The 144,179-nt window shown below is 37.8% G+C and overlaps 1 protein-coding gene across 2 annotated transcripts; it reads left to right on the top strand.

The window, feature by feature from the left end:
* Positions 1 to 62,969: 62,969 nt before the first annotated feature.
* A1CF (APOBEC1 complementation factor) lies at positions 62,970 to 143,813 on the top strand. Of its 2 annotated transcripts, none has more exons than XM_057737117.1 (12): positions 62,970 to 63,045; positions 93,138 to 93,281; positions 109,862 to 109,996; positions 111,781 to 111,911; positions 116,294 to 116,532; positions 122,573 to 122,737; positions 128,071 to 128,168; positions 133,227 to 133,500; positions 135,470 to 135,651; positions 138,333 to 138,469; positions 139,175 to 139,329; positions 142,287 to 143,813. In XM_057737117.1, the coding sequence occupies exons 2-12, from the start codon at positions 93,183 to 93,185 to the stop codon at positions 142,436 to 142,438; spliced, it is 1,767 nt and encodes a 588-aa protein (XP_057593100.1). In that variant the 5' UTR covers positions 62,970 to 63,045; positions 93,138 to 93,182; the 3' UTR covers positions 142,439 to 143,813. The 2 variants fall into 2 exon arrangements, with proteins under 2 accessions (XP_057593100.1, XP_057593101.1); XM_057737118.1 differs by having other exon boundaries at positions 135,446 to 135,651.
* Positions 143,814 to 144,179: the final 366 nt, after the last annotated feature.

Raw genomic sequence — 144,179 nt, 5'->3', positions numbered from 1 at the left:
GATGAAGAAACTGAGCTGGAAGAGCCTAAAAGGAATATTTCCAGGATCATCAAATTAGTAAAGTGCAGAGTCAAGATTCAACAAGGGTCTGGCCTCAGAGCCCTTGATCTTTCATTTCTGCCTTTCAAGGGAATTTGGGTCTTCACAAACCTCCTTAGCTTGTATTGGAATCAAAACATCTAATCCACATTTATTGCCTATAATTCAATGGTGACTTAGTCATCTGCCTTTGGGGCTGCCCTATTTCATACATGGGTTCCTGACTTTTGACACAGGTGTCATAGGTTTCCTACCTGCACTATAAACAACATTTGGGCACGGAGAGCTAATTCTCTCACCCTTACCCTCCACTCTCCAGCATCCAGCCTGCATGCCTTGTAAAGTGGAGGCACAGTAACATTGTCAAGGAACACACAATTTTTGATAACAATAAATGCAAAGTTCCTATAGAAATTGCAAGTAGAGCCCTTGGTTTCCTCTGAATGTAAATCTATTGAGTTAAAAGTGAAATTGTTAAATGAAAAATTATTGTATTATTGTATCATAAGTTAAACTGTACAAATATAAATGTAGTCATATAAAAGCTACCAAGACAGGTTGCCCTTTCTTCCCTTGAGGTTTGGGTGGAAGAAAGCAATCCCAGTAGCCTCTAAAGAGAGCTTGTGTTTAAATACAGTGGGATAAGAGAAAGATGATCATTTCTGAGGGAGGGAATCATTCTCAGGCCCGTGGGAAAACATTAATTTAAAGAGACTGTGTCTCTAAAAGACTCTAATGTAATAGCATAGATAGTGTCTATTTTTCCTTTAAAATTTTTATTTTGACATAATTTCAGACAAAGTAAAATATTGCAAGAATAGGACAAAAATTTCTATGCATCCTTTTATCTTTTACCCAGATTAGCCAAATGTAAACATTTTACTACATTTATCTTCCTCCCTTTCCCCTACCCTCTCTGTGTGCACACACATACACACACTTACCCCCTCTGAGTTTGAGATTAAGCATGGCTCTTTGTTCCTTACTATATAAGTGTGTATTTCCTGGAAGCAAGAGCATCTCTTAGATAACTATAATACAATTAACACAATCAAGAAGTTAATATTGATGCAATACCATTATCTAATTGACAAACTTTGTATTTCACAAATTTTGCCAATTAAATCATTTACAGAGAAAGAAGGATGCAGATAATAAGTTGCCTTCAGTTTCTTTTTTCACCTGAAATCGTTTCTTAGTAATTCTTGTGTTTTATGACAATGATTATTTTTTGAAGAGTATAGGCCAGACCATTTAGCCTTTATCTGATGTTTCACGATTTGATTCATGTTTGCACTTTTGGCAGGAATCAGTGATTTTCTGTTGGTGTCAATGCACCGTATCAGGAGGTATTTGATACCAATTTGTCCCATAATGGTGAATGTTTAATGTTGATCATGTGTTCAGGTGGTAATTGCCAGTTTTCTACACTATAAAGTTATTATTTTTTCCCTTTGTAACTAGTAAACATCTTGTGAGTGAGATATCGAGCCATCTTAAAAATATTACTTTAAATCCCAGAAATTATAAATCAAATGCTCTTCCCCCTTTTGTTCTCATTAGATAGTATAAACTATCTGCAATCCTGAATTTTCTAGAGGTTAAAAGTTTATTGTATCTGGAACACTCATGTGCTTTAAATAATATTAAATTAGGATATATCTATCCTATCTAAAATATGAACTTTTCCCATACATTTTTAAGGGCAAAAATACTCTCTTGGTCATAGGTTAATAGCTGCTTGATGAAGGATAAAACATTTATCCTTTTTTAATCATTCTTATTTTTCTTGAAACTAGAATCCTACTCATCCAAAACAATTTAGATGGCAACTGATTGTAATTCAATGTAAGACAAGGTCTGGTAATATATCTAAGAAGTGTTTATTTTGAAAAAGTGCCCATTGGCACATCTTATCCTCCAGTATTAAATATTTAATTGTCTACAGAAAAATTCAGTACTGGGGATAGTTCAGAGTAATTGTGACTTTCTGTTGGATAAAGTAGGAAAACATTTGCTTCTAGACATGTCTATATGTAGACCCCCTTAGAAATCTTGGTATTTAATAAAGGAATCTTTAAGTTTTGCAAAAATCACCCTGCTTCATGGAGAAGAGTTTAGAGTAGGGGAAACAGTGGAAACAGAGAAACCACATAGGAGGATGTTGCAGTCATCCAGAGAAGAGATGATAATACCAATTCAAGGTGTAATTCAGATGACGAATCATTAAGAATTGGTGATTATTTAGATATAAGGAATAAGAGTAAGATACAAAAAGATGTCACAACAACCCTCTGGATTAATTTGAACAGTTGTGTGGACAGCTTTCCATTTACTGAGAGAAGAGACTGGGGAGGTAGGAGGTTTTGCATATGTTGCTTTTGAGATGCCACTGGGGCATCCCAGTGAATATGACCAGGAGGCATCTGGATGTACAAGTGTGGAGCACAGGGAAGAAGTCATGGTGGAACCACTGTGCTAAGTGCTCCCGTGTGTTGACATGGATCTGGTACTTTCTATTTTTCAATTATGTTTCAACAAACAGAAGCTTTTTTTTTTTTTTTAATACTCACAACCATCATATTAAACAGATAAAATGAACATGAACCAGTTTTGTGGTTCAATGAAATACTACTTAGCAATAAAAAAGAATGTTGCTGAAGTCAGTACCTGAGTCTCATCTGAATCTCAGATGCATTATGAGGAGTAAAGGAAGCCAGAGTCAAAAGGTTACATCCTGTATCATTCCACTTATATGACTTGCTGGAAACGCAAAACTACGGAGATGGACAGACCAGTGGTTGTCTAGGGTTAGAGTTTGGGGTTGGATTTGACTACAAAGAGGCAGCTCGAGGAAATTTCTTTGAAGGTGAGGTTAATTGTTCTGTATTTCGATTGTGGTGGTGGCTACAAAGCTCTATGGATTTGTCAAAACGCAGAGAACCATACAAGTAAAAAGTTAATTTTAATGTGTGCACATTTTTGAGTGTCCATTAAAAGGATTTTAAGCAAGGGAGTGTGAAGCTTGGATCAGACGCATCAAACCCCAGAGGCACGAGACTTGGCTGGGGGCTGCTGCATGAATCCAGTAAGATGTGACTATGGCCTGAACTAGGGTAGTAACAAGGAAGGTGGAGACAGTAGATGGGTTTGAGAGATACTACATAGTAAAAGTGGCAGGAGGTAAGGAGTAGGAGATACTGCTCACGTTTTTCACTTGAGCAAGCGGATAGATGGTGAAGTCATTCACCAGGTGAAGACTGGATTCAAAAAGATTTTGGAGGGAGGGCAGTAGCTCAGTTCGGGATGTGTTAAGGTTTGTGGTATAATTGAAAGTTTCTAGGCAGATATTTACATGGTGTCATGGCTAGAGCAAAATATTTGTTTTCTATCCAAGTAATCATACTGAAGGGTGACATAATGCACTACATTTATAAACTGACATTTCTAAGAACTCAGAGAAGTACATAAAAAATGCAAAGTGTTTTTTTTCAATTCATTGAATTATTCCTCCTGGAGACATTTCCAGCTGGGGACCTGGAGCCTTTTTATATTGATTTGTTGTCCATACCAAGGTTCAAAACTGAAGACTGGAGTTTGAATAACAAGGGCAGGTACTTAGTTTCCTAAAGTAGCTTGAATCCCTCTTTAGCTCATGCTAGTTAGCAACTCCACTGAGCTCAGGCTCTTTTGCCTAAAGAAAAATAATTAAAAAGCCAAGTAAGACAGATGTTTTTAGAAGTCCTTGAAAGCCTTTCTCCAAAAATATGGGCTATGGCAACCTTTAATTTTACAGCTCAAGGACAATGAGGAAAAACATATCTGCCTATGTCACATAATATTTCTCAGTAGGTTTAATTATGTTTATGGTATTTAATTCTTAAAACACTAGTTGGATTTTTGTGCTCATTAGTGCTGGAAGAGTTGATATGGAACCTGCCCTGAAGAGCTAGAAATAGTCATTTTCCTTGCTATCCTCTCCAACAAAGCAAAAATAAGACAATAACGCATAGGGGTTCTCAAAACCATTGATGACAATACTTGCTCCTATGATGTTTTCAGTTCTTTTAATTGTTTCAGTTGTATAGATCTGATCTTCAAGAATACCATGTTCCATTTATAAAAATTACTTTTAATTGTGGTGATATACACATAAAATTTAACATTTTAACTATTTTGAAGTGTACAGCTCAATGGCATTAAGTACATTCATATCGTTGTGCAACTATAACCCCCATGTATCTCTAGGATTCTTTTCATCTAGCAAACTGTAACTGTACACAATAAATAACTCCCTACTCCTCTCTCCCCCAGCCTCACCATCCACCATTCTACTTTTTGTTGCTATAAGTCTGACTAGTCCAGGTGCCTCATATAAGTGGAATCATATAGTATTTGTCCTTTTGTGGTTGGTTTATTTCACTTAACATAGTGTCTTCAAGCTTCTTTCATGTTGTAACATGTCAGAATTTCTTCCTTTTTAAGGATGAATAATATTCCATTGAATGCAGTATTTTGTCTATCACTTCATATGTTGATGGACACTTGGTTGATTATAACTTTTGGATACTATGAATAATGTTGCTATGAACATGCTTGTACAAATCTCTCTTTAAGTCTCTGCTTTTAGCTCTTTGGGGTATATAACCAGAAGTGGAATTTTTACTTATTATTTTTAACTTTTTATTTTATATTGTAGTAGAGTTGATTAATAATGTTCTATTAGTTTCAGAAGTAGAATTTTTAGATCATGAGATTAAGAAGTATGTATCTACTATTTTTGTTGAGTTCTTTCCTGTTATTGACAGTTCTGGACCCACATTCAGAATTCAAAAAGTACCAGTTGGTTGTGATGCATAGTAATGAACCTTAAAATGTTCTTGGGTTTGCTTTGAGTCAGTATTAAGTGTCTACCTTTCCCTACCTTACAGTTTGCTACATTCTTCACCCCAACCCCAACAAAAACCATTTTGTTTACTTCTGTGTCTCTTTCTCTCCCTAGTCAGGTTCCTAAGGACAGGGAGGAGTCTACTATAAATGTAAGGGAATGAATTAAATTCCTTAGGATAGGTATTTTCAGTATGTCTGGAGGACCCAGGTGAATCTAAATGGGATTCAGAGTCTGCTGTGAGGACCTGGTAGTTTTTCTGACCTCTATGGAGAGCTGTCCTTTGTGGAGAAGTAGGAGAAGGGGAATAGGATGCAGAGAAGATTTTGTGTGCCTATAGGCTTATAGCAGAGGAGAGCAGTGCAGTGATGGAGAGTACAGGATGACATCGGTAGCCTAGCCCAAACTCCAGGACAAGGTCTGATTCCTGGGAAGTAAAAAAGGTATAGTTGTGCAGTGAATTCATTATGTATTATATTCTTGAATGACAATGAGTCATAGGACCCAAGCAGAGCAACTTTGTGGCCAGGTTAACCAAGTTTATACCTTGATTTAATACCCTAAACAGCTTTCCAAAAAAATCACCAAAGAGACTTTCAGAATATGACTCTAGGGACTCCATCCTCATGAAAAACAAAAGAGACTAAATGCTTGAGTGGTAGTTAACCAGGTGAAGACTTAGGAGAATGGGGAATACATTTCAGGCAAAGCAGGTGAGTTGAGCAAAAGCACAAGAGTGAGCTCAATGTTTGAAAGAATCTCAAGTGATTCATTATTGATGGAGCTTGAAGTTATAAGACAGGGAGTAGCAACATATGAAAATGAAGAATAGGCAGGTCTTTCTTGCAATGTCTAAGAGCTGGGATTTCACTTTGTAAACCATGTAAACTCCATTTCAGCATTTGGGCATTCCTGAAGAGCTGTGTAAAGGAATCTGGAGTTGTACTTGGACTCATCAGGAATGTCATGATAAGAGGGAAGGGAGGAGAGTGATAGCACACACGTCAAGTTCTCATGTTCCTGCTTTGACAATGAGAGGCCGTTGATGGTTCTTTACTCTGGCAGGTGTGGCCTCAGACAAATGCATTTTACATCACCAGAGTTTATTCCTTAAATTTTGTCCATTTTTCTAGATCCTGAGAAATCACTGATCAGTATTAAATGATTATGCTCACAGCGACGGGTGTGTCCTCCTAGTTCTGTTGAGACATTCTAATAACTTGAAATATTATGCTGATTTAGCCAATAACATTGGTCCCTTCTGGTTCCTGATCAATTGATTGGTAAAAGATTCAGCTGAGGCACAACCATCTATAGCCCTTAATCCTCTCATCTCAATGTTACCTGTAGCTTAAGGAGTCTCTCAAAGGCTGCTCTGAGATTGATCCACTGATTAGCAAGTCATATTATTACATTAGGAACTAACTCTAGGTTCCTTGTAATTCAAGCCACATAGACTTCTCATTTTCCCCTGATTTTCCTTAGGTTATTAAGTAAAGGAAAGAGCTCCACTGAATATACTCAATGATAAACCAGTAAATTTTTTTTAAAAGATTACTTTCTATTGTAAAAAGAATTAAGGCTATTATGTTGGGAGAAGGAGAAGCCGTCACTAAATATGACTTTGAGGTGTACAGTCTCGGTAGTGTGTTGAGCAATGGAAAATCGAACCATTTCAGAATTTAAGAGGAGAAAGTAGGTAAAAGGAAAAAGACAACTGATTTAGATTAGAAATATTAGGCTATTAAATGTGAAGCCATAGTTTGTATTATATCATTATAAAAGCATATATTAAGAACTGATCAATAACCTATCCATAATAAACCTCTTTGCAGCACATTATAATCAAGTTTTTAAGATTTTATTATTCAATAAACAGTTGCAAATCTTTCAGTGTTTTAGTAGGCTTTCCTTTCCAGCCATTTAATTATCTTTGTGGCTCTCCACCAAGTTTTCTGTTTCTCTTACATTTTAGTTCATGAAATTGAATATAATACAACTCCCAAGGCAGGCAAACTTTGATATTTTGACTTTTTAATTTTCTCAGTTCTTTACATACACTCAAGCTGCCAGTAGATTTCTACAGTCCTCCATTTAGGCACTGTACTTCAATTCATAGACATTACCCCATTTTTTTGTGCTGTCCTTACATATTGGCTTTCATTCTAAGGCTTTTCTCCAAAAGTAGCAAGATGGCTGCCACAATCCAAGCATCATATCTTCACATGACAGTATTCCAAGAAGGAAAAAAGGGAACAAGGACAAAGAGTACATTTCTCTAATTTCATCAAGGAAAAAAAATTCTTCAAGATGATATCCAGATAACTTCTCACTGACCAAAAGTGAATCACATGGCCACTCCTAGGTTCAGAAGAGGATATAGAAATGAATATCTGGCAAAAATGAATGGGATTTCCAAGACTAACATAACCAATCCATAACTTGTGCCTTCGATCTAAACATATGGCTTGTCCAAAACAAGCCAGTGTACTCTTATTGAGAAAAAAGTCAGGAATAGCTTTGAAATAGGCAACCAACAATTTATAACACATTCCCCCTTGAAGAAGGGAAAATAGAATATGGAGATGAAGGATTTTCTTGATTTAGAAATTTGGTAGATAATAGAGAATACTGGATGATGAGCAAATTGGGGTGGGGGAAGAGAGATAATTTTCACTTTGGGAAATACAAACTTTGAAGTGCTTGTGATACACTTAAGTGGGTGAATCCAACTAGCTGGGGGGAAATGCGAACCTAGATCTTAGGAGAAAATTGGGTACTGCAGAGAGATGTGAGAAGCCACCTGTGTATTTGATGGCAGTTGAAGCCATGGATTTGAATGTGATCATCTAGGGAAAGTACAGAAAGAGAGAAAAGAAGTACAGAAAGAATGGGAAGAGAAATTTAGACTCTGAAAGCAGCTCAGAAAGCTAAGACAGAGAGATAAAAAGAAAACCAGGTCAGGGTCATGTTATGAATTCAGAAAAAGTTACTAATATCAGATTAGTAGACTTTAAAACAAAGTCCATAAAGAAAGACAAAGAAGGACATTATATAATAATACAGGGATCAATACAAGAAGAGGATATTATACTCACTAACATATATGCACTCAATATAGGAGCACTTAATATATAAAACAAATACTAACAGACATAAAGGGGAAAATTGACAGAAGTACAAGAGTAGGATACTTTAACACCCCACTGACATCAACAGACAGATATTTAGAAAGAAAATCAATAAGGCAGCAGAGGTCCTAAACGACACAACAGACCCGTTGGACTTAATTGACATCTATAGGACACTACATCCAAAAAAGCCAGAATACACATTCTTTTCAAGCTTCCATGGAACATTCTCTAGACTAGAACACACACTAAGTCACAAAACAGCCTCAACAAATTTAACAGGGTAGAAATTATATCAAGCATTTTTTTTCCAACCATAATATGAAACTAGAAATAAACTACAGAAAGAAAAATGAGAAAAAAACAAACACATGGAGACTAAACAACATGCTACTAAAAAACCAATTGATCACTGATAAAAATTGAAGAGTATCAGAAAATACTTTGAGACAAATTACAATGAAAACTCAACATTACAAAATCCATGAAATGCAGCAAAAGTAGTCCTAAGAGGGAAGTTCATAGCAATATAGGCCTTCCTCAAGAAATAAGAAAAATCCCAAATAAACAACATAACCTACCACCTAAAAGAATTAGAAAAAGATTAAAAGACAAAAAAGAACAAAAAAATGTCAGCAGAAAAAAGGAAATAACAAAGATCAGAGAGGAAACAAATAAAACGGAGATATAAAAACACAACAATAGAGAAGATCAATAAAACCAAGATCTGATTTTTTGGAAAGATAAACAAAATCAACAACCCCCTAGCCAGGCTCACCAAGAAGAAAAAAGTGAGAGGACTCAAATAAACAAAATAAGAAATGAAACAAGAGAAATAATTACTGATACCACAGAAATGTTAAAAAAAAAAAGGACTATTATCAGTTATATGCCAACAAATTGGACAACATAGAAGAAATTGATGTCTGTAAGAAAAAAAAAATTCCCAGCAAACAAAAGGCCAAGACTGGATGGCATCATAGGAAAAATCTACTAAATGCACAAAGAAAAATGCATACCTATCATTCTCAAACTGTTTCAAAAGTTTGAAGATGAGGGAACATTCCCAAAGTCATTTGATGAAGCCACTGTCACCCTGACACCAAAATCAAAGACACTACCAAAAACAGAAAATCACAAGGACTTCCTAAGTGGCACAGTGGTTAAGAATCCACCTGCCAATCCAGGGGTCATGGATTCGATCCCTGCTCCAAGAAGATCCCACATGCTGAGAAGCAACTAAGCCTGCGCACCACAACTGTTGAGCCCAAGTGCTGCAACTACTGAAGCCTACGTGCCTAGAGCTCATGCTCCACAACAAGAGAAGCCACAGCAATGAGGAGCCTATGCACCACAATGAAGCGTAGCCCCTGCACGTTGCAACTAGAGAAAGCCCATGTGCAGCAACAAAGACCCAATGCAGCCAATAAATAAATAAATAAATAATATTTTTAAAAGGTGGATCAGAATGCAGTCAGTATTTAAAATAAAAAAGACAAAAAAAAGAAAACCACAGGCCAGTATCTTTGATGAATATAGATGCAAAAATCCTCAACAAAGTATCAGCCACCTGAATCCAACAATGCGTAAAGAGGATCGTACACCATGACCAAGTTGGATTCATCCCAGGGTCTCAAGGATGGCTCAACATAGGCAAATCAATAAATGTGATACACCACATTAAAAAAAAAGGAAAGACAAAAATCATATCATTATCTCAATGGACACAGGAAAAGCAATTGATAAAATTCAACATTCATTCTGATAAAAAATCTCATCAAAGTGGGTATAGGGGGAACATTTCTCAATATAATAAGAGCCATTATGGCAAACCCACAGCCAACGTAATACTAAATGGTAAAAAGAAGAAAGCCTTCCCACTAAATTCAGGAACAAGACAAGGATACCCACTCTCACCACTTCTATTTAACATAATGCTGGAAGTCCTACTCACAGCAGTCAGACAAGAAAAATAAATGTTATCCAAATTGGAAGTGAAGAGTAAAACTGCCATGATTTGCAGATGACATGATACTCTGTAATAAGAACCCTAAAGACTCCATACAAAAACTATTAGAATTTATAAATGAATTCAGCAAGGTAGGATAAAGATTAATAAACAGAAATCTGTTGCATTTCTTTACACTAACAATGATATATCAGAAAGAAAAAGTAAAAAAGAAAAATCCCATTTAAAATCATATCAAAACAACAAACAAACAAACATAAGTCCTAGGAATAAACTTAACCAAGGAGGTGAAAGACCTATATGCTGAAAAATATAAAACATTGATAAAGGAAATTGAAGAAGACTCAAAGAAATGGAAAGATATACCATGCTCTTGGATTGGAAGGATTAATATTATTAAAATGGCCATATTACCCAAAGTAATCCACAGATTCAATGCAACCTCTATCAAAATACCCATGACATTTTTCACAAAACTAGAACAAATAATACTAAGATATATATGGACCCACAAAAGTCCCAGAATTGCCAAAGCAATCCTAAGGAAAAAGAACAAAGCTGGAGGCATAATCCTTCCAGATGTCAGACAATACTACAAAGCTACAGTAACCAAAACAGCATGGTATTGGCACAAAAACAGACATACAGATCAATAGAACAGGATAGAGAGCCCAGAAATAAACCAAACACCCATGGTCAGTTAACCTATGATAAAGGAGGCAAGAATACACAATGGAGAAAAGACAGTCTCTTCAGCAACTAGTGTTGGGAAAGCTGGACAACTCTGTAAAATCAATGAAATTATAACACTCTCTCACACCATACACAAAAACAAACTCAAAATGTCTTAAAGTCCTAAATATAAGGTAATGATACCATAAAACTCCTAGAAGAGAACATAGGCAAAACATTCTCAGATGTATCATGGCAATATTTTCTTAGATCAGTCTCCCAAAGCAAAAGAAATAAAAGCAAAAATAAACAATTGGGACCTAATCAAACTTAAAAAACTTCTTTTGTACAGCAAAGGAAACCATAAACAAAACAAAAAGACAACCAATGGAATGGGAGAAAATATTTGCAAATGTGACAAACAAGGGGTTAATATCCAAAATATACAAACAGCTCATACAACTCAATATAAAAAAAAAAACCAAACAACCCAGTCAAAATTGGGCAGAAGACCTAAACAGGCATTTCTCCAAAGAAGAATTACAGATGGACAACAGGCACATGAAAAGATGCTTGACATCACTAATTATTAAAGAAATGCAAATCAAAACCACAATGGGTTAACATTTCATGCCAGTCAGAATAGCTATCATTAAGAAATCTACAAATATTAAATGCTGGAGACTCTGGGGAAAAGGGAACCCTCCTATCCTGTTGGTGGGAATGTAAATTGGTGCAGCCACTGTGGAAGACAGCATGGAGATTCCCTAAAAAACTAAAAATAGAGCTACCATATGAACTAGCAATCCCACTTCTGACATGTATCTGGAAAAGATGAAAACTTTCAGTCGAAAATATTCACATACCCTAATGTTCATAGCAGCACTATTTATAATAACAATGGCATGGAAGCAACTCAAGTGCCCATTAACAGATGGTTGGTTTCAGAAGATGTGAGATATACATACATATATATACGTATGTATATATACATATACATGGAATAATTACACAGCTATAAAAAGAATGAAATATTACTATCACTTACATGTGGAATCTAAAAAATAATACAACGAATATATATACAAAATAGAAACAGACTCGCCGACATAGGAAATAAAACTTATGGTTACCAAAGGGGAAAGGGAGGGTAGGGAGTGATAAACCAGGAGTATGGGATTAACAGATACAAACTAATATGCTTAAAATAGAAAAGCAACAAGGATTTACTGTAAGCACAGGGAACTATATTTAATATCTTGTACTATAATGGAAATTAATCTGATAAACTATTGAGAGAGAGATATATATAACTGAATCACTTTGCTGTACACCTGAAACTAATATAATATTGTAAATCAACAATATTTCAATTTAAAAAAGCCAAATTATAGTGGGTCAAAGAGTAAATGAGAACTAATGAAAAGCAGAAAGTCTTTAACAAGTTACAATACAGAGACATAGACACATACCAAACACAAAATTCAGTTATCACTAAGATATATGATATCTTAATTTTAAAAATAATGAAAATAATAGAACATTCAGGCTCCATGCTTTTTCTGCATGTCTTTCAGACATCCCTTAAATTATCTGTGGTGTCTAATCTGCCTATGGTAGCATATGCATGTACTTAATATGAATTCTTCAATCTCATAAATGCTATAATTCAACGTGGAATTTAATCTGAATTCCAATCCTTAGGTTGTATGGTTTCTCCGAGGTCATACATCTAGTTGGTAAGGTAATTTGGGCATCAAATTCAGATCTGACTCCAAAGCTCACATTCTTCACCACAGAGACTTCTGGTAAACCTATTGAAGTGTGAGTCAGTCCCCACTTTTATCAGTGCCAACATGACTTTGTTTTTTCACACAAATCTACCTATTCCCCCCTCCCACAGCACACAGGCAAAATGAGAGCTATATAGGAAGAGATTTGATAGTGGTCCTCAGGTCAAGAATCCAGCTGAAAGGTGGGAATAAAAGGGTTAGTCTCCATATGCCTAAGGATGAGAGGTCCATCCTTTCCTCCACCTTAACCATGCCCTTTCCCAAATTCCCAGACATCTGTAGCTAAGAAACAGATGAACTGTTACACAGAGAAGTTCTCCAGCAAAAGCCTGTGTGATAGAAGAGTACAATTAAGTGGTGCCAATTATATAAATCACTCACATGCAAACTTTACAGGCCATTCTATATTCATTATGGAGGCCTTCCAAATGGCATCATCTGTGATAATAAGAAATATGTCAATTATGTCATCATCAGAGTGAAAAAATGTGGGGACAAAAAAAGCTCTAAATATTCATTTGAAGTCAACCACTCATATTTTAAATGCTTTGGATGTGTAGTGTACGGAACTGTTTTTAATTGAAATAGAGTAAATAAGTTATTACAAAGAGTTTCAAAAGAAAAGTGATTGTTACGTTAAATTTCAGCTATTTTTAATGGGTTTTCCATGGCCATAGGCTTGTCTTTTGTGCATTTTACTTTTTTTCTTCTACTAGTGGAGAAACAAAAGATGACAGGATCTAATGCTGGGTCCTTTGAGCCACTGCTCTATAACAAAGCAATTTAGGGAAGCAGACAGAGGATGGAGTCCACTTCTATGAGAAAGTTGCTCATGTTTTCCTCTGATACAACTTTTCCATTCAGATGTTTTATGACAACAGTCTCTAAGGACTGACTAAATGCAAAGTTAAGACGGATATTCTACAATAAGACTTCCCTTATTACTTAATCACTGCAATCTAACAATAAAACCATCTGCCTAGAATGGGCTAACTCCACAAATTGCTCAAGTCCAGAAAGCTCAATGTCTAAATGACTCATTGTTTTAAACTGGGATGCAAAATTTTACACCCAGACAGACTTTGAATCTGAATTTTATGTCATCAATGGGGTAAGACATTTTGCTATTTTTTTCCACTATGGGCACCTAAAATTTGAAAAATCTGGTTGGCTTTACAGTAAATGATAAAAGAATCATCATTGGAAGTGCTTGGGGTGATACAGATTCTCACATTTGAGAATCTGTTGTTGTTCTACAATCACAATAACAAGAATTCCTGAGATGCGTTGAGTTTTTACACTGGGGAGTGTGCTTCACATGCAATTTATTACTGAATTCGCACAAGAATCCTACAGAATAAGAACTATTATTTTCCCCATTTTACAGAGAGAAAAAAACAACTAAGGCTTAAAGACATTTAACAAGCTTCCAAAGTCACAGAGTTATTAATGGCAATGATGGGACTCAAACTCAAGAGGTTTGAGAGCAGAGTCTAGTACTCCTAACCTTTATTACAAAGAAAACTGAAGGCATCAATTACTATAATGAATGAGAATCCACATCTAGAAGACTGTGTCAAATGGTTAATGAGTTAATGCAACAAGAAAGGGAGATAAGAATATTTATTTGGACTTCCTAGGTGGCACAGTGGTTAAGAATCTGCCTGCCAGTGCAGGGGACACGGGTTCAAGCCCTGGTTCAGAAAGATCCCACAGGCTGTGGAGTAACTAAGCCCGTGCGCCACGACTATTGAGCCTGTGTTCTAGAGCCCATGAGCCACAACTATTGAGCCCATGTGCTGCAAATACTGAAGCCCATGCACCTAGAGCCTGTGCTCCGCAAGAAGAGAAGCCGCCTCAATGAGAAGTCCACACACCACAATGAAGAGTAGTCCCTGCTGGCATCAACTAGAGAGAAAGCCCATGTGCAGCAATGAAAACCCAACCCAGCCAATAAAAAAAAAAAAAAAAAAAATTTATTTAAACAATGTACGTTGCATTTAAGAGACCTATAAATAAATATGAGACTTTGTTTCACTTTCACTTTTGATATAAAAGAATATTTTGAAAAACACACAAGAAAACTAAATGGATGACTTTAGATCAGAACTGTTTTAAGGAGCCTAAACGTTGGTAAGCAGACCCTGTTATGCTAAGCACTTGAGAACGTCACTAACACCTTATAAAGGAAAAGTATTTACACCCAATTCATTTGGGTTTTCGAAGACTCAAAGGAAAAAAGAAAAATATGCACTTTGTTACCAGTGACATACTTTCTAATTATAACATCTATTTCTTGAATTGATGCTTCATAACCAGGTTAATAGGCTTGTGTCACATATTGTTATGAGCTGATCAATTGAAAGCCCATTATTGACCCATTGACCAAATTGTCCCAGAACGGAACAAATGAATGAGATGAAAGTCACGGTTTATGAGGTGCCCAAGCTTCATTAGTTTGATTCTGTTTAAATGGGAGCACTTTTGAGAGCGATAAGGGGCACTATTAATGATTACGATGAGCCAACAGACGTAAGACTATGGACGTTCACTCACCCTAGCTAAAGCTCACTCTCTGGTCATCTTTGGTGCTGCTACTGTTGGTTAAGGTAGGAAAGTGAGACCCTTTACAGAGTGTGGGGGTGCTACAAAAGGAGCTGTTGCTAAGAGTGGGTATAGACAAAGTTCTTGTGCCCTGTTAAAGAGACAAGATGAAAATTCCTGTTGGGACCATGTTTCTTTAAATGCAAAACTGCTTCAAAGCTGGACTAGTGGGTCATGGTTTATGAGTTTTACTGCAGTTTGTATATAAAAAAAATCCACAGAATACATATGGACATAGAGTGAGGCAGGTAGAGGCTGAAGGAATGAAATTTGTGTGAAAACAAGAATGAGATAATAATAAGGTCCTGCAGAAAGCGAGAGAATGGGCAGTTTAAGTTGCAAGGAACAGATTTAGGCTGTAGTACTTTTTTTTTTTTTAATAAGATACATGTGGAAATAAGAAAGATGAGACTGATCATATGCTGTGAGCTTACAAAAATGTACAGTCACACAGATTGGCTTCACATAGAAGGAAATATAATTCAGAAATTGAAAGCTGGTTTAGAATCCAACATAACTAGACACTAGTCTGTCTCCTCCCCCTGGACAACAGGAGCTCCTTGCTTCCTTCTCTGCTGTGATTGAAACTCAACTATTCTCTGCCTCTGCTCCTTTCTAAGTCATTGGCTTCTGCCCTTCCTTCCAAGTACTCTTTTCCTTCTGTGGGTCTAGCATCCAGCATCTTCATTGCAGAGAATCCATTTTGCTCATTAACCTACCATCCGATAGAGAGCTCCTGCAAGGAAGGGTATTTGTGTCAGAAAACACAAGACTCTTCTGGTTAGCCTGCAGACCAGTTGTCTTTAGGTCAAAAGCCTACCCCTTGCCCAATAGCCATGATCATGGTACTGGGATCATAGCAAGTAGAATGTGGTTACCCATGGTGCTGGGACACCATACTCTTCTAGATGTCCTACCACCTCTCTGGCTGTCCTTAGGTTCTTTTTCAAGATTATGCTCTCTGTCTAGGCAGTAAATGTTGGATTTCCTTGAGACTGAGCCTTAGGCCTTTTTCATTTTTCCCTAATATCTTTCTCCTTATATAATCTCTACCTCGCCCATGACTTCAGTTCACACACATGTACCAACAATTTTAAAATATATATTTCTTGCCTAGATCTCTCCTTTGAGCTCCAGATCACATATCTAATTGTTAAGTTGATATTTCCACTTTTATGTCTGAAAGACTTCTCAATTGCAACTTGTCCTTGACTTATGTCTTTCCGCTTCAAACCCATGTCTTCCAGTATACACCATTATCCATTCTGTTGTAAAAGCCATAAGCTTAAGAGTCATGTTTAATGTATTCTTCTGCCTCAAATCTACTTTCAATCTATGCCTCCGTTCTCTTAATCTCACTTCCTCAACATCTCTTAAAGCCATTCCTTTTCAGGCTCTTCAAAGCCACCACCCTAGTTCATGCTACCATCATCAATCTCTTGGACCTCTTCAGGAGCCCTCACATTGGTCCCCCTCATCTACTCTAGCCCCTTTTCAATCCACCCCTGACACTGCAGTCGCAGTGAACTTTACGAAAGGCAACTCTTGTCATGTTGTCCTCCTACTGAAAACTCCCAGTGATTTCCTATTGCTTCTGGAATTGAGAACAGCATTTTTAATGTGGTCCTGCATATCAAGTCTAGGCCCTCTCTCCCTCACCGTCTCCCTTTTACAAGCTGTTACTTTGTTTTAGCAACATTAGCCTCATTTCTGACCCTTGAGTGTGCAAGGATCCTTCCCAGGGACAAGTCCTTTCAATGGGCTGATCCTTTCCATGGAAAGCTCTATACTGCCTGGCCACCTGGATAACTCCTCCAATCTTCAGAACTCGACTTTTCCCAATTCCCATCTATGGCAGGATCCTCTGCTATACACACTCATAGGCCCATATTTCTGTCTTTCAAAAGGATACATTAAAGATGTGATTATTACTTTTTGTTTCCCCTTCGGACTTTAACATTCCTATTAGCTAGGAACATTTTTTTAAATTAGTAAATGTTTAATATATGGGCTACAAACAACAATATAAATATGCACATGGTACTACATCAGAAACCCCTAATACCACCAACAGCACAAATCTTTAATTAGAATGTATAAGTATTATAAAGCTGGACTGTATGCACTTACTACGGTTCTTCTGCTTAAATGTGTTTTATCCTATTTCCTGCTGAAAATGCATAAAATTAAAAGCAAAATTTTCCAGTAGGTACTATTTCTCATCTATGCTTTGCTTTTCTAATTACCTTTGTTTCTATAATATAATACCCTTAACCTATAGTATCCTTCCTTCCACTGATAACCATCTTCATTTACAACTTCCTCCTTGAGTAAATTTAAATGTTAGGTCAATTCTGTTCAAGTTTTAAAAACTTCATTTCAGTAGGTTGTCAGGCTAAACGATATTAATTCTTCCAATCCAAGAACATGGGATATCTTTCCATTTCTTTGAATTGAAGGTATTCAGTTTCCTCACCAATGCTTTACAGTTTTCAGAGTATAGGTCTTTCATTTCCTTGGGTAAGTTTATTCCTACGTATTTTTTGATGTGATTTTAAATAGGCTTTTTCTTTATCTTTCTGATATTTCATTGATAGTGTAAAAAAAAACTGTAACAGATTTCTGTTGGTTCAAGAATTGTAACAAATGTATTTCTCTACATGGGATATTGATAATAGGGAGAGCATGCACATGGGAGTGGGGAGTGTGTGGGAAATTTCAATATCTCCCTCTTGGTTTTGTTTTAAAATTTTTTTCTTAACAGGATACTATAAAACTCTTATAGGAAAACATAGGCAGAATATTCTTTGACATAAATCGCATCAATATCTTTTTTGATCCATCTCCCATAGTAATGGAGATAAAAACACAAATAAACAAATGGAGCCTAAACTCAAAAGCTTTTGCACAGCAAAGGAAGACCATAAACAAAATGAAAAGACAACCCACAGAATGGGAGAAAATATTTGCAAACGACACGACCGACAAGGGATTAATCTCCAAAATTTACAAACAGCTCATGTGGTGCAATATCAAAAAAGCAAACAACCCAATCAAAAATGGGCAGAAGATCTAAATAGACATTTCTCCAAAGAAGACATACAGATGGCCAACAGGCACATGAAAAGATGCTCAATATCACTAATTATTAGAGAAATACAAATCAAAACTACAATGAGATATCACCTCATGCCAGTCAGAATGGCCATCATCAAAAAGTCTACAAACAATAAATACCGGAGAGGGTGTGAAGAAAAGGGAACACAGTTGGTGGGGATGTAAATTGGTACAGCCACTATTGAGAACAGTATGGAGGTTCCTTAAGAAACTAAAAGTAGAGCTGCCATATGATCCAGCAATCCCATTCCTGGGCATATATCCGGAGAAAAACATAGTTCGAAAGGATACATGCACCCCAGTGTTCACTGCAGTGCTGTTCACAACAGCCGGGACATGGAAGCAACCTACATGTCTATTGAGAGATGAATGGATAAAGAAGATATGGTACATATATACCACAGAATATTACTCAGCCATTAAAAAGAATGAAATAATGTCATTTGCAGCAACATGGATGGACCTAGAGATCATACTAAGTGAAGTAAGTCAGACAAAGACAAGTACCACATGATATTGCTTATATGTGGAGTCTAAAAAGAAAATGATACAAATGTACTTATTTACAAAACAGAAACAGACTCACTGACTTACAGAACGCACTTATGGTTACTGGGGGTAAAGGTGGGGAGGAGGGATAGATTGGGAGTTTGAGATCTCCATGTACACACTGCTATATTTGAAATAGATAACCAACAAGGACCTACTGTATAACACAGAGAACTCTGCTCAATACTCTGTAATAACCAAAATCGGAAATGAATTTGAAAAAGGACAGATACAAGTATATGTATAACTGAATCACTTTGCTGTACACCTGAAACTAACACAACATTGGTAATCAACTATACTCCAATATTAAATTAAAAATTGAAAATAATTGTCTTAAAAAAAACTTCAGAAAGGCAAGTTCCCAAAGGAGTAGTCAGCTGAATATACAAGTATGTGATTCAAAAAGGAAGAAATACAAATGTCAAAAAAATGAAAAGAAAGTAAACTCTTGCTAGTAAATTTTTTCAGTCTGCAAAGTAAAACAATGGGTTATAATTACCTCTTATCCTGAAAAACACTTAAAAGAATAAGAAATCCCACTGTTGGCATAAGTGTTGGGAAAATGAGCCTCTCAAGCATTCTTGGTAGTAATGGATACAAATTGGTTCAATAATTCTGGTAGGCAATCTGACAATATGTATGTCAAACTTTTAAATACATATACCATTTGATAGACATTTAATCTGAGAAAATAATTGGAAAAATGTAAAAAAATTTTTTTTGAGACTAAAGATCCTAATTTCAGCATTGTTTACACCAGTAAAAATTCTAAAAACAACCTAAAGTTACAATGGATTGGTTAAATAAATATGGTAGATCTACTCTGCGGAAAACTCTGTAACCATACATTTTCTTTATGTTGATGTATATTTAGTGACATGAAAGATACCTGTGGTTTATTCCATAAAATGCATATTATACAATAGCATTTTTCATATATCACATCTATCTGCTATCAATGCTTATGTCTGCATTTAAAGGTCTCAAGATCTCAAGGTTTACCAAAAAGTTAACAGTGGATATATCTGAGTAATGAGATTGAGTGATTTCTATTTTAATCCTTTCTATATTGTTTATATTTTAAAATAAGCATTATTACTTTTATGATACAATTAAAAAGGAGGCATAATACACACTCAGTTAAAAGCATTTAAGAGCATAGAGATAATTCACACTCAATCCTGTATCCAAACTATATCCCACTACCTCAGGTTTCTCAAAGCTGAAAATTTCTCATTTGGAGAGGACTTCCCTTTCCAAGAATGGTATAATAACTCTACCATGCCATCTAGTGTTAAGAACTGTGATGTCCTAAGAAAAGCAGGCAACTCAAAAAGATTTTAAGTATTCCAATTCACAATTCTTTAGGCAATTTGAGGAAAACAAGCACATCTTTTAAAACGGACACTGCAATTTGTTGTGAGAGCAGAGTTAGGTCAAAGTTTAAATTGCAAACTTGCAACTATGCCATTTTAACTCGGCTGTAATTGAAGAAATCACAAAACAATATCCAAGAGCCAAGGTAGTTAAATATTTAAACTAGTGACGGAGTAGACTGAATCTCTGCCCTTATCCTCATCTCCCCCACCTCCCCACACTACCATCACCACTATCACCTACAGAAGTTGAGAATCAACCAGTTTCTTTAAAAGGTTACAAAACCAAAGATTCTATTGTAAGATATACCCAGTCTACTTACTTTTGCTCTAAGTATAGAAAACAAACAAAAAATGTGAATAGCAGATTTATTTTCTTCTGTGTTATTGATACAAATTAATACTCAAAGAAGTTGATTTTCTGTTGGTAGCTTGGCTCCAGATTCATTTGGGAATAACTTAATACAACCCTAAGTAGAGCCATATGCCAGTAGGGCAAAAATATTTACTGAGTTACCTATATGCAAGGCTGTTTTAAGTGTTAAGGAACTATAATAGGTGTTATGAAACAACCATCTAAAAATATATACTCTCTGCTAACAGAGAACTTATAAACTAGCGTGATTTTCTTAACTAAAGATTTTTCCGATTTGAGACCATGTACCAAGTACTTTAAATTTTTCCTGCTGTTAAAAAACAAAATTCTGCTCAAAAAGTTTGAAGATCTAGTTGGTCCTGTTGTGTAATTTATGAATTCGGCAGCATCTCATCTAGTACAAAGAGAGGTGCTCCAAGGAGCACCTGTTCAATATGGATGGCTTTTACAGGCAGAAGCTGGATGGGAGAAGAAAGTTATTAGCAAAAGAAAAGAAAGGATTGTTTCAGTCAAAGTCACCTTTATTTAGGGGAGGGGTAACAGGGGTCTCATCAAGCAGATTACCTCACTAATGTTGATCAGGAATTTCCAGACTGATTGGCTTAAAATTCCACTCCTGAGAGGGGTTGAAACTGCAATTCAGTCTTAGTTTGCTGTCCTAGGGGTAAGTGATTCCACTTTGAAACCTGGTGTTTTTCTTTTCTTTTCTTTCCACTACACTATGACTGATAATTTGATTTCTGGGCACTTATTGTAAAGAAAAAATATAAGAGACTCATCTCAGCAATTTATAATAGTGACATATTGAAAACAACCTAAATGTCCCAAAATGGAGGATTGGTTAAGAACCATTTTTGCAATAGAATAGTATGCAGCCATTTAAAATGCTATATCAAAGTTTTTTAAAATAAATTTTGCAAATATCCACAAGGGCCAATTGCTACCAAAAGTTCAGCCTCTCTGTACACCGGTGCCGAATCAAATCCTGGAGACAGAGTTGTGAGTGAAGTAGAAGAGGATAGCTTTATAGCTTTGCCAGGCAAAGGGAGACACACCCGAGCTTCTGCCTTGAAAACTAATGTCTCAGCCCCAGAGGATTTGGTGAAGGGTTTTATAACAGTGGTTCAAAGGTGGGGTCTGATAAGATTAGGGTATGAGCAGAGTTTGCACTCCCTTAATCTTGTCTCAGGTGGTCTAGTCTCCTAATCTTCATGAGCTTCTCTGGGCCCTTTAATCTTGCCTCAGGCGGTGTCTTGGCTGCTCCTCCCTTGATTAGCAGCTGTTCAAATCCGCCCTTTGGAACTCAGGGAAGGTCATGAAGGCTGGAGTCTCGCCTATAGAAATGATGGGAAAAAGGAGGCCTCCATGCCCATGCCTCACCTCATTTCAGTGCCTGGGAGCCCCACAGGGCCCCACTCCGTTTCACAATGAAAGAAAGAAGAGACAAAAATATATGAAATATCAGAAGATCTTCTGCGAGTGGGGAATCATGGGTGATTCAACCTGTCAGAGTTTCAGCAACTGTCATGAGCCAAGGGCATGGCAAAGTCCCAGGACAAGATGAGATGGTGGAGCTATCCAAGCCTCACAGGATTCCCTAAAGAAAGCCCCTAACACTGTGTCAGGTACATAGACAACCAGGTTCCTCACAATCCTTGGAATGGAAGATGGTAAAAACTGGGTAAGTAGCCATACTTTATCAAAACTACATCTCTCAAACTGAGACAGAACTAGATGAATCTGAAGAATATGGGTGTGCCCTCATGTTTATAGCTTTCTGGACACCAAATATTGGAATAACAGTGAAACAGGAGGGAAGGGGGCAGGGCACAACCTTTGAAAGAATAACGTAGCCCGAGGACATGACAGAAATTGATTAAAACCAAATAGGTCCAAGATGGCAGACTTCCACTAGTCCTTGAGCCTCAGGAGAGCTCACTGTAACATATCAGCAAGCTAAATGACACACCCACAGGCGCCAGGACAGCTCCATGAGGATCAAAATGTGGGCGGTGGCCCAATTCCTGGAAATCCCTGCCCCTTCCTGAAATAGCTAGAATACTCCTCCCACTCATTAACCTATGAAATTACCCACTCCTATAAAAACTGACAACCCCTGACAACTGGTGCCTTTCTCACCTTCTGAGATGGCCAACACTCTGTCTATGGGAGTGTGTTTCTCTCTAGATAAATCCACTTCTTACCTATCACTTTGTTTCTCACTAAATTCTTTTTGCAATGAGACATCAACAACCTGAGCCTCAGTAAGTCCAGAAATGAGGTGAGTGATTCTAAATTAAAAGATCGTGGGTGCAAGTCCCAATCAGGGTTTTGGCTGGGTTGGAGTCCCAGCCGCCGGGGTTCAAGTCCCAATCTGAGGTGCACAATTTCAACAGTAGACCTCCCTTTTTTCACTCCAGTTTTCTGAATATTTTAATGTATTGAGTTGAAGGGGAACAGAATATACCACTTCAAAATATGTCTCTTTGGCATAAGGATCATTTTGAGCTGGTTATTTTTAAGAAACAGCAGACATAGGAAAAGCTCTGAAAACCGAATAAAAAATAGACATTGGTGTTTATAAGGGAAATCTCCATTTGTAGTGTGTCTCCCTCACTGTACCAGGAAGAAGAAGATGACCAAATCCATCGACTCTTATCAATGGAGAAGACAGAGGCTTAGATCTGCATAACAACATACCCTTGTTTACTGTGCCTTTCCTGGTAACCTCCCACAACTGGCCACTTCCCCTCAACATCTTCTATCTTTAGCTGTAGAGGGTATTTAAGGTGGTGGCTTGGGTCATTTCAGGGAGTTACTCAGTTTTCCTGGGTATCTTCCATGTATAAAGGAGGCATACATGCTATTTAACTTCTGTTTTTCTCCTGTTAATCTGCATTTTATTATAGAGAGTTCTCAGCCAAGAACCTAAAAGAGTGAAGGCAGAATTATTTTTCATTGCCCCCCACCTCCCACCAGAGTGAAAAAGCAAGGCTTACTTCCTCTTCTCTAAAATGGATTGTTTGACAGGGAGTGTTGGCATGTCTTTCCCAGCCTCCTAGTCTATTGTATTGGCCCTTCTGCGCTTACATTGGTTAGAGATATATGTGTTCTTGCCAAAGCATGGAAGGGAGATCCAATTTGTGATGAAATCAGATGTCACAGGGTCCAAACTGGCAGTCAGCAGGGACATTGAGTTGCACCAAGAAATAAGACAAAGTTTGTTTTCTAAGTAAAAATCAGTAGAGAGCCCTTTCTGTCTCTTCTTTCTACATCCTCTTAGTAAGTACAGCTTAATCTATAAACCCCAGCCTTACCAAACCTGCCTCAATGAAAATAATATACCCATCCACAAGTCATTCATTCAACAATACAAGCTGAGTGTGTTCTGTGTACCAGGCACTATGCCAGGGGTAGAATGGAGATGAAAAATATTCACAGGCCATGCCCTTTTTGAGCTTACAGTCTTCAGGGTGGAGGGGAAGATGGCGAGGTGGGGAGAATGATGGATATTAATTGAATAAACAAATAAAATAGTAGGAGAGCCAGAATAAAGTGCGAAGAGCCTTTAATGAGAGGCAGTGAGGGCTGCGCTCGTGAGGCCAGGTGAAAGACCACAGTCTTTATTCTGAGAGTCAGAGGACCCAGGGTCCACATACAGCTCTGCCTCTGCCTTCTGCCTTACTTCATGACAACCACATCATCTTAGCAGTCACAGTTCCAAATTATTTTTTTCTTCTTTGTATAAAAGTTTGAGTTAAATGATCTCTATAATTTATCCCAGCCATGAACTTGTTCCTTTTATAAGATCTGCAGTTTACTTAGGCTTAAATCACTAGAATATTACAAAGATTCCCAAGGATGTGTTGTGATCATGAAGCCATGAGCCTTTGTTCATCCTTTCTTTTAAAGAGTTTGAAATAGTCTCCATACCAGGAGAACTGCAAAGTAACCATTGTTGACCTGACATGGACTGCCAGGAAACAAAAAACAAAACAAAATACAATAGACTGCCAGATATTTCTCCAGCAAAGATGGGTTTACTTGGGATCAGCAGAGAATTGCAATTTGGGGTCTGCAACCACGGCAAGCCACATGCAAGTCTCTGCACAACAAGGGAAGGAGAACACTTTTATATAAAGAGAAAAAAGTTGGGGGGGTTGCTATAGTAACAAAGAGTCCGTGGTTTTTCATTGACTGAGTCCTAGCCAGGAAACAAGGGAAGTCTTTTGTTCTTCCTGTTAGGTTCTGCAATCATCTCAGGGAGTAGGACCTCCACCCTCCACAACCTTCTGGTCTCCCAACTTTATTTAATTGACATTTTTGTTTGTTTTACAGTATTCATGAGCATCTCGCAAAGAAAACAGATCAAGAATAGTGTGACAATCATTTTAGCTATTATTGTTTGTTTCCTTAGTATGGAACACAATGTCATCAATTGCAAGAAAAGTTTCAGCTGCACAGTCAATAAACTCTAATGCTTCACAAACTAAAGCTGACTTGGAATGATGCTAATGCTATTCAAGTGCTTTCAGTTCCTTTTTTTTCTAGCCAGAGTCTTCTACCTTAGCAAAATGGGCTCTGATGAACAAAGAACATTGTTTACAATTCTATGCCACTTAGTGTTATGTTTTCTGCAACTTAGATGTTGAATCTTGTTTTGGTTCTAACTCCAGTCCAATACAGTCTTTTTGTACAGTTTTGAAGAGGGCTTAGTTTTGTTTCCTTCTCACGGTACATTTCTAAATCCACTTTCTCATGTTTTGTTATGGTTATGAATGTCAAGAGTGGGAGAGCCTGAGTATTAAATGACAGCTCAGAAAAAATAATTAAACACCTTTACAAAAGCCAATTGAGCATAAATAATAGTAATTATCACCTGCCTAGTTTTAAGACATTCTTGCCATCAAATTCAACTGAATCCTTTCAGGATGTTGTGAGTAATGGAAACGTATTATATTTGGACAATGGATTGAATTCAGTAGAAACACTAAAGTTTTTTTCTTCCTACACAGTGAGCTTATTATATCTCAAACAAGAAGTTATGATTTGAAACGTGAATGTGAGGCAAAACAATTTGCTCAGTTTTTCAATTTTGTCTAAGTGATTGGTACAACTCATTGCTTTTTTTTTTTTGATGGTAGGGAAGGGCTGTTTGCTTTGGATAAAGTATCTGGAATTTAAAGTTCAGAAAGCCGTGACTTTCCTAGATGTCATGATAAGTAGATACATATTGAATAGGATGAAAATGTCATAAAAAGAAGCCTGAAGGATGTTACAAACATGAGAGATAGGCTTTAAACATGAAGAAGAGACAACAAGAGCACTTTGGCTATTCAACTCTAAATTTTTATAGTTTTTTACCCTCTGATGAGTTGGAGTATGTTTCATTTTTAGTTTTTGAATTTAAAAAGGTAGACATCTGTGGCTTTTCAGAGAAAGGTAGGGGAAAGGCAGCAGGTGGTGTGGTGACAGACCAGTGGATAGTGAAAAACAACAGGCTGCCTGGGGATTGCCTTGCCTGTAGGGAGGAACCACAGTGGGGTGATGAAAGGTGTGGATTCCCAAGTTAGCCAGCCAGCTCCAACAATACCTCCTGTGATGGCCTTAGATTAATCTCTCTGTGCATCAGATTCTTCACCTGATGACACAGGTCTAACAGTACCTACTTCCTAGGATTCTGTGAGGACGGAAGTGAGATTATACATACACCGTGTTCAGAAGTGTCTGCACAGTATCTAATTAACTTGATAGCAATGCTACATATGACTTAAGCCATTGCCAACAATGGGCGATACATTTTAATGGCGATCAGCACTGTACCTGAGAGATTAAATGAAGCCATTTATCTAAAAGTTTATCAAAAGTAAGTAAAATCAGTGATGTCAAACAGAATGCACAAATCGATGAAAACTCTTTGGACAATTCTAATGCTTTCAGATAGATCAGGCATTACATTTTAATGTAGAATCTTGACTATGCAGTCAAAAATTCATTATTTCATGTGGAAACTTACAAAAAACTGTGAAAGAACCAAGGCACTTGCCACCTCAACAATTGATCATGGCTCTATGGACACACTAAACTATGTTAAGAGGCAGCCCTTAGGTACAATGCTAAACATGCTACATTATTTCTCACTATTAAGATTGACCAAGTATTTACCTATGTTCATAAGTCTGCCTAGCAAGATATCTTTTGATTCTTAACTTAAAAAGCAGTCTTGAAGAGTCAAAGAAAACACTCGAGGAGAGTGACATTTGAGATGTATCTTGAAAGACGAGAAAGATGCCTTTCACCTCCACTTTCCTTCTCCAAGGAAAGTGGAGATGAAAGGCACCCTGGGCAGTGAGAATAACATAAGCCAAGACACGGAGTTAGGGGAATTGCATGACGTTATTCTGGGAATGACAATGAGTTGTCCAATGAAGACTGGACCCAAGATTTTACAACTTTTTAAATGAGATAAATCAAATTAAACGTGATAACGGATGCGAGACTGCCTACCACTATGCTTAGCTTAAAGGAGGTGCTCAACAAATATTGGTTTATCTTATAAACGAGGAGTGCACAATTTTTATCTATAAAGGATCAGGCAAAAATTTGGGGTTTTGTAGGCCATAAGACTTCTGTTGAAACTACGCCACACTGCAGTTGTAGCGTGAAAGCCACCATAGACAATACATTCATGAATGAATGTCTCTGTGATGTAATAAAACAGTATTTATAGATAGTGTAGGGGGCTGGGTTTGGCTTGTGCGTCACTGTTTACTGACCCTTGCTGTCAACCAATAACCAATGTTCCCAATCTTTCCAAAAAAAAAAAAAAAAAAAAAAGCTTAACATACATCACTATGGTGCCCACAAAGGAGAAATTTCAGTATTCATTGATGGAGAAAATGGAAAATACACAATTCATATACTTTCACTATTCAATAAACTTATAAATATGTTTCAAAAATCATAGTACTTTACATACATGTGTGAGGGCTATCATTTATTCAGCTGAGAGATAAAGATTAGAGCATGAATTTAAAAGTTTCTGCAATGATGTGAAGCTTGCCAGAGCTATGATCAGACAGAAGAAGGCGTGGACTGCTGGAGCTGTGCATTTAGAGGGATAGTATAGAGGAAAGCCTGAAAGAAAGGTATGATCAATAGAAGGTTTTGCTTTCAGGGCATTTCCTGATATTGTACAAGTAAATGCAGGAAACAAGTGAGAGTGCTAATACCCCCACAGTCCTTATAATTGTGGGGTCACATAAGATTAAATTATTTCTGGATCTATGGGCTAGGAAAGCTCACAAAATTTTAATTTATAAATGCAAAGAATAAAAAGAGGGGGAGCCTTAAGACAGTAAGCATGGGAAGATTTCCTGTGGCTTTAGGAAATTATATGGGGATTTCTAGGGAATCAGAGATCAAGAGCCATCTGGCCTCAACTTCTATCTCTAGAGAAAGTAGAAATAACCTTCCCCATTTGACAGTAAGGTAACTGAGGCTGCTAGAAGGTAGGTTAATTGGTCTGAGATCATGAAGGTAGAAAAAGTATGAGGAATCTCTAATCCCAGTTCAGGGTTTACTCTTTCTGTTATATCTGAATATAGAGAAATTAAGGCAAAATCAAGTAGTGCCTGGGGGTAGATGTGCCATAACTAAAATTAGAACATGAAACCAAAAACCAAAACAAAACAAATCAAAAACAAACAAACAAACAAACAAAAAAACAGCCACAACTGTTTAATTGTCTTGGTCCAAAATGGACTCTCTCCAACTCACACCAGTCAGAATGTCCATTATCCAAAGTCTACAAATAATAAATGCTGGAGAGAGTGTAGAGAAAAAGGGAAAAGCCTCCTACACTGTTGGTGGGAATGTAATCAGTGGAGCCACTGTGGAGAACAGTATGGAGGTTCCTTAAAAAAACTAAAAATAGAGTTACCATATGACCCAGCAATCCCACTCTTGGGCATATATCTGGAGAAAATTCTAATTTGAAAAGATACATGTACCCCAATGTTCATCACAGCCCTATTTACAACAGTCAAAACATTGAAGCATCCTAAATGTCATTTGACCGAGGAATGGGTAAAGAAGATGTGGAGTGTATATATATATATATATATATATATGTGTGTATATATATATATATATACACATATATATATACTCAATGGAATATTACTCAGCCATAAAAAAGAATGAAATAATGCCATTTGCAGTAACATGGATGGACCCAAAGAATATCATACTAAGCAAGGTAAGCCAGACAGCGAAAGACAAATATCATATGATATTGCTTATATGTGGAATTTAAAACAAACGATACAAGTGAACTTATTTACAAAACAGAAATAGACCCACAGACATAGAAAACAAACTTACGGTTACCAAAAGGGGAATGGGTCAGGGAGGGACAAATTAGGAGTCTGGTATTAACATACACACACTACTACATATGAAATAGATAACCAACAAGGACCTACTGTATAGCACAGGGAATGATACTCAATATCTTATAATAATCTATAAAGGAAAATAATCTGAAAAAATTATACACACACACACACATAAAACTGAATCACTTTGCTGTATACCTGAAACTAACACAACATTGTAAATCAGCTATACTTCAATTAAAAAAAAAAAGAACTCTCTCGTTTGACGGGTCACTATATCTACTGCAGTGGAGGTGACAGTAATGGTAAAAGTATATCCCCAGTAGCTGCTTCCTGGAAGGTGTAGTTTGTGTCTACATGTTTCTAATGTAAGTGACTAAATTATCTTTGAAAAGCTAAGAGATGATTGAATTCAAACTAGACAAGCCTAAGAGACCAACTGTAAAGTTTTTATTTAGACTCAACCTGCATCTTTCCTGGTTCCAATTCCTTAAAACTACAACCTGTATTCCCTATATCCACATGCATCCTCTTTCCACATGCAGTACTGCCACATGTAGAGTGGCCAGCTTCCCCAATTATCCAGGGTGCAGGGCTTTCAGTGCTAAAACTAGGATAATCCCAGGCAAACCAGGACAGTTGGTCACACTAACTGCTTATTACTCATTGAGGAAAAGGCTGGCAGTGATGTGGCCACAGACAAACATCTGATCCCAAGAAGAGCCTGATCTACTCAGCTTGGACCTGCTGCTGAGAACTGGGCAGATGTGCAGTGAAAAGCTGGGATGAGAAAAGGAAAAAGAGAATGGCCTGTGGGCTCCCAATGGTTTCCAGGTTTCTGACTTCAGTGGTCCACGAGGACTAGCTGCAATGCCACTCTTTTACTAACCCAAAAGAAACGTGTATAACAAATTGCCTGGGTTTTATTTATTGTTTTGGTTTAAATTAGTGGAGGTTGTTTTCTGTTATTCAGAACTAAAATAACTTTGATTAGTATAATATCCATCACTAGCACTGTGCAAACAATAAAAAAAGTTTTTAAATCTCACACCACTGAGGGTGGATCGGTAGTATCGTATTTGTGCACCGTAGGGAGAATTATTAATAGTTTCTAGAACAGTTGCAAGATCTATCCATTAATGCTTCAGAAAGCAAAGCACTAATGGAAAAGTGGTGCCTAGTTTCCAATTTGCTTTGTTAATGAGCACATTTCATTCTCAGGCCAGCAATGACTAGCTCAGATTCCCTGGTGGAGGGAAAGTTCTAATCTAAGTGTTATCCTGGTCTGTTTTGAAATCACAGTGCAGATAAAGGCTTAGCTGTCCCAGGTTGAAAAACAGATTTGGAAACTAAAACTGTACAAAAACTAAAATGTTTTAAAAAATGTTATCCCTTAACATCTGGAGTCAAGGATACAATGATATCTGATGTGGGATAAAAGGCAACAACTTATATGAGAATATCAGGGTCTTCCTGAGCCCTTAGTTGCCTCATACTCACAAAGGATAAGGAGATTCTCACCCCAGTCCCTACCTGCTTTCGTTTCTCCCATGAGGTCTGAGGATAGAGGAACATGAGTCTCAGAAAGACAGAAAAAAAAAGGGGGGTGGGTGGGGGCAGAGTGGCTGAGAGAGCTCTCTCCTTCCTGGAACAATAATCTATCACGAACCTCACCACTTCCCCAGTACCAGCCTAGTTCACATCACTATCATCTCTCAATTTTACAGCAATTACCTCCTACTTCATCCCCCTGCTTCCTCTCTGGTTTTCTTAAAGTCAACTCCTCACAAAACAGCCAGTGTATGACCTTTTGAAATCACAGATCAGACTGTGTCACCCTGTGCTTCAAACATTCTTGATTTCCCATCACGCTTAGAATACAATTCAAACTCCTCATGGTAGTTTATAAAGCCCTGTGTACTCTGGCCCCTGCCTCTCTTTCCCCAACCTCAACTCCAAACACTTTTCCCCCTGGATCACTTTGCTCTAGCACTCTGGCTTTGTACTTGAACCCACTAAGCACATGAGTATTTATGGGCCTTTGCACAAGCTGTTCCTTCTGCCTGGAATGCTCTTACCTCAAATCTTTGCATAGATCTTCAGTGAGGTCTCAACTCAGTTGCTACTTCCTCAGAAAAAAACTTTTCCTGCCATCCTATCTAAAACAGTACCTCTGCCCCAACCCAGCCACTCTCTTTCCCTTTATTCTGCTTATATTTTGTATATAGCATGTATTTCTTGACTACTTATATATGCGTGTGTATGTATATTACCTATGACACACATATACACATATTCTCTGGGTCACCATTATTGTGGGTATTGTGGAAACATCAGAGTGTCAGAAAGACTTCAGTTTGAATTTAAGTTGTTGATGATATTGTCTGCCCCCCTCACTGTCAATGGTCAGTGAGTGAGTAAATGAAGGAACAAAACAGACCTTGGTTCAATTCCCAGCTCTTCTACTTCCAGGCTATGTTACCTTTACCAAGTTGCCTAACTTCCCTGGATCCTAATTTTCTTCATCTCTAACGAGAGCATAATTATCACCTCCTCTAAGGGTTGTCATAAGGAATAATTGAGATAATTTGTGTAAATCCTCTGATTAGTGGGAGAGAACTTAGTATGTATTCAAAAAATTTTCTTTCCCCCTCAAGGTATCACCTTTCTAGGGATACCAAAAGGACTGTAAAGTGAGGCTTCACAAATTAACAGAGTAACTATTGGGTTATGTGTTATGAATTCATCCACATACCCAAACATTGAAATCATATCATTTATTCAACTAGACCGCTCTGTCTCTGTACATTCCTTAAAAATGCAAACACTTCTCAATAAAATATCCATAAGGTCATCGTTATCTTAATAAAAATGGCTTTTTAATTTTTTTTCTCTTACTTAAAGTCCTGTAGAAGAAATAGAAAGCATAAACCAAGGATGCGAAAGAGCAGCTTCATAGATGTCTAGAGAGTTCGTTTAATCTAAAATCACAGCCTGAAATCAGAGTCACAGCCAAATCATCAGAGATGAAACAACTGGTTCTTGAATAGGAATGGCTAAAGAGATTTTTCTTAAGCATGGATATCATTCAAGGTTGGCAGGTTTGTTGCTACCTGACCAATGGGTACTCATGGTGGGAAATTGCCAAGTGGCTGAGCCAGAAACAAACTGAATTGTTTTATTGGTTAGAGGAATGATCATATTAAATTAAGCTAGTGATATGATCATTCCAGAAGACCTTAAGATTTCTTTACAGTTTAGCTAAGATAGCCCTAGTCCTAATATGATTCCACCTAATACCTATGCCTTCCATTCTTCTTTTACTCTTAAACGTAGAAGGGAGAGGAACTGGCTACAGTCAACTTGTCTCTTTTTTCCATCATCCTTTCCACGAAGGATGCACTGAAACAAGCTGATATGGGCTATTCACACCACCACTCTAGCCTTTGAAGTAGTCTGTGTTTCTGATGTTGGTAGTCTGTGTTTCTGATGTTGGTACCCTCTCCTCTCTCATCTCTTTACTGGCCTTGAAATAGCTCACCAACTCTGTCTCTTCTGGCCCCATAGAGTCTGTAGCCTAAAAATGCCTGGGCTCCCTGGATCATGGAGAATTTAGAATCAGGGAAAGGTCCCTAGAAGCTTATTGGGGGATTTCAACATTGGGGGATTTCAAGACTTTCCTTTAATTCATTTAATCTTCTTCATGACATGCTTCCCTTGCCTACCTCCATCTGCCACCCCCAACCCAGAAAAGCTTTTGAAGTTGAAAGCCCTTTTGAAAATAAAATTCTTTCATTTAGTAAAATATCTTTTTCTTTTGGTTGCCAAGATATATTTTTAATAGTCTATCACACCCAAGTGTGTGCAATTACAGGTAGATTGTTGCTACTCAACCTGGTCTGGCTGAAATAGTTTTCTTTTATTTCCTTATACAGCCCCTTGTGCAGTTTTGAGCCAACATTCCTAAAATGGACGGCTCTCAATTGAATAAACAGACATAAATAAGACTGATCTTTGGATAAACATAAACTTTATTTTTATAGAAAGTGGTGCTCATGTTTGTTGTTTTTTTTAACATACTCATACCTGAAGTCCAGCCAAAACTGCCTCCTCTCTTTCAGAAATCTGTGCTGCTAATATTTCTTAGAGAAAGAATTCTAAATCAGGGAGGGAGAGATGACCTAAAATCTCATCAGTGTCCTAAATTCTGTACTAGTAATTTTAGAATCGTAATTTTAGAACATGAGATTGCACTGAGTAGCTAATAATACTACTGAAACTGTTGCTATCTTTTCTAAGACTAGATCAGAGGTTTTATAAGCAAAGAACACCAAAGCTCTAAAAAAATTTTAATAATTACTATGCCATTTGCAGGACCATCCAGATTAATCTTTTGTTTCAAGGGCCACCTTATCCTCTCTATAAACTAAAGGTAGAAAATGTGGAAATGAACAGCAAAATCTTGTTTAATATCAGCTTACCTCAGTGGTTAAAGCAAAGTAGAAAGTCCCTTACCTATGGCTTAAAATTTTATACAGATTTTCTTTGTTATTTAAACTTTGCTAATTATGCAGAGGAGGAGCAAACATGAGACAGTTCCTGGGGTCATCGTTTATTTAAAGGTCTTTCGGGGAACTCTTGTGATGCATCAGTGATAACTATGTCTAATCCATTATTTTCTCTATTGTCAACTAATATTTGAACTGTCAAGTGTTTGCTAGAGGCCACATACTTTGCTAAGATCTAAGAGTAAAATGTTGATCCCAACCCTATTTTCAAGACAATAGCTCAGTCTTAAAGCTCACTTATCCTGATCAGTCCCCTTCTTAGAATCACAAAACCATCATTATTTGTTTCTGGAATCCCTCAACTCTCCTTTCAGGGCTTTGCCCTCTTCAAAGCCTCTGCTCTACACTGCTGCTCGAAAAATAATTCACATTTATGTGAGTAAATCTGTGACTAACTTCTCCTTTCCTCCTCTTTACCTTTGCCTACAATTCACCTTTCCCAATAGACAGAATCTACTATAATCAAAGATACACGAGTACAATGATATATGAGTATTGCCTTTCAAGGAATAACACTTTCTAAAAAGAACCCTTGGTAAGGATAAAGTTTAGCTCAGGATATGAAGCCTTCAGCAATGAACTTTCAGGCTATGGGGCAACATACTGTCTTCCATTTATTTTGCTTACAAGAAGCAGAAATGCAAGAAGCACAGATACAAAGTAGGATTGAGGATAAGAGTACAGGCTTTTCATGGGCCAAGAACAGAGAGTGAAGAATAGATGGGCATTTGGTAGAATTTTAACTAGAAACCAGGGACTACATGATTTCTAACTTCTGTTCATGTGAGTTTGGTCCATTTCCTTTCTCAACCAGCTTTTTCTACTTCACCGTGCACATGGCTCAGCATCACCAGCTGTTCCTCCTCTATGTCATAAAGTTTCAGCCCTTCTGCCCATCACCAACTAGTACCAGTCTTAGTTCCTCAGTTCAAATATGAAGGAGGGTACCAAGGTAAGGATATAAGTCAGAGTCTGACTGGTCCAGCTCATCTCTCTCTTCAAGCCAAGCTATAAAATTTGCTGCCTAACCAGTACATAGGTAGATATTGGATGAGGTGGTTATTCCTGGCCCAATTATCTGGGCCCAGAATATATGAAGGTGCTCAAGTATGTAGGGCTGTCTAAGTGACATCTGGATAGGGAAGAATATTTTAAAAGACTGTGGATAAGGGCAAGAAATGAAACACCTTTAGTGGACTCATCCTCTGTATTTCTACCTTGAAATACCTGTAGGTTGTTTTATAGTATGTTCAGCCCTACCTCTCTTCTTCCTTTCTGATAATTATAGATTTTCTTGATTCAAATCCATTCCACATTTGTCTGCTAGCCTCACACATCTCTTTCATTATCCTTCACTTTAAACCCTCAACCTTCAGAACCTACTCAGTATTGAAACAAGGAAAAATCCACATGGATCACCTATCTAGTGACCACGATTGCCCACTTCTACAGCAATCAAGATAAGAGGGTGCTCAAATTTTCTCCATCTGCCACAGCACACTGTGACCATAATATTGAGTACCATAGAAACAAGAGGGCAAGGAGAATGGGATGTTCATAAATGCCCTTAACAATATACCCAGAGAGGAAGGAAGGGGCCTCTACACTGCCCTCTTTTCAACTGGCAAGAATGGACTGGCTCTGCCTCAAAACAATATAATTTAGTTTCTCTTTTATACCTACCTGGTCTCTTTAAATCTCTACCTCCCTTTGCCTTTCTCTCGCTCTCCATCCTCCCAGTATGTTAACCCTGACCTCACTGCTGAGGGAAAACAAATTTTACTACAGATGGCAAATTGTCCACTTGAACACAACTCACAGGGGTCCAAGAAACTATGCTGTGGAAGATAGAAAATGAAACCAACTACCCTGACATAAAACTCCCTTATGAAATGCCCCATCATTTCACAAATTCAACCATCCTATGGTTACATCACAAACCTCATTTAATAATGATGTATTTGATGCCACGGAGAACGTGCAAAGTAAATATTATTTTTTGTCCTTCAGATACAACTATCTGATAGATAGGAATATTTGAATATCAGAGGAACAGTAAATAGATTAGAAGGAGTACTCAACTTAGTTCCCTGGTCCTGTTATTCTATCTGTCCTGACTAATCTCGTGAGTTTGGACAAATTGTTTAACTCCAAAGTCAAGTGCTGAGTTAGATGCTAAAGCAAACAGTGTTGGTTTCTAGGCATTATTCTCTCCTCACCCTCCCCTTCCTTGCTAGTGGAACATATCTCCTACTGTAAAGCTTAAAAGATCACTTCATCTCTCCAGTTTCCTACGTAGCTAGGACACGGGCATCTAATCAGTCTCAGCCAATGGAAAGTGATTATTCTGCCTGGGGTATTCTGGGAAAGATTTTCCTCACTACTGAAAATAAATGTCGCTCCTACATGCGTTTGGAAGCTTTCATGCTTGGAGCTGTAGTAGCTATCATGCAACCATGATGTGAAAGCTAAGAGGATTACATAGAATCTGAGGAGCCCCCTGTCACTTCTGAGCTACTGAATTACCAACATTAGAATTCATTAAACAATTTCTCATTTTATAAGCCATTTGGGGAGATACTCCATTACATTTAGCCAGAATTATCCACATTGAATAGATGTCATTCTAAGGGGTCCTAAGATCCCTTCCAGCTTTAAAAATATACACGCCAATAAGAAAGGGGGGAGGGGGGAGGAATTGTCCCCTTGATAAAAAGAATAATTGCAAATCTTTATTTTTAAGGACCAATAGTAAAGGGACTTCAAAAAGAGATACTCCAATGAGACAGACTTACAGTGAGAGTAAAGAGATGCTGATATGATGCGGCTTGAAGAGAACAAGATATGAATTTACCCCAAATATTTCCCACTGCCTTTGTGTGTGCCTCTGTAGTGTCAGGTGGGATATTTTGACTGCTCATCATTTGAACACTCTTCCTATTTTAGGAATCTGTGTGCCACTATGAAAGTCAAAGGAAGATTCGCCCTCTTCCTCTCCTTGGCAGCCAGAGTAAGAGAAGATGGCTAAGGCCTGGCAATTGAGTGCTTCTACACAGGGTTTTGAATCTTGGGGAGTGGAGATGAGGGATGCCAAGGCAGTTCTAAAGTTATTGACGAGTCCTCGGCAGAGATAGGGCAGTAAGGGATCACCAGAGGTGACTCCTGAACCAGATTGTTTCTATAATGTGAAATTGGATGAAAATTCCCGATGCCCTGGTCTCATTTGGTTCTGCCTGTGTTTTGACGCTGGTTTTGCAAAAGCTAATGGGAACTATACCCAATGAGTTTTAAATAATTTTTTTTGTTTTGGTTAATCAGAGCTTGTTTTTGTTTATTACAACCAAGAACTCTGATACAGTCAAAATCTTGAAGGTGAAAAAATGTGTCTTCAATAGTCTAGATTTCATACAATCTTGTGAAAATAAAATTTGGAAGAACAGCTGGAGCATTTGAAGAGCAACTGGAACTTTATAACACCTTCTGGCCTTCCCCAGGAGAGGAATATCAGTCTTGAGAGGCACCGAGGGATGTGAGACAGACGTCCCCGAGCAGCGCCAAGTACCTCTGCTGCTCCCCTTCCTGCAAACAGGAAGTCCCCTTCCCCAAAGACTTTAGAACAAGCGGTCACACATGAAAGCAGCAAACAGTCTCATTTCCTACTGTCATCTTTCAGGGAGAGCTGTGATTGTCCTTCAAAAGTGTTTCTAAATATACTTAGTGAGGTATGTGTGTTTGAGAACCAACATTGAGTAGAATATGACTTTTTTAAACTGTGATCCCTGCAGAATTGGCTAGAGAGAAAGAGGCCTACAAATTTTCCATTTATGGTGGAATTATTCCCCTATCCCCCAAAGACCAAACTTCCCACTACAATGATAAAAACAAGTTAAAATTAAAATAAATAAAATTGAAGGAAAACATAAATGAGAGCTATATCAAAACAAAGATAAGTTAATTGGAGGTTAATGTTGTTGGTAAAAAAATATATAATGAACAAAAATGTTATCGTTAAATAGAAAACAGGTGATTTTTATCCTGTTATCAGTAAGTCAGTGGCAGAATTAAGCTCTGAGACCAAACCTGAAATCACTGGGCTATCCCATCTCTTTTGTACAGTGCTGCTGAGGCCCAGTTTCATGTCTGGAACAGAGCAGCTGCTCAATAAGCTGACTAAAAGAAATGACCTCTACAATCTCCCAAGGCAATAGAAATAAAAGCAAACATAAACAAATGGGACCTTATCAAACTTCTAAGCTTTTGCACAGCAAAGGAAACCATAAACAAAACAAAAAGAAAGTCCACAGAATGGGAGAAAATATTTGCAAATGATACAACTGACAAGGCTTAATTTCCAAAATATACAAACAGCTCATACAACTCAACAAAAAAAGAACCCAATCTAAAAATGGATAGAAGAACCTCATAGACATTTCTCCAAAGGAGACATACAGATGGCCAACAGGCACATGAAAAAATGCTCAACATCACTAATTATTAAAGAAATGCAAATCAACACTACAATGAGGTACCACTTCACACCAGTCAGAATGGTCATCATTTAAAAGTCTACAAATAACAAATACTGGACTGCTGGTTGGAATGTAAATTGGTGTAGCCGCTATGGAAAACTGTATGGATGTTCTTCAAAAAACTAAAAATAGGATTACCATATGATCCAGCAATCCCACTTCTGGGCATATATTCAGACAAAACTATAATTCAAAAAGATATATGCACCCTTATGTTCATAGCAGCACTATTCACAATAGCCAAGACATAGGAAAAACCTAAATGTCCACCAAGAGATGAATGGATAAAGAAGATGTGGTATGGAATACGACTCACCCATAGAAAAGAACGAAATAATGCCATTTGCAGCAACATGGATGGACCTAGAGATTATCATACTAAGTAAAGTAAGTCAGAAAGAGAAAGACAAATATCATATGATATCACTTATATGTGGAATCTAAAATACAACACAAATGAACTTATCTATGAAACCGAAACAGACAGACATAGAGAATAGATTTGCAGTTGCCCAGCGGCAGGAGAGGTGGAAAAGGGATGGACTGGGAGTTTGGGGTTAGCAGATGCAAATTATTATATATATCATATATATGTGATGGGTAAACAAGGTCCTACTGCATAGCACAGGGAATGATATTCAATATCCTGTAATAAACCATAAAGGAAAAGAATATAAAAAAGAATGTATATATATGTATGACTGCATCACTTTGCTGTTCAGCAGAAATTAATTACTTCAATTAAAAGAAATGATCTCTACTCAGCCAAGAGACATATTTAAAAAGCTGTCAAATGAGGGAGTTTGACAAGGAATTCCTTGTCAATGTTTACACATTCATCGCACACACGTAGACGGGGCATCTATAACACGCAGCAGGTTGTGCCCTGCAGGTATGGATAGGGACCAGAAGTGGTTCTTGCCCAGAAGCACCTGCAGGACATAGAATCCCCATCCCCATCTAATCTTGTACACCTTGCTCTCTACTAGAAACACACACACACACACACACACACACACAGAAATCAGGATGGTTAAATTGTAATATAGTAAAAGAAAAATACAAGATCCAAATAGATAAGAGAGAAAGAGAAATCAAAAGATCAGATGAAAATAATGAAAAGGAAAATAAATTTGAGATCCAAAAGATAATATGAATCCAAAAGGAAACAGTGTGTTGAAAAATACTAATTCAAAATAAGAAACTGTACCAAACCGATACAAAGCTCTCAATGATGTGTGTATGTGCGTGTGTGTTTTAAATAATAGTAACTCCATTCTCAGGAAAGCTAAGGAAAACATAAACAACTGAAGCAGCAAAAATCAAACCACTTTCTCTTTGGGAAGTTTTGAGTGGTCTTCATGAACAGAGGCCAACGGGACAGAGAACAAAACAAGGACCATCTATAACCTCCCAGGACAATTATCTTTCTCAGTCTTAACACAATGAAGATGACATACTCTTTCAGAAAACACAGCCCCAGAAATTAGGCAAGCACATGGCTGTCTTAATGTTCACTTTTGTTTCCTTCATAACCAGAACACCCTTTCGCAAGCCCCTACTGTATATACATCAGCATAAAACCAGTCACTTTTATATTAGTTATTCAATTCCCTGTACAATGTTGGTGAGGTTCAGTAGTTCTCAAACATTATCCACACCCTGTGTACTCCTTTCCTACTGCTGCTGTAATAAATTAGCACAAACGTAGTGGCTTAAAACAATACAAATTTAACCTAATAGTTCTGGAGGCCAGAATTCCAACATGAGCCTTACAGGGCTAAAATCAAGGTGCTGGTGCAAGCTGGATCGTTCTGGAATCCCTAAGGAGAATCCTCTCCTAGCCTTTTCCAGTTTCCAGAGGCTACCCTTGTTCCTTGGCTTATGGCCCTGCATTAAAATACATTTTCTCCCTCTTTCCATCAACATATTGCCTTCTTTTCTAGTTCTGAATTTTTGTCTGTGTCCCTTATGATAATAAGAACCCTTGTGATTACATCAGGTCCATCCACATAATCGAGGACAATCCCCCCACCTCATAATCCCTAACTTAGGCACATCTACGAAGTCCATTTTGTCCTATAAGATAACTTTCCCAGGTTCTCAGGATTAGCACACAAACATCTTTAGGGGCCATTATTCAGCCTGCTAGGGACTGGTTGTGCCTGAATTTCCTGAAAGGTGGGTAGTTTAATAGTACTGAACCCATGTTCATTTCCCAGTTTTGGTAATTATGTTAAAATTATGTAAACTGTTAATAACATGAGGAGAAGCTGGATAAGTGGTATATGTGAACTCTCTGTACAATTTTGGTAACATTTCTATGAGTTTAAAATTAGTGAAAAACAAAACGATGCCACTGAGGATATAAATAAGAACAAAGAATTTCCTGGGGAGTTTTATCGAAAACAAAGATTCCCAGGTTCCTCCCAGGATTATAGAATCACATTCTCCAAACACAGAATCTAAGAATCTGTAATTTAGACAAGTATGCAATCCCTATTTCACAGGCATGTTTGACAATTTCTCACTTGAAATTATGCTGATACTATTCAAAATGCGGTGCACTTTCAGCAATATCACCTGAGGTCCTTCCCAAATGTTAAATTCTCAAACCAACCCCAAACTTACCAATTAAAGTGTCTCCTGGGTATGGGGACCGGGAACCTTGTGTCTCACCAAATTCTTCAGATGATTCTTTTGCATAATATATTTTGATAAGTACTAGATTGCATACACTTAAAGCATAGGGCATAACTATTATTATCTCCAGTTGCTTCAAGCCCAAGAGAACTGAGGATCAGTTACATGAGGTACTCAAAGTAAGATAGCTAGGAAGAGCCAAAACCGAGGTAAAATTCCAGATTCAATTGAAATCTTCAACAACTTTGTATTTAATTCTTGTATTTCCCCTTTAAGTCTTTCCCAAAATGAAAATATATTACTCAGCATGGATAAATCATTAAGATGAGCACATTATGTTCATTCATTGAACATATCTCATTCATTGAATAAGATAACCAGTTACTATCAGGGACTTGAATGAGGAATGAGACTCTGAATAGTCAGTTTGATAGTCAAAGGAAAATCTGATACCACAGCCCTTGGATATACTGACCCAACCATGTATTTCAAAACCTTCAATCCAAACAGTCCTGCCTTCAATTATCTTATTCTATTGTCCCTATAAAAATACACTTCTCAGGTATAACTTCCCAATAATGAGACCCAAAAAATATGATTGTCTTACTTATGAAGGGATAGCCAAAGAGGTGGATTCATATGTTTGGTAAAAGGGACATTTGGTAATTCAACTCAAAGGAGAGGAAGAATATCACACACACACACACACACACACACACACACACACAAAAGCACTCTGAAAGGTTGAGCATCACAGCAGAATGTAAGTCTGACTCTCATGGTGTTGTTACAACAGCATGTTCTGAGCATCTTCCCCAGTACTGCTCTCCACTGTGGTCCACCCTGATGGAATAGATAGAACTACATGATTGACAGCCAACACCAGAAAAGAGGCCCCAAGAGGGAGTCCCAAGAGAGTGCGCAGAGGTGGCCCAAATTTAAATGCACCTAAAGGAAGAATAATTAATTGTGGAGTGAGAGTCGTGAGTGGCCCACACTCGCCGAGATTGGAGGACAAGTGGATGAGAGTAACAGAGCCCCTCACACAGTCGCCTCCACCTGTGGATTCCACGTGAGGTCAAAGACACAAATCGAACCTTGTTATGGTTTCATGGACTTGGGTGTGCTTGTCCAGTGGATTGAAGGATGTTTAATGATGAGTTGAACCCCTGTCCTATCCACAGGCAAAGATAGAACTCCGAGCGAGCAATAGGGCAGAATGGGAGTGGGCTTGAAGTCCTGAGGGAGGTTTGGGGGAAGAAGAAAATCAGCTTCACCTAAGCCTAGGGGGGCTCAGAGGGCGAGCCAAAGCCCACCACGGGCCTCAGTGCCAGGCCATCCTCTTTCTCCAGGCTCTAGAACTTGGCCCTGTGTATTGTGTGGAAGCTGACCTTCCGTGGACTCTGAGCACTTCCATATGCTAGGGACACTTCAAAGGCTTGCTTATTTCAGATCCTCATTTTTCCATCGCATAAAACCTCTGGCTTTATGGGATGGAAACCAATTGATTTTGAAGGGACAAAAGTGAGGGAAATAAGTCCTAGAAATGATGCCGGGGCACTGTTTCACACTGATTCAACAACATCCATCATAACCACGTACAGCCTGATTTGAATTAATTTTAAAGTGCTTTGTAAACCACTCAAGTACTTAGCAGCTCTTGCTGAGGCATGGAGGCTAAAAGCCTGCAAGCAGAATGTTAGGAAGGGAGAAAGATGCTGTCTGCTATCTGAGCTGTCCTGACTTGCTGGCTGCCTTCCAGACTACTTGATTAGATCAGGATCTAAATTTGTCACTGACCTGTTTTCACATTTCTGGTATAGGCAGGTAATGTAAGCCCAGCGCTCTGGTGTTATTTATGTATGAAACTTGGGTTTAGCCAGTTCTGTGCTTCATATCTGAATTCTGCAAATAGTAGCCTGTGCCTGTAGTCATTGTTAGAGGTGGGTAAAAGCCTAATAGTGTGGGGATAAAGAAAGATCAGGAGAGATCCAAGCAAAGAAGATAAGATGCACCTTCATGAATGAACTCATACACATGCTACTACCAGATTCCCGCTGAGGACACACAAGGCCAGAAATCAGAAAATCATTGAACTGACCTGATTTCATTCAACATTTTTGAAAGCCATTCCTCTTCACTGATATTGAGAACAAATCTCACCATCCTAACCCCCTGTGATTGAGAAGCTCTTTGGTGAGGTGTTCCTTGCCTAGAATTCTAGAACAGGGTATGTAAAAATAAAATACACAGCTCCTGGACCCAAAGAATGCACATTCCAATGCAAGTAAACTTATTTACAAGAGAGTGTGATAAGTGTTATGATGGAGGTAAACCCTTGTGTTGTAGGAGCAGAGAAGACGGGCAGCCAACCCAGAATGACACGGCTCAGGAACAGAAAGAAAGGTCGGGGATGGAAAGATATTTAGAGGGAGAAAAGAGGAGAGAAACCCTAAACTACTAGGGCAATGATTCCCAAACTTTTGTGGGCAAAAGAATCACCAGGGAGCTCTCAAAATGCAGATTCCCAGGCCACTCCTTAACCTCGTCCTGAGTTTATTATTAGCTGGGACTTCGGTGGATCCCGGGAATCTGATTTTTCACAAGCATTCCCAGGAGGTTCTATTTCAAGTGGTCCTGGGCCCCATCTTGGGAAACCTTTACCCAAAGCTAAGCCAAGATCACCCCACTCTCAAGTGTGCTATTCCTGACCTGAGATAGGCAGCATTTCAAAGTCAACAAAGTCATCGTTAATGACTTTGTTGATATTTTCTGCACTCTTTCAGCTGCAATCCACTCAAATTACACCCCTCTTCACCCCGTCACTCATGCCCTCCTCTATGGAAACATGTTCTCTGGAAAGTGCACCCTTTGCATCCCACTGCAAAGTGAGGGTCTTAAGTTACCATAACCAGGATGAATCTTGTTTTTATCCTGATCTCTGAAGAACAAAAATCTTTGTCTTCAATTAAAGGGATGTGAACATCCTCAGGGAGGCATGATTATCTGCAGAAGTGCCAAGGAAGCTTTCCTACTGACCAGAAAAATCAGACCTTGAGAGTAGCCATGTATTTAGCTTATGGGAAAAGGTACCCCAGAGCTCTGGGACAGGCCTACTCTGTGGACTGCTCACTCTATCACACTTGCTGTCTCTTACACAAGATGTGCAATGAATGAGTCTTCATTGCTTTGTGGTCCAGTGAGTTTTATGCTTCCCTCCATATTTTCAGAAGACAAGGACTGAAAATAACCTCTGAATAACCACCAAAACCAGGGTCTTTGGGAAGGCCTGTCCTTTCTCAAGCCACCAAGGAGAAGAGGAAGGAAGGCTGATGACAACAGGAGCCTTCCCAAACAAATAGTTTTCTAAAACAGTTTACATATATCACCAAACACCAAAGGAAAAATAGCTTAGAACACACAGCTGGGCACTACTTTTCCTAACCAGATGAATCCTATTTCTTCAGGCTCTCCCATGGCCCTTTTCTATATCACTTCCTTCCATACCTAAAGCATTCCCTGACTCTGTGTCCATCTTCCAATCTCTCTCCCACTCCCATCTTTTTGCCCCTGCTCCTGCTTGCAAAACACCACCCAGATCCTTGTTGTATCTCTCCTGGGGGTCCACAGTGACAGGCCCAGAATGCATTGCATTGACTCATCTGGCCACAGTTTGCAAAGCACAGCTGCTGTCAGGTAAGTCCTCTGCTCAGTGGCTCCCCAATGCCTCCATGGAAGAGCTTCTCCAACGTTGGGAGCCAACTTCACCCTGTGCAACAGCCAAGCAGATCTCCCAGCTTTTTTTTCTTTCAAGGGGTGTCTCAAATTCTCTTCTTTCCTTTGGTTGTTGTGGCTGCTTTTTAACATTATTTTTGTAATGTTGAAAATGCACATAGTAAATATTCAAACAGTGCAAAAGGGTATGAGGAAATAAAGTATGTTTCCTTTCACCACCGACTCCCACTCTGAACCCTTTTGCAGAGGCAACAATGTTACCAGTGTCAGAGCTATTCAGTCCATCCATAAGCATATCCCTATATATACATGCCCCCCTTTTAAAATAAATAATAGCACACTATACACACTTCTGCACTTGGCTTTTGCCATCTAATAATGTCTTAGAGATTGTTCTATATTGGTACATATGGATAGATCTCCCCCATCCTTTTTAGCAGCTGTATAATATTCCATTATAAAATACATCACAATTTATTTAACCAGTACTCTACTAATGAACAATCTGATTAGCCTGGCCTTTTGCTACTAAGAGTGATGCTAAATTACGCATCTAGCTGTATTCAGAGACAGAGTCACAGTGAAGCTACTGAAGCTTCAGAGTCCCTCACTTTCATGGGTCTTTTGGTGTATTTTTTCCTCTTAATGAGAGAGCCACAAAATAATAATATATATGCTTCAAGATCCACAAAACCTGGATCAGCATCTGGATGTAGTATAAATTGTCTATGACGGCAGAGTCAAAGTGCATGTGTGTTTTACATTTTGAATAATATTGCTGAATTCTAAAATTGAGTCTATAATCTGTGTTGATGGACACTCTCACCACCTCCTTCAATTCCCAGGGGAATTCAATTGACACCTCTGGTAGGATGCATCACCTGGTACTTTGCTTTAGTTATTCAGGTACTTGTCTTATCTTCTTTGGGCTGCAAGTACCTTGAATTCAGCACTCAAGTTCTCTGTTTCTATTCTGCTCAGAACCTAGCATAGCTGCTCCACATAGCAGACACTCAAATATTTATTGACTATGCTCGAAGTGCTTTTCAGACATAAGGGACATATAAATCAGACAATAAAATACTTATTGAGTGAATAATAAACCACTTCTGCATCACCTTCAGTACAATTTGATTTTAGATTCCATTCATGAGATATGAGCTCTACCAACTTCGCAGATTTAAAGACTACGTGCTCCTTTCCATCATTAAAGTCATGTAAAAATAGTACACAGCAGTGGCCTAAGGCCAAAGACATACAAAATATTCCCTAATAAGTTCTCTTCCCTTTTTTAATACTGCTATTAAGCCACTGATATTGCAGTCTAAATATAGCCTTGCAAACAAATTTAATTTGCAAATATGAAAAAGAATCAAAAGCTTATTGAAGCTGAAACACATGCTGGATACTTCTTTCTCATTATTTTCAGTAAGGGGTCCATTACTCTGCCTAAGAGGCAAATTTCATTTGTTAGACATAGTTGGTTCTTTACAAAACAGCACTAGGTAATAGAAAACTCTTCAATTTCTTTGAAGTGTTTGCCAATAAGTCCAGAGGCATTCAAGTTAAGGTAATCAGAATATGTAGGCATTAAATTGGATGGGATATGTAATTTCTCATTTTAAGCAATATGAAGTTTAGCAATGTTGAAATCAGTGCTGAAGGCATTATTTTTTAATATAATAAAAACTTATATTAGAGGACCCCAGAAGTCTACTGAAGCATTATCGTACATTAATCTTCGCCTCTTTGACTGTCACTAGATATTCACTTGATTCTGACTCAGCTGTCCCTCCATGCTTCCTAAAATCTCTTTTCCTTTTTCATTAAGCCCAGTAGTTTTCCAGCTTTGATATGCATCATAATCACCTGGGGAGTTATTAAAAACACAGTTCCCTATTCCCATTCCTACAGTGTCTGACTCAATAATCTCTCTAGACCTTGCTACTTAAAGTATGGTCCCAGCAACACTGCCTTGTCATCACCTGGGAGCTTGTTGTATATTCAGAATCTCAGGTCTCACCCCAGCTCTGCTGAATTAGAATCTGCACTTTTACCAAGATCCCTGGGAGATCTGTATGCACTTTCAAGTTGGAGAAGCACTGAGCTATCCTCTTCCTTCCAGCCTTTTCGGTTTCTCTCCTTGATTCTACCTCCTCTAGTCTATTCAAAGACATTATTCTTAAACTACTTCCTTAGTTTCTTAAATTGTCACCGTACAAGGTACTTGAAATTCATCAGTGAATGAGTGGAAGTTGCTACTACCACAGAGTTTACCTTCCGGAAGAAAGATAATAAATGCAACCAATAAATGAAATGAAATAGGTAATGACCAGCATAGGTTAAGAAAGAAATAATCACCGTATAATGAGAATGAGGAAGGTACTATTATTTTACGGACAAGGAAATTGATGTTCACAGTTACACAATTAGTTGAAAGTCACATAGCTAGTAAATGGCAGAGCTGAATTTAACCGAAACCAGAGCCTACTGTCTTAACTACTCTGTTAACATAGCTTCATTGGAAGCCCAGGTGGGATTTATCCATACCCCATTTGTGGTCACCTATAAGAACTTTGCATTGACTTTTCCAGGATTTCTGACCCTTCTGTTGCCAGTTCCAGGTTTTCTTGCCCTGATAAGGTTGGATGCTTTTCTCAAGCTCTGATCCTGGCTCCACCGCCAATGTCTTTACCCACCCTCTGCTTCTTGTACCACAGTGAAGAGAACAGCAGTCTAACCTTTCACCTCAAACCCAGAAGGTCCAACTGCCCCTCCACTGGATAAAGAAGTTGTCCATTTTGTCCATCATCTGAAAGAAAGAAAGAAAGAAAGAAAGAAAGAAAGAAAGAAAGAAAGAAAGAAAGAAAGAGAAAGAAAGAGAAAGAAAGAAAGAAAGAAAGAAAAAGAAAGAAAGAAAGAAAGAAAAAGAAAGAAAGAAAGAAAGAAAGAAAGAAAGAAAGAAAGAAAAAGAAACCTGCTTCTCTGTATCTAAAAATCACCAATAGTGTCTTCTTGAATCCTTTCCTAGAGGTACAACAGATAGTAAATTAAAACACACCTAGGGAATATAGAAGAGATCCCATCTCTTCTCTCAAATTGAGAAAATGACAATTGTTCTCTTGTCCAGGTTATAAAGACCCTTGGGTGATTCTAGTCAGCTTTAGGCAAATAACCTCCCAAAGAACAGTGTTCGATTTTCATAGTACTATGCTAAAATACCCTCATCTGACATTGATTCTCTGAAATGTTGATAACATTTGTGATATAATAGAAATATTCAAGTACTAGAATATTCTAACAAATAACTGTGAAATATTGTATACATTTGTTCCACAAAAGTTTGCACATATTTAAATGTGACAACTGCAAATAGACTTCATTTTATACAAGTACTTATGAGAAAATTTGATGCTTATTGAATCAGGTAATAGGAAGAGATTTTGGTTGCAACAATAGTATTAAACTGTAAAAATATGTCTTGAAAAAAAAGTGCCTTGACACAGTGTAAAACAGAGAGAAAGAAAAGCACTGTAGTGGACCCCTATGGCTACCTCTCAACATTCTCTCCACCTTTCCCCTTAGTATACCAGCCCATGGGGTTTTCAAATTTGACCGTGATTAATCTTAATCATGAGAATGTAATTTCCCTTGCCAATAATTGGCTTAGAAAACCAGACTTAAGTCACGCAATGGCTAACTTTTTCCTATAGAGGTTAATTGAAGAATGAACCCATGAAGATCTTTCTCTAGATTTTGCTATGTGAGGAAGTAAGGCCTGAATCAGGTTAACCATGAGAGGCTGACACAGTAAACCGAGAGTGTTGGCTGAAATATGGAGCCAGAAACCCTAGAACGAATCTAAACCTGTGCCACCTGAGGGTATCCAGCTGCTGTATTTTATCAAATCTAATATGCCATCCATTGTAAGACATACCATTATTATATGCACCACTAAGAAAAAGCTCTGTCCCTGAAACATAATGCTTTCTTACAATTTAAGGGCTTTTTTGTTTTGTTTTTTTTAACTTTGTTACTGACATAGCTCTTTTAGCCTTACTTGGGCATAGATTGGTATTATATCATCTTTTTATACATAATAATAAGGGATGTATGCAAAAGAAGTTTAAGATCATCTCAAAACTTCTTCATACTCAGTCTGGCTCTCCTTGGACCCCATGTACTCATCTTCTTAATGCCTTTAAGGATACTGACAACACATTTTTTTTTTTTACAAGAATTGTCTACTACTATGTTCGGTGCTTCCTTTCAACCCAGTAACACCTAATCTAATATTGATATGCATGTGGAGGCAATGACAACATTTTACCCACTGCCTGGCCAACAGTGACTGTAAGACACACTGAGATTTAAAATATGGAAAATGTGCAACTTTGAATTCACTAAATACAGTATACATGCCAGTAAATGTCCTTACTGCTGCAGTGGACTCTAACCATCGATGTAAGACTGTGCCCACTATCACTGACTGCCCACTGCTCCTTTAGAATCTGGCCAAACAACTGGAGAGGTGGGGCCAACAACCAGATCTATGCTGAAGGATTCTGTTAGGCAACAATGATTTACGGGTTGAATGGTGAGTCACCGGTGAAACTACACAGTATTACAAAGCAGTTCTTAAAGGGCATGGACACTGGCAGGCAAGAGGTATTAACATCCACATTATAATTCATTGGCCAGCACACCCAATCTGACCGAATGGAATTAAACATTATTTGTCATAATACAAAGGGGGATTTACTGCCATTTGTTTAGAGGATGACAATATGCTTAAGTAAGTGGAATAAGTGACAGTCTGTGCTTGGGGTCATTAAAAAAGTGTGTGGAGCATGTTTATCAAAGATTATGAGGCAGCTGAATAGAGCCAGGGAGCTATCTTTATAAATTAGACTATAATTTAAGAGTAAATGTATTCAAGTTAATATTTTGCCAGAAAAATAGTCTTATCTTAAAACGAAACACTTTCCAAAATCAGTCATGTGTAGTTTATGAGTTCTCAGCTTGAGTCTCCCTGTATTCCCTATCAGTCCTCCATTAAGACAAAACACTTAAAAAACACTCTGATAGGTTTTAACCTCCAGAGAAGGGAATAACAAGGATAATGAAAATAAACAACAGCTACCATGTGTTGTGTTCCTTGTATGTTACAGGCACTGTGCTATGTACTTAGTACACAACGCCCCATTTCATCTTCACTTATGAAGTGGCACTTTGAATATCACCATTTTATAGAGAAGAAAACTGAGGCTTGGAAGTTTTCAGGAACTTGCCTGTGGTCTCCCGCTGGGAAATGACAGAGCCATGAGTCAAACCTGGTCTTTCCCCTAAGGCTATTTACTTTCCACTGACTGCCCACTGTCACCCGTTTATAAGGTGGTAAAATAAAGCCAAGGGTCCCTTCTGAGCCTTTCCGTGAAGATCAGAAGGATGTTTTATTTGACTCTCACCAGTATATTGGAGTAACCTCCATTGATTTAAATATACAGCTTACTCAAATTTTGGAATTCCTCCTAAAAACCAGAATATGTGAGTAAAGGTTGGAAGATGCATAATTAAGCACTGATTGAAGGACTAGCAAATTTAAAATTTTTTGAAACTTATACTCACTTTTTTTGGCTCCATTTACAACAATAGATAATATCTGCTTGTATGTAAGTACGGATAAAGAGAAAGACAAGGAGAGAAATAGTGAGAGTGGTGATCATAGACACATATAACCGTATAATTAGGCTTTTGAAGATCTTTAACATATTACTCAGTTGCAATATCCAGGGCTGCCCATGTGCATCAAGTCAGGCAATCTTGTGTTCAAGTTCTTGCCTACCACTGTGTGACTTTGGTCAAGTTACTTAAGTTCTCTGAGTTTAGCTCCTCCATCCATAAAATAGGGAATAGTAATGCCTCTTTTTCAGAATTATCTTGAAGTTTACAAATGGTATATGTAATATGCCTCACACAGTGTCTAACACATTCATTTACTCATTCATTCATGTTTTCATTTAGCCATTCAGTATTCACTGAGCACTTATTATATTCCAGTCACACTTCTAAATATTAAGGACACAGTGGCAAACAATAAAACTCAATAAGACATATACCCTGCCCTCATAAAGTTTATAATTTTGTGAGGAAACTGCATTAAATCAATGAATCATAAATGTATGTGTAAAGTTACAGCTCTGAAAAGTGTACCTGGACATAGCAGCTACTGAAAGAGCTCCCAATGGCCAAAGTTGGAACAGTTTGAGCAAGAAAAGAAAGTACTATTAGGTTACAACCCAAAGGGTAAAATAAATATCCATGATTCCATCCTGTATGTAAATAGATAAGTAAGTAAGTACATAGGGGAGAAGAGCCAAATCTCCTATGCAGAAGAATTCCAAATGGATTATGTAGGTCCTACACTCTAAAGCAGGGGAAACATAGCTCCCACTCCTTCAGTGTGGCCTGTGCATCGTGTCTCTCTGCCAAAGGGCACAGTACGGAAAGGGGAAGATAAAGGGCAACTTTGCAGCAGAGAAACCTGAAAAACACTACTTCAACCAGGGGTTCAAGGTCAACATCAACAGTCATAAATTATATTGATGGTATGTACCCTTGATCTGATGTGATTAAAATAGCACTTTACCACTGTGAACTTCCCCAAAATCTATAACTCCAGTCTAATCATGACAAAACCACAGATAAAACCCAATTAAGGGATATCCTACAAAGCACTTGATCAGTATGCGTCAAGACTGTCAAGGTCATCAAAAACAAGGAAAGTCTGTGAAACTGTCACTGCCAAGAAGAACTTAAGGAGACATGATGACTCAATGCAACATATTTTGGATGAGAACTTGTGACAGGAAGAGGATATTAGGTAAAATTTAAGGAAATCTGAATAAAGTATGTATTTTATTAGAAATGTGTTAATATTGGTTTATTAATTATAACACATGTACTATACTAATACACAACATTACTAATAGGGAAAACTGGGGGCTGGGTATAGGGAACTAAGCACAGTCTTCACAATTTTTCTGTACATTTAAAACTATTCTAAAAATAAAGTATTTTAAAGAAAGTTATCTTAAAAATCTAGAATGTACTGTTCTAAACTTTAATAGCCATGTTTTCAAAAACTTTAAAAAGTGCTCCTAAATAGAAGCATATGGAACTGGTAGAGCAGGCAACTGCTAGATTTGATTTCCAACTTCTGGATTTATACGTGTGTATATAACAGTTTTCTTGAGGCAGTATCGGAAGAGCTGTGTTTGGACTCAAACAGTAGATAATTTTTTACTCTGCTAAACCTTGCTAGTTTAATTAAAAAAAAAAAAAAAAAAGGATCTCTGCCTCCTAAATTAGAAATCTACTCTACTGGAGTCACTGATTTGAGTTAGGGGCTTTGTCTGGGAGAGTGAATAAGATCCCTGAGTGTGATTGTTTCATCCAAGAATCCAAGATGCTGCCATTATTCCACCAGTCTAAGAAGGAAATGAACATGTATTAGGTGCTTGTGTGCTCAGCACGTAGAAAGATTTTAAACAGAACCAATCTCACTTACTCTCCATAGCACTTTTGAGGAGTGAAAACTCCCATTTCACAGATGAGGAAACTAAGGCTCAGAAAGTATATGGCCAGATCTGCCAGAGCTCAGATTCAGTAAACTGAAATCTTTCTGGCTCCCTGTTTTTTCTATACAACCGGAAATAACTGCTTATTCTGTATGACACAGAGAGCATAGCCCTAATGAGATGAATTAAGGCCTGTCCTAGTCACAGTTATATGGGAATGTATAAATTTCACAGAATGGTGAAAATGTCAATCTACTTCCATACTAAAAATTAAAAAACAAACAAACAAAAAACTCCTCTGGCATAAAGTCAGCAGTTAGATGTTTGAACTCAAAGGACCTCAGCAAAGTAGGTCTTGCTGAATTAAATGTGCCTTTAATTGGTGTTTTGGTTGAATGTCCGTTTCGCAGAAAAGGGATCCACAATAAATGCCATTAACATGGAACTCGTTTTCCAACTGAGTGAACAGAGTTGGGTGAGGTTGTAAAGTCTGGTTGTTCACTTCTTAGCGGTACTTGGCTGTGTGGAAGTTAATGGGGTAGAAGTAATTGTATGGCCAGGTCAAAATATTGCCAGCAACAAAATCCAGAAATATTTGAGTTGGCCAAAGCAAACACAACCTGGGATGTGTTTTATACCCTCCTCTCAAATTCTCTCACCCCAGGATTAGGGCAACCCTGAACACCAAGCGTGTGTTTTAATTCACATTTTGACACAAACTGAATAAACTGTGAGCCCTTCCACTCTCTCTTTTAAATTTCTGTCAAATAATATAAAGGAACTCTTCCCTTCCTCTTTTATTAGAAAATCTTCCTGGATAGTGAACGCATCATATCATTGGAACTTATGTTTTACTTCAATAACCTATAGCTAACATCCACTGAATCTTTTGAGTATACTAGACAATGGGTTAAACACTTTACATAATTACATTAATTAATCCACAAAATACTTCATGTTAGAGGGAAGGAAATCAAGTACCAAAAATTTAAATAATTTCACCAAGATTCCACAGGCAGTGAGTGGGGGAGCTACAATATAAATAAGCAGGAAATCAAGTTGCAGAGCCTGAAAGCCTCCTCACTGCACCATCTCACCAGGCATTACTACTTAGCCATCTTATCCAGTGAATTCTAGTACCGACCTCCCAACTCAAACCTAGAACCAAGCTCTAAAGTTGGAATTCAAGTTTGGGAGTTGCTTATTCTAGGACTTGATGGTCTCCACTAAACTAAACCTTTCGTCAGCCTTGCACAGGTCACTTCTTTCTGGGACTCAGTTTCCTCAATTATAGAAAGAGAAGGGAAATCGGTGCTTAAAGGGTGTGGGTGATAAAGCAGATGGTGAAGGCAACACCTCTCTTCAAAGCCTTCTTTATAGCATAACTGCCATTTCTATGATGGGAACAGAATTTAAAGTGAACCCTCTCAGCCTTCTCTTTTCTTGAGCCAACTTCATTCCAGCATGTCAAAATCAGTTTTACTAAGCATCTCTTTATCAACCAATTTAGCATACTCTTTACAACATTAGTATACAGATTCCACTTTTAAAATAATTAGTATTAAAAACAATACCTAAATATAATCCTACTGTTGAAATTCAAATAATACTGAAGTGAGTATTTTCAGTTGCCCAAGATTTCTTTTTCATAGTAGCCTATTCTTTTTTTTTAAATAAATGCTAATTCCTTTCAAACATCTGAGGATAATAACTCTGGACATGCTATGTTCTGAATTTGCTGCTTCTGTCTCACAGATTTGCTTTTCCTCAAATGCTTACTGAACTTGATTGTTCATTTCTAATTTTATCATCTTTTTTGATAATTATCAAATTTCGAATGTAGGTTTTATAGTAGCCTGCCTCTGGCAAGTGTGAGTGTGTGTGTGTGTGTGTGTGTGTGTGTACATTCACAGACAGAGACAGACAGACAAATAGAGTTTAAGGAACTGGCTCCTGTAATTGAATCCTGGAAGTCGGGCAAGTCCAAAATCTGCAGGGTAGGCTAGCAGACCCAGGGAACAGTTGCATTTCAAGCCCAAAGGCAGAGTCTTCTGACAGAATTCCAACTACCTTAGGGAAGATTTCTCCCTTAAAGCTCCAACTGATTGAATTAGGCTTACCCACATTCTGAAAGGTAATTTTCTGTATTCAGAGTCTCCTGATTTGAATGTTAATCTCATCTAAAAAATATCTCCACAGAAACGTCTAGAATAATGTTTCACCAAATATCTGGGTACTATACCCTAGCCACACAGACACATAAAATTAATCATCACGAATGCTCCTAATTGGATGTAAATTTTCAGGTGAGAAAACAGATTCAGAGACATGAAATTTCCTCCATAATTAAGTTGTTATGTATATGACAACATATCCCTCTAGACAAAAGCCCCATGAGAGCAGAGACCATACTTGCTGGCGCCAATAACCCCCTTAATCAGGTGTGATGCAAGTGTTCAATGAATGTTGTTCCTTTAGGTGCAATCCTGTAGACTAGACCTCTTGAAAAACTTCTTGTGATGGAAAAGACTAGTTGTTCACCTCAATTCTGTCCACATAGTCCTATTTGGGGCAGCCTTGAAAGAATAATTTATTCCTCCAACTAGGATTTAGATGAGGCCATATGACCGAACTTCAGCCAATGAGATGTAAGCAGAAGTGTTGAGTGGGATTTGGGGGAAAGTTTCCATAAAGAGAGGGAGCACAACTTCTAAATCCCTTTCTGTATCCTGAAGTCTGGATTTTAGAAGTGATGACCAGCTGAATCAGGATGCAGGTGTATGAAAAAGAGGGTCACAACATAGCAGAGGGCAGGAAGGAGCCCAGGTCCCTGATAAAATCTTTTTTTTTTTTTTTTTGGCCACCTTTGTGGCAAGTATTTTCCAGTTTATTTGCCTTCAATATTTTTACTTACATAGACATAGAATCTTTTTTTTAAAGAACTTTCATTGAGATACAGTTAACAGACAATAAACTGTATGTATTTAGAGTGTACAATTTGGTATCCCAAGATCCAATTCCTGATAAAATCTTATAGCTACCCTGCCAGCTTTTACTACCTCTTTTGGACTTATTTTACATAAGAAATAAACTTTTATCTTGTTTAAATCACTGTTATTTTGGGTTTCTTATTGTATGAATCCAAACCTAATTCAAATATATATAACTTCCATTAAAAGAGCTAGAAATGTGGATAGACTATAACACACCCATATAAATGCATAGCTGATCGCAGAAGAAAGAATGGAGATCCAAAGGGGGTAGAAACCATAAGAAAACAAAAAATTGACAGAAGCTGATTATTAGTGACTAAGTGGAGTAGATTTTTGTATCCAGGTGGGGATCTTGGTATTGGCATTGGTGTTGAGCTCCTTCATAAAGTCAGGACTCTTGATGTAACTGCACCATCCAAAATGAAGTGTAGACTGCCCACTGGCAAAGGAAAAGGAAAATGGAGTTTGTCTCAATCTTGGATCCAAAGGAGGTAAAATTTCTTCTGATATTTATAACCACTGATATTTCCTTATGCAAGTTTTAAGGTATATACACACACACACATAATGTGTGTCTGTATATATGTGTGTATGTGTGTGTGTATATCATAAATATCAAGCTAAAAAATTAATATAGAAAAATGTTCCCCAGAGGAAGCAAATGCAAAACCTGTCTGGAGGGACACAACCCAGTTGGAAGAGTCAGGTGGTCCAGGGTTCCTACATAGAAAAGCACATATGAAATATAATTTCTATATTAAATAATGTATAGTAAGTATAACAATCTAAAATGACAAAACTATAAGGACATAAGACATCTTAAAAGAGTTAAAAGCAACAAAAAGAAGAATTGGACATGAGTCATTTCATAAAACTGTAATCATGTACAGGTTATAAATAAATACATTTACCATGATTCGTGAAATAAAAGATGGAACTGAAAACAAAGAAAAATAAACAAAAATGCGCAGCTCTGTTAAAAAAAAGAACTTCTAAGATCTATATGCACATATACATATGCATGTGTGTGTATATATATTGATATACATACACACACAGCTACATATGTACATACATGTTTGGCAAAGTTTAAAAATTCAACAGATGGGTTAGGATGAGTTAAACATCAGGTTACACAGTATTGAGAAGGAAATTAATGAAGTGAAAGATGCATTTGAAGAAATTACCAAAATGTATCTAATTGTAATCATGAAGAGAAAGATTAGAGAGGATGGACTCAGGGGCAACATTTGAAGAAAGGATGATCAAGGATTTTATAGAAATAATGAAAGACTTAGATCCTTAGATTCAGGAAGCAGAAGGATTCTCAAGTAGTCTAAATAAAAATACCGATTTGTTAGTGGAAGAGCCAGGATAAAAACCCTAATCTGGATGGATTACCGTGTGGTAGAAAGACACCTGAAGATGAGACAGGAATTTACCACGTGCCAGGTTTGGTACAAACACAAAGCTCATTTAATTCTAACAAAATGTTATCAATTATAGATTACAGTTCCATTTTACAGATGAGGAAAAAAAATGATGTTCAAAGACATTAGGAAAGTTTCTAAGGCCGCTCAGTGAGTAAATGGCAAAAGCCTGTACGCTTTGCTCCACCTCTGCACTGTTTCCTGGTGTAACACCACTTTGCATGAAACATTTTACCTCTTATTATCTCATCTTCTCTTCTTCAAAACAGAGGAAATTTCCCTCCTGGTTTAATCGCTTCCCAGAGTTGCTATGAAGATAAAACACACATACCTATGACATCTTAATTCCTACAGTGACCTACAATTCTCAAAGCACACGCACACTGTTTACTCCATATCGTAAATGCATGGTGGTCAACAAACCATGTGAATGACCTCGGACCATCGGACAGGAAACACCAGTTTTCAGAGCAGTACATTTGAGACCACGTAGAATCTCAGTTGTCTGTTCACTGGGATAACGGAAGGACAGTTAACCCTCAAGGCTCCTTTTAAAACTAACATAAATTTAATGGATAAATATTTGCTATGAATCTGGCATTGGACTAAGCTCTTTCCATGCCTCTCTCCTTTGAGTCTCATAGGAACTCTGAACTAGGTGTTTCCATGATCCCCATTTCCAGATGTGAAAATAGAGGCTCTGAGAAGTTAGAATACTTGCCTGAGGGTAGGTAGCTACTGAGTGGTTAGTTGAGATTACAAGCTAAGCAAATGGACTGCAAAGCCCATCCTATCAAATATTATGCTCTACCAACTCCTAATCCAATGTGGTTGCTGTGAAGACCCATCAGACGTGTTTTGGCAACTACAAAGTGCATTTGAAATGTAAGTTTCCATTTTGCATAAACCACGCAAATTAGGAATTAGGCCCATTAAGCAACAGCTTCAGTTATGTTTGAAAAGTTAATGTTCTCTTCCTAACCATCTCGCCATTAATTTCAGCTTTCTTTTACCATTTGAAAATGTATTAATGCAAATAATTAGCATTTTATAATTCCATTTCTGTTATTCTTAACCCCAGAGTTATTCTAGTATTTAAGAAACTCAGGAAAAAATCCCGTTTTTACTTCATTGATAAATGTTTTCCTACTTGGATTTGGAAAACCTAGATTTGCTAAATTAGCCAGATCTAGTTTTATTGGAAAAAAATTCAAGATGCTGCCCAAAATTGCCATAGATGCTTTGTGAACCTGAAGAATTCAGTATATCAATTGGTCATAAGGAGTAGTACATTTGATGAAAGGGGAAAAATATGATTATGTCATAATTATGTTGCCTGGGATGTGTGTGTGTGTGTTATGTGTTGTGTGCACATATACACGTGTATATGTGTTTTAACTTTGCTTCCCCCAGAATGTCTCCTACCTTTTGAAAAGAAGATCTTTTTTTGTCAAAACTTAGTAAAAATTAACTCAAGGAAATAGGTAGTGTCATGATCTTTAAAAGAGAGATTTTATAATAACTTCCTCTCAAGAAGTTATCTAAGAGCTTAGCAGCGATTTTTCTGTGGGAATTATTTTCTTTAGAGTAAAGAAAATAGAGCACAGCACATTCAGCAAATTGAAGACGCAATGATCAGTATTTTTCTAATATCAATAAAGGAAAACACCAGATTGCCAACTGGATTTCTTTTTTAAAAATTGTTCTTTTACCAAAAAAATCCACATTTGTTCTTGCTTTGGGGTTGAACTAAATAATATTGCTTTAAAAAGGCAATATGATCTTTGTAAACTATAATTTCAAGAGCATTCGTTTCAACACAGGAATGACTGTGAAAAGGAGCAAGGATTAAAAACTGGGAGGTACTCAATTCACGTTTAAAGGACAGGGCCAGGGTAGCCTCTCACTTGCTGCTATGATTTTTAGATTTAGCCTACACTTTAGATAAATTCTCAATTACTCATTTAATCCTACAATTATGTGATATTGAAAATAACCATTCAAGTGTCAGGATAACCAAATGCAATTTCCTAAAGCGCAAAGTAAAGTGGGGGTGGGTACAGGGGTGGGGTGTGTGTGTATGTGTGTGTGTGTGTGTGTGTTTTAATCAGTTCAACACTAGATGGCTCTAGTTACAAAACCAATAACTTGTCAAAAGCCTAACATCTTGGGATGTGGCATTAAAGAACAGATGGATTCTAACCCATTGAATCAAACTCTGCTGGCTTCCAAAGTCTAGCAGGCATTAAGAATAGCATCAGGCTTTTATGTTTGAAATGTTATGAATCTCTAAAAGAGCAGGCTTAAAATCCTAGAAGACCTTATTTCACAGATTAAAACAAGAAGTTGGCATTGACGTAGCCTCAAGGATAGAGATTTCATCTGCTCTGTAATCATTTTATGCTGTACTCTACGGTACTCTACTATTTTAAAATCATTTTCACATATACTTTGACCCTCTCAATAATCAGTGAGGTAGATAAGCGAGGTAGAGGTTTGCCTCATTAAAGGCAGGGACACAGACTCAGACAAGGGGCAGAAACTTGCTCAGGGTAAAGTAGCTCATGGTGATAGCATTAGCCCTGGATTCCTCAGGTACCAGCTCCAGGTTCAAACTCCTCCTACACAGCAGACAAGGAAAGAGAGTTAGGCTTGCGCCCTAGGTAGAGTGTCCAACACAACCCTTTCCTTATCTAGAATGCTCCCTTCCAGGGAATTAAATAACCCCCACCCACCCATCAAACATCCAAAATGAATTCTGAATTCCTAAGAAATTGAAAACACTGAAGAAATCTTTTACTGAGATAGGAGACAGAGGATTATGGCTGGGAAGGAAGCTTCTTACACTTGGTAACCTTTGGCTTTCAATTATATTTTAAGTTTTTCAAAGCTTTCGTTTTATCTAAGCCAGCAACTATCAATGAATTTTGCCTAAGTATGCCAGCCCTGCTAGGTGGCAAATTCAGTCCAATATTAAAAGCAAGATTAGTTAAAATCCACAAGCCAAAGAGAACATGATTGATGACAGCTACCATTTAATGAGCAGTTACCATGGACCTGGTTGCTGTGATCCATTTTGCAAACCTCTTCGTCCATTCCATTCTTTCTCACTCCAGTGCCACCACCTTAATCTTCACCACCATCTACTCTGTTAGATGCTTTGCCTCCCTCAAATCCAAACCATTAACTCTTATTTGAATCCATACATGATAAAATAATTCTAAGACAAGCATATTTTGATTTTAAAAAAGGATAAACTAATATAATATCATGTGTCAATTATACCTCAATTTTTTTTAAAAAAGGAGAGGGGCAGACAATGTCATCTCATGACAAAAAAGAGTTTATTCTCAACTCGACGCCCAAAATATAGGCAAATAGATGATGTGACTCACCTTCTTAGAACCCTTCAGTGACTTTCCAAGGTGCCCCAGGATAATGTTGGAAATCTGTATCACCACATGCATGGCCCTCTAGGGGCCACTTTCTCCCATTTTCTCCCTCTTGCCCCCTCACAACTGGCTTTCTACCAGTTCTTTGAATATGCCCAACTCATTCAAACTCCGGGCATCCGCATGTGCTATTTCCATCTACTAGAATGCCCAGCCTCCCACTCACACAGCCCTTGGGGCTCAGTTTAAATATCTGGTGTTCTGGAAGGCTTTCCTCGCTCCCACCCAGTCCCACACTAGGTTAGGTTCCTGTGTTGTTGTTGTTTCTGTTTCTTTTTAAAAAATGATTATCACAATAAGTACTATCAGTGAATATCCATCATCTCATACAGATACAAAATTTTAAAAATAAAAAAATTTTTTCTTGTGATGAGAACTCTTAGGATTCACTCAACAACTTTCATACATAACATATAGCAGTGTTAATAGTATTCATATTGTCCATCCCAACCCTAGCACTTATTTAACTGGAAGTTTGTACCTTTTGACTGCCTTCCTTCAGTTTACCCACCCTCATCTGATACCACAAATCTGTTCTCTTTTTCTATGAGTTTGTTTTTGAAGTATAATCGTAGGTGCCTGTGTTTTATGCTCTGTTTAGCATCCTGTACTTCTCCTTCATAATACTAAGTTGATCACCGCAGGGGGTAGGCAGTATTTGCTTAATGCATATACCCTGTATCTGGTTTGTTAACCAGGGAATACCTAAAAACTAACAGTATTTTGTAAACTTTAAAAATTGTGCTCCACAATGAAATAAAATATACATCCTAACCAGTACACACATGCACATACGTGTAACTGAAACAAAAGTTTCAAGAACACTACAAACCCTTTCTAGAAGCAATGCGCTTGATATTTTCTATTCTATTCTGGTTCTCATATGTCGGATATGACCCAGATATTGATTTTACAGCCTACTAATAAATTCAACTCTTATTTTAAATAATTACCCATCTATGCTTAGCAGATAGGAGGTGCTCAGGTAATTGGAGAATAAATGAATGAAAAAATATTTACCAGCCACTATTAAACTGAATTTGTTTGCTGTTTACATTGTCTCACAGTTTATTGGATTATTCCTTTGTCTCTGCCAGGGTCACGAGGCCCCAGGAGGGCTAACCTAGGCTTATTTTTACAAAGTAAAAGTAAGCTTTGCCATTCCAGGTACAATTATTTCCCTTGATTAGACTGATGAGATCAAGGTCATGAATTTGATCAGATTCTGATCAGTTCGTTTCTCTTTGTCCCAAGGCCGCAGACTGCCTCCCTCTCTGCAAAAAACCTCAGGAAAGAGAGAGACTGACCCATTATTTTTCTTTTTATTGCTGATCAGCACACCCCTGTCATTGCAACAAATATGGTTCAGAAAATAAAAAGGAAAAAAACTTTCCAGCAGTATCTTAACAATACCACCAAATCCATTACTGCATTTGGCTCTTATGAGTAATACACAAATTGTTATTACCTGAATTGTTAGATTTTCGGGCTCTTTTGACTTCTTTCCAAACATTTTGGTTTAACATGATCATAATCCTGCCCTGTTGAATGCCAGGACCCCACAAATAGGAGCCTGATATATATTTAAATAACTAATATAATGCCTTTTTTACCATCATATTTTGCTGTTCCACCAGATACCTCAAAACCCTGGCTTTCTTTTCTTCATCTCCATTCTTCACCATCCAGACACCAACCATACCAAACAACCGAAAAAAAAAAAACAAAACCCTCCCAGGACTGACGATCTTACAATATCAACAGTTCTCTGCACGACAAGGTGAACTCAAGGTAAGAATCGCCACACATTGGAAAACCATGTGAGCCCAGACTGAGCTTTCACTAGGAAAACCAATAAAACAGCTTGGTGAGGGGGTCCACTCCCAAGGAGGCTGTAGAGGGATGCATCCCTAAAAGAGCTGTCTAGCTGGGAGGGGCATATGCTTCCCTCTTCACTCGCGTCCCACTCCAGGGGCACAATTCCAGGGCAAAACAATTGTTTGGGGAGTGTCTTTGTTAAACCTTGTCAGGCATTGCTTTGGGAAAAGTTTGGGTAAATTAAGCCTTCCTTTTAGAACTGAAAACTGTGGGCAGAACTAGCATTCGGACAGTGTGCTTTATATTCCCAGATGTAAGCAATCCACTTATGTTCCTCTCTGTCCATATTATGGAACAATCGTTTGTTTAAAAAACAAAAGCACAGACTGAACAAGTTCTTCTGTTGCTAGTTGGTTCCTAGAAAATCAGACTCCTCTTTTTAGAATTGAAGCCAAGTGTGTCCTCTAATTTCAGTGTGGGGTTCTGTGGTTTATAAACCCTTACAATGTACTCAAAATTAGGAGGGTTTTCGTTCTTTTTTTTTAAAGTGGGCTTTATGACCCTTAGAAATTTCCTCTACGGACTGGAGCTCTTATCAGAGAATTGAGAATGTAGAGTTTATATCTTTGGAAATAACATTTTCCTATTCTTCAAGAAACACAGTTACCACTGAGATTTCAAGTGATGAACAAAGCCTCAGCTCTCATACAACCTCCATACTCGGTTGATTATGACGGTTCTTCTTAAAATCCGAATGAGCAGCTTGTATAAAAAGAAGCCTGCTTTCCCCAACCTGATCTGACCCTACTTATTTGGTTATGTAAATGCTTTGTGTGTTTTATTTTTGCAAGCCTGCATTTATCTCCATACTTGACCTAAAACTCCACACTTTATTCCATGTAATACAGTGATATAAGGAGTGTAGGGGTGGGGGAAAAGGAAAAACATTCTCCTAAATTACCATAAGCTTAATATCAGTTTGGCATAGCAGAAAACAAGGGAGCTAATATAAAGAAAAATTTAGTTACCCAAATTGCAGTGAGTTCTACTTTTTAAAATATATGCCGCTTAAAACAGCATCAAAACCATTATTCGCATCAATAATTTTTAATGCAAAATTCATTTTAATAGGGTAAACAAATGAAGCAGAAGTTCTGTAGATTCTGCTTGGGTTGTACTGACCCAATTATCTGGTCAAAGGGCTGCATGGATGCAAGAGACAGGGTGAGTTAAAGTTTAACTCCCAGGAATTGTAAACCAAACCTAAAGCCACTGAACCTTTGGAGTTTGATATGATGATTAGAGCATAACCAGAGTGACACGTTGAATTCGCCATAATCAAGGAAACCTTTTCCGGGTGGGGATCTCTGAAATCACTCAGGTATGGTCCATGTGTTTTGTTTTTTCTATTTCAACTCTGTGAAACTGTGCGGTGGGAATCAGTGGGAATGCAGTGAAAACAGTTTTTACCCTCTTCCACTAGAGAGCTGAATTCAGGGATTTTTCTAGTTTGTTTTTATATTAATGAAGGCACCTGAAAACAAAAGAAAATATTGGAATGATCATATAATCTCAAAATGAGATGGCAGCTGTCTTTTGCTCTTTCATTTAATCAATTTCTGAGGCTAAACAAAAAAAAATGTAGATTTACCACTTTGGGTACAAGAATAAGGCTAACGTTTCTGAGAAATGTATTTAGCAATAGCCAGACAGCCGGGAGAGTTGTGGTTGACTGCCTGTTCTGGCCCTCAGATCCCAGGAAACATAAAAGTATAATTAACAAGAGAAATAGCAGTAACATCACTGACAGATTCTGAGTTCTCTGTATAGGTCATAATTTCTATCATACTTTAGACTTCGTACACTCAATTATCTCCTTCCCTCTCCTCCTCTATCCTGTACCACCACCAAAAGCACACACGCACAAAACAAAACAAAAACACTCATGGACAATGATTGGCTTTGAGTATATTAAATCTCAACCTTGAGATGGCTAATTATTAGATCTTTTCCTTTCAGGATGGTTTGGGCAAATGTGCTGCAGTGGGTGTATTTCACATGGTCATTGTGTTCACTCCACAAAGATGGTTCACAATCAGACTGTGATGGTATTTTATCTAAAAAAAAAAAAGAAACCCATCAAGGCACTTATCAGGAATATCCCATTCCTCCCAGAAATCACTTAAATACTCTGGTTGAAATTGTTTTGTTCTATGATTACCAAAGTAAGTTCCAAGGAGAATGGGTTCCCAGTCAAACAAATTTCTTTACCATAGGACTTTTCAGATATGTACTGTGTATCTCCAAGAAGAGGACTAACACAGCATCACTTGTGCATTGGGCAGGATTAGTGTTTTGCAAAACATGCGTTGGCAAATTTAACTCTAGTTATATTTTAGGAGCAAAGATGTGGTGGTATGGTCTGAAACATTCTTTATAATACATGCTGAGATGCATACAATAGGAGCATAGGTCTGGAAATAAAAGTGAAGTCACTTGTTAAAGCACTGAAGCTAAATACAGGTAATAAACAAATGACTTACAGGTTCATTTTTTCTTATGTTTAAGAATAAAATTCTTTATTTTAGTTTAACAGAAGGTGATATATTAGATCAGGATTTCTCATTTTTAAGGGTCCATATTTTCTAGAATAGTATTGATATTGCCCATTTGAGACAATTCTCATATTTTACTGTTTCGACTTATTTATCAAGTGTAAGGGAAGGAGAAAGATAGTCATCAAGAAAAAAGAAATTAGTTGCTCTGGGCAAACATAAAATGACATAGTGGATATGAAAACACTGAATATTTAGTTATTATTTCCTACTGGGCTAATACCAAGTTGGTTTTGTGTCATTTCGATATAACATTTCCTACACATTATTCAGTGGATATTCATACATGTGGCTCAAAAAGAGGGATTCTATTGTCAAGTACGTTGAGGAAATGGTCTTTAGACAAGTTAAAGCAGGTCTTGTTTCTACATGAGTATTTTGAGTAATAATAACAATAACAGACATTTATTAAGCATACTGTCAAGTGCACTTCCAAGCACTTTCCATGCATTTATCTCACGTTATTCTTAGGACAGCCATATAAGATAGATACTATTATAACATTTTACAAAACAAGAAAACTGAGGCACAGATAAGTTACCTAGTGGGCTGGACATCACCCAGTTAGGAGGTGGCAGAGCCAAGTTCCCCAGCCAGGTGGCCTGACTCCAGATCCCAAGCACAGAACCATGAGCTGTCCTCACAAGGACTGGAGGTTTACTCTGCATGTAAATACATTCATTCATCGTATCTAAGAGAGTAGGCAATGTTCTGTTTTCTAAGCTTAATTTACAACAGAATGTGTTCTTTCAGTAACATCTATTAACATCTCTCAGAAATGGTATTCCTCAGAACACAGATTAAGACAGAACAAATCATTTTTACAGCCGTGTCCAGCGTTCATAACAACCAGAATTGACTGAAACCATCACAATCAAAAACCTCTAAGGCACCTTAGAGTCTAATCATCTTCCATCAAACTGGACCATGCCTACCTTAGAGACTTTCCAAATTAATTACAGACAGAACACTGGACTTTTCTCCTGACAGAGCTGAGTTGGACTGCCTGTTCCCAAATTTCCTATGTGACCTTGGGCATGATATTTAACTTCCCTGAATCTCGGGTTCCTCCAATGTAAAACAGGGGTAAAATCTGTCCTGCAGAATTTAGTTAAGATTAAATGATATGATAAAACAAAATAGTTACGCACAGTCCCTGACACACAGGAGGAATTCAGCAAAACTCTCTTCCCTTTCCATCTTCCTATTGGTTAAAAACCTCCAGAAAATTTCCTAAAACTTTCCAAACTTCCCCATTAGCTCTTCTTCGTCGAAACAATGCTAATATCATTTAAATCAAAAACTGTACATAAACAATGAAGTTTTGGTGAGTCACAAAGAAAAACCCATTCCATTTATTCAGAAAAAAAGAGAACTTATTTTCTTTTACTCTAAAAAAAAGCATTGTATACTATTTTTATTTTAGAGAATGTTTCTCAAGACTCAATTAAAAACCCAATGCCTTTTTCTCTGAAACCCACAAGACACCCTGTCACAGTGTGTGTTCATTTCATCACACAGCCAGTTGATATTAAAAATCTGTTTCAATAAATATCTTTTAAAATATTGTCATCCCACAGAAAGCTGCGTAGAATGCTGGGTACTATTGCACAATGGTTTTCATTACCTTATGTGTCTCTAAATGACTCAATAAGTTCAAACAAGATGGTATTGATCCACGGAGGATAAACACCATTTTATCTTATTCATGGAAACAGTAACCAGGCACCTCTAAAGTGCAGTCCTAACAGTCCAAACTCCCCCCAGGGAAAGCATCTAGAAAAGGAGCAGCAGGACTGCTGTGACATTCTATATTAGAAATCTAAATCCCATCTGCTCCTTGGCCTGATAAGGTAAAACCCAGGCAGTAATTAACAAATATTTACTGCTGATTTGATCAGAAAAGCTAGTTTATCACTTTATCCCAATAAACCTAATCCAAGTAGGTTATCAGCTTTAAAAACTATTTCAAATTTTTAATTAAAATTTTGTGATGAATATTTTTGATGGTGCCAAACCAAAAATTAAAATATTTCCCTTTATAAAAATGGTTGTCTTGACTAAAATATACTGCTATCTTAAGCTCTCTATTTTGATTTTCTTTTAAAGATACATACACTAAACTTGTTTTTCCCTTATTCGGATATATACGTGGAATTTTATATATGTGGGTATTAACGATCATACAGAAAACATTTTCCGGATTTTCTTATTCCAATAGGACTCTGTTCCTACTCGTATTAAGAGGAAAGTAATAAAAAGGATTAAGGTAACTCCCTCTAGTGTGCAAGGTTATGTACAGGGTTCTGCCCCAGTCAATAATATGGCTAAAGAGAATTAGCATATGACAATTTGGCCAGATGGAATGACTAAGTGAGCAAAGAGGTTTGCAATTCTATAAAAATCCCTCCTTCAATGACATAGTAATGTCTTCTCTTTCTCTAGCAGTTAAAAAACGACCACTGTTTTGGGATGCCCAGCTGACTTAACACTAGATTTACATAGCAGAATTAACTACTATGATACCTTATTTCTATATAATATTCTAGTTTACAAAGCATTTTATATAGAATAATTTAGATTTTTTAATGCCAAATTTCTTCACAGTCAACTTAGTAATCCTAGTTTCTTCAAGGTAATTGTCATTATTCATCATGGAAAGATGTTCTCTTTTTAAGTTTATAAGAGTTTCTATGCCTAGTTCTGTTTAGTAGCAATAGTGCTGTGTAGGTTGCCTTTGACTACTGCCCTGGGCGTTAACTGATCTGTTGATGAATTAAATTAAGAGGTTTGATGAAACTGTGAAGAGAGGACATAAAGACATGGAAGGTGAGAGCAGAATCAGTCCCAGGCAGGTCCCAGAAAAAAACAACCCTAAAAACATTGAAACCAGTGCAGATGCTGTAACTAAGATAGTGAAGGAAGCAAAGAAAGGAAGATTCTATAACATCTCCTAAAAAACTGACAGAGCACCAGCAGGGTATTAGGTACAAAGGCAATTGACTTTCATTTCTATTAACTCATCTTTAGTATCCTTCTATCCAGCTTGTCTCTTAGGTTTACATTTAGTACTCAGCTGGGACCTTTGGCATGAAGTAAACTGACTTATTAGCCTAAAACTCTGCTTATTTGCAGCGGAAGTCAGAAATCAGAATCTGAGACCATGGAGGAGAAAACTGTGTTGGCACCTACAAATGCTCACTTCAGGAATCCTCTTTCTAATCCGCTCTCCTGAAGAGCCCTCACACTGCCTCGCAATTCAGGCATTTGCTGCCAATCAGTTGACACCCTATGATGATTACAACAATGATATTAATAATAGCTCTTATAGCCTTATATAGCTCCTGCCATATGCCAGGCACACAGAGTAACTCATTCAATCATCTGGAATGCTCCGGAATGGGTACTAGTGCAAGACCATTTTTCCAACAAAGAGGTAAAGCCTCAGAGACACAGAAGAACTTGCCCAAGATCACACAGTTAACCAGTGCTGGAAACAGGCGTGAGCTCCAGCAGTCTGATGCACAGACCCTGCCAACAGAGCAAAAACGGAACACCCAGAAGCACTGAGTCTTGGAGTTAAAAGGAAATGTTGAGGTCCTTTATTTGACAGAGCAAAAGCTAAATGGGTGTCCCAAGGATAAAAGACACTTTATCAGAGTAAGAACCCACGTGCAGGACTCTAACCCTCAGGCAGGCCCTTTCCCTTATACCACCTCCCACTGGAAAGCACTTCTATTTCAGCCTGACTCTCTATACAAACTCTGAGAGAGAGGTTAATCGGACCTCCACGATTATGAGAAGTAGTCCCTTCGCTCTGAGTCCCACTCCCCCTGCTATGCTCAGCTTCACGGATGGACACAGCTGGACACTCAGTTAAAGGAGACCCATCTTGTGAAGGAAGAGACTGCCAGCCCAGATCACAGAGGAAATATGCTCAGGCTCAGGCCAGGAACACAGTGGAGGCAGCTCTGAAAATACAAAGTACTTGTCCTGAATGACTTGGCTGCCTTATACCCGAATTCCGTTAATATGTGAAAAGGACACAGCACCTCCCACCTGGAGGACACACCCTTCTCGCCAGGGAGAGGATAATTGGGTTGCTAGGTCTGTGAATGCTAAGGGAATCCCATATTTAAACTGACCTAATTTGTAGCTTTAAATTGAAACCCAGATGCACCCAAATAGCAGCTCCACCAGCCTCAATAGAGTTCTTCATTTAGGATAGAAAGAGCATGTTTCCAGAAGTTCCTTTTTAAAATACAAATTAGTTGGAATACAGAGTGGGAGTGATCAGGGCACTCTGAGGTGTTAACATTAGGAATACTGTAGCCTAAAATCACCTAGCATATTCAATAGCCTGGTAAAGCCTTATGGAAATAGTACTGAGGACAAGTAAGTTTTGATGGTGGGAAAGAGAAGATGTAGAGGAGAGATGGCCCAGGGTGGAAGTGTCATGGATAACCAGAGGATAAAATAAGATATTTGACTGGAAGGTGTTTGTCTGATTTTTGAGGAAGAATTTACTTATTAAATACATTTTATTTTTATTTTATTATTAAAGTCATTTGAGCACCACACTTAGGAGATACTAATTCCCCCATGTTTCTCCCTCATTTTATAACAGTTACTTAATATAAGTGCATTTACTTAAATTGGAATCAATCAGGGAATGCCATTATGTGGTCCCAGAAGATAATAAAGATAAGAGAAAACCTATAACGTCTAGAAACTCTTATTCTTATTTGCCTTTTGAAATAAGCCATAAAATGAAATATTTACTATAATAATAATTCAGTTTATTACTTTCAATAACAATAATTCAAGATTTCAAAGTATTCCCAAAATTCTAATGAAGTAAACCTGATTCATGGTGCTGGAATGGCCAAGAGGGAGATGATTACAACATTAAAGCAGAGGGCTCTGGACCCAGAGTGCCTGGGCTCAATTCCTAGCCTCACCACTTACTAGCCATGGTAACTTCTCTTTGCCGGTTTCCTCTGCTTTAAAATAAAGGTTGCTTTGAGATTAGATCAGAAACTATACATGAAGTTCTTAGAACAATACCAAGTAAGCATACATAAAACTCAACTATTGCAGCTATAATTCTCATCTCATTTCTGTGCTGATTACACAATGCTTTACTAGAAGAAAATGGTTAGAAGAGAGAGAGGCTATGAGGTCAACACGCAGAAAGTGTATTTTAGCCTGGAAGTCAGTGGCTTAGAAATTAACTCTCCCCATGACTGGCTTGCTGTGCAAATTAGGAACAATTTCTCCCTGACTCTCTTGCAGTTTTTTCAAGGCAGAGATGTTCTCTATCATAGGCAAGCCCTCCTAATTAAGCTGGTATAGAGTGGTTTAAAGGAACCTGGGTAATTAGCAAGGGAAGCAGACTAGAAGTCTGGTCTGAAATCACCCCAGAGTACAAACCTCTCAGGGTCTGTTATTTTCATAGTTATGACCCCCCCCCCAAAAAAAAATCCAAATATTCAAAGACATAAAAAGATGCTGCTTGCTGAAGGACAGTATGGTTATTAGTAAAACAAAAAAGCAGGCATGAGTTAATATAAACTGCCCCTAAATTGGTCCCCAGCACAGGCATGGAAACAGACTCCTAAAGAGAAAATTACATGCAGAGGAGATTTGGGGCACCAGGACTGCCATGGAAGGGGTGGGCGTCAGTGTCCATTTTAAGGGAAGATGAAAGGGCACCAAGGAGATTATTATGTTAACTTACCCACTGGGAATTGATTTATTGAGCCTTGATTTGAGTTCAGCATTACTCTAGATGCTGTGCTGGATACAAAAATGTATTGTACATTTGTCCCTAAAATCAAGGAACTCATGAAGGTTTCCCCAGAGCTCCCATAGCAGTCCCAGGATAATTAATCACTCCCTTCTCCAAGGGCTTTTTTAAAAAATATTCTATTTAAATATTTATTTTTTATCAAAGTCATACATGTACATATTTTTTAAAGTAAAATGTTCTACAGAGTTTATAATGAAAACCATAAGACTTCTGCTCCAGTCCTGCTCACGTCTTCTTTTTTTTAAGCTCTTTATTGGAAAATAATTGCTTTACACTCTTGTACCAGCTTTTGAGGTACACCAAAGTGAATCAGCTGTATTTATACATATATCCCTATATCCCATTCCTCCCGTGACTCCCTCCTGCTCTCCCTGTCCTGGCCCTCTAAGGCATCACCCATCATCGAGTTGATCTCCCTCTGTAATACAGCAACTTCCCACTAGCTATCTATTTTACAGTTGGTAGTGTATATATGTCTATGCTACTCTCTCGCATTGTTTCAGCTTCCCCTTCGCCCCCCGCTCCCCCAACCCCATGTCCTCCAGTCCATTCTCTGCATCTGCATCCTTATTCTTGCCCTGTCACTGGATTCATCGGTACCACTTTTTTTTTTAGATTCCGTATATATAAGTTAGCATACAGTATTTGTTTTTCTTTTTCTGGCTTACTTCACTCTGTATGACAGACTCTAGGTCTATACACCTCATTACATATAGCTCCATTTCATTCCTTTTTATGGCTGAGAAAGATTCCATTGTATATATGTGCCACATCTTCTTTATCCATTCATCTCTTGATGGGCATTTAGGTTGCTTCCATGTCTTGGCTATTGTAAATAGTGCTGCAGTGAACATTGTGGTACATATTTCTTTTTGGATTATGGTTTTCTCTGGGTATATGCCCAGTAGTGGGATTACTGGGTCATATGGTAGTTCTATTTGTAGTTTCTGAAGGAACCTCCATACTGTTTTCCATAGTGGCTGTACCAACTTACATTCCCACCAACTGTGCAGGAGGGTTCCCTTTTCTCCACACCCTCTCCAACATTTGTTATTTCTAGATTTTTTGATGATGGCCATTCTGATCGGTGTGAGGTGATACCTCATTGTGGCTTTGACTTGCATTTCTCTAATGATTAGTAATGTTGAGCATCTTTTCGTGTGTTTGTTGGCCATGTGTATGTCTTCTTTGGAGAAATGTCCATTTAGGTCTTCTGCCCGTTTGTGGATTGGGTTATTTGCTTTTTTGGTATTAAGCTGTATGAGCTGCTTGTATATTTTGGAAATTAATCCTTTGTCCGTTGCTTCATTGGCAAGTATTTTCTCCCATCCTGAGGGTTGTCTTCTTGTCTTGTTTATGGTTTCTTTCGCTGTGCAACAGCTTTTGAGTTTCATTAGGTCCCATTTGTTTATTCTTGATTTTATTTCCATGATTCTAGGAGGTGGGTCAAAAAGGATCTTGCTTTGATGGATGTCATAGAGTGTTCTGCCTATGTTTTCCTCTAGGAGTTTTATAGTGTCTGGCCTTACATTTAGGTCTTTAGTCCATTTTGAGTTTATTTTTGTGTATGATGTTAGGTAGTGTTCTAATTTCATTCTTTTACATGTTGTTGTCCAATTTTCCCAGCACCACTTATTGAAGAGGCTGTCTTTTTTCCATTGTATGTTCTTGCCTCCTCTGTCAAAGATAAGGTGCCCCTATGTGCTTGGGTTTACCTCTGAGTTCTCTATTCTGTTCCACTGATCTTCCTTTCTATTTTTGTGCCAGTACCATACTGTCTTGATCACTGTAGCCTTATAGAATAGTTTGTAGTATAGTTTGAAGTCAGGAAGCCTAATTCCACCAACTCCATCTTTCCTTCTCAAGATTGCTTTGGCCATTTGGGGTCTTTTGCGTTTCCATACAAGTCGTAAGATTTCTTACTCTAGTTCTGTGAAAAATGCTGTTGGTAATTTGATAGGGATTGTGTTGAATCTGTAAATTGCTTTGGATAGTACGGTCATTTTCACAATGTTGATTCTTCCAATCCAAGAACACGGTATGTCTCTCCATCTGTTTGTATCGTCTTTGATTTCTTTCATCAGTGTCTTATAGTTTTCTGCATACAGGTCTTTTGCTTCCTTAGGCAGGTTTATTCCTAGGTATTTTATTCTTTTTGTTGCAGTAATGAATGTGAGAGTTTCCTTAATTTCTCTTTCTGCTCTTCCGTTGTTAGTGTATAGGAATGCAAGACATTTCTGTGCATTAATTTTGTATCCTGCTACTTTACTAAACTCATCACTTAGTGTTAGCAGTTTTCTGGTAGAGTCTTTAGGGTTTTCTATGTATAATGTCATGTCATCTGCAAAGAGTGACAACTTTACTTATTCTTTTCCAATTTGGATTCCTTTGATTTCTTTTTCTTCTCTGATTGCTGTGGCTAAAATTTCCAAAATTATGTTGAATAATAATGCTGAGAGTGCACACTCTTGTCTTGTTCCTGTTCTTAGAGGGAATTCTTTCAGTTTTCCCCCATTTAGAATGATGTTGGCTGTTGGTTTCTCATATGTGGTTTTTATTGTGTTGAGGTAATTTCCTTCTATGCCCATTTCCTGGAGAGTTTTTATCATAAATGGATGTTGAATTTTGTCAAAAGCTTTTTCCACATCTATTGAGATGATCATATGGTTTTTATCCTTCAATTTGTTGATATGATGTATCACATTGATTGATTTGTGTATACTGAAGAATTCTTGGATCCCAGGGATAAACCGCACTTGATCATGGTGTATGATCTTTTTAATGTGCTGTTGGATTCTGTTAGCTAGTATTTTGTTGAAGATTCTTGCATCTATATTCATCGGTGATATTGGCCTGTAATTTTCTTTTTTGTGTGTGTGTGACATCTTTGCCTGGTTTTGGTATCAGGGTGATGGTGACCTCGTAGAATGGGTTTGGGAGTGTTCCTCCTTCTGCTATATTTTGGAAGAGTTTGAGAAGGATAGGTGTTAGCTCTTCTCTAAATGTTTGATAGAATTCGCCTGTGAATCCATCTGGTCCTGGGTTTTTGTGTGTTGGCAGATTTTTAATCACAGTCTCAATTTCCGTACTTGTGATTGGTCTGCTCATATTTCCTATTTCTTCCTGGTTTAGGCTGGGAGGATTGTATTTTTCTAAGAATTGATCCATTTCTTCCAGGTTATCCAATTTATTGGCATATAGTTGCCTGTAGTAGTCTCTCATGAACTTTTGTATTTCTGCGGTGTCCATTGTTACTTCTTTTTCATTTCTAATTCTGTTGATTTACGTCTTTTCCCTTTTTTTCCTGATGAGTCTGGCTAATGGTTTATCAATTTTGTTAATCTTCTCAAAGAACCAGCTTTTAGTTTCATTGATCTTTGCTATTGTTTCCTTCATTTATTTTTCATTTCTTTCTTTTTTTTTTTTTTTTTTTTAAATCTTTGGTTCCTTCTTTTTTTTTGTTTTCTAGATTTTCTTTTCTTTTTTTATTTTTTTTTTATTATTTTTTTTGGGGGGTACACCAGGTTCAATCATCTGCTTTTATACACATATCCCCGTATTCCCTCCCTTCCTTGACTCCTCCCCACTCAGGTCCCCCCCACCCTCCCTGCCCCAGTCCTCTAAGGCATCTTCCATCTTCGAGTTGGACTCCCTTTGTTATACAACAACTTCCCACTGACTATTTCACAGTTGGTAGTATATATATGTCTGTGCTACTCTCTCGCTTCGTCTCAGTTTCCCCTTCACCCCCCGCCCCCTCCCATACCTCGAGTTCTCCAGTCCATTCTCTGTATCTGCATCCTTATTCTTGTCACTGAGTTCATCAGTGCCATTTTTAGATTCCGTATATGTGAGTTAGCATACAATATTTGTCCTTCTCTTTCTGACTTACTTCACTCTGTATGACAGATTGTAGTTCTATCCACCTCATTACATACAGCTCTATCTCATTCCTTTTTATAGCTGAGTAATATTCCATTGTATATATATGCCACATCTTCTGTATCCATTCATTTGTTGATGGGCATTTAGGTTGCTTCCATGTCCTGGCTATTGTAAAGAGTGCTGCAATAAACATTATGGTACAAGTTTCTTTTGGGATAATGGTTTTCTTTGGGTATATGCCCAGCAGTGGGATTACTGGATCATATGGTAGTTCTATTTGTAGTTTTTTAAGGAACCTCCAAATTGTTTTCCATAGTGGCTGTACCAACTTACATTCCCACCAACAGTGCAGGAGAGTTCCCTTTTCTCCACACCCTTTCCAACATTTGTTGTTTCCAGATTTTGTGATGATGGCCATTCTGATTGATGTGAGGTGATACCTCATTGTGGCTTTGACGTGCATTTCTCTGATGATAAGTGATGTTGAGCATCTTTTCATGTGTTTGTTGGCCATCTGTATGTCTTCTTTGGAGAAATGTCTATTTAGGTCTTCTGCCCATTTGTGGATTGGGTTATTTGCTTTTTTGGTATTAAGCTTCGTGAGCTGCTTGTATATTTTGGAGGTTAATCCTTTGTCCGTTGTTTCATAGGCAACTATTTTTTCCCATTCTGAGGGTTGCCTTTTAGTCTTGTTTATGGTTTTTTTTCACTGTGCAAAAGCTTTTAAGTTTCATGAGGTCCTATTTGTTTATTCTTGATTTTATTTCCATGATTCTAGGAGGTGGGTCAAAAAGGATCTTGCTTTGATGTATGTCATAGAGTGTTCTGCCTATGTTTTCCTCTAGGAGTTTTATAGTGTCTGGCCTTATATGTAGGTCTTTAATCCATTTGGTGTTTATTTTTGTGTATGGTGTTAGGTAGTGTTCTAATTTCATTCTTTTCCATGTTGCTGTCCAATTTTCCCAGCACCACTTATTGAAGAGGCTGTCTTTTTTCCATTGTATACTCGTGCCTCCTTTGTCAAAGATAAGGTGCCCATATGTGTTTGGGCTTACTTCTGAGTTCTCTATTCTATTCCATTGATCTTCCTTTCTATTTTTGTGCCAGTACCATATTGTCTTGATCACTATGGCCTTGTAGTATAGTTTGAAGTCAGAAAGCCTGATTCCACCAACTCCATTTTTCCTTCTCAAGATTGCTTTGGCTATTCGGGGTCTTTTGCGTTTCCATACAAATCATAAGATTTCTTGCTCTAGTTCTGTGAAAAATGCCATTGGTAATTTGATCGGGTTTGCATTGAATCTGTAAATTGCTTTGGGTAGTACAGACATTTTCACGATGTTGATTCTTCCAATCCAGGAACATGGTATGTCCCTCCATCTGTTTGTGTCGTCTTTGATTTCTTTCATCAATGTCTTAAAGTTTTCTGCATACAGATCTTTTGCCTCCTTAGGCAGGTTTATTCCTAGGTATTTTATTCTTTTGGTTGCAGTGGTGAATGTGAGAGTTTCCTTAATTTCTCTTTCTGCTCTTCCGTTGTTAGTGTATAGGAATGCAAGACATTTCTGTGCATTAATTTTGTATCCTGCTACTTTACTAAACTCATCAATTAGTGCTAGCAGTTTTCTGGTAGAGTCTTTAGGGTTTTCTATATATAATATCATGTCATCTGCAAAGAGTGACAATTTTACTTCTTCTTTTCCAATTTGGATTCCTTTGATTTCTTTTTCTTCTCTGATTGCTGTGGCTAAAACTTCCAAAACTATGTTGAATAATAGTGGTGAGAGAGGACACCCTTGTCTTGTTCCTGTTCTTAGAGGGAATGCTTCCAGTTTTTCCCCATTGAGAACGATGTTGGCTTTTGGTTTTTCATATATGGCTTTTATTATGTTGAGGTAATTTCCTTCTATGCCCATTTTCTGGAGAGCTTTTATCATAAATGGATGTTGAATTTTATCAAAAGCTTTTTGTGCATCTATTGAAATGATCATATGGTTTTTATCCTTCAGTTTGTTGATATGATGTATCACGTTGATTGATTTGTGTATATTGAAGAATCCTTGCATCCCAGGGATAAACCCCACTTGATCATGGTGTATGATTTTTTTAATGTGCTGTTGCAGTCTGTTAGCTAGTATTTTGTTGAGGATTTTTGCATCTATATTCATCAGTGGTATTGGTCTGTAGTTTTCTTTTTTTGTGACATCTTTGCCTGGTTTTGGTATCAGGGTGATGGTAGCCTCGTAGAATGAGTTTGGGAGTGTTCCACCTTCTGCAATATTTTGGAAGAGTTTGAGAAGGATAGGTGTTAACTCTTCTTGAAATGTTTGATAGAATTCGCCCGTGAACCCATCTGGTCCTGGGCTTTTGTGTGTTGGGAGATTTTTAATCACTGCCTCAATTTCCGTACTTGTGATTGGTCTGTTCATGGTTTCTATTTCTTCCTGGTTCAGTCTTGGAAGATTGTATTTTTCTAAGAATGTATCCATTTCTTCCAGGTTATCCAATTGATTGGCATATAGTTGCTTGTAGTAGTCTCTCATGATGTTTTGTATTTCTGCTGTGTCCGTTGTGACTTCTCCTTTTTCATTTCTAATCCTGTTGATTTGCATCCTCCCTTTTTTTCTTGATGAGTCTGGCTAATGGTTTATCAATTTTGTTAATCTTCTCAAAGAACCAGCTTTTAGTTTTATTTATTTTTCTTATGGTTTCTTTCCTCTCTTTTTCATTTATTTCTGCTCTGATCTTTATGATTTCTTTCCTTCTGCTCGCTTTGGGGTTTCTTTGTTCTTCTTTCTCTAGTTGTTTTAGGTGTAAGGTTAGGTTGTTTTATCGATAATTTTCTTGTTTCTTAAGGTAGGACTGTATTGCTATAAACTTCCCTCTTAGAACTGCTTTTGCTGCATCCCATAGGTTTTGGGTTGTTGTGTTTTCATTGTCATTTTTTTCTAGATATTTTTTGATTTCTTCTTTGATTTCTTTAGTGATTCCTTGGTTGTTTAAGAGTGAATTGTTTAGCCTGCATGTGTTTGTATTTTTTGCAGTTTTTTTTCCTGTAATTGATATCTAGTCTCATGGCATTGTGGTCTGAGAAGATGCTTGATATGATTTCAATTTTCTTGAATTTGCCGAGGTTTGATTTGTGACCCAAGATGTGATCTATCCTGGAAAATGTTCCGTGTGCACTTGAGAAGAAAGTGTATTCTGTCGTTTTTGGATGGAATGTCCTATAAATATCAATTAAGTTGAGATGGTCTAATGTGTCATTTAAAGCTTGTGTGTCTTTATTTATTTTCTGTTTGGATGATCTGTCCATTGATGTAAGTGGGGTGTTCAAGTCTCCCACTATTATTGTGTTCCTGTCGATGTCCCCTTTTATAGCTCTTAGCATTTGCCTTATGTATTGAGGTGCTCCTATATTAGGGGCATAGATATTTACCATTGTGACATGTTCTTCTTGAATGGATCCCTTGATTATTATGTAGTGTCCTTCCTTGTCTCTTTTAATCGTCTTTACTTTCAAGTCTAATTTGTCTGATATGAGTATTGCTACTCCAGCTTTCTTTTGACTTCCATTTGCATGGAATATCTTTTTCCATCCCTTTACTTTCAGTCTATATGTATCCCTTGGTCTGAAGTGGGTTTCTTGTAGGCAGCATATAGAAGGGTCTTGTTTTTGTATCCATTCAGCCAGTCTGTGTCTTTTGGTTGGAGCATTTAATCCATTTACATGTAAAGTGATTATTGACATGTGTGTTCCAATTACCATTTTCTTAATTGTTTTGGGTTTGTATTTGTAGGTGTTTTCCTTTTCTTGTGTTTCCTACTTAGAGAAGTTCCTTTAGCACTTGTTGTAAGGCTGGTTTGGTGGTGCTGAATTCTCTTAACTTTTGCTTGTCTGGAAAGCTTTTGATTTCTCCCTCATATCTGAATGAGATTCTTGCTGGGTAGAGTATTCTTGGCTGTAGGTTTCTCTCTTTCAGGACTTTCAGTATATCCTGCCATTCCCTTCTGGCCTGCAGCGTTTCTGTAGAAAGATCAGCTGTTATCCTTATGTATTTTCCCTTATATGTTGTTTGTTGCTTTTCTCTTGCTGCTTTTAATATTTTTTCTTTGTGTTTAATTGTCATTAGTTTGATTAACATGTGTCTTGGTGTATTTCTCCTTGGGTTTATTCTGTATGGGACTCTCTGTGCTTCTTGGACTTGGTGAATTATTTCCTTTCCCATGTTGGGGAAATTTTCCACTATAACCTCTTCAAATATTTTCTCAGACCTTTCTTGTTTTCTTCTTCTTCTGGGATGCCTATAATTCGAATGTTGGTACGCTTAATGTTATCACTGAGGTCTCTGAGACTGTCATCTATTCTTTTTATTCTTTTTTCTTTTTCCTGCTCTGTGGCATTTATTTCCCCCATTCTATCTTCCAACTCACTTATTCGTTCTTCTGCCTCAGTCATTCTGCTGGTTATGGCATCTAGAGTATTTTTAATTTCAGTTATTTTGTTATCCATTGCTGTTTGTTTTTCTGAGTTCTTATGAACTGTTTCTTGTACTTTATTTTGTTATCAAGATTTTGTATCATTTTTACTATCATTACTCTAAATTCTTTTTCAGGCATTTTCCCTATTTGCTCCTCATTTATTTGGTCTTGTGGGTTTTTTTCCTGCTCCTTTGCCTGCATGGTGTTTCTTTGTTCCCTCATGGTTGTCCAAACTTTTGGGGTTGCTTGTCCTGGCGATAGAGGTGTTTATAGAAGACTGTCCAAGCCTCAGACTAATGTCCAAGTATTGGATTAAACGAATATTAAGTCTAGGAAACACATACATGTATAAGACACACAATTACTGAATCTGTTAGGACATAAGGCTCTAGAAAGACCTGACAGAACCCCAGTGTGCTATCAGATATTCAAAGAGAAACCCAACAGAAATTGACAACTGAAACAGAACAAATCAGAGACAAAAGCAAAAGCAAACAAACAAACAAATAACACCTTACACATAGAAACATTAATCCAGGGAGATTTTGTAAGCTAGGATCAAATATAGAAAAGAGCCAGAGTACCACCAGAGAGAATGGAGATTCTCAGAATGTAATTAGACAACTGTACTAAGAACTAAGATAAAGACAAAAGCCTAATATTAAATACCAAGGCAGTGCGTCATCTGGAGAATAGAGCAAGGAGTCTGAGCAGACCGATAGTGTTGCCTATAAGTATGTTAAGATAAAATAAACTTAAAATGGCTGGAAGAAAGTGGAACAGAAGAGCGTAATGTGGTTGGAAATATGCAAATAAAAAGAAAGGAATAGAAATGTATAAAAGATAGGGATGAAAGGAAAGTATGAGAGATATATTGTCCATACTACCAAAAACTAAGCTAGATATAGAAGTGTATAAAAAGGCAAAAAAAAAAAAAAAAGAATAAAAAATATCACTAAAAAATTATGTTATAAAACTTGTAGATCCCTTAGGGCTAAGATCATATTTAATAAAGAAAAAAAAAAAAGAGAGAGAGAAAGAAAAAAAGAAAAAAAAAAATCCAGAACTGATCCCAGAATGGACCAGTTCAATAGGTATTGATACTACTATTTCTGTTTCCTTAGCGTCTCAGCTGTAAGTGTCCTTCTCCTTGCCTTGGGTTTTTTTGCATTATTCTGTGACCAGCAGAGATTCCTTTATTGTTCGTCTGTAAGCGTCGGTGTGTGGGGAGGGAGAGGGTACAATAGTTGCTCATTCTCTTGGGAGTGAGTGAGCAGTGGCGCACTGTTGTTTCAATCAGGCTTGGAAGTGCCTGTTGCAGAGGGATGCCGGTGGCTCAGACGTAAACAGAAAGTCTTAGAGTTGGGCCCCTCTCGGGTTTTTTTTTTGTTGTTGCTGTTGTTTTTTTTTTTTTTTTCTCTCTGGGCAGCCTCCCTGCTGCTGGCGTTGCAAGGGGTTTTAATCTAGCCCGGCCCGAGCGCCTGAGGGTGCTTGTTATCCCTGAGCGCCTTAGGTGGCCCACGGGCATCTCTCCACTGCCTGTTGCAGAGGCGCTGAAAGTGAGAGAGAGGCTATGCGCGCGGCTCCTCCCCCCCAGCCCATGAGCCTGCAGCCTCCAGCCGCCATCATGGCCGGGCAGCTCTCAGGGACGGGCACTCCTCTCTGTGGACCTCCTCCCTCCTCTCCTCTGGGTCCGTCACCCTACCGGCAACAATGTTTCTCACCCTTAACCAGCTCTCCGGTTCCCACACTCCCGCTCCCGGACTCTCCGTTCAGCCGTGGATCGATGTCTCGGTCCGGGAACGCTGAGCTGCGCTGCGGACCCTCCGTATGTTTCTCACTCCCTCCCACCTGCCACAGCTCGGCCGCTTCACCCTCTTTGAGCCTTCGTAGATGCCTCCCTACCGGCTATGTCGGGCTCCCCGCAGTCCTTTCTGGTGTCCGAGGCCGTCTGCTGGTGTTCATCTGGTTCTCTGTGGGAATTACTGTGTCCTTCCGTGCATTCCCAATGCATCTGTGGAGAGGGATGCACTCCACGTCTCTCTACTTCGCCGCCATCTTTTCTCTCCCGGTTCCCCAAATCCTTTACTTTTAAAGACAAGGAACTTGAGGTCCAGGAAGGTGAAACCACTTTCCTGAGACTACACCACTGGTTATTAATCATTCCATCATTTTAGTGCCTTTTAGACCCAGCTTGAATTAACCAGAAGTTTAAAACTGACAGGACTTTTCCATCACAGTGGTGGTCTAGGTAGCTTATCCTTTTCATTTATTTCTGATCTGATCTTTATGATTTCTTTCCTTCTGCTCGCTTTGGGGTTTCTTTGTTCTTCTTTCTCTAGTTGTTTTAGGTATAAGGTTAGGTTGTTTATTTGATATTTTTCTTTTTTCTTAAGGTAGGACTATATTGCCATCAACTTCCCTCTTAGAACTGCTTTTGCTGCATCCCATAGGTTTTGGGTTGTTGTGTTTTCATTGTCATTTTTTTCTAGATATTTTTTGATTTCTTCAGTGATTTCTTGGTTGTTTAATAGCATATTGTTTAGCCTCCATATGTTTGTATTTTTTAGTTTTTTTCCTGTAACTGATATCTAGTCTTATGGCATTGTGATCAGAGAAGATGCTTGATATGATTTCAATATTCTTGAATTTACTGAGTGTTGATTTGTACCCCAAGATGTGATCTATCCTGGAAAATGTTCTGGGTGCACTTGAGAAGAAAGTGTATTCTGTACTTTTTGGATGGAATGTAGTATAAATATCAGTTAGGTCGAGATGGTCTAATGTGTCATTTAAAGCTTGTGCGTCCTTATTTATTTTCTGTTTGGATGATCTGTCCATTGATATAAGTGGGGTGTTCAAGTCTCCTACTATTATTTTGTTACTGTCGATTTCCTCTTTTATGGCTGTTAGCATTTGCCTTATGTACTGAGGTGCTCCTATGTTGGGGTATAGATATTTACAATTGTTATATGTTCTTCTTGAATGGATCTCTTAATAATTATGTAGTGCGCTTCCTTGTCTCTTGTAATAGTCTTTAAAGTCTAATTTGTCTGATATGAGTATTGCTACTCCAGCTTTCTTTTGACTTCCATTTGCATGGAATATCTTTTTCCATCCCTTGACTTTCAGTCTCTATGTGTCCCTTGGTCTGAAGGGTGTTTCTTGTAGGCAGCATATAGAAGGGTCTTGTTTTTGTATCCATTCAGCCAGTCTGTGTCTTTTGGTTGGAGCATTTAATCCATTTACATATAAGGTGATTATTGACATGTGTGTTCCAATTACCATTTTCTTAATTGTTTTGGGCTTGTTTTTGTAGGTCTTTTCCTTCTCTTTTGTTTCCTACTTAGAAAAGTTCCTTTAGCAATTGTTGTGAGGCTGGTTTGGTGGTGCTGAATTCTCTTAACTTTTGCTTGTCTGGAAAGCTTTTGATTTCTCCCTCAAATCTGAATGAGATTCTTGCTGGGTAGAGTATTCTTGGCTGTAGGTTTCTCTCTTTCAGGACTTTCAGTATATCCTGCCATTCCCTTCTGTCCTGCAGTGTTTCTGCAGAAAGATTAGCTGTTATCCTTATGGGTTTTCCCTTATATGTTGTTTGTTGCTTTTCTCTTGCTGCTTTTAATATTTTTTCTTTGTGCTTAATTTTTGTTAGTGTGATTAATATGTGCCCTGGTGTGTTTCGCCTTGGGTTTATTCTGTATGGGACTTTCTGCACTTTTTGGACATGATTAATTATTTCCTTTCCCATGTTGGGGAAGTTTTCCACTATAACCTCTTCAAATATTTTCTCAGACCCTTTCTTTTTTTCTTCTTCTTCTGGGATGCCTATAATTCGAATATTGGTGTGCTTAATGTTGTCACCAATGTCTCTGAGACTGTCTTCCACTCTTTTTATTCTCTTTTTTCTTTCCTGCTCTGTGGCAGTTATTTCTTCCATTCTATCTTCCAACTCACTTATTCGTTCTTGTGCCTCAGTTATTCTGCCTTTTATACCATCAAGAGTATTTTTAATTTCTGTTATTTTGTTGTCCATTACTGTTTGTTTGCTCTTTAGTTCTTCTGAGTCCTTATTAACTTTTTTTTGTATTTTCTGTATTTTGTTATCGAGATTTTGGATCATCTTTACTGTCATTACTCTGAATTCTTTTTCAGGCAATTTTACTAATTCCTCTTCATTTATTTGGTCTTGTGAGTTTTTTTTCCTACTCCTTTGCCTGCATGGTATTTCTTTGTTTTCTCATTTTGTCTAATTTATAGGATTTGCTGTCTCCTTTCCCTATGCTGCCTATTAGTAATTCCTCTTGTTTCTGCCCTCTGCCCCCTGTGGTGGAGTTTGTCCAGTGTCTTGAGCAGGCTTCCTGGTGGGGGGGTCTAGTGTCTGCTTTCCGGTGCGTGGCTCTGTGTCTTTTCTCTCTGATGAGCAGGGTTGTGTCAGGAGGTGTGTTGTAGGGTATCTGTGAGGTTAATATGGCTTTAGGTAGTCTGTGTGCTGATGTGTTCCTGCCTTGGTTGTAGTTTGGTGTGAGATGTCCAGCACTGGCAGCTGCAGACAGTCAGACGAAGCTGTCTTAGACTCTGATTCAGGGCTCTGTGAGAGTTCTCTACAGTTAATCTTCCCTGTGTCTGAGGACTCCCTAGTAGTCTAGCATCCTGGATTCAGTGCTCCCTCCTCAGAACCTCCTACCTGACTTCTGATGGAGTAGTCCAGACTTTAGAGGTTGCTTGTCCTGGCAATAAAGAGGTTTAAAGAAGACTGTCCATGCCCTAGACTAATGGCAGAGTGCTTAGTCAAACAAATACTAAGTCAAGGAAATACATACATGTATAAGATACACAAATACTGAATTGAATAGAACATAAGGCACTAGAAAGACCTGACAGAAGAACCCCAGTATGCCATCAGACAATCAAAGAGAAAACCAACAGAAATTCAAAACCAAAAAAAACAAGCAAACAAAAAAAAAACCAAACGAACCCCCCCCCCCCCGCTCCACACACACACAGATACACACAAACACAAATCCAGGGAGATTTTGAAAGCTAGGATCAAATATTATAAAAAGCAAGAGTACCACCAGACAGACTGAAGATTCTCAGAATGAAATCAGACAGTTAAACTTAGAACTAAGATAAAGACAAAACCTAATAATAAAAACCAAAGCATTGTGTCATCTGGAGAATAAAGCAAGGAAACAGAGTAGACCAATAATATTGCTTATAAGTATATTAAGATAAAATAAATTAAAAAAGGATAGAAGACGGCAACAGAAGAGCATAGTGTGACTGGAAATATGAAAAGAAAAAGAAAGAAATAGAAATGTATGAAAGATAGAGATGAAAAGAAGGTAGGAGAGATACAGTCAGCACTACAAAAAACTTAGCTAGAAATAGAAATATATAAAAAGCCTAAAAAAATAGAATAAAACGTAGAATTAAAAAGTGTTATAAAATGTGTAGATCCCTTAGGACTAAGATCATAATTAATAAAATAAATAAAATTAAATTTAAAAAAAACTAGAACTGACCCCAGAATGGATTAGATCAATAGAATTAATAATAATATTTCTGTTTCCTTGGGGTCTCAGCTGTAATTGTCCTTCTACTCACCTTGGGTTTTTTGTATTACGCTGTGACCAGCAGAGCTTCCTTTATTGTTCGTCTGTAAGCGCTGGTGTGTGGAGAAAGAGGGGGGTACAAGAGTAGCTCCTTCCCCTGGGAGTGAGTTAGCAGTGGCACCCTGCCTGGGTCACGGCAGCTCAGATGTCCATGGTGGTGCCTGTTGCAGAGGGATGCCGGTGGTTCAGGTGTAAACAGAATGTCTCCAGAGCTGGACCACTCTGCAGTCTTTTGGCTCTTGGCTGCAGGCACCCTAGGCCAGCCCCACCCAGGGGCCTTTGTTATCCCTGAGTGCATTAGCCAGGCCCAGAGGGGTCCTTCCTTTGTCTGTCGCAGGCTCTGACAGAGAGGCTACACCTGCGGCTCCTCCCTGCTGCTTGTCAGTCAGTAGTATGGAGCTGCCACCATGGCAGCCCAGCTTTCCATGGTAGGCACTCTCTCCTAAGGATTTCTTTCCTCCTGTTCTCTCAGTCCATCTCCCCACTGCCAAAATGTTTCTCACCCTGAACCAGTTCTCCAGTTCCCACATTCCAGCTCCAAGACCCCCTGTTCAGTTGTGAACTAATGTCTCAGTCCAGACACGCTGAGCCATGGTGCAGACCCTCCGTGTGTTTCTCATTCTTTCCTGTTTGCCACAGCTCAGCTGCTTCATCCTCTTTGATCAGTTCCAAATGCCTCCCTTCTGACCCAGGGAAATTCCCTGTTGGAGAAGGGGTTTCCCTGTCAGTTAAGAGATGTTTCCCTGAATTCGGCAATCTCCCCTCTGTTTCAGATACCCCTGCCCCAGGGTGTGGGAACTGTCCCTTTCTTTTCTTCTCCTCCTTTTTCTCCTTTTTTTTCCCCCTCTCTGTCCTACCCTGTTATGTCAGTATCTTTGCAGTCCTTTCTGGTGTCTGAGGTCATTTGCTCATTTTCAGCTGGTTCTCTTTGGGAATTATTGCATCTTTTAGTGTATTCCTGATGGAGAGGCATGCATTCCACATCCTTCTACTTCACCACCATCTTTCTTCTCTGTACGTTGCTTTTTAAAAATAAGATGTCACACACGAAGACTCTGTGAGATGTTTTTATGGTTATGCTTTGGAATTTTATGTATGCATATTCTCTATTAGTTTTGCTACAGTTCATGATGTGTGGCCAAATAAAGAGCTATCACATTAATTCACTTCCAAAATGAGCTTAAGACTCATTGTAAACATTTTTCCAAAGAGAATATTAGAGCTAATTTATATCTGTTATCAAGTAACACAAAGTAATTTTTACTTAGCTTCATTAGGCAAATGTGTCAACTTTGGTCATAAATCCTTCACAAACCATTTCAACACAATTTGGAACTCCATTTGTGTAAAATTCCCAGGAGATACTAAAAGGCTGAAATTCGTGACAAAATCACTTGTACAAATTGCATGTGGCATAAGAGTTCTGTTCAGCCTACATCATGCAACATCAGTATATAGTAAGACACTGTGGAAAGACTGGATTTCGTCTGGAGAGGTCCCAACAGCAAGTTAGGCTACCATCAATTTGAAATGCACATGGCACATTGCTAGCACAGGCCCCCCAATCACAAAGAACACCTCTCCTCTGCTTACCAAGTCAGAAATGATCTTATTTCCCATTCAGTTTCCTTATTTGTCCTCTTGAAAAAAATAAAAACAAATAAGATAGAAATGCTGATATTAACTGAACTACTCCATTTCCTAACTCCAAATTGTCTAGCACAATGCCTGGCATTGTATGCTTGTAAGAGATATTAAGTATTTGTTGGCCTCTTTGTTAAAGTTGAGGATATTTACTTCATTTAGTTTTCCACCAAGAAATCTTTTAACTTTAGTTCTCTGCCTTTATCCTTCATCTCCTTTTTGTTCTTCTCTCCCTAACATGCACGGCTACCATTTCAGCTTTTGCTTTTCTAAGCCATTCTTCCTTCACGCTTTAAGTGTGCTTTTCCATCGTGTACTTCTCTTACCTTTGTCTCATGTCTTGCCCAATTTACTATTTTGAGAGACTTTAAAAGCAAACCAACAAAAAACTTGTTCTCCCACTTTCTCTGTTTCTCTAGCTGCCAACTTATGTTCCAGCAGGGCATTAAGATCTTCCCACTTAGCCATAACTTCAGGCAAATCTCACCTAAAATCCTCTCATATTCTCATATTTTTCTTTCCACAACTTGGTTCTCTATGTGAGCCCAATTTTTATGTACAATTTTTATGTATACTTTTCTTCTCTATAGATTAGGGTTATAATTTAAGAGCAGTGTACTATATCTTCCTGACAGCTCTAGATTTGGAAAAGTCATAATCTACCTCCCTATCTGCTTCTCTCCTCCAGCTTCCTTCTGATCTTTTCCCCTGCCACCTTCCCTGAGCCAGGACCCACTGGCACTGGAGGCCATCAGTGTCAAGGATCAGGAACAGCTGCTCTGATCTTGCCCAACAGTGCACTCTGGAAATTTCTATTGATCAGTCTCAGCCAAGTGATGAGGTGAGCTGTTCATTCCAATCCACCTGTGACTTTCAGGAAAGCAGAAATCCTGAACCCCCAATAGCTTCTAGGTTCTTTTTATCTTCATCAAATAGAAACTAATGTTGCAAATATAAAACCAGAAAGGCACTGAGAAGAAAAGTGAATCCAAACATCAAGTCTATTTTTCAATCACTTTGCACCCAAAATTTTACTCTTACAAAAGTTTACTCTCCCAAATTCAATGACACATTCAAAAATGCAGAGAAACCACACAAATCAACTTCTCACTTAAAGCAAATTCATTATAGGATAGAATTTTCAGGAAGCAACTAGAACAAACATAATAATAAGTGTTAGGAAATTAGATGCAGACTCATTTTACTTCTGATCCAGTGCAAGTCACTGTAATTTATAAAACGCTGATCCAAAGGCTTTAGTTTGTTCTACAAGTATTCACTGAGCACTTAGCATAATGTCAGGCTAAACCTCCTGGGAAAAGTTGAGTACAACATAGTCCCTACATTCAGGACATCCACAGTTTAGTTAGGTAAGCAAATAATTATAGTACTCTATGCAATAAAAAAGGGATGTACAAGCTTTTTTGAGAGCATTAGGGATGTGGCACCTAACATTACCCACAGAGAAGATCAAAAGAAGCATCACAGAGCAGATAGATTTTCAGTCAAGTTTGGAAGGATCAACAGGGCCGATGTAGTGAGGTGAGATGTGAGAAGGGAAGAGTAGAGAAGAGAAGGGAAGCGAAGAGAAAAGAAGGAAAGGGCATTTAAAGCAGAGAGCTCAGAAGTGTAAGAAAACACGGGATTCCCGGTGGCAGGGTGTGAGCGACACTGGAGGGGAGTCCAGGAACTAGTCCTGAAGAGATGATGAGTCATGCTAAGGACTTGGGACTTTATACTTCCAGAAAGTGGTTTTGCAATTCTACCCCTTGGAATTAGAGATTAATTATAATAATCAATAAATAATAAAATAGCTAACACTTCCTGGGCAGTCAGTCAATGTCAGGAGCCACTTTTAATATGAATACGTTTAAAATATTTCATCATTAAAAACAACCCTATGCAGTAGGAACTAATACTACCCAACATTTTAAATGTTAGAAAACGGACACAGTTTCCACTGAGTGGAGGCAGAGGAACAAAAGCGGGTAGCATTTTTACGTAGCAGGTTTGGTGGTGAGTACACTTTTGAATGAAGTATTACTTTGCTCAGAAAAAAGAGGATGGGAGGCATTGAGGGCAGATTAATGAAAGCTGGCAGAGCTGCAAGAGACCTCTGGTTTTTTGTGTTATTAGCTCCTCCCTTGCCTCATTTTCAGAATGAATAAGGAAGGAGGCACAGGGAAGGAAATTATACACAGAAGTGCTGTCATGTCCAGCAGGATCTTTCTGCAATCTCTCTGCTATTCCTCCCCTCTACTTCTTCCCCTCCAACCTGAGTGATTAGCAGTACGTCAGGTGGGAGTACTTGCTGCATGCTGGACCTAACTAAACACTCGACAGGTATTTTCGCATGTCATCTTCACAACAGCAACGTCACAGCCTTCCTGTTACTCCAGTTCACAAATGAGCAAACCGATGCTGGGGGGAGGGGAGTCCTTGATTCTTCCCTATAGTATTGCCTGTAATCTTTCTCCATCCAACTTCCTTTTCTTTGCTCCTTTCTTCTCTCATCCTTTTTCATCTAGATAACCATGCTGTTCCATGAACCTCTGGAATTTCTTACTGCACAGCCTCTGGGAAGTTGGGGTGACTGCCGCTCCCTTCCTCCTTTTACATTTTACATATCTAGGCCTAATACTAGTCTAGCACTTACTGCATTCCTGGAACTCTTGCAAAGCCCTTTCAGCATATTTACGCGTGTAATACAAGACCCCCAGGGAAATGCTATTGCTTCCTCAGTTGAAAATACTGAGTTACCAAAAGGTTAAGGAACTTTTCCAGGGCACAGAGTAAGAGGCAGAATGAGGATTTGAACCCAGAAGGTCTAGCTCCGGGGTCTGCAGCCCTATTCAGGCTTCATCTTACTTGACTTAGCAGGACTTGGCACACCTGACCACGCACTTGATCCCAAAATCCTTTTTTTTTAACCCCTTGGCTCCCAATCCACCTCACTCACCTGGTTTGCCTCCTACGTGTCTAGCTGCTTCATCTCATTCTCCTTTGCTGATTCCTCCTTGTCTCCCCCACTTCCAAAAGTTGGAGTACCCCGGAGATTAGTCCTTGGACCTATTTTCTACACTTGGTGCCTACTGATCTCATCCAGTTTCACAGCTTAACCATCATCTCTACACAGATAGCTGCCAAATCAGTATCTCCTGTCTGAAAATCTCCCATAACACTCTGACTCACATATCTAACTGGGCACTGGACGTCTTCACATGGCTACATGATGGACATCTCCAAATCAAAGCGCCTCCAACTGAGCTCCTGCTCTTCTTCCACAAACTTGCTACTCCTCATCTCAGTAAAATGGCAACTCCATTCCTGTAGCTGCCACACCAAAAAACAATGTCATCCGCAACTCCTCATTCTTCTCTCTCACAATGCGTCCAGCTCATCTACAGAATATTTTCCATTATTTGATCACTTTTGACCACCCCCACTATCGCCATTCTAATCCAAGCCACTATTCTCTCTTACCTGGATGTCACAGTGTTCCTAACTGGTCTCCCTGCTTCTTCCCTTGACCCCTCTAACCAAAGTGAGGCAAGTGAGGCACTTCCTCAAAAGCAAAGTGTAAGAGGCATCAAAAAACTCAGTAATTAAAACAAAGGATATTTTAATGCAATATTTAAAAAAAATCAAAATCAGTGAAAAAAAATCTATATATGGCAAAATTTAAATTAAAAAAACAGTGTTTGCCTTACCTCCCTTGCCTCACCTTAGCCCCAGCCCTGCCTGACTCCCTTCAATGAATTCTCAATGGTTAGAGTGATTCTGTTAAACATAGGTAAAATCTTCACATCTCAGGGCAAAAGCCAAGGTCCTTATGGTGACCTACAAGATCCTTCAAGACCTGGTCCACCATTATCTCCCTGACCCCAGCTCCCACTTCTTTCCTCATTCAGTCAGCTCCATCCTCTACACTGTTTTATCAACAAGCTCCCACCTCAGGGCGTTCCCACTTCTTGGAATGCTCTCCCCAAAATATATCCCTCATTTCACCCAGGCCCCTTTCCAAATTCACTCTATCAGGACCACACTATGCAAAATTCCAAACTCCCAACACATATATTTCATATTCCTCTTCCATTCTTTTTTTTTCTCCCCAGAAATTAAACATAAGCACAGTGTATATTTTGTTTATTTATCTTGTTTATTGTCTCTCACACCCAGTATAAAACTCCATGAGATTTTGAGGGGGAGAGGAGTTTGTTTTGCTTTCTGCTTTATCCTCAGTGTCTCAAAAATTCTTGGATGATAGTAGGTACCAAGTAAACAACTTTTGAATGAATGAGTGATATGTGTTTGAGTGCTTTCCTCTAGTTCCAATGGTCTCAGTGCCTGCTATATATAGGTTTTGAATTCTATTGCCTCAATAAATTACACTGGGAACTACTCTTTCAAAATGCAGTAGCTCAGATCTGAAGAATCTATAAGGTGTTAAATTAGAAAATGTATTGCAAAACCTTTTTTTCAAGTTGACCAAATTTTTAAACAAAAGTTTGACTTGCTTAAGAAAATATTTATCTTGGATTCAAGTTCACCCCTTGGATTAGGTCAATGTTGAAAGAGGGGACTGTTTTTGAGAAATAAACATTGAAGATGAAATGTCTCTTGTGGCAAATTCTGCATTTTATTTCTATGTCCTGATTTCCAATAACTTGATACTATGTTGAGATAGTATACAGATTTTCTCAATAATGTCAGAGTAAACCTATATGTGATCAAAAGACCATGCTTATGTCAAAATATCTTTAATCACCTTTGCTAATAATTAACCAAAATTAAAGGCAGGTTTTGCAAATAAAACTTGTCATTTCACCACGAATTGCTATCTCTTGACAGAGAAGATGAAGTTCAGCACACTTAGAACTTGGCTAGAAGACAACAGACTTTGCCTTCAAACATCTGCAAGACACACAAAACTAACCTCATCAGACCCCAGTCCATCTATGGCCTCCCTGCTCTTTCAGGTTAAAGCCAGCACTGTGCGAGCATTTGAGAGTATCCTGATGAAAAGACAATTTTAGTAACATTTGGGAAAAGTGCATGAGGTAGAATTAGTCTTAAAAGCTAACTTTTCTTTGTAAATCTTCAAAATGCCTTTTTTAATTTATAGTTTTTATTGAAGTATAGCTGATATACAATTAGTTTCAAATGTACATCACAGTGAAGTGATTCAGATATATATATAGTTTTTTTCAGCTTCTTTTCCCTTACAGGTTATTACAAAATATTGAGTATAGTTCCCTGTGCTATACAGTAGCTCCTTGTTGGTTATCTATTTTATATATTGTAATGGGCATATCTTAATCCCAAATTCATAATTTATCCCTCTCCCCCTTTCCCCTTTGGTAACCACAAGTTTGTTTTCTATGTCTGTGGGTCTATTTCTGTTTTGTATATAAGTTCATTTGTATCTTTTTTTTTTTTTTTTTAGATTCCACATATAAACGATATCGTATGATATTTGTCTTTCTCTGTCTGGCTTACTTCACTTAGCATGATAATCTCTAGGTCCAACCATGTTGCTGCAAACGACACAAAATGCCTTTGTAGTTTTATTTTTTGAGAAGATTTGTACTGTTTCATAGAGATTTCTATGACTGTATCACCAGCAGTTTAGAATTATAAACTGAATATTGATCTCATTTTACCCCTACCTTGTAATATCCATAGAATATTTACACTATAAATGTGTCAGTAAAGCTATATGGCCAACCTGAATTGCTACATATATATCAAACCACCACTATCAGAAATCACTGCTTTCCAATTTATCTCAGTGAAGATACAAAGTTAAGATTAAAACAAACAAACAAAACTGGCTTTTGCAAAATAACAGGACACTGGTGTATTAATTGAGTTAGCCAGCTGTCCATAAAACACAATGGCTGGAAGCTGGCCTACACACAGCACTAACTAAATACTTCTTGAGAGAATGAATGATTGAAAACTGAATTGATGTGAGTCGGAAGCAAATAAGAATGATGAGAAAAGTCTAGAGTAAGAATGGCCATGCTTATATGCAGAACATGAACTTGTTTTATCCCCATGACAGGTAATGAATATTCTTGCTGGGATCTCGTTTTGTTTTTCCTTTAGTTTTCTAAAGTATATTGAAAATCTAACTTTCTAGATGATACTTGTATATTAGTTTGGAAACTTTTTTATTCTATTACTTTCATAATAGAATACTTTGAAGCTGCATTTTACTCAAATGATTATCTCAGCTTCACTTTTGTCACCCAATGTTTTAGCCATTTCCCTGTATTATTAATGGTGCAGTTAATACGAATCCTTAAGTGAAAACCAAATCAATATGGGAAATCCCAATGCATAGGACAGAAAAGTTTTTAAAGGGCCTATAGTAAAATACAATAGATTTGCATGTGATTCAAATCAGTATAAAAGAAGCTTCCTCTGTCTTGATTGGCAAAGTACATCAGGCAGAGTGAAAACCAGCACAGAACCTTCACTGAGTCACTCCCACTCTAACCCAGCAGGTCAATGCACTCCCCTCTGTACATGGGAAGCTCCAGGGCCTTGTACCACCATAGCCTGGGACCTTCACCATAGACATGACCTTGCCTTGGGAACCTGAGAATTTGAACAACCATCAAATTTGGAATGGAGTTCAAATCATGTTCCCAAATAGAAAGTATCGATGATGAAATGCTGAAGTTTCATATTCATATCTACATAGATCAACACGGACATATGTAAATTTTTATAATTTCTTAGATTTTACAAAGGGCCTCATGTCTACTTCTGAGTGGTCTATGTGGTATATGATCCAGGTGTCAGCAGGCCCTCCCAACACCACTCAAAAGGATCCATTGTTCTTGTTTTGATAAAACCCATGTGACATTTTTATTACAGAGTAGTTTGCATGATGACTTCAGTATATCTGATATCAGCACACTCTGGTCTAGAAATTTATCCTTGAAGAATAAGTAGATAAATGTCTCAGGTAACAGAGAGAATAGATAAATGAAGCTAAAACTTTCAGCATCTTCACACTATATCCTAGTTGATTTGATTCACTAACGGTGCTCTCTTCCCACATCTGCTAGGACTATTCCACATATTCTTTTAATCGGCAAGAAGGAATTTGTTTTTGAGCATTTGGCGACATTATGAGATAATTGGATTGAGAATTACTGGTCTGCATTCTAAGTGGGAAAGGATATTATTCAGTTTGACTGCTAAATTTTAACTAAAATTGACCCTTTTTAAAAATTCTTTTTTAATGAGGACATTTAACTGGCCTGGTTTGTGGGTGACTGTTAGTTGCACTATCCTTAATGACTCATTTATAGAGAATGTTCCCTAAAGATGTCCTTCTTGAAAAGGACAAGTTTGGACTTGGTAATATAGTAATTTACTTAATTTATCTTAAATTTGGTTTCAGTGAGCAACCCTAATTAACCTGATTTTTTGCTGATAATCACTCTCAATGGAATCAAATCACAAATCCGGGGATGGATTGAGCGGCACCCAGAAGGAAGCAGCCCTCCGCGCACTGGTCCAGCGCACAGGATATAGCTTGGTCCAGGTAGGAACTTCTTGTGCCATCTGCTGAGACTCACCACTGCATTCACAGAGTGGTGGGAATATTAGTGGTCCTAAGATGCAAAATGTGATCGGTCACTTGCATAACTCTTTAGATGGACGTTCCTTTCCAGGGGGAAGGAAGTTGGATCATTTCAGTTTTGTAGGTGACCTTTTAGGTGATGTTCTTTCTACTCTGGGTTATCAACTCAATTTTGCCTTGTTGTTTGGAAGCAGAACTAGTGTTCACAGTCATAAAGACTATCACAGTTTTGAAAGGCCAGTTTAGTATAAGAAAAGGCAGCTGGAATTCACCACCCAGAGCTGTCACTGAAGTAGAACCAAGCTGGTGTTCCGAGAATCAGCAGAAAACAAACTATCCAGGAACTCACCTTAGTTTCCAGAGAGATTTCTGACTGCAGATGTAAGATAGCTTCTAGGTGAAGGTTCTAAGAACTGACCATCTGGTCAGCCTAGCTATTCCAGGATGTTTTCTCATAATACCTACTCAATCTGTTTAGGATATACAATAATTTCTCTCCATGGTCAGCATTTTTGAAAAAGAAAGAAGAAAAAATATCCTAAAACTATCTATGCATAGTAACTGGTTAAGAATTATCCGTACATTATTACTGTCCTTATGATAACGTCTGTTAGGGAGCTTATGATACATTGAAAAGCAAACTACTATGAGACATATAAATTATCTTATTTGAAGAAATATGTTGTTCTTTTTTTAATGTTGTTCTTTTTACAGTAAGACAAAGTATTTTAATTCTCAGCTGTTATCTTTTACCTACATACTTTCCCAACTTAATCAAGTCTTTGTGCTGTTACGAATATGAAAGTCATCAGCGCTTCACAGTAAAATACACAATAGTGTTCTTTATTACATGTTCCTTTGTCAGATCAGTTGAAAACTAAATGTAGCACCTTTTGCAATCATAAGTCATGGCATGCTTTGTTAGAGATAACATAATGCTCAAAGTTATTTCTAATTTTCATCCTAATGAAGAGTGTTTATTTAGGCTTTTTTAAGATTTCAGAAAGTATTTCACAGAAGACTTCTAAAAGTTTCATTTAAGTCAAGGGTGATACTAATGTATTATTAGTTTTTAATACTTAATAAAAGTCTATTTTAGGGTCATTAATAAACTTTTAAATGTCTTCATCTCCAAATTTAATGTGCTTCAAAACTAATGCCTGATTGAAGATTTTTATGCAGACTTTTCCCACATAAAAGGGTATTTCATAATCTACAGAGAAAATTCTACAGAATTTACAGCCTATTAAACAGAGACACTTAGAATAATTATTTTTTTTTTTTACATTTGCTCCAGTACAGTTAGTGGAAAAAAAATGGTTTTTTTTCTTTTGTAATTGGCAGTTTCATACATGTTATAAAATAAAAAATGTTTTAAATCAGTTTATTTTTTTAACTTCTTTGTATCTGAAATACTGATGCAAGGACAGTGGTAGCGGAAAGCACTTAAACCCTTTTGAAAAGCAATTTGTCAATATCCATACATAAGGGTATCCCCCTTCTGGAAACAAACCTCTAATAATCTGAAATATAATAATGAAAACACATATGAACCTTTCTAGTGTGACACTGTTTCTAATATCTCAATATCATAAACCTCAATGTATAAAAGGAAATTATTAACTATGAATATATAAGTACACTTAACAAGCAGAACTTTATGGGAAATAATGCTAAAACAATATAAGTTGTCCATTTAATTTTTTTCTGGGCACTGGTTCTTTCATTTCCCCCAGATGAAATTCAGGGCGAGTCTCATGACTCTTCTGGTAACTTTCAGCTAATAAAAGATCCTCCACTAAATAATGAATATGTCTAGTCCAGTAGAATCAAAACTAAACTTTGTTCAAAGTGAAAGCTATCTCCCTTTCCCAAGCATGTCAGGGTGGAGGGCAATTTCTATTTCTTCTCCTTTGCTTTCAGAACCATAGTTTCCTACACCAGTTTACTAATTAGAATTTCTGACTCAGCTGAAGCAGAAGAAAGGGATGAAAGCAAAGGAGAGGGAACAGGAAAGTTTTTACTGGACTGATTTTGGCATTAGGCTCTGGGCACAGCAGGTATGTAAAGCTCCTGAGATACTTTGTAGGGTCATCAGAGACATCCTTAATTCCATTGCCAGAAATCTCTCATCAGGCTACACTCTGCTCTGGCTAGAGGCTACTTCTCTGGGCCTCAGTCTCCTAGGCAGAGCTCTTTTCAACATCCCAAGCATCCCTCTTGGAGAACATGGAAGATGACCCCTGATTCCTACATGTAGCCAAACTCTAGTCCCCTGGAAACACACATCCTAACCCAGTAAAACCTGCAAGTGCAGGAGACACAAAGCAACCAGCTCTCCTCCTCACCAACATCAAAGCAGCAGGCCAGCCCATTGCTCACCATTAAACGCTTCAGGAGTGACTTAGACTCACCAGCCGCATGCGTTCCCAACAGCAGGGAATAAACAGCAAGCTCTATGTGTGGTTTCCTTACTCCTCTCCCCTGCTTTAGGTGAGCTGAGAAGCTCCTCGAAATTCCTCCCACTTAGGGAGAACTAGGATTCACAACACACCAGCAGTGGGCTCCAAATATCTTTGAATCAACCCCCAAAATTCCTCTCAAACTCTTCAAGATTTTTTTCTCAACTCATGGGCAAAGAGTGGTAGGGGATGTTCAGTTAAGAATGTCAAACAGGGACTTCCCTGGTTCAGGCAGTGGTTAAGAATCTGCCTCCTAAGGCAGGGGACACAGGTTCGATCCCTGGTCTGGGAAGATCCCACATGCTGCGGAGCGACTAAGCCCATGCGCCACAACTACTGAAGCCCATGTGCCTAGAGCCCATGCTCTTCAACAAGAAAAGCCACCGCAATGAGAAGCTGGTGCACCATAACTAGAAAAACCCACGCACAGCAACAAAAACCCAAAGCAGCCAACAAATTAAAAAAAAAGAAAGTCAAATAAACAGTTTCTCCCTACCTCCTTGTTCTGCTTGGTGGTCCAGTGACAGTTTTATATCCAAACCAGAGGCCAAAAGAATCCCATTACATCTTAAAATCCTGTTACAAATGAAATGTAATCAGTCATTAAGTGATCACTTAGAAAATTCTGCAGAACAGAAAACTTTAACATATTAGAGCAATGTAAAAATCTTGTGAATAACAGTATATTTTAAAAATAGACTCAAATAGCAATGGAGATCTTTTCATAAATCTAATTATTTTAGAACATTTGCATTAAAAAGGAAAAAACAATAGGGCTATTTTACCTTTATCATTAAAATGTTTTCAAATATAATATCCCTAAAAATATATGGACAATCTGCCTATTACTTTGATCATATATAGTCAGTTACATTCAGAAAATATTAATAATGAGGGCTTAGATCACAAGTTGATAAAAATTACAAAATAATAAACATTTATTGGGCGCTTATATTTTAACTGCTTTGCGTCTATTAATTCATTTAATCCTAACAGCAACACCATGAGGTAGTTACTATGATCATCTCCAATTTCCAGATAAGGATAACAAGCCTCAAGGAGTTAATTAACTTGCCCAAGATTTATAGGCTATAATTCCACCACGACTAACCAAAGTTTTTGGCAAGATTTACAGAACTAAGAGCTGTTATAATGTTATCTTTAAGAATGCAATTTGAGATATATACAGTTTATTGTATGTTAACTGTATCTCAATAAAAGTTCTTAAAAAAAAAAAGAATGCCATTTGAGAGATTAGCATGCCAAAGCATGCTAAAAATATTTTGTTGAGCTTAAAGTTTGTAACATAATTCACTTTAAGTAATCCTTATTTGTTAGCAGAATGACTGTTGGATCAGAAATTTTGTGGCCATATAGAAACCTAAAATTCTGAAACCTAGCTATCTAGATCTAAAGCCTCTAATCAAGATGTAAATATATACACGACTTGGTTCAATCACTTTGAATGATTTGGAAAATCCCTTCAGATTTTGGCTGCAAAGTGTAGAAAATCACCCAAGACTTCAAATAAGAGACCTACTAGTTAACCCAGTACCTACCACACACAAGTATGATCTTTTTCTTTAACTTATTTTTTTTAAATTGAAGTATAGTTGATTTACAACATTGTGTTACTTTCAGATGTACAGGAAAGTGATTCAGTTTTTTATATATATGTATAAAATTTGTCGTATTCTTTCCATTGTAGGTTATTACAATATATTGAGTATAGTTCGCTGTACTATAAAGTAGGTCTTTTTGTTTACTTATTTTATATATAGCAGTGAGCATATGTTAATCGCAAACTCAAGTTCCTTAATTGCTCTCAGTCTTAATTTCCCAGAAGGTTGGCTAGGACCTACCCCACTCTTAGTCAAGATTTTGTGATTCCAGCATCTGCTCAATCTAGTTATTGGCCAGCAAACTTGTCTAATTGGAAGAAGAAACCAGTATGTATTGCGACACAGCTTCAAACACTGCGATTTAGGGAAAATCCTTTAGCCTTTTCAATACTTCAGCCTTCCTACTCTAGTTTAGAGAAAACATCACCATCGTCATAAAAAAAGAAAAACAATACCAGGTTTAGTTTTTTAAAAATCTGTGTACAAAAATGAAGATAAATATATTAACACAATTCAGGGAGCATATCCATAAAATGATATTTTTAAATGTTATGGTTTTTGCTAAGTTAGGGTTTGAAGGATTTGCCTCTGCTGTTCTTTGCAGTCTCTGATATTGAATGCTGAATACTTGCAAAACGAGAATTCAAAGAAGAGAGGGTGACTAACTTGTGCTCTCTTATCACTAGCAGGACAAACACAGCAGTCAAAAATAGAATTTTGCAGGTTACTTAATAACATAAGCCAGTCTTTTATATCCAAACTGATGCAATAAAATGTGCTTGTGAGGGTTTGAAAATACACTTTGTGATATATTTTTTTAATAATAATTGGATATCTTTAGAACTGATAGCTAAAATTTTTATCAATGTTCTTTAAAGAATAAAAGAACCTTAATGCAGTACTTTGCATATAGAGGTTCAATAAATATTATTGATAAAAATTGTGTAATATTGACAAGTTAAACTTTCAACTCAGTTAGGTTATGCCACACAGAAAGATTCTGCAAGTGTACCACAATGTTAGCTTGTAAACAGACTTTGTCTCCAGGCAATGGAGTTAAGTGTAAGGCTTTTTTTTTTTTTTTCTCACTTTTTCACTCTTAACTAGGTTTTCTAAAACTACTATTATTTCTTTGAGAGTCAAAGGAAAAAAAAAATCACATTATGATGAACCTTTCTTCCAGAATACATTACTAGCGTAGGTCATCACCTCTATGACATGTGATGCTCCTTTCAGCTGGAATTTTCTCCTTAAAACTAGAAAAATTCATTTTCATAGATGATCATTTTCAGAAAACTTTCCACCCAATGTGGAGTCAGTTTACATCAGTTTTAATTCTACTACAATGAAAGTTAAATATACAGTTAATAAAGAACACCCTCAAGTAGTCTGAATATTTTTTTAAAGAAGACTCAGGATACTTATATATTATTTTTAAGTATTTAAAATATGGTGTGTATTAACACTTCGTCCAATTACCCTAATGATAATCTATTTTCTAAAAATTACGACAAATATTTATGTGGTATGTCAGTCCCATTGCTTGCTTTATCCAGTGGTTGTCCTTAACAAACAGTTCTTTATTTTTGTTTTTCTGTTTTGTTTCCTTCATCCCTTTTACTGAACACAGTGTGTCAGTGTTGGTCCTTGGGATTATAGAAGTATAAGGTGTAGCAGCTGACCTAAAATGCATATCAAGTAGTTGCAATGAAAATGAATTTAACCAGAATTTAAAATGGCAACATAAGACTACATTAAATGAGCAATACAACTGTGGGTGCTACCTTTCTGTTCAGAGCTTTAAAACTGACTGTAGCAGACATAAGGATGCTCATCATAGTGGAATTCATAATGTTTGAAAATATTGGGCATAGCCCAGTGTCCAAATAAAATATTACTGGTCATATAAAATATGTCACCCTTATATTTCCAAATTATATAGTCATGTAAAATTGTGATTTCAAAGAAAGACATGGAGAAGTGTCCAAATTTTAATGTTTAGTTAAAAATCAGAATGCAAAACTGTATACATCAGTTTACAAATCATATTTTAAGAAATTATTCACACACACAAATATTGGAAGATAAAATGTAATCTCTGATGAGAGTAGTTTTTTCTTCCTTATGCTCTTCATTTTCTAAACTTTCTATAATGAATATGGATTATTTTTATTTCAAGGAAAAAAATCTCACGAAGCAGAAAAAAACTCTAAGAAACAATTTGGTTAGGAATAGAAAATGTGGGAAAATTTCATGAAGAAAACTTCATTATTGAAGCTGGATGATAGGTGCTTGGATTCATTAGGCCATTATTTCTAATTCTTTATCTGTTTGCTATATGTATATTTAATACTGATATAATCTAACCCTCCCATTTCATAGTTGGAGAACAAGCACCAGAGTTATACAATTCGGTAGAGACACAAGCCAGAGGTCAGCCAACTGACCCACGGCTCAAATGTGGTGACAGTCTGTTACTGTAGTGATTGAAGGCTACAAGTGGTCCTCACCATTTTAAAAGGTTGGATTTTTTTTAATCCTAAAGTATCAACTGTCTGGCCTTTTACAGAAAAAGTTTGCTGACTCCCAACTCTTATCCTTAATCTAGTACTCTATGTTATAAATTAATTCACAGTTTTTTTTAAATTGAAGTACAGTTGATTTACAGTGTTGTGTTAGTTTCTGGTATACAGCAAAGTGATTCAGTTATAACTATATATATATTTCTTTTTCATATTCTTTTCCAATATGGTTTATTACAGGATATTGAATATAGTCCCTGGTGCTATACAGTTGGACCTTGTTATTTATCCATTCTATATACAATAGTTTGTATCCGCTAATTCCAAACTCCCAATCCAACCCTCCCCTGCTTCTGCTCCAGCCTTGGCAACCACAAGTCTGTTCTCTATGTCTAATTCACAGTTTTGTTTTGTTTTTTTAATTCCTATAACACAGATGAGTGTTGAAGATTCCTTAAAGAAAGTAGGAGTGTCCTTCCTTGTCCTACCCACCAACTCAAGCCTAAACCCTCATTCATTCACTAATGTATTGATTGATAGATTCCACAAAGAGAGACATGGTGCCTCCTTTATGAAAACTACTCATGGGAAGACAGAAAATAAACAAGAAATAAAATAATGACATATCATGTTAAGTGCTTTGAATGTCATAAATCAGATTGAGTTACAGAATGGCATGAGGCCTTCTTCAGACAAGATGACATTGAAGCTGAGACTTAGAGGATGAGAGCAAACAAACATTGCTAGGAGCCAAGGACAAAACAGCATCTTTGGCAGAGGGGACCACTTGGGTGGTACTGATTGACCAAAATATTTGTAAAATGCACAACACTTCTCAGCAGTGAAGATATTAGTGTGTCTTAATTTCAAAGATCCAGTAAGATTACAGCAGATAAATAGGAAATCAGTGGGCTTCATCCTTCTCTTCCTTTTTTAGTCAGTCATCAGTCTGTTCCTGGGAACAATTCCCTCAAACTAGGAACAAAATACAGACTTTAATTTCCCATTTCTCAAACTTTGATCTCTAGGCATGTTCTCTTATTTGGAGTTTCACTGCAACCACACATTTTAATTCTAATTTATTCAATTCTTCAATAAATATGTACAAGCCATAAGGTACCAAGGGTGGCACTAGATCAACATAAATCTGATTAGGAGACCGTCCCTCTGCTAAGTGTGCCCCAAACTAAATTAACTCCCCTATTTCTGGTTTGGTGTAATGTGCTTTAGTAACTAACTTTCCTTGGGTATTTTTCAAATTGCAATTTTTCCTACAAATAATGCAATGAAAAGTAAGTAATTTCGGATCCCAGAGTTTACAATTGGCTTTGACTAGACCAGCTCAGTGAGAAGCAAATGGAGGAATACTGTGGTATTGACATTCTTTTCCAACCACCACACAAAAATCCTAGGGACAAAAATAGGAATTTGACCTCATGGTAAAATATAGCTCCCGGGTCCCACTTTTTCTTCTACTGCCTGTTCTCACCACCTGCTCCTGTCCCCACTATCCAAGGACTTAGGTCATTCACCAAGCGCATGAGTGATAATTCTTTAAGTAGGTGGCACTAAGCATGAGAACAGGATGGGACCAGTAGATCATCACAGGCACATGTTTCCCTAAGCTTATATCACTCCAGCCACCCACAGGCTAACTTCATTTTCAAGCTCCTTACAAGCCTTGCTTCTAGTAGCCAGCAATGCCATAGCCTGGTATGGAAGACGCCAAATGAAGGAGCAGCTCTGTGAATCCTTTTGTGGAGAGTGTGTGTACCTGGCATGTGATGGGAACTTCAGCATCCCAAGAAACAGAAAGGCATTCCAGAAGCTATTTTCAAACAGCAATGAATTTCTCCTCCAATAGCCTAATAGAGTTGGTTACATATGAGGTCTTCAATACAAGGTTCAAAATCTTTGCAAAATATGAATTACAGTGCTTTCCCTTAAACTAGAAGCACATAAGTGTTTCCATTTTTATTAGCTTAAAAATTAGTGTAAATTTCATGACTCAAATACATAGGAGCATTGATGGCTGTTTTGAACTTTAGACTTTGTTTGCAGGCAACTTCCGGCCTTTTTAAATTGTTACCTGTTAATACCAATTAGCAACCAAAAGTAAGTGGCTCTTCATCTTCAGTAACTAAAATCTTATTATGACATGCAAAGAGAGCTCTCTAACAGAGGCTAAGGAGAAAAAAGTAGGATTACAGAGCCATACAATCACAAATTTGGGTAGGACTTCAGTAGCTGTGATCCTTTTTTCATTTACATTGTCTCAGAGATGTAGGGTAGAGCGCCAAAATGGTGTTAAATGGTACATTGACAGAGGATTCAATAACCTTGAATTTCATCGTGAGAGAGTTATTCCACTTTCAATTCTCTTTGAAGCTTTCTGATGAGGCAAGTCATTGAAGACACGTCTTAAACACCTCTCCAGCCCCTGCTAATCTTTTTAAACAGCAGAACTAGGGCTCAGAGCTTTTAGTAGACAGCAATGTCTGGCTAGAATTTGATCATGGTTTCCTTCTTTTGTAGTTTTTTTTTTTATAATGACCTTTCCATTTGTGGGAAATGATGTGCCACTTATGAGAATGATATTTTCTTTTTTGTATAAGTTTAAGAAAGTGCAAAGAAAGGCATTAAGTAATTAATGGACTAGGTGTCAAGGGGATATGCAATGAAGACACATTGATTTTTAAAATCCCTACATTTCCTTTAAGGGTCCTATTGACTAACTCAGAAAACATCCTATGAACATTTTTCCAGATTTAAATAAGGCAAAAGTCAGCCTCCCTTTCACAAGAATCCTAATACCCTCCCAAGACTTCTGCAGATGATATTATTATCACCTGGTTAACCCTATTCCCTTTTAAATGAAGAATTTCATGTCAAGAAAAATTTAGTGTCTTGACAAGTCCCTCAGCTTGTCAAAAATTCATGGGGGTGTGATAAGAAGAATAATTACTGTATAAAATTTCTCACATGCTAAAAGACAAGTGCATTCGATGGAATTCTCCTTGGCATATGTTAGACTAGGAAAGGACAGAAGAGCAATTAACCCAAACCAAATGTTCTTTATCCGCATATGGTCAAATGTCTTTATCTCTGCCTGTGAGTATCTTTATGTCATTTAACCAGATCTCCAACTACTATTAGTCAATTCAAAAAGGCAAATTGTATCTATAATAAAAAGTTTGATGGGTCTCTTGAATACATTACACATTCCAAAAAGATAAAAGCTCAAAATGGATAAAGGAATCACCAAAGATATCATCTAGTTATTTCATGGATGGAATTTATAGGTTTCTGGAGATTGAAGCAGTGAGACAAGACAACTGCCCAGAGCCAGAAGTGAGCGTGAACACGCAAATCCTGCTCTCAAGATAATACACGCTTTGCAGTCTAGCACTAGTGAACCTCATGGCAAATGCGAACAGAGGGTCTTAGAAATGAATTGGCATTTTACTTGTTCTCTTATGTAGAAACATACATAGACATGCCAAAAATATATATATATTTTCTGATTTCTAATTTTGTGGGAGGATATTCTTGAATTTAATATTCCAAGAATTGGCTGAAAAAGTATAAGAAACTTTACAAAATAAAAGTTATTTTTAGAAGCCTGTTTGCTCTTAAGTACTTCAACTCCTGAGATATTGAATTCCTAAAGGGTGGTTGTCACACATAATCCTTAAAGGTAAAGGGAAAATATTAGCAGATGATATTATTAAAGGCATCATTTGACAACAAATTAGTTCTGCCTTCATAAGACAACTAATACCTTGAAATGAAATTAGGACTGTTTTCCTAGGCAATAGGCTTTCAACAGTCAGTCTTCCAAAGTGATACAGGAACATGATTCATAATTTGCTAATAGTTGTTTTCATGGGCAAACCATACCACACATTTTCTTAAGATCAAATGGGAGAGTTGTTGAAGACTGAAACAAATAGATAAATTTTCAAAAGCCAAAATCTATTTGCATCTTTGTCATTTTTGCCATAAACACACTCTACCAACAATATTTAGAATTCATTAAATAACAAATAGAAATACTGAGTTTAGTTTTAAAAGTAGACTTTTTCTCACTTATGTAAATAGAAAAGGTTTTATGTGATAACTATATTTTCCTAATTACAATAAAATAAGTACATAAATATTAACATAAAACATTGGTCTATAAACTACCTAATATCACCACACATACCATATTTTGAGAAACTCTGGGCTGTATGATGATAAAGTTAAATTTACATTCATGTATTATGTTCATGCCCTAGCTTTGCCTCTTTGTTGCTAACTATAGTACCACATTTTTTACAAATTCCAACATCCCACTTATTCAGTCTTTATACCATAATTGTTATTGTTCTATTTTAAGAAAAATATCTGACATTCATGTTGTGTATGCCTTGCAAAGATTGTAAAAAATAGCTAGTAAGGATACTGCCAACGTCCATAGTACGTAAGTTAAATAAATTCTGCCTTCAAACAATTCTCAGCCTAAAATGGATTTTACCAATATAAAGTCACTGATCTTAAGATGTGCAGGTAAAGAAGTAATATGCAAACAGATCATTGTTTTTCACACAGAATTAACAAAATTAACATTCCCTATAGCACTGTCTGTCACCCTCAACAACAATAATGGCATTAGCAGACCAAAGGTAGAATCACATCTAAGAGGATTCTTTTGGTACATCTTATTTAAGTCCCCTTAGATTTGCCTTGAATTCTATCACATATTGAGATATATAGGTGGTATACAGGTAGAAGGTAATAGAAATACTGTCTAGTAAAGACCTTTATTCAATCTCACAAATCAACAACTGGGAAAATATGGTATTAATTTATGAACTGCAATAGACACAGTCCAGAGGGCTGCTCTCAATGCATTGGCATCAACTGTGAGAAGAGACCACAGGATTTTAGCCATGGAACCATTGTTCATGGTATGGTGCTGGTGACTGGCATTCTTGTGAAGGTTAGAAACACCACCAAGCATGGGGAGATTGTCCAGCTCCTGAGGAAACAGGAGCAGAAATAGATACATAGTCAGTTGGAAAATGGATAGGAGAACATCTGAAAGCAGTTTAGCAAGGAAATATACACAATTTCTTCCCTCTTGGCAAGAAAAAACAAAGGACCAAAGGGAACCACAAAGATGATTACAGATTTGGAATATAAAATTTCCAAAGAACCGTTAAAGAAATTGAAATTACTACTCAGAAAAATAGACTGAATGAGGGTTCATTAATTAATGTTCTTCTAGTTTATGAATGGGTTCATTTATGCAAGACAACCAACCATCTGGTGTCCATGTTTGGTGAAGTTGAACAAGAGAGTAGGTGTGACACACAACATACAAAATTGTGAGGCTGGTAAGCCTGAGAAGAAAAGTCATCATGACTTTTGAACAGTATATTTGCCAAGTTCACCAGATTGAAAATCAGAGGAATGTTAGTGTTTTCTGCGATAATTTAAACCAATGTAACATTAAGGAAGTCACATAATATCTCTGGACTCAGTTTCCTCATCTATAAAATGAGAATATTGGGTTAATACAACAACAACAACAACAACAAGAAAAATAATGTTATAACTACAAGCATAGCCTCAGGATTCAAATTTTGTCTTTGCCATTCACTGCTTGTATGTCTTTGGATTTCTCACCTACTATATTTAAGTCATAGTAGTATCATCCTCATAGGTTTGTTGAAAAGATTAAAAGAATTAATACATGGGAAGCACTTGACACAGTGCCTGACTCAGGGTTAGCTGCTGTTTTAGCTGTTTTTTGCTGCTGTTACTATTTTATGCAAGTATTAGAGGTAAACTCTGGCTGATTAAGCAGAAAAGGAGTTTATTAAAAGGATGGTGGTTTACAGAAATTTTGAATTTAGAGAACTAGATTCGAGAGTAAGCTTTTAGGAAAAAAATAGATATATATGTATGTATAATTGAATCACTTTGCTGTACACCCGAAACTACCACAATATTGTAAATCAACTATACTTTAATAAAAATAAGATAATAATAAAATTAAAATTAAAAAAATTTTTAAAGAGTAAGATTTTAGGAATGAAACCCAAAACAATACCACAAATCTGGAATGATAAGAAAATATATCCAAGGAGGACTCAACACTAACATTAGCACCTTGACAGTTTCTGCACCAGAACTCAATTTAACTTTATTATAGCCATGACTGTCTCAGTTGCAAGGGACACTAGAAAAGTAAGTATCTGGTATTTTTAACTCCTACAGGGAAAAAGCAGTTTTGCCCAGATTTCCCAGATGTATAAAAAGATCAGATGCCAGGTGGCCCAAATTAACTCAGTCCACTTGTCTTTCATGCTAAGATTTAGTGCTTAGAATCATTTATTAAAGGTTGGGTGGTTGTATCCAAGGTCAAGAAGATGGTTTCTTCTTAAAGACTCTATATGGTTCCTTCATGAAAGGCTTAAAATATCTGTAACAGAAGGGATGTCCAAATGCTCTTAACATATAAACTAAGATACTGTGGAGGCTCACTACCCAGTATTTAAATTAAAGCCATTGGATTTATAGTTAGAATTAGGTCTTTAATTTTTAATTTACAGTAGTTGAAGGTTTTCACCTATTTATGTGTGACTAGAGAGAATAAATGGTTTCCAAGTCTTTGATTAGAAAAATAAAAGATCTCAGAATTTAATGAACAAACATTCATGGAAAACAAAAACCTATATTTTCTCTCTCTGAATGACTAGTACATTTGTGCTGCTGGAGGAATTCATCTCACAAGAAGGACATCAGCCAGGACAGGAAAGAGCAGTTATTACTGGGCTTTATCTATTTTAAACTCCTCAACTATAAAAATAGTGCCTAAAATACCAGCAACCCAGCTCCCAACTGTCCTTTCCGAGTAATGGACAGCTATTCTAACCCCATGACTAATGCCCAGCGCCTGTCTTAAATTGGCTTGGACCTCGACCACTGGTGCATTCCAAGCCCAGTGGGTGGTTCATAGGGCAAATCTCCCCCAGGGCTTGAACTTCATCAGTCAGACTCTTGGGGATTCCCCCAAAATATTCTTGGTGAATTTATTTCAAGTGTTTACAGAAACATCAGGATTAATAATCTCTCCTATCCAGTCATTTTGGCTTATAAGCCAATGAATTTTCCTATGTACGTGGCATGCACAAGATAGTTTGATGACATTTTTAACAATTATAGCAAGAAAGTTGAGGGGAAAATTCTAAAGGTCAATCTGCTGGTTGCCTATTTATTTTCAAGCTATCAAAGTCTGTCAAATGAGAAATTCTGGAATAACCACTTCACTATTATGCGATGAAAGTTTGGTTTCCTCAGTCTGAATAGTAAAAATACTGCCAAGTTATACTAAATTTATTCCAATAATTCATTGACTAGTATATCTCCAGGCATTTAAGATGTACAGAAATGGCCTCAGAGGGATCAGCCTGAACCAAGTGGCGACAGTCAGACCAAGGAGGTGGACTGTAGTATGGCAACAGAAATACGCCTCTCTGTAAGCAATAGGTATGAGATATGTTCTTCCTCAAAGTTCGCAGAGTAAACCCAAAGTTTGTATAGTAAAATGATTGGAAATTAGAAAGGATTTGGAATGCAGCAGAGAGTTGTCAATGTAATGGCATGATAATTTTTTTCATACATAAGTACTTAAATGTATGAATCTGCTACAAGTGATTAGGCTTCCACATAACAAAGCATAATGTAGTAGGGATTAAGCTGATGGCCTCTGAAACCAGACTGCCTAGCTTCAGATCCTGACTTTTCCATTCCCCAACCACATAATCTTGGCAAATTACTTCATCTCTGTGGGCTTCAATTGTCCTTAACGCATGATGTTGCTTGAGAATTAGAACAGTGTCTGATATGTAGTAAGTGCTATATAAGTATTTGTTAAGTAAGAAAACTTCATGTCTCTGAAAATATCAAATTCGCTTTTTTAAGAAATTCTTGGTTGATACATAGCTCATTCAGTTCTTAAGTTGGTTTTTTTTTTTCCTATAAGTATAAAACATTTTATTTCTCCGATTTCTCAATGACAGTTTTTCCACTGGGTAATCCTACAAGAATATAGGGGAAGAAAAAAATACAAGAATTCTTGAGACAAATATTTCAATGTTTAATAAAATGAAAAGCAGCTACTTGTTTCAAGCAAAAAGTAATCAAGGCAAGGTAGAATACCCATATAACATCTTTTTAATTTACAGCAACATGATTAAATTATTAGGAATTTTAAAAATGATTGCAATCACAGACATCATTTAAATACTGTGATCCAAAAAGCCTTTGTGCTACCACTTGTAAAATAATTGAGAAAGTCTCAAGTTAGTATACATAAAGATTTAACAGTGAAACTAGAAGCTGCTTTACTTTGATTTTTTGACAAGTAACTATCACAAAAAACAATGTCTCTAAACAACTAAGGTGTCTTTTTAAAATATACATAGAAAAGTATTTGGAAAGGCAGACAAACTTAACAGTAACTACTTCTACAGATGCTTAGGGTGATGCATTGGGGAATTTTTCTTTTTACTTTATACATCACTGTGTTCTTTCCAACACCATGTATCATTTTATGGTATGAAACTTTTTTAAAGTGATAATTGTAGAAGTTAGCAATGAATACTGATATTTGGTCCCTTATGTTTTCCTTTCTCCAAAAATCACTTAAAGTATAACACAGAGTTTTGGCTATGCCTAAGAAGAAAGTAAATTTATTCTTCTCCAGCAAATGAACTATTTCAGCTCAGTAGTGGTAGATTAGGCCTATCTTTCTCTTTGGGGCCCCTGAAGTTATTTTTAGGTCATTAACCTTCAGAAAAATAAAGACAGCAGGACAGAGAAGCATCAGTGCTACTCGACATTGAATTTAACAAGGGTTTTTCTATGACAAAGGAAAAAAAAAAAGAAATAGAAACTAACGCTATAGTATTTGGACTGAGAATGGCATTGTTCTTCACAAAGAGATCCAACATCAGTAAACGCCTTTCGCCATCTTGACAGCTTTGAAGACAGATTTAAGTCCCTCACTGGTAACCCCTAAAATTAGTCCGTCCCCTCTTTCAAATGTTAACCTTCATGATGTTTCTATTTAGGGGCCCACATTGCCTTGCTCGGTGCATGAAACAACCTCAATCCAGTAAGGCAAGAAGAGAATGAATAACTATTGCAAATATTTATCACATGCTAAGACCTGGTCCATGCATATGTGATGCGTTATCCCCTTTAATCAAAAGCTGATAGTATCTCCACTTAATGCATGAAAAACACTGAGGTTCCAAGAAGTCAAGTCATTTCCCCAAAGCCCCACAGCTAGTAGGTCATGGAGCCAAGTAGTTCAGGTCCAGAACCCGCAAAGACTTCAGCATTAAATCAGAACCCCAGATTCAAATTATAGTCAGATCCTTTGGTGATCAGGCATTGGTGAGTTTGAATGGCAATCAAAAAATAACAACCCCTTATATTTGTCCAGCACTTTGTAAGTTTTCACAGTGCTTATCTGGAGCAAGTTGCTGAAGCAAAGAGCATAGTGTTGAAATTCACACACAAGAGGAACTTCCCTTGTAGTCCACTGGCTAAGACTCTGTGCTCCCAATGCAGGGGGCCTGGGTTTGATCCCTGGTCAGGGAACCAGATCTCTCATGCTGCAACTAAGAGTTCGCATGCTGCAACTAAAGATCCCACAAGCCGCAACTAAGACCTGGCACAGCAAAATAAACAAATATTAAAGAAAAAAAATTCACACAAAAGAGACTTCCATTTTTATCCTCTGACCAGTCCACTACTATTACTTGTCAATAAGTATCTTCCTTATTGCGAAATGATTTTGAAAATGATTGAGGAACTCAAACTAAAGAGTCTATTGTTTTCTTTTCTCCCTCCTACAATCCACATGGGATTTGCAGGAGAATGGACAAAGAAAATATGGTGGCCCCCCGCCTGGTTGGGATGCCGCACCGCCAGAAAGAGGCTGTGAAATTTTCATTGGAAAACTTCCCCGAGACCTTTTTGAAGATGAACTTATACCATTATGTGAAAAAGTGAGTCTAAACATTTTTATTTTTAATCTTTCAAGGAAAAAATACTGCACCCTTCACCTTGCTTTCATTCTCATTCTTCTTGGTTCTCTTCCGATTGCCATTCCTCAATCATGGACAGTTAAAACCTTCCCAGCTGTTAGTAATTGGCCCCTAATGATCACTGCCTTGACTCAGTTCTGTCCTGTTACTGACAGCTGAAACTACCATTGCCGGTGACTTTAAAATCTATATTTCAATTCCCCATCTCCACTAGCACAGCCACCTTACTACAACCTCAACGTGTCTATCAATCTAGAATAATACTACAACAACCTGTCTAAAATAAGATATTGCTTCAACTTGAAATGTTAATATGGTTTTATAAAGTGTAAGATTTTCATGTTAAAAAATGTGTATGTTTGTCATGGTTCAACTGTGTGCCTATACATAATGATCCAGAATGAAATTTCTTTCCACAAATTTGAATGCTGTCAACAAGATTAATAACATGTTTTTCAAAGTCATTATATAATTAAGGAATAAATTTCCCATTTTAATTCCAAATGATATTTTGCTACTAAACCCAAAGCTATAGTGAAAATACAAAATTAACATTTTTGATAATTTACCAAGTCATGTTTAAAACAATCACATTTCTAGAAAATTTAGTGAAAATGAGAGTTTAGCTATTTCTTTTCCTAAATGCCAAAATCAGCTGTGTGTGTGTGTGTGCTTGTGTAATTCAGCTCAGTTTCAGAACTACTCTTAATTTTATACAAACAACATCATTTGACATATGCATAAATGAGGACTTAATCCTGTAAGAATTTTATATACTGAACATGGAAATGAGCACCAAGAAACACTTGAAACGCAGAGATGAAACACGCTTGAACTCTTTCCTAATGAGCCCAGAAAAAAATAGGTGTCCATCACTGAGTACCATGGGGGTGGTGTGGCGTGGGGCTAAGCTGAGGCATAGACACCACTGATGTAATAGTATTTGCTTAATGATGCCTCTTCTCCCCACACATGTCCCTCACATTTATGTGGACCACCCTTCTTACAGCAGCCAGTAATAATGAATTACTGTGTCTGGATTATAGAGAACAGTTGGGGTAGCAGGATGGAGTAGTATACAAGCAAAGTAGAGGAGTTACAGTGAGAGCGATAGAATGAGTGTCCTGCTACCATGGAGGTCCTGGCCCTGGATCCGTTGTGTTAAGCCTAGCATTTACCGTCACCCTGAAGATGGAGAAAAAACAGGGCTCCCAGGACCATCCTTTGAAACACCTTTTGTGTTTACCTTTATATCACGGTAGGGAAAAAGACAGCTAAGAAGTCAGTTTCACAAGTTTCTTAGTTTTGGTTTTAAACATCACTGGTAGAGTATGACCAGTAAAGATGAAAACTGTGGAGGCTTCAGGGGCCAATATAGAGGGCAAGGACAAATCGATCAAGAAATTGTACTTCTGATGACAAATGTGTTTCCTGGTCCCTAAGACACTGTATAAATCCCCAGATAATTGTGTGATGAAAGGTCACTTACTGTGTCAAAAATATATATTTTGGCAACCCAGGCTGAAATGCCACTTGTACGTTTTATTTATTTATCCTGACTTTGCCCATGAGTCAGATAACAGATCTGAACCCAGTATGAAAACATGCAAACTATTCCACATGGGATGCAAATGCCAAATATGGCAGAGAGAGGCTTCAGAAAACATTGTGTGTGCATGTGTATGTGTTTTCATGTGGAAGTACAAATGTATAAATATGAGTTCTCTCTTTTTTATTACTTGTAGATTGGTAAAATTTATGAAATGAGAATGATGATGGATTTTAATGGCAACAATAGAGGATATGCATTTGTAACATTCTCAAATAAACAGGAAGCCAAGAATGCAATCAAGCAACTTAATAATTACGAAATTAGGTAAGATCCATCTCATCCAGTTTAAAAGCAAATCAGACAATGTACCTTTATCTGTTTTTCTATCAAGTTTATTTAATGTAGTATATGCAAAAGATAGCCAAAGTCAGAAATAAAAGGTTAGTTCTTTTTCTTAGAAGTCAATTTAATGAAATATCTATTTAGCCAACACTACATAAGGTACCAGACTAAGTTCTGTGATATGTTCAAAGAAACAAAATTCATTCATTTATACATTTCATAAATATGTGCTGGACCCTGTTCAAAACATTAAAATTATCAAGGTACACTTTCCTACACTCACAGTTAGCAATTGCATGTATAAGATTATTTAAAAGAGTTTGAAAAAATAAAACCGGGAAATGGGATAAAGTTGTGTGAGGAGGTTGCTACTCTAACTTGATGTACTTAAGAAAGTACTCTTCCAGAAAGTAAAATTTGATCTCAGACTTGAATGAAAAGAATCCACTATAATAGACCTGGAGGAAAATCATTTCAGAGAAAGAAAGAACAGCAAGTGCAAAAGTCTCAAAATGAGAGTAAGCATGATGTGTTAGAAGAACAGAAAAAAAGCCAATATTCGGAACAGAGTAAAGAGAGGAGGGTTGATGGCAATACAGTTGGAGAGCCTTATATTTCATCATGAAGGATCTGGATTTTATTTATTTATTTTATTCTAATAAAAAGGGGAAATCACAGGAGAGTTTAATTAGATTCATGCTTTTTATAACTAAGCGAAGAATGGACTACAACAGGGTGAGGACCACAGGGAAGCCAGTTTGAAGGCCACCGTTGTGCCTAGAACTAGACAGGAGATGGTGGTGGTTGCATGAAGGAGTTAGTGGTGAAGGTGGTAAAAAGTCAGATCTAGGATGTACTTTGGAGGTTGAATACACAAGACTGGCTAAATATTGGCTTTAGAGTGTGAGTGGATTTATAATTCAGGGAAGAAAATTAGGATTTTGGTCCAAGTATCTGTGGATGTGATAGTGTCATAAAGATGGAAAAGGCTGGGAGAATAACAGGAAACCATGAAGAGCTCTGTTTGGGACAATTTACACCTGAGATGCACATTAGACGTCACAGGGGAGATCCTGAGATGACTGTATGATATTAGAGTCAGGAGACTGGTCATGATTGGAACGTAAACTTGGGGACCAGCCAAATATAGGTAATATTTAAAACCATGAGATTAGCAGAGGTTCCAGGACATAGCTGACCCTACACAATCAATAACTGGCTTTTATAAACTGTCAACAGGAATAACTTCATGAAATTGTCTGAGTTCTAAAATCTATACCAGAGGGAACTGCCATAAATCCTTTCTTAAGGAAGTCCAGGGCCACGTGGAAGAAAGATTAGTGCATTAGATGAAAAAGCAACTATCAGTAACCTAGGCATTCAGTCCCAAGATTGGATTCTGGAACAGATTCTTGGAAAAAACATAAAGGAGGCTCCCCTTCCACATATATCTCCCTGGATCCAAAAGAGCTCTGATATATGGAGAATTTTTTGGTATGAGAATCAGGAGATCCGAGGTCTAGTCCAGGTTCCTTTGGACAAATCCTTTGACCTCTTTCAGCATCAGTTTTATACTATCACCTGATCACAGAATTATTCCGAGCAGCCATCATATGAAATAACATATATTATTTTAGAAAGGGCTAGAAAAAGCGACATTAAGATATATTAGTTATGTTTTCAGGAATTAGAAGAGTCACCATTCCTTGGTCTTTCATGGAAATTAAACATCATAATGTCAAAATACCTTTTATGTCAAGATGGATGTAGAATTGGCTCTGTAGGGAATCAACAGGGCTTATTGTATCTACTTAACATATTGTTAGACACTGGAGCCTGTCAATACTCTTTGAAAGTAGATAGGGCGTGCATAATGAACACAATCCACTAAAAAATAACAGTACCCTCTGTGAATTTCAATGTCTTCAGCTATAAAATAGAGATATATACCTACCTCATTATGAAAAATAAAAGAGAAAATGCATGTAAAGCTCAGTGCCTGACACGTCAGATGCTCTATAAATGTTTACTGATGGTCATGGTGATGGCAGGAGAGGGGAGAACAGGAAGAGGGAAAATATGACAAAGCATTTGGAAAGAGCAAGTTGGGGGCCAAAATTCCAGTCAAAGTCCAGGTTGGATGCCAGAAGCAAGGTGGATGCACAGAGTGACTTTAAATATTAACCAGTAGGATAAATGGGATGGGAAACAGCAGAATAGACACCCCAGAGCCAACCTCACCTACTTCTGCTCTGCCTTGGATCCTGCCAGAGACAGAACTTTTCTTGTAGAGAAGAGAATGACCTTTGGTTTGTTTTTAGCCACTCTCTCTCAGGGGATAGATAAGGTTCTTATCCGGAAAAGACCCACAATTGTCATATCATCCTCCTTGTCATCAAATATCCACTGAGCATCTTCTAAATGCCTGGCTTCTAGCGACATTAAAGTCGTGCCCTCAGCTTTTGAGAGAGTTTTTCGCCTCCAAGCAATTCTGGGAAAGGTGCCTGGCAAACCACACAGAATTAAAAACAGGATATGAAGACTCCAGGCTCCCCCTACTGGTAACTGATATCTGACCAGCTCCCTAATGATCAAAAATATAATTCCTAAATAAATAATATCTTGGAACAAAAGGTTTAAGTTAAAAAAAAAAAAAACAACAAACAACCCTGAAAGATCATCTTATCGATCCTTCCCTCTCCCTAGAAAAACCACATTCTTACAACAACATTCACCAAATGGAGATAAACCTGTCACAGATCTGATATATGGTCCTTGGTTCTTCAGCAAAGCATAGAGGACAACGAGGACAGGGGCTCAACCCTGGTCAGAACACCTGCCACAGAGCTGACAGCCACTGGTTCCAAGAAATCAGAGCCATCTCCCACTCACCTGGCTGAGCACTTTTTATTCATGAGAAACAGTGGTTTCTGTTAAGGGAACTTCACCCATTTTTAATAACTTTGAGTTATTACAAAAGTCACATGGCCTAATACATAGCACACAAAAACAGCCCCCCAAAAGGTAATAAAAGTTCAAACCGTTCCTTCATTACCCTATTGCCCAAAGATAATCACTATGTTGAATCTGTATAGTCTTTCTAGAATTTCTATACAGCTTTAATGAAAAGGGCTTTCTCGTATACTCATTTTACAGTCTTTTTTTCACCCAGCAGCGTAGTGTGAACTGGTTTTTTCACCCATCAAATCCTCTCCTATGTTACTATGTTTATTGACTAGAGAGCAGTCTGTGTTACGATGCTCATCTTTTATTTACCAGCGCATCTCAGCCAGGAGCAGTACTGTACACTCTATGGGACACGGAGAAAGGTGAAGAGGCATTCTTGGATGACCTAAAGGGTGGCTTTTGGCATTTAGCGGGCAAGAACCAGGGAGGACAAACATACCATGGTACACCATGAGGAAATGCCCAGCCCAGAGTCAATGTCTTCTTAGTTGAAATACATTAAACCAGTCCTGTTTGATGGAATATTTTGCTCATTTCCAATTTGGGAGCTATTTTAAATAGTAGCAGTGAATAACCATATACAAAAATGCTGATGCTTGTATCTATTTCTAAGGACACTTGCCCAGAGTTATTTGGTCAAAGGTTATGTACCCTTAAGACTTTTGATACATTTTGCCAAATGTCCCTCAGAAAAGTTGAACCAGCCTACACCTTGCTAATGAAGGTATCCACCAACTTGCTAAAAGATAGCAACACAGTACCGTGGAAGAAAGAAGGATTAAACTAAATCCAGAGGCCAATTTTATCTCAAATTACAAAATCTTAAGCAAATCACTTAATATCTTGGAGTCTCAAGTTCTTCAACTGTAAAATAGAAACAGTACCTATTCTGCCCATCTCACAGGCTCCTTGCGTCAGCCAAATAATGTGTGAAAATCTGTTCTGCGTAAGGGACTGTCTTAAATAGTGATCATGTCAGAATAGCTTCTCTATTTGGTTGGAAAAAAAAAAAAAAGGAGCGCTCGTAGGGGTTGCCACCTCAGATACCTCCAGGGCAGGATGCAAGAGTAGATTAGGCCAAGTGTAAAGGTCTCAGGATTGATGATGTATTAGGGAGAGGATTGACAATAACTAGTGAAATCTGTATATACTCTAAACACAATGGATGCAACTCAGCCTCAAATATCTTTTTCTTTAAACATGCAGAACCAAGGCTGACAGACCTTCCAGTTTCTCAAAAACAGCCACAACTCTCCAAAACCAGTTTAAACACTAAGATGACCAAACATTCCATATCCACCAGCCATATCAGGTCCAGGGTCATCTATTTCCAACTTAGTCTTAAACCTTAATCACACAAGGATTCTAGCCAACCAAAATACCTGCTGTTTTTGCAGAAATGGGCGTCTCTTAGGGGTTTGTGCCAGCGTGGACAACTGTCGATTATTTGTCGGGGGAATCCCAAAAACCAAAAAGAGAGAAGAAATCTTATCAGAGATGAAAAAGGTCACCGAAGGAGTTGTGGATGTCATCGTCTACCCAAGTGCTGCAGACAAAACCAAAAACCGGGGCTTTGCCTTCGTGGAGTACGAGAATCATCGGGCAGCCGCCATGGCCCGGAGGAAGCTTCTCCCAGGTAGGACCCCTCCTCAAAGAGGGCACTTCACTCCGTTCTGCCCGCCTCAGGCTGCTGCGCTCCGCAGCAAAGGAAACAAAAGCCTGTTGCGTTGTTTTTGCTCTTTCTCTCTGGTTATGTTACATTTTTAAACTCTTGGTCTTTCTTATTTATCTCACAGTTGATTCGGTTCCCTGAAGCTTTCACAGATTGGGTTCGGAAAACTCTTCACTTTGTGCATTTAATCCAATGTATATGCACAGGAGAAATCCAGACCTTTAAGCTATAGCAACCCTATACTGAATCTTTAAACTGAAGAATCTCCTTAAAAGTAAATGTATCAATCAACAATTATCTTTATATATATAGTTTTCGTTGTCAGGCTTATTAGAAATAGGGTGTATTATCCATTATAATGTAGAAATAATAAATATGCAAGTGATACATTATCCCAATGACAATTAAAATGATATACTGTTATTATGACTCCCTAGGGTCTAATAATTTTTGTCTAATTTCAGGGAATAGAAATAATAGCTTCCATAGAAAGACGCCTTAGTTAGATGTTTCAACCATGGGGTAGGTCCTTTTTGGGCAACAACCATAAATTTCTGGGTTTAGAAGACTCCACCAAGACACTGCCCCAGTCAGATCAACTTAGGAAAAATTGTTGAAAGTCCTGTGCTTGTTCTAAAATTTTCGCCAAAACTTACATAAAGGTATTAAAATGAATTAATATTAAATGACTAGGATTTCAAGGATGACAGATTGAACACATTGGAATCAATGTTTCTCTTAAGCACCACAGAAGAGCCATCAGAATTTAAAACAAAGCAAAACAGTAACAAGAACACCTAGATTTATGCTGCCCTGTACACACTCTTAAAAATAAAACCAAATAAAACCTCTAGAAATTTTCAAAATTGAAAAATGGCTTCTGAGCTTGGGGAATATGTTTTAATGATATTTTCATGAAGGCAGCTTAAAGTGAAAAAAATATGAGATAGCCCCCAAAATTGCTAAATCTATTATGGAGAGGTAGATATTTTTTATATCCAAAATAATATATTAATAAATTTTATACATGTATAATAGTATTGTTATAAAACAGGAAAGAGACATTTTGTAGAGATTAGGAAAGATGAAATCAATAGTCAAAATTTTAACAGTAAAAATGTTTTGATCTGAGAAGTGGATGTTTTTAATGTGGAAGCTTCCATTCACTACTTCTTCACTACCCAGAGGTCACGTCACCTAACTCACAGGTGCACAGAATCACCAAAACTCCTCACGCTGCTTAGCTAGCCGGTCAGTGACCTGATTTTGCTGTCCTCTTCAATATCAACAATTCTGCTATTGAAAAGTCCCTCATATCCATCTTGTTCTCAGGCCATCACTGTAGCCTAAACACATATATTCCCAACCTTGGATTATTTTTTTCAAGGTCTCCTAATTATTCTCCCAGCTCTGCTTTCTCTTTGATGCCCCACCCCTCTGCCTACTCCATCCTGAACGTTACCGCCACAGTAATGTTCTTAAAATATCATACCATCCTTTCAAGTTCTTTCAAATAGTAGGAATTCAGTCTCTCTTTGTTAAGAGGCTGAATGGATGACACTTACTCATTCGTTCAAAGATATTCAGCGACTTGTTGCTGCATGTGAGATAAAGCGTAAACCTCTGAGCTTGTCGTTCAAGGCCTTTCACTCAGGGCCCCAGTTCTTTTCAAACATAAATTTGTACCTTCTATTTCCCAACAAAACCCCTCCTTTCTATCAGGACAGACTCAATGTCCTAGACAACACCACAACACCATGCTCGTTTTTGTATCCTTTATTCTGAATGCTATATCCCCTACCAGAATGACCTGCCCCTCCTCCTCTCTACTGACTCCTGACATTCAAAGCCCCAGCTTAGCCACCACTTCACTGAGAAACCAGCTTGCACTATTCCAGACCACATTAATTATTTTACTCCTTCATTACCTGTAAAAGCAGATGTGTATAATCATTTGGTGGATGGGGGGAGGATGGCAGTAAAAAAGGGTCCAAAATGGGAGAGTTTTCAGGAGCCAATCACTGTCCCTAGGGAATTAAAACTTCCCGTCAGCTTCCCTTCTTCAAAGAAAACAGCACGTTAACCCACAGAAAGAGCTTCTGTCTTTACCTAAGTTGAGCTGACTAGGCTGGGCAGGGCTGAGCAGCGAGGCTGCAAGAATTCTCAAGCTCTGTGTTATGCTTCCACCCAAGATCCTGACGTTTTCCCAGTGGTTTGCTCTGGCCAGGACACAGCAATATATAGGCTGCCTCGCTCTCCCCAGGCATTACTCATCCTCTTCACACTCTGAGGCAGCCCCCCCCCACCCCACCCCCGCTTGCTGCCCTTTAAGTTGGCCCCAGCTGGTTGAGTTTCAGTCTGCTGGAGTTTAGTCAGACTGTCTCATCAGCAGACTAACAAGATGTGGCAAAGAAGCCAACCAGAGCAAATTGCTTCATTTCTACTGAAGCCTGTGACTATAATCTATTACCTATTTGGATATCTACTTATGACCTCACCGTAGATTAAACAACACAGGATTTCGGTAACAGGCATTCCTCTGGAGAGCCTAGTTTGAAAGAATAAGGAGATCTTTAAGAAACATGATGAGCAAGGAGCTCTACTTAATCGATCCAGACTTGGAGAGACAGACAGACAATTGTGGTCTAAAGTGGTATATCGGATCTCCTACCATCTACCTCCTCAAACAGTGGCAGCTGCTTCTTGACATTGCATCTTTGCTGAGGTGTATATGGAACAAGTTGACGTATCCAGTTCAGACATTATCAAAGCATTTACGGATGCTCTGAAAAAAAGTTCCAACAGTAGTTTGCAATGTTAGCCTCCATCAGAATCACTTGGAGGGCTTGTTAAAGCACGGATTGCTGGGGGTCCCACCACCAGAGTTCCTGATTCAGTAGGTGTAGTGTGGGGTCTGATCATTTGCGTTTATAACAAGTTCCCAGGATGCAACTGCCCCGAGACCACAAGTTTGAAATCTGGTCATCTAAATCAAGGATTGTCCATGGTGGGCTACAAATCTGAATCACCTGAGGAGGTTTTTAAACAATACCAGTACCCAAATCAACCTCTAATCAACTGAATCTGCTTCTCTGGGAGGCCACGTTGGAGCACTGATATTTTAAGTTTTCCAGATAACTCTGTTGCATAGCCAAATTTTGTGATCCACTGCTAAATCTATTAACTAATGATGCTAGCCACTCACCTGCATGGGAGGTAAATAGGAACATCTGGGGAATCACTCAGTATAGAAACATTTATTAAGCATCTACAATACACATTGCTTTCTTCTAAATGACAATGGAGATTCTAAAAAAAAATACCTAATTTGAGTGAGTGACACTATTCACATTGCACTCAAAGAGTGCATATTCTGAGGAAACTATACATCCCAAAAAATAGACCAAAAATACTCGAGAGGAAAAAGTACATTCTTAAATTATGTAAAAGCAATAAATTAAGCCCCTTCTATGCACCTTTTTTTTTTAAAGTTTAAATAGGTTTTTAAAAAATTTTTTATCAGAGTATAGTTGCTTTACAATGTTGTGTTAGTTTCTGCTGTACAGCAAAGTGAATCAGCTATACATATACATACATCCCCTTCTTTTTGGGTTTCCTTCCCAATTAGATCACCACAGAGCATTGAGTAGTTCCCTATACTATACAATAGTTTCCCATTAGTGATCTGTTTTATACAAAGTAGTGTATATATGTCAATCCCAATCTCCTAATTCATTCCATCACCCCCTTCCCCACCTTGGTGTCCATACGTTTGTTCTCTACATCTATGTCTCTATTTATGCTTTGCAAATAGGTTCATGTGTACCATTTTTCTAGATTCCACATATATGCATTAATGCATCACCTTTTTTGTCTTCACAATAACCCTAATAAGTAGATATTTTTATTATCCCAATTTTACAGATGAGGAAATTGATGCTTAGAAAGGTTGTTTCCTAGCCAGGATCACTGGTCTGACATTTGAACTTGTCTGACTTCAAAGCTCACATTCGCAAATCACTTTGCAACACTGACTTTCACAGGGATGTTTATGGAAATCGCTGCTTCCTGCACCTCCTCTCACTTCTATCCACTTTAACCTTTTCCACATCTTCAGGCCTGTGAATGACTTACCGTGGTCCCAGTATGGGAAGGCAAAAGCCAATGGGCTAGAACAGTGTTCTCAATTTTGGCTGAATTAACTGAGGTGCTTTTCAAAATCCTGAGGCCTACACCATTCATATCAGAACTGGGAAGGAGGGTCCAGAGGTCAGTGATGAACCAGTTCCCAGGAGAAAATCAAAAGACTTGATTTGTAGTATTTTTGGATTTCCATAGTATTAACACTCCCACTGTGGCTCATTTCAAAGCCACCAAGGTGACATCAGTTGACTCACAAAATTCTGAAAATTTAGTGGTCTATTCTTGCAGGTAAAAATGAACTGGCTCCAGCACACCCAGTGAAACCCGTATTTTTAAAGATCTTTAAAAAGAAAAAATTGGGAGCCAAGATTGAGAACCACTGAGCTACAGAAACCAGAGTCACCCGGGAGCCTTAGGGATCTTGGGATAAGACCCTTAGCAACGTCTATGTAAAGCATAAAAAAGGAAGGGATTGGAAGGAAAAGGAAGGGGGATGTAGAAGGGAAGTAGAAATGAGGGGGAAAAGAGAGAAATGGAAAGAACTATCTTCTGGGATGCAAGGCAGAACAAGGTAGCCAGCCAACTGGGACAGCAGGAGCCAACCTCTCCAGGATTCACTAACTCATTTAGGACGTGTCCATCCTTTGTTTGGGTTTTAGAATGTCAATGCCACAGATGCTTTCATTGACTGCTTTTTAAGGAATAAAAAGATACATTTTGATTAAAAATAATTGCTTCTTATGTGTAATAATTAAACTACTAAACCCTTACCAATACTGAGAATTTCTGATTTTGTTCTCTCACACTTCTTATTACTTCCAGGATATAACATGTTCCAAAACTAATAAACATATTTCCAATCAAATTTAGAAACTGAGTTGACCCTCACCCTCCTCTCATCCCTGCAACATGGATCTGTACTGTGTAGGGATACAGAGGTTGAGTAACAAAAACCAAAATGGAGCAGTGCAGAAATGAAACAGATCTGGGCAAGGTACCCTCTCAAAAGCTCATTACCTCTTCTGTAAAATTGGGAAGGTCATTCCCCTTCCCTCAGAGTTACTATGAGAAGGAACTGAGAGAATATAGGAAAACATAGTAGAGTGCAAGACACTCAATAAATTGCAATTATAGGAATACAAAAATATATGTAGTCATGGATAACAACTACCCTTTTAAGATGAGTTCAGTTTCCCGTCATAGACTCTTCCATCGCTCTTTGACTTAATTTGGAAAATAACAGTAATAATAATTTTTTCTCCAGAGTCCTGAGTTGTCCATGTTCTGACAAAGAGAGAACTAGGAGGGAATACAGTTGATCAGAGCTTGACCGAGTGTAAGGGACAGAGAACAAACTAGGAGTACCTGAGCCCTACCCACCCTTCACATGCACCATTTTTTTGGACAGCTCAGTGGTGGCACCTAGTCACACAGATTCCAACAGCAGCAGATATGCTTCCTAATGACCTTTCTAGTGCTTCATGGAGCCAGACTCTGTGTCCGAGCCCTAAATCCATTCTTTTCCTTTCTTCCCTTTTTGCCATCTTCAATGACCACCTTCACCCTGTGAGAACTGTTCTAAGACCCAAACATGACCCCTGCTGCCTCATTTCTGTTTCATCTCAAACTGCACTCTAGTTCCCTTTATATCCAATCCCTATAATAAGCCACTTGTCACTGAGAACTCTCTTCTAGCCAGCTCTTCTTTGAAATGTCTTTCAAAATCAATAATCACCTCTTTTGATATTAGTCTTCCTGCTCAATCAAGACCTCAAGGTTCAGTTTAAAAGGCCATTAGCATGAGCTGAGATGATGTCCTAATTTCTATATAATCGATCATACTTGTGATCCTCCTCAACAGGAAGAATTCAGTTATGGGGACATCCTATTGCAGTAGACTGGGCAGAACCTGAAGTAGAAGTTGATGAAGATACAATGTCTTCAGTGAAAATCCTATATGTAAGAAACCTAATGCTGTCTACCTCTGAAGAGATGATTGAGAAAGAATTCAACAATATTAAACCAGGTAGGACATACCAGACAAGATTACTTTTTAAAAACGTACTTTAAAAACACTTATGCTTGAGATGACTTCCCATAACTTCAAATAAAATAGCTTTCACTTGTTCTCATAATTACATACAAACTACTAAAACTATATTCCTACATTTGGACTAGAAAATAGGGACATAAGATCCTATAACATTTATCAACACTATAATTTTACATGTTTCTGTGTGATTACTTAATGAATACATATTTCCCTCACTAAACTATAAATCCCATGAGTTCTTTTTGTTTCTGTTGTCTCCTCAGCTCCTGTCTCTGTGCCTGGGACTAAGTAGATGCTCAATAAATATTTACCATGTTAATGAAATGCATGGTCATAACTATAGATCTAATGCAGGTTCCTCACTCTCAGTATTCTTCACATTTTTGGACAGATAATTCTCGGTTTCGGGGGAGGGGGGTCTGTTTTGTGCATTCCAGGACGTTTAACAGCATCCCAGGCCAACCCCGAACATATAATAACCATAAACGTCTCTAGAATTTTTGTGCCTGGAAGGGCAAATTGCCCCTAGTTGAGAACCACTGGTCTAATGGAATATAATTGTGGAATATGATTGTGACTTTAGGTACATAAGGAGGTGACAATTCATTCTAGGAAACTAATTTGGGTGAAGAGAAAGGAAAATGGAAGGTGGAGGAGAATAATTAGTTACTGTTCATCTTGTCAGTACTTTTCATTATCAATTTTAAGGCATGAGATTGACTTCCTGTATCTTTTTTCTCATATAGGAACTGCAACACTGAGACAGGTAAAATATTTTAAGAAACAATGTCCAAACAAGCATTTCCCAAAGCCAGTTGTGCAGAACATTAATTCTACAAGCTATTAGTAGAGGTTACTGATAAAAGGGGTCCATGGTCAAAGTTTGTTAACACCAAAATTAAATTAAAGGTTCAGCAAAATTAAAGGTTTGTTTGTTTGTGGGATTTACTAGAGTCCTTAACCTTCTAATTTTCTTTGAAAGTCTCTAAAAGAAGAGATGTAGGATGACTCACTTCCCAACTTGGGGGCCATGGATCCTGTTTTTGGGCAGACCATCTTGTGGGATTAGCATGCTTTGGAGCATATTAGTGTATCACTGTGGTGACATCTTTCCGTAAATGAGAATTTCTCAGGCAATAACTCTCTAGGCTGTTGATAGGCATGGGCCATGATGCCATCATGTTAAAACTGCCTGAGGATATTCACTTCACATAGTCATGCTGCCTGTTTCCAACTCTGGTTGCTCTATCAGGTGTAATAGAATAAATTGATGATTCATTCTGAAGGTAATTAGAAAGGATATCATTTTTCCCATTTTAAAGATTCACCAGAGATTTGTCTTTTTCCAGCCTTCAGGAACTCTGCCTTCCCTGCTACTTTAGTGTAATGGTGTGGCTCAGCAACCCTATGATGTAGGGTACCTTACTACTTCCATTATTTTAAAGATAAGAAAACCAGGACCCAGAGTACATAAGTAGCTTACCCAGGGTCATATAACCAGCAAGTGGAAGATTCCAGACTTGAATCCAGGTCTGGAGCATGTTCTTAATAACTCTAGGACCCCTGTGCCCTATGCTTATTCCATTCACTCACTCATTCATTCACCTGTCATCGCTTCAACAGCTCATAGGTGCCAGGCACAGTAGGCGGAGCTAACAGGTATGATGTGTGTGTGGAAGTTTAAGATGCTTCAGAAGAATAACAGCAATGGCAGCTTAACTCCTGGGGTGCAGAGAAGACTCGTGTTTAGGAGAAGTGATGTGTAATTGGAGATCTGATAGTTGATGCAGTTATGAGCATAGGAACTGATATGTGTGTGTATAAACGTTGCTCCACCATGACTTTGTGTTGACTTTCTTCCTTCCCGTAGTGAATAATACTTATTTTTATGTAATTAAAACACTACTCTTTTGGGGGTGGGGGAGAAGGCTGGAATGAGATACTACTAAAAGTCTACTTGCTCTCATAGTCACTGGCTATCAGTTTTTCCAGTCTGCATTTGAAGAGACACAAGTGTCCAGGCCCTTTTAATTATAATGAAAATAATAAATGCCAGATCTGTTTCTCCCTCCCTCCCTCTCTCTCTGAGGCTGGTGGCACAACTCTCAGAGTTCCATAATGATGTGTGGCTGCTTCTTCTTGGCACTCTGCAAAAGGAAATGAATTGCAGAGGATGGATGACTAGCAGACATCTGCTGCATTGGGGAAAAAAAAAAAGAGCTAACCAGTTTCTTTTCCAGTGGAAAGGATGTGTTTAACTTAACTAGAAAAATCTGAGAAGCAGAAAAATAACTCTAAAAATTCTATTGAAAGTTTGGATCCCTCAGAGGACCCTGAATGTTCCCTGAAAATATTTATCAATATATTATTTTAACCCTGATTAACCTAAAAATATTATGTTGCTACTCAGAGAAATAAATGACAATCAGAGCAAAAACTGGGGCCTGAAAAATGTATGTTCTTCCCCAGTGTAGCCTAAGGGTATCTGCTGAAATTCCAATTATAGTCATTCTACAAAATCTGATTTTCCTAAGGTAGTTTACCTTCAGAATCACCTGGAAGTCTTGTTACAACAGATTGCTGTCCCTGCCCCTTGAGTTTTACATTCAGTAGGTCTGGGGTGGGGCCCCAGTATTTGCATTTCCATTAAGTTCTGGGTAAAGCTGACACTGCTGGGCTGAGGACCACACTTTGGGAACCATGAGCCTCTGATGTCTCCCCCTGGGATTACAGATGTGTTTGTCTTCAGGTAATTGATGTGCCTCTGACAAGTTGACAACGAACAGAGTAACTGTTTTCCAATTCCCTGTATTTTGATTTCAGAAAGCCTTACGGATGACCGCTGATATTTTATTGCCTCACCCTCTGCCATATGAGGATCAATCAGTAAACAAAACCCTATACACTAAAGAAGGAACGTATTAAAATAAGCCATATGGTGAATACTATTGTAGAGAAAACCAGCTTTTATGATAAAAACTCTTTCTAATTTGTCTGCTTCATGAGGTTAAATTTTCACATATCAAGATTTCCAAAAGCATGTGTGGCTGGACATTATTATTCAAAACTGCAAGCTGATTTCCATATCTGCAAGCAGAATTTGAGAACACCAAAATCCTTTATCACCTGAAGTGCCACCTAACTAATGTGAATGACTGAAGTTGAAGTGTGGATTGACTGATAATATTTGCTCATTCCATGAATGTTTATTAAGTGGCCCCTGTGCACCAGACACTAGGTAGGAACTGGGTAAAGACAATACCAAGATGTCTCTGGGAGCTAACAGTCTAGTGGAGCCTGGGTGGAGGATGGCACTGGAGAATGAATGAGGCAAAGACTGGAAAGGTAGAAGTCCTCATTGGTCCACTTTTTACTTTTTAATAACCAAGATAAGCCATAAGGTTAAGTCACAATAATCACCCCACTTGACACTGAAGGAATAAAGGGACCAGGTTAGAAGTTCAGTTAATTATATGTCTCATGGTTCAAGATCTCAAATACCTTTATTTTCAGCTTAGGCAGCCCATTTTACTCTGTATAACCACTGTCATAGAAGTCAAGGGTTGAATGCTGAGGGCTGAAAGAGAGTACTGCAATATTTTGAAATTATCCTTACATCAGAGCCCTACCCTTATTCCAAAGGAAGACAGTTTATAGCCATTGAACCATGTGACAGAGTAGAAACTCTAACTGCCTTTGTGACCTTAAATTTAAGAGGGTAGATTACTGAACTTTGACAAGGAGAGGGAAAAAGGAGGCCTTATCTCCTCTTCTGATCCTCCCTAGCATAGGGTCTCATCCTAGGTTTTCTCTGGAAACTAAAGAGAGAAGAAAACCTGGTCTCTCAACAGACTGTAACTAAAAGCGGGTAATGTGTATGCTAAACTAACAAGCTGATGTTAAACAAGTTTCCCTCTTACCTTCACTCCAGGCAAAAGCTCTGTTTTTAAAATTGAGTAAGCAACATTTTAATAATAAAATGTAAAATATAAAGCTCAACCATCTTGGTAGAACTTTATTTTTACACATTACCATCAACATATACAGCAATCCCTCTACATAAAAATAGGACAGGTTGACTTGTTATTTTTTTATTACACAAATAATATAAATAAGCCTTGCAAATATTTGTAAAATACCAGCGAATATAAATTAAAATATGAAAGCCCCCTTTCTTCTCCCCAACTTTTCTCCCCATTTCTGATGTAACCCCTGCTAACAGTCTGATCTTTATACTTCCAGTTCTCTTTCTGTGTGTGTTCGTATTTATGTGCACATGTATGTGGGTTGAGATTTTAAAAAACATAAATGCTGTGATATTTACTTATTATTTTGTAACTTTTTAAATTTAACAGGTTCTGAATCTTTCCATGTACATATAGGCCTATTTGTTCTCTTTAAAGACTCCTTAGTGTCATTTAATAGGAATGTACCAAATTTAATCACTCTCATGAAAATGGACATTGTTTTATTTTTGCTATTTCAACTGACTGGTGTAATTAATATACTTGTGCATGATACTTTTGCATATGTGTGAACGCTTCTATAAAAGAGATTCCTCAAGGTAGGATTAGTGGATATCTATATTGTTTCCAACCTTTAGATATTACGAACAGAATGGTAAGAAACTATCTTGGTTCTCAGCTGTTCTTTCAGAAACTGTTTGTTTGTTTTAATCAAAAGAGTATGAGATAAGCAGATGGGAGATCTGAAGTTTAGTTCCTAGCTATATGACCTCATAAATCTCACTTACCTTATCAGAACTTTAGATTCCAAATCTTTAAGTTAAAAATAAAGAAAAAAATGAATTAAAAATTAAACTAAATTATTGCTAAAGTCTCTCCTAATACTTTATTTTATAAATCAAAAGAGACAAGGTATTTTTCTGGGGAAAAAGCAATAAAATTTAAAAAGGTAATTATCTAAATATATATTTATAAGATGACCAATAATTGAGTTCAACTCAACAAGTATTTTACTGTGTATGTTACTATCTTTTATATTACATAATATACAAAACATACTGCTCCTACCCTCAAAGATCTTATAATCTAGGAAGTGGAAACACAAATCCACAACCAATTATAATAAGGCAGAATATAAGTATTATTTAAAAATTAGAAACAAAATCCTCTGTTAAATGTGCAGAATTTTAAACCTGGACACAGGAAATATTTTCAATGAGCTCCTTACTTAAATATTGAGTCGAAAAAAAAATCAGATATCCTTGAAAGCTAAATACTTAAATATATCACCATCAGTGCTATCTCAGGTTTGCTAACGGGGCTCCTTCACTCTACTTCCAGGTGCTGTGGAGAGGGTGAAGAAAATCCGAGACTACGCTTTCGTGCACTTCACTAACCGAGAAGACGCAGTGGAGGCTATGAAAGCTTTAAATGGGAAGGTAATGTAGGACAAAGAAAAAATATGTACAGGTTCCATCAAAGTTTGGTGTGGAAGTTTTATTCAAGAGAACAGTCCTGGGCTTCCTAGGTGGCAGAGTGGTTAAGAATCCGCCTGCCAATGCAGGGGGCATAGGTTCGATCCCTGCTCCAGGAAGATCCCACATGCTACGGAGCAACTAACCCTGTGCGCCAAAAAAAAAAAAAGAGAGAACAGCCCTGCATGTCCTTCTCACTCAGGCTTCCTTTGTCTCTGACATGGCAGCCTCAGTCCACCTAAGACGAACAAAAGAGGGGTGTTGGAAAATACAATGGAGATGTGGCTCACATGTCTAATTCTATCTCTAATTTTGGTTGACTTGGACATGTCACTGGCCCTCAATTTCTTTAAAAAGAGAGAGTCGGAGTGGATTATCCCAAGGTGTTTTTCCCAATTCCAGTTTTCTCTCATTATTTCAAAGACACTATCACCTTTGTAGTGCAGTATTTTGGAGGCTGATGATCTGAAAAGATGTCAAGGTTATCGTTCTGCCCTCAGAGTTTAATTTTCCAAACTCTGGAAGGCTTGGAATCTCTTCACCTTGCCAAGAGTAAGGTCTGGGGAAAACTCAGCTATTATATCCTTACTTCTGATTCACATATAGAAACAAACATAACGTTTACTTATTAATCCAATAAACATTAAAAGGCTTTTGTAGACCACATATCATGCTAAATAATGTTTGGGATACAAAAAGGATCAAACCAAAGATGTTTATCAAAGGATTAAAAGTCAGGTGGGGGATTAAGACAAGTATGCAAACACCTTTGCAAAGTCCAGTCAGATAAGTTTTGTTTAAAAAAAAAAAAAAAGATAAGAAGTGGTGAGAACATTCAAAGGAAAGTCGAGTGGGTCATAAATAATCAGAAAATCTTCATGGATATAAGAAGATAATATTTAAGAGAAGCCATGAAATTTGGGCAGAATTCAAGAAAAAAAAAAAAACAAAAAGACATGGAAAAGGCGAGGTGGTCTCAGGCAGAGTCACAGAATCTGGAAAGAGCAAGATGTGATTGAAGAACAGTAAAAGTAGATGGCTCTGCTACAAACCTAACGTGCATACGGCTGTTTTACCTGCCAGCCCTTGCATCAGTCAGTCCTAATAGAAGAGAGTTGGCAAAGGCACTAATTACAAAGGTGTGAGTGTGAGGCAGGGGAATTAAAAGAGTGCAGGACCCTGGGGCTCACCCACTCCTGGAGCCAAGGGGAAAAGCAGCTACAGAAGGAACAGGAAACCCAAAGGAGAGAGGATTGTAAAGGACAGGTCGCTTTAAGGAAAGTAAGGAACTTTGGCCAATGGACACATCACAGCCAAGGCGACCTCTCAGAGAGGGAACCAAGACAAGAAATGGCTGGAACTCATTGTTATCTCTCCCTCCAACCTCTTGCCAGGGCTCTCCATTGGCCAAATCCAATCATAATCCAGTAGGCCCAGGATCCCTGTAAAGGATGCCACACAGAACACCCTCCCAGAGCTGGCAGGCTGGAGACCAGTGGGGAGTGGATCTGGAGAGCAAATAAAGGGTCTCCCAGCGCAAGCCCTTTAGACACAATGGAGCCTGGTCTTAGGAGCCTAGTGTTTGAGTCCTGGGGGAGGGAGAGGGGAGTACTGACTACAAAACACAGAAAGAAAACTGCAGAGCAAAAATTAATGTACATTTAAATGCATGTCTGTGAAGCAAAATATTATTCTTCATTGATGATTACATTTAATATCATAAAAATGTTATTACTTTGAAAACAGTTTGTAGATTAGTTTCTCAATTTGAAAACATTCCTGAGGATACATGATGCTTACTAAGGAAGGACCGTCATACATTAAATGCTAAATAATTACATTGGAATAATCACAATGGAGAAATAGTCAAATTGTTCCCATTTTTTGAAGCTAATATATTTACAGCTAGATATTTTTATAGCAATGTATACATGTATTATGTAGTTAAATACATGTTCAATGTTATTAAATATACGTACTAAATATTATAGTTACATTTAACTATAATGTGGTATGGGAAAATCAAAAGTAAGTTTGCCTAAGAACTATGAAGGTTTTTAAGTATACATATGGATATTTATATTTAATTTATTGGATAAGGTGAGGCTTTAAAGTTTTTTGTGCAGTGCAGTAATGATTGCATTAACAATTTAGGGAAATTACCCTATTAAGAATTGAAGTTTCATAGAGTAGAGAGAGAGAGAGAGATATAATTGGAACTATTTTAAAAACTATTATAGTCACTCAGAGATGGATGGACCTAGAGTCTGTCATACACAGTGAAGTAAGTCAGAAAGAGAAAAGTACCGTATGCTAACACATACATATGGAATCTAAAAAATGGTACTAATGAACTCAGTGGCAGAGGAAGAATAAAGACGCAGACGTAGAGACTTGAGGACACGGGGAGGAGGAGAAGGGGAAGCCGGGACAAAGTGAGAGAGTAGCATTGACATATATACACTACCAAATGTAAAATAGACGGCTAGTGGGAAGCTGCTGCATAACACAGGGAGATCAACTCGATGATGGGTGATGACCCAGAGGGTCACTAGAGGGGTGAGATAGGGAGGGTGGGAGGGAGGCTCGAGAGGGAGGGGATATGAGGATATATGTATAAATACAGCTGATTCGCTTTTTTGTACAGTGGAAAGTGACACAGTGTAAAGCTATTATACTCCAATTAAAAAAAATAAAATAAAATCTATTATAGTCACTCAAAAGGGAAGAAATAAGGGCTTGAATGAGGGTGAGAATGGAACGTGGGAGAGAACTCTACACAGGACTACTGGGGGGTGAGTTCAAAGAACCCAGGAACTCACTGGATATAGCAGTGAGAAAGAAGGATGAGTCATTACAGGTTTTTGATATAGGGGGCCAGGATAATGCTGTTAGGGAAGTCAAGAAGGGAAGCCTATTTGGAGAGAAAGGTGATGAATTGAGCTTTGCACATGATTATTCATTTATTCTCTAAATATTTGTGAATGTCTACGATGTGAAAGAAACTTTGCTGGGCTTAGGGCTATACAGGTTAATAAGATACTGTCCTAGAACTTGAAACATCTAAACCAAACAAGTGAAATACCATAGCAGGTGTAAAACACTGTTAAAGGGGCAGCATAATGCAGAACAAAATCTATTACAGTAAGAAATCTGACTTTGCGGTAAAGAATCATTCCATTAAAAACATCTCTTGATGAAATACCTATAGGCAGAGACCTATTTGGGTATCTCATCTTCCTCAAGACAAGACTGAAGACAAAGAATTACATCCAAGGTCACTCCATTTCTTTAAGTCTGTTTCTTCTAATTACATCAACATCAATAATATCATTGAATATGAGTTGAATTCTCTCTCTCAGTGTGTTCCATCTAACATATTTGATACTGACTCCTCCTACTTAAAAGTAGGGTAGATACTTGTAACTAGGGACAAGAGGCTGACCAAAATGATCAGGATGGCAGTAAAGCACAAGCTTTGTCCAGAAGACTTCAGTGATCCAGGAACCACTGAATCACTCACGAAATAGTGAGCTGCTGTGAAAGGGAATTTTTGTAGCAACACTTTAAGTCATTTCTTTTCTTTATAAAAAATAATATTCTTTTTTGAAAGAAGCCACAACTGCTTCCTCAAAACACCTTGTCCCTTTGATAAGAAATACATCAATCTATCAAGTATTTGTTGAGAGCTATCGGTCTCTCTTGTGTGTACAAGCAGTACATAAAAGCAAGTCACACTTGTAGATCTATGCACAGTCATTATCTTCAATATCCGGATCTGGTTGTAAAATGTCAAAAACTTGTGTCAGAAAAGAACCACTTCAACAATCCTTGAGGACAAGTTTATGCAGTGCCTGACTTGAGAAACTTCAGGACTGCCCTGCCATCCCTGTTTGTTAGTTCCCAGCTGTTCAGCAGATCAAAAGTTGGCTCCATAAGCAAGTACCTACAGGGGACAATACAGTACCCTCAATGATTCCTCTTCCTTAAGTAGGGCCCCACGTTTAAGCCTCCTTTCTTTTCCAGTAAAAACTCACCTATTGCATAGCTGCTGCAAGGAGTAAGACACGTACCTGGCTTGCAGCTGGAAAGGCCTGACAAGGCTGCCCCTGCCAAGGTGTTAACAATTGATAAGATCTTTTACTGGTTTCCTTGCATCTTCATTAAACTGTACTAGGTTACTGGAGGTTATCTTCTACCCATAATTAACCTAAAATTTCTTAGAATTATATAATTATATAAATATGTAATTTTAAATATATCACATAGAAATATTACATAAGTCTCAGTAACTGTATTCACTTAATAAATTTGTAATTAATATGTCAATAGACTGTACCAATTTTTCACTGTCAAATCTGTTGACAGATTACATGCAATTTACCAACAAACCACTCAGGGAAAACTCAGCTGGCACACAAAACAAGAACCTATGAAAAGATAAGATACATTTGTTGACTGAAAAAAATTGCACAATCTAAGAGTTGAGAATTATGTTTTATTCTATGGATATGCTGAGGACTTCAACCCTGGGAGACAGCCTCTCAGAGAGCTCTAAGGGATTGCTCTGATGAGGTAAGGGAGGAGCCAGGATATATAAGAATTTTTGCAACAAAGACCAAGTAGTCAGAACATCAAAAGATTACTGTTAAAGAAAACCAGATATGTCAAGTTAAGGAATTTAGCGCTTTTCTATGTATGGGAAGATGCAAGAGTCTGAGCTCATTGAAATCATTCCTTTGATATGCACCTCCGCTATCTGGGGCCAGTATCCTGTTCTTTCCCATCCTGAGTTCCCTCGGGCTCACCATTAGGGGAGGATGTAATGTGATGGCTTGATGGCTGCAACATCCTTTGTTTATTGATATGATAGGCAACATTTTTCATTCACACATGTAAGTGACACAGTAAACATAGCAGTAACTAGACTAACACTTAGAAGGAGACGTGTTACTAGGGCTCAGCCACATCTGGTTGTCTTCATATCATCTCACATTGTTTCTTCCTTGCCGTCTACAACAGGTGCTGGATGGGTCCCCCATTGAAGTGACCCTAGCCAAACCAGTGGACAAGGACAGCTATGTCAGGTACACCCGAGGAACAGGTGGAAGGGGCACCATGCTGCAGGGAGAGTACACCTACTCCTTGGGCCATGTTTATGATCCCACCACAGCCTACCTTGGAGCTCCTGTCTTCTATGCCCCCCAGGCCTACACAGCAATTCCCAGCCTTCATTTCCCAGCCACCAAAGGACATCTTGGCAACAGGGCCATTATCCGAGCCCCTTCTGTTAGAGGTAATGTTAATCAGCTCTTGCCTTAGGAAAAAAACTCTGCAATTTCAAATGCTTTGTGTTGCAATAGCCTTAGACAAATTGGATGGATCCACTGGGAGACAAGAACTGGAAAATTGTTTACTGAAAATCAAACATTGTATCAATAGTTTTCCTTCCATAAGAATCTTTTTTCACATTACAACTGGTTATTGAAAATACTTGGTCAGAACACAGTGTAAATGAGTCTAATGTACACATTTGGTCTTTGCAGGGGCCCATAAAATGTGCACAAACTAAAACTTGGGTCCACAATCATTAGTTTCTTCCTTATCATTGCACTACCATATTGCAGTCATATGTGACTCATTACAAAACTTCCAACTGAGAACAGTATGGTTCAGTGGAAACCAATTACCTCAAATGTCAAGACATGTGTATTGGATGGCGACTCAGTGCCATCACATCCATATATAAATCACAAATTATCATAAACATATTCTAACAGATATATGAGATGCTCTCATCTGACCTCCCCCAAGAGGTATGTGCTATGCATTCTAAAAGGCCACATTACTAAGGAAACCAACTTGTTTCTTCAGGATATGAGAAACTAAACAGTAAAGTCCAAATAGAAAAAAAAACAAAAAACCCTCAACCTTACTGCTGAACAACAAATCTTTCCTACTGAATCCCATGAGAATTGCAAATGTTCAAGCAGTTTTCTGAGCTTAGTTAGTTCAAAAAATGTAAAAGATAAGGAAAGCATTTTTTATTTTCAAGAAGCTATTTTGTCTCTGTCAAATGGGATCCTTCAGAGTGATTCTGCTAGGGAGCGATGCCAACAGAATCTCCGTTCTGTCTTCCAAATGTAACACCAATCTGGGCAATTCAACAACAAAATGTGCACATAAATCTATTCTTGGGTTTGACTAGAAGCAAAGGGGCATGTCCAGATTACTGTGAAAACAATTATCTTAATGTGTTTTACTATTTTTCAGGAGAACTGAATTGAACATCCTAGGAGCTCTAGTCTTCAACAGCCTTAAAAGTTCCATACTCTTAATACAATCACTCCACCCAAAATTGCAATGTGAAAGAAATCTTCAGGATTTCCTTCAGGATAATATATCCTATAGTTCTGATGACAAATTTGGTCATTAAAACGTTGTTAAAGTCGCATCATTAAACAATCCCTACATTAAGTATAAGTTGTCAACCAGTTGTAATGTAGGAAAAAAACAACCTTCACTCCAAGGGAAAAAATACCTGTCTTATAACAAGAAAGGAATCAATGAATGATATTCATGGATGAAGGGTAATCAATTTAATTTTTTTATCTCTTTATGCCACCAATAGGAAATCAAAGTAGCAATGTGGCAAAACAGATAATCAAAAGGAATCTATTAATGAAACTCAATGGAAATTTAAGCCTCACATTGATAGAATATAAGAGAGAAAATGGTGAATTTTAAAATACATTTTCTAAACGTTGGTTTTCCAACAGGTCACCAGGAACGGAATATTAGGGAAACTAGAATTCATTTCTAATTTACTGATCAAAGACAAAAAGGCAAGACTTATTTTAATACATGTGGTCATATTATGCTGGGATGTTTTAATAAATACCTCCCCAACATTTATTAGTCTACAGAAAAATGTCAATGAAAGTGTAACTGAAGAGAGAAATTGCAAAATTTTTCTCTGTACCAAAGTTTTAAAGTTGCACGTGTACTTATCCACAGCTTTGATAGTATTGCTTTCTTCCACAGACAGTAAAAACAAACAAACAAAGCCACCTATGGTGAACCCTATCTTACGCTGAGTTTCATTACATTAGAATCCTGGAGTATTCTATCTATCTTCAAGGAAATAATCAATGTGACTTGGGCTAACTTTTCCATTACAGTAAGATTCAGGGTGATTTTCTGGTGGTTTGATTCAGTTTAATACCTTCTTACATTCCTAGAAATTTACATGAATGTACCTGTAGGGGCTGCGGGAGTGAGAGGACTGGGCGGCCGTGGCTATTTGGCCTACACAGGCCTGGGCCGTGGATACCAGGTCAAAGGAGACAAGAGAGAAGACAAACTCTATGATATTCTACCTGGGATGGAGCTCACCCCAATGAATCCTGTCACTTTAAAACCCCAAGGAATTAAACTTGCTCCCCAGGTAGGTAATGTTATTCCAGAGATAGCTTGGATAGTTTGTATAAGCTGGGCCAAAGACGATCATTCACCATTTATCAAAGCATTTGACACGATCCCTATTTTGGACTGTTGCCTTGTTCTGTTTTATTAAATAGATAAAGTGGCAATCAACATAATGTACTGTGAGAGAACAGCGGGTGTTGAGTGCCATTGTTTCATTTTAGACTCTTTTTTTTTTAAATTATGAAATTTGACATCTTAAATAACCTTCCACTGAACTGCAAAGATCCTGAGCACTACTAAGAATTATCAACCAATACCTTAAATGAAAAATAAAATGAAGAAAGACTGCTTGGCAAATGAAGAGCCCTCATGACAGGAAATGAATAGATCATTCAGAACATCTTTTCCTGGAAACACTGTGTCTAAGAGAAAACACAGTGCATCTCTGGTGTATCATTAGTCATATTAACTATGAGATGCATCAGCCATGTCCAGTCAAGTCTTGATTATATTTGGGCAGTCGCATTATGGTGATATTTTTGCCTTCATTTCACAGTTCTAAGTTTCCATGTTTCTGCATGAGGCTATGATTTTTATTATCGGAAAATTAAAAGTTATAAAAGTTGTTCCAGTATGGAAACTGAATAACAGGCTTAAAAATAAAACAAAACAGGATCTGTGTTAACCCTTACACTGTCCCCTCTGGATGTGCAGTACATGCTGGACTATCTGAAGAGACACTTTGGCTGAATAATCAATATCCAGTTGTTCCGAGTGACAGTCTGTATATCCTAAAGGAAACTTCCCAACTCCCACCCCAAAGGTATAAGCCCCAAATTTATAGAAGTAGCCTTGTGATTGCAATCAAGTAGAAAACTTGATGTTCTAAAATCTCATCTTGAGTGAGTTTGTTTTCGGTTGTATTAATGGCTTTCTTATACATATAAATTAGCTCATCTACAGCTTCTGCTGGCCCTCCTCAGGCAATTTCTTTTTTTAAAAAAGGATGCCTATCAGAGTGGTAAATAGTAATCATGTGTCTGTTCAAAAATCATTTGAGGGGAATGCATTATGCACCAAGTATTGTGCTGGGGATGGAAAAGTGAACACAACACACTCCTTGCCATCAAAAATCATATGGAAATCCAGTGAGAGGATCCGGACAAATAATTACAATAAAATCTAGAAAGTGCCGTGATGGAGCTTTGCTCAGAAAACATAAAAGCTAGTCATCCAATATATCTTGGGGTAAAACCTAAACTAAGCAACCTAATTAAAGCACTAGAATACCCAGAAACATTTTAAGAAAATAAAAAATAATCATTGCCATAAATTCTGTGTAATACTTCTAAGAACTGCTATAGCATGAGTCATGATCTCTGTTTTTATATTAAACCCAGGTCATAAATTGGTCATGCTTTATAAGTAGCATATGAGTAACCGTCTCTATCAACTAATGAAAGTTTTTAATTAATTTGTCTCTGAATTTCTGCAACTCATGGCTTAGAAATTAAGGGCCATGCCACCCCCAACCAGCGTAAATGGAGCCTTGACAACTCCATGGTGGAGTTATGAACGTCCAACAAGAAGAGCAGAGGTACAAGCTGCCCTGCAGAGTCAGGAGTTAGAGTTGGAACTTTTACACGTGTTTGCACAATGGGCACAAACAAGCAGGCAAAATACCTGCCAGCTCAGGTCACTGCCTATTGCCCAGGAGCCTTAGCGAATACTTTGTAGATGACAAGAGATGCTACAGAACTAAGAGTATTAAAAAGCAAAAGTTAATAGAGGAGATAGGAGCAATCTATAAATTTAATAAAGTGGGAAACATCATGCTAGTGCAGCTGGATAAGTGTTAGAGCAAATGAGACAAGAAGCTCCACAGACTCAACCTAGGGAACTGTTCTATCCCAAGAGTTATTTTTTAGGACTTACGGCCTATTTTGCACAGTTTACTGAATCTGCTGGCTAATGGGAGTATCAGGGCTTGTGGACCACCAAAAATGGCTTCAAGATGAAGAAAATATGTGCCTTTAGGCAAGATTTGGTTTGGAGTAATGATAGAAGAAAAAAACCACGAGGAAGATTCCAAAAATCAGATCATTGTAAAAATAGCCAGAAGTGGTATTTTGCCAAAGACACTGCAACAATCAACACCCATCTATTCGTGTTTATCAATATATACTAACTCATTAAACTTTTTAACTCTGTTTTTATGTAAATGTAAAGTTAAAACCCTATGACAAATGACATGAAATAGGAATAAATCCTTAGGTTATTTTCTCTAAACCATTATAAACAGAAGAATTCAGGGTAATAATGAGTAAATCCAGCTACACAGTGCTTGAATATCAGTTTTTTTAAGTGGAATAAATATATCAAACAAATCATAAAATTAAACTATTGGTAAAAAGTTAGAGCTAATGGACTAAACTAAAAGCATATTAGAATAAATGGTGTGAAAATGATTTTTATGAATTAATAGACATAACATTTTAAATGGAGTTCAAATTGAGTTCATCTTAAATTTTATGAGTCATTAAACCATGTGGCATTTTATATCTTCTTATATTTGCTTAAACTCTGAAGAGTCAAGTTTAAAAACCTGAAAGCTGGAGAAATAATGCAAATGTGACATTTGAAAGGGAAGTCACTTTTTTAAGAATTTTTTTATTTTTTATTTTTTTTTTACTCTTGTAGATACTAGAAGAAATTTGCCAGAAAAATAACTGGGGACAACCTGTATATCAGCTGCACTCTGCCATTGGACAAGATCAAAGACAACTCTTCTTATACAAAATAACCATTCCTGCCCTGGCCAGTCAGAATCCTGCCATGTGTGTAACTTATCCAAATTCCTAATCATTTACCTTTTAGAATGAGTCTCTTGTAAATTAAGTGTATTTTACCACTATCTAAATAAGATATTCAAACCTACTACCTACTCATTTTTCATTCAATGCAAACATTGAGATGTGTGTTTGGGATGATTGTGACAGCTATGAGACTAGCATCTCAAAGCCCCTAAATTTCATATAGACAATGAAGACTGTACTCTCATCAACCAATGGAAAACTGTGGATGTTCAGTGTAATGGAAATGAAAACTATAGCCCATCCTTTTATCTGTGTAGTATTTGGGTTGAACCATACAAAACTGTCATTTTATACCTAATAACACCATGCCCTGCCATTTAAATTTTGGACTAAAGATGTAACCTGTTACTGGTTATCACCTTCTGAATTTTATCTTGAGCCTGCATTTCTACGTTTTAGGAACCATCATGTTTCACATGTATGTTAGAAAAGACTTCTAATGAGTTGCAAGTACACTCCAGGAACATCATCAACCACTGATGTTCTAGGTCAATTCACAAGTATTCCAACATGAATATATGTTTAGAAGGTTTAAGAGCAAAGAGAAGGATAAGTACCCACGCAAAATACCATTATCTGATCAAAAAAGAGAACAAAGCCTTAGGTTTTCACATGTCTCAGCAGCACATGTTTAAAACGCGCACCCTGACTGACTCTGCTTTCCAGCCACCCTTTCACACCTCCGAAGCTCAGTGCCTTTGTGGATGAAGCAAAGACATATGCGGCCGAGTACGCCCTGCAGACCCTGGGCATCCCCACTGATGCAGCCAACACCCAGACCGCAGCTGCGGCTGCGGCTGCTTCTGCTACCGCATTTCCAGGTATGGAAAAATGCCAGAAATGGCACCCTGCAGAGAGTGTTTGGGAGACCCTCTTTGGGACCATGGCGTCACAGAATTATCTGTGAACTCCATCTACAATAAATCTGATTTACACCACCTATGACCAAAAAGAATGCGCCCGATGAGTGAGCCATTAAAGTATAAGGCAAGAGAATTGAACTGGGCAGCAGAGGGGGGGGTCTCGTCTCAGCTCAGCTATAAGCAGCTGTGTGACCTCGAATGAATCAATCTCGCTGCCTCTGGTTTGTTTGGGTGTTTATGTTCATTAAGAGAGTTTAGAACTGCCTATTCATAGCTGATGTTTATTTGAACTCTTACTATGCGCCAGGCACTCATTTATCTCAGCAGTGCTCATGACACCACAAGAGATAGGGTCTATCATCATGCCCATTGTACAGACGAAGAAACCAAGAACTAGAAAGAGTAAGTCATTTGGCCAAGGTCAATCAGCATTTAAGCAATCCTTGGACTCCCTCCCCAGTTCTAATCTTCAGTTCTGCTCAATTCAACTTGTATTACTTTTCTTTGTGAAAGAAATGTGTAGATCAGATTTTTAAAATTATTTTAAGTCAAAAACTGTGTGTGTGTGTGTGTGTGTGTGTGTGTGTGTGTGTGTGATGGAGAAAAAGAAAGAGACAGAGAGACCCTTTTAATAAGTGGATAATCAGGCTCATTTTATCTGTTCTATAATTTAGGTCTGGGGCATATGCTGATTACTTAAAGTAAAGCCTATCTGTAGATCAACATACCTTCAGGGTCACATTTAAAAGACTTTCCCCCATTTATTATGTACCCACAACAAATGCTAATAATTAAAAATGAATCCTCTAGAGATTAAAGAGGACCAGACAAGAAATTTCTTTTGGAAATTTTCCCTCAGCAGTTAGTTTGAGCAACTCCACTCTTTCTTAGTTATAAAAGTTTATGCCTTTCGAAGAACTCTGTCATTCTGACTTGTCATTGTGCTGGCCTACCTCCGGCCAAATCAGAGAGTTCTGACTAGACCTAGAAATAAGACATTCCTATCAATTGATTAATTCATATAGTGGTCCTATGTAGGTATGAGAACTGCTATATTCCTCACATCCATAACACCTGAGCTGGCTCTCATTTCCCTTTATTTCTCAAAACTTGCAAATGTGGCCTCCATTCTGGCAAGTGAGGCTGAAACTAATCATGCTTCACACACAAATGTGACCTCAATTCCAGCTTTGTTCTGTACAATGTGGAGAAGACATGTGATGCACCCCTTCAAGGTTACCAAGGCAACAGCTGCCACTGCCATGGGCCAGGTCCCTCCTGGGCTATGCTGGGGCCATCAGTCCGTGCCTGCTTTCCATACAACAGCGTGTCGTGTCGACACATGCATCTTCTGGGGACTTGTGCCAGGCTTCTCAGTTCTTGTAGAACGTTAAGCCCCTGTCTCGCAGAAAGCTGTACCCCGAAGACACCTAATTTATGTACTATAAAAATAAATGAGCCACTGCCAGTTGAATTTTAAAGTTTGCTTTCACATTGGAAAGGATTTGCTTTTTACCCAAAGATATTTTATCTTATCCACACTTTCATTTGCTCCTACAAGAAATTAAAAAATATTTAGAGCATGAGAATTGTCTTGGGAATGCCTAAGAATTTGAGAGGATTTTTTATAACTTGCCACGGAGTCAAGCAAAGAATAATAGGCTCCGAGGGAAGAACCTACTTGAACACAAATATTCTTGCACTTAAGAAATTAGCCAAATTGAAAAAGCAAATTCAAAATCCCTAAAGATAAAATCTACTTTACACACACACATACACACACACACACACATTTTACTTACTTTAGAAACACTGTTTCCAAAATTATGACAGTAATTGTTAACACGTTTCTCATATCCTTGGAAAATGTACCAAGCTCCACCAGTGCATTAGTCAGCATTACTGCCCAAAGTGCACGAGCCGAGGAGTGGATTCAATCTTTTAAAAAATAGTCCAGGCAGCTTCCCGCCACCACTTCCTGAGAAGCCACCAGAAAGAAATCAACGTGTCTGGAGTTGGGCGGACTTCTACAACACATAAACCCAATGGGCTTGTTTTTTGTTTGTTTTGATCAGGTCCCCATTTGTTGCTTAAGTATACTCTTCCCTTTTGCTCATCATCTTTCACAATTTGGGGATCATCTCAGAAATAACCAGGTTTTGGTCTAAAACAGTAACAGGGAAACATGGCTCTTAGAAAACAGGTATTACGCGCTTTTCTGCAAAAGGGAATGTTTATCAATCAGCTAGACATGATAGTAATTCAAAAGCACGTGATTACTTACTTGTCAGTCGAACCCCCTGGTTCTCTGACAGTAAGGACGAGCGTCAGGGTCTCCGCATACACTGAAGACGGCTTGATGGTGGGGTGGGGCACACTAGGTATTTGCTTTTAGGGTGCTATAGGAATATCTAAAACTTTGACTATTTCTCCTATTGGTCTACCCAGTCTCTACAGTCCTCCCTGGGTAAAGACAATGGTTGTTAATATTCTACTTTGGTGGGGGTGGGGGTACAGCAGAACCAGACCCACAGGGCCCAGCCCCTGTGCCCTGCCAATCCAGCAACTGCCTCCCCGCCTTTACAAGCTCTGAGACCCTCTGAAAAAGTTCTGAACGTCAAGTTTTAATCAACTCAGCATCCTGTTAAGTTTCTGTTTCTTGGGATCTATCCCCAATGTTTCCAGTTTTCTAAGAGTGAAATGATTCTGATAGAAATGGTTGACCCCACTTGAGCATCACTCTTCCCTTATCAATGATTCCAGATATCATGTCCCCTGAGAGCACCTTTTACAATGTACATATTAACTTTTGGCTTTAAGCAATATGTTAAATTTTCATCTCTCAAAAAGACAATAAGCCAAAAGGAAGCAAATCTGAATCCCTCTCATGAAGTTTTCTCTGCCTCCTCCTCCAGGCTATGCTGTCCCTAATGCAACTGCATCCGTGTCCGCAGCCCAGCTCAAGCAAGCGGTGACCCTGGGACAAGACTTAGCAGCATATACAACGTATGAGGTGTACCCGACTTTTGCAGTGACTGCCCGAGGGGACGGATATGGAACCTTCTGAAGACATCTTTCTTTTAAGAGTAAAACACACAAAACTCGATCTAGAAGAAATAAACCTCTCACTCAGTCCCCTAATGATTGCAAGTAATACTTTTCTCTAAGGGATGCCTTTCCTGAGACTGTACAGCTTATACCAATTGTAGGATCATGATGTGAGAACTTTTTTCCTAATGAAATCCAATGCTAAGGAGCCATTTATCTAACAGAAAGCTAAAGAGCCATCGCCCGCAAAAGTTGTTCTTCCAAGGTTCCTGAGTGTCTTGGGAGTCTGTTTACAAATGCTGACAGAGTGGAGAGGATCTTTTAGCCAGCAAGAGTTCAGGGGCTAAGTAGACCTGGGCAACCAGTAACAACCAAGGAAGCCAAGTAATTCTAGAGTCTTAACCCCCCGGCTCACCGCTGCTTTTGTAATACACAAAGTCACAAAAGGCAAAGGGACAGTAGGAGATGCTTTTCCAAATACAGTTCCCACTGCCCACTGCGTGGGGCATGTTCACAGCCTGGAGCTCGTGAGAGACTAGCCAAGGTTTAATGGAGTTAGCATCATTTCAGTCTGAAAATTCCATCCAGTCAATTTGTCATAGGTCAGGGTCTTCTTGTCCCCTGCAGCCCCTGGGGACTTGGAAATTGATACGTTACAGCTATTGTGAAAACAAATCCAGGCCCATTGTATATTAAACTCCTGAGCCCATATCTCTTTTTCCCTAGTAGGACCCCTACTCTTCCCAAAGATCCCCACAACACAATAGTCATGCCAACTTGAAATGACTTTCTCATTTTAAACATTTTGACTTGTCCATATTGGTTTATTTTCATCTCAATCTCATTTTGTGCATCTCCAGTATCATAAAAAATTAAATCTACAGAATATCATTTATGATACTTTTTGCTATTCAGCAAATTGGCTAAAAAGTCTTTCAAACAAAGGGAGGAGTAAAGATTTACTCTCATTTCTTTGATGTTTTTGCAGCACCCAGCCCACCATCCAGCATTTAGAGATAGTTATTAACTTCAGTTCAGCCTTGGACTATCTAACCCATGTATACTAAATCTGCCAAGAAACCCACCACCCTCTCTTTCTTTTACTTTCAATAAGTATCCGACAGCTTTACCATATCTGAGTCCCTTGGTCTTGAAGTTATCATGGGAGAACTGTGTATCCATCACTGATTATTACTAGAAGCCGATTCTTCAGATACTCATCAAGGGTATTATTTATCAAAATCTCTTAGAGTTTTAGGTCTCTTCTCTAGAACATCTGAGGTGAGGGTGCTACAAAAACTGGCATAGAGGAGAGTAGAAGGCACTGCTTTCTTTCCATACTTGTAAATGATGGCTTTTTGTTCAAATCAGAAATAATCAAAGTCCGAACACAAAATATCTATTACTACCACTTAAGTCTCATTAGTGGTTGAAGACATATAGTACTAGATTTCCATTTTAAAAATCCCTTGGCCTTTGTAAAATTCTGCAAGACTAAAGAGAAAACATAAATACCAAGGTACAAAAAAATTTGTCAACTCTTAAATGGAATTCTGTGATCTAAAATCAGGCCAGATTCCAATCAAAATCAGGTAAATTCCAACAACAAGAGTCCTTGTAACCTTTCAGTTCTATTAACTCCAATCTGGTATCAAACGCCTCAAGGCCACAGCTGAAACTCTGAAAGGCCTTGTGCCTTCAGCTTTACGTTTTGCTTTTCATATTTTCAAGGACAGTGTTTCCCAGACTTGATTGCACAT

Source organism: Hippopotamus amphibius, chromosome 5 (genome assembly GCF_030028045.1).
Source record: "Hippopotamus amphibius kiboko isolate mHipAmp2 chromosome 5, mHipAmp2.hap2, whole genome shotgun sequence".
Lineage (NCBI taxonomy): Eukaryota > Metazoa > Chordata > Mammalia > Artiodactyla > Hippopotamidae > Hippopotamus > Hippopotamus amphibius.
This window is presented reverse-complemented; position numbering and strand designations above follow the sequence as displayed.

Bases quoted from the DNA above. Each gene is read 5' to 3' on its own strand.
- A1CF (XM_057737118.1), top strand. From the start codon at position 93,183: ATGGAATCAAATCACAAATCCGGGGATGGATTGAGCGGCACCCAGAAG. The intron at 111,912-116,293 runs GTAAGATCCATC...CTGTTTTTGCAG, and splicing joins CTTAATAATTACGAAATTAG to AAATGGGCGTCTCTTAGGGG. The intron at 122,738-128,070 runs GTAGGACATACC...CTCTACTTCCAG, and splicing joins ATTCAACAATATTAAACCAG to GTGCTGTGGAGAGGGTGAAG.